The sequence below is a fragment of the Crocodylus siamensis genome, chromosome 1 (assembly GCF_052110815.1).
Source record: "Crocodylus siamensis isolate JL-2025a chromosome 1, ASM5211081v1, whole genome shotgun sequence".
Classification (NCBI taxonomy): domain Eukaryota; kingdom Metazoa; phylum Chordata; order Crocodylia; family Crocodylidae; genus Crocodylus; species Crocodylus siamensis.
Window position 1 is genome coordinate 213,733,843 of NC_143395.1, and position 144,179 is coordinate 213,878,021.

At 43.1% G+C, this 144,179-nt stretch overlaps 3 protein-coding genes across 6 annotated transcripts; 1 reads left to right on the forward strand and 2 right to left on the reverse strand.

The window, feature by feature from the left end:
* Window positions 1–8,270: 8,270 nt before the first annotated feature.
* ATG3 (autophagy related 3) lies at window positions 8,271–49,387 on the reverse strand. 2 transcript variants are annotated; one of them, XM_090056321.1, is made up of 12 exons: window positions 49,206–49,387; window positions 44,330–44,371; window positions 38,277–38,326; window positions 33,048–33,118; window positions 28,954–29,061; window positions 25,670–25,710; window positions 22,996–23,077; window positions 22,373–22,407; window positions 21,932–22,087; window positions 21,040–21,167; window positions 12,224–12,292; window positions 8,271–8,563 (listed from the first exon to the last, which is right to left on the reverse strand). In XM_090056321.1, the coding sequence occupies exons 1-12, from the start codon at window positions 49,275–49,277 to the stop codon at window positions 8,482–8,484; spliced, it is 936 nt and encodes a 311-aa protein (XP_089912447.1). In that variant the 5' UTR covers window positions 49,278–49,387; the 3' UTR covers window positions 8,271–8,481. The 2 variants fall into 2 exon arrangements, with proteins under 2 accessions (XP_089912447.1, XP_089912456.1); XM_090056330.1 differs by having other exon boundaries at window positions 25,670–25,717; window positions 28,952–29,061; window positions 49,206–49,386.
* Window positions 49,388–49,414: 27 nt separating this feature from the next.
* On the forward strand, window positions 49,415–68,717 carry SLC35A5 (solute carrier family 35 member A5). 2 transcript variants are annotated; one of them, XM_090056308.1, is made up of 7 exons: window positions 49,415–49,551; window positions 50,317–50,618; window positions 52,359–52,457; window positions 58,629–58,759; window positions 61,727–61,794; window positions 63,603–64,398; window positions 66,731–68,717. In XM_090056308.1, the coding sequence occupies exons 2-7, from the start codon at window positions 50,489–50,491 to the stop codon at window positions 66,797–66,799; spliced, it is 1,293 nt and encodes a 430-aa protein (XP_089912434.1). In that variant the 5' UTR covers window positions 49,415–49,551; window positions 50,317–50,488; the 3' UTR covers window positions 66,800–68,717. The 2 variants fall into 2 exon arrangements, with proteins under 2 accessions (XP_089912434.1, XP_089912424.1); XM_090056298.1 differs by having other exon boundaries at window positions 49,545–49,622.
* A 3,045-nt stretch (window positions 68,718–71,762) lies between these two features.
* CCDC80 (coiled-coil domain containing 80) lies at window positions 71,763–95,509 on the reverse strand. Of its 2 annotated transcripts, none has more exons than XM_090056352.1 (8): window positions 95,149–95,509; window positions 92,579–94,494; window positions 89,264–89,420; window positions 83,056–83,192; window positions 82,232–82,380; window positions 79,746–79,849; window positions 77,623–77,703; window positions 71,763–76,276 (listed from the first exon to the last, which is right to left on the reverse strand). In XM_090056352.1, the coding sequence occupies exons 2-8, from the start codon at window positions 94,481–94,483 to the stop codon at window positions 75,930–75,932; spliced, it is 2,880 nt and encodes a 959-aa protein (XP_089912478.1). In that variant the 5' UTR covers window positions 94,484–94,494; window positions 95,149–95,509; the 3' UTR covers window positions 71,763–75,929. The 2 variants fall into 2 exon arrangements, with proteins under 2 accessions (XP_089912478.1, XP_089912469.1); XM_090056343.1 differs by having other exon boundaries at window positions 94,863–95,508.
* Window positions 95,510–144,179: the final 48,670 nt, after the last annotated feature.

Sequence of the window (144,179 nt, forward strand, 5' to 3'; positions counted from 1 at the left end):
CAAAACTGGTTTAAGATAAACTGGATGGATGTAGCATCAGACTTAAATCAGTTTATTTCATAGATTTCGTAGACATTTGGGCTGGAAGGGACCTCAGAAGATTGTCGAGTCCAGCCCCCCACTCAAAGGGCAGAAAGTCAGCTGGGGTCATAGGATCCCAGCAAGATAAGCATCCAATTTGCTCTTGAAGGTGTTCAATGTAGGTGCTTGAACCACCTCCGATGGCAGGCTGTTCCAGACCTTGGGGGCTTGGACAGTAAGGAAATTCTTTCTTATGTCCAGCCTGGAGCGGTCTTGCAGGAGTTTGTGACCGTTCAACCTCGTCATCCCTTGGGGCGCTCTGGTGAACAAATGTTCCCCCAGATCCTGGTTGTCACCCCTGATAAACTTATTGGTGGCCATCAGATCAGCCCTGAGCCTGCGCTTTTCCAGGCTAAAGAGAAGTTATTGAACTTCTGCCACAGATGCCCTCCAGATTCAAGTTAACTCACAGTCCCCCAGAACCCCAGGATGCTTTGCACCTCCCCTGCAAACCTCCTTTCACACAGTGGGCAGCTTGGCCCAAGCTGTCTGCTCCAGCAGAACAAGGTGGTGCTTTAGCATCCCCCAGCTTTTGGCCTGGGCCACTGCAGATACATGACTGCATTTTGGAATCAAAAGTGAATGCTTGTTCACTTGTTTATTGGTTCAATCTATGCAGCTTAGACTAACCTGAGAAGATTGAGTCGATTCAACATTGGGCTTTTCAACTCTCTACTTTGACCATTTGATTGAAGTGTAGGGTTAGGAAGCATGCAGAAACATTCTCCAGTTTGATCAGGGAAACTGGACCACATCTTAGGGCTGGCCCTGGTGAGTGTTCCAGCTAGAGTTATGAAAGGTTCCTAGCATGCGAGGAATCACCCCAATCTCCAGAGGAGAAAGGAAGACCCTTTATCCTCAGCAAGGTGGGAATTTAAAGGGTCTGTGAACTGCTCACAGGCACAGAGCCTTGAACCACTAAATCATGATGCAAATTCAACCTAGGTTTGTAGTTGCTTAAAGCTGTTACTTCGTGACCAGTTTGGTGGCCTGTAGGCTTCATTTTAGTTCCCAGTACAGAGTCCACATCAAGGGATAACTGGCACTGTGGACCATCTTCCTGAAAGCCAACTAGACAGATCTGAATAAGTCAGGGATATATAACTCCTTCCCTCACCTACTCAGAATCCTGGACCACCTGCAAGGAGGGCCAGTCAAAAATTTGAATGAAAAGTTCTTCCTAAAGGTGATTTTTGTTGACTTTTTCAAATACATTCATCAACATTTTCACACCTTCCTTGATGTACGTTTATTTTACTGCAAACATAAAATAGAAACATTGCAATCTTTTTGTGTAGAACTGAGATTTTGGTAAAACATTATCAAGTCACCTCTCAAACATAATCAAAAAAGGTTTACTGAAATGTTCCATTTATAAAAAAAAAAAAGTAAACATACTGAAACAAAAACTAAATTTTAATTTCTCCAAATTACTTGCCAACTAAGGCAGAGGAATTCTTCCTTTGGTGTATATTTGCAGGACTGCACAGGGGGAACTTGCCCATGCTGTTTCTGTTCTGTGCATGGCTATCTTCTATGCCAAGGGCTTTTGTAGATTTTAAAGGCCATAATGATCTAGGTTGGCTCTCCTGTGTAAACTGGGCCCTTCTCTAAATTAATATTTGCATCTAGTCCAACATCTGTGGTTAGACCAAAGTGTACAGTTTAGAAGGTACTTGCATCCCCTACAATTCTTTCCAAAGGGTATTTACCCTCATTAACATCATGCACCTAATTTCTAGTTCAACCTCAGCATCTTGCTAACAGACTAGCCTTAAAGCTCTTAATTCCAAAGCCAGGGGGTATTCATTCAATACCCTTATGGGCCTTGTGGGTCAAGTGATAACTGCTGAACCTCTGAATTTTGAAAGAAACACTTTCTGGCCTAGAGGAAACAACCCACTGCATAACCTAGATCTCAGAACATGCAGCACCACTGTTCTAGAGGTGGGCTGCAGGACACTGTGTTCTGTCCCTTGTCACTACTGGTGTAAGTCATCCAAAAGTGTCCCTATAGCTGAATCAGCATGTCTTGTTCCCAGTTTGCAAGATATATAGCACTTCTTGCGTGTGTCATGTCTGGAATTAATCTGACTCATCTCTAGCTTCAACTTCTAATTGTTAGATCTGGCAATGCTTTTCTTTGAGACTGAAGTGCCAACTTTTACAAATTTCTTCCTAATATGGGTATTTCCAAACTTTGCTACATCTTTGCCTGCTAGGCTGAATACACCACTATCAAATTTCTGCACCCGTGTAGATATTTGGATACTCAACAAGCCATCCCATAACCTTTTCTTGCATGAGCTAGATAGACTGAGTCCTTCACAATAAGACATCTTTTCTAGGGCTGTGGAAAGCTTTAGGTGCTGATTCCATCTGGAGGAGGTTCGGCTCGATCGGTGGCTGAATCTCTGAATTGAATCAGGGGATCAGTTAAAAGGTCAGAATCGATTCAAAAATCAGTCTTATGGCTCCCCTCTGAACCTTCTCCAACCTCCGGTAGAAGTCATATTAGTATCAAATACAGAGGCAATAGAACTTCTCTACTTCTCATTGAGTTTCTATTATCTACATGTTCCATGATCTCATCAGCCCTTTTGACTCCAATGTCACACCATGGAAGTCACGTTAAACTGAATATCTACCCTGCATTTTGACCAACTTCAGACTAGTACCTCTCTCCAACTGATTATCAATCATCATCCCAAATCTTTTTCCATCATCTCATCCCAGGCCAAGACCTCCTAATCATGTAAATCAGGCCTACACTCATTCATGCATGCATGACCTTACATTTGGCCATCATGAAACATGTTTGTTTACAATCATTTTAAACAATCCAAGTCACTTTGTATCAGTGTTTTCACATCATTATTTGCCACTTCTCTAACCTTCTTTTAATCTACAGTGATTTTATGTTCTCCTCCAGATTATTGATAAAAAATGTTAAGTGGCACAGGGGCAAGAACTAACCCTTGAAAGAGCCCAATAGAAACACCCTCACTTGCTGATGATTTACAATTTCTGTTTACAATTTCATGTCAAGACCAATCAATAAGCCAGTTAAATCCCACCACCCCCAAAAAAACTAGTGTGCATTAAATGTATCACATTCTACTTTCTTAATTAAAATATCATGTTGTAACAAGTCAAGCAACTTGAAGAAATATATTGCATCAATCCTACTATTTCTATCAACAGTTTGTAAACTCATTGAAAAAGCTGTCAAGTTAAGCAGGATCTATTTCCCATGAAATGGCTGAAATTATCCTAGTTTACTTTTTGATTAATCAAATCCTGTATCAGACATTCCAGGATTTTCCCTGAGATTAGTATCAGGCTGACAAGGTCTGTGATTATCCAGGATACTTCACTTCCTCCTTAATGCTAGCTCAACATTAATTTTCATCTAGTCTTCTGAAACTTTGTCAGTGTTTCAAGGTTGATTGAAAATGGATATTTATGGTCAGATCATTTAAAAATTGTTGCATGCAAGTTATCCAGACTTCCTTATTTAAAAGACGTCTAACTTGAGTAGATACTAGAAAACAAACAAACCAAGTCTCCTTAGTTACTGCTACAAGGGAAATTATTGTGTCACGATATGGATGCATCATCTCGATTCCCTCCTCCATGCAGAATAGAAACATTTATTAAACATTCTGCATTGGTTTTGGTAATTCTACCATTTTATCCCAGATATACTTGAACTCCTCAGTATTCTTTTTTGTTGTGACCATGATTTTATTTCTCTTATTTATTTTCTATAGTTCTTAGCATCTAATTTCTATTTATTGCCAACAACTTTTTTTTAACTGGTAAGTTATTTATAGGTTGGAGGAAGGGGGAAGAGTGAGTGGCTGTTTTGTTTTGTTGGTTGTTTTTTTTAATAGCCAGAGTGATTTATTAAGTGAGTGTAGCCTTCTTCTTTGATTATAGGGCGTATATTTGCTAGCATATACTTAAACATTACCCATTCAACATTCATATTTTTCTGTTTAAATTCCCCTCTCTCTGCTGATTCAGCTCAGTCGTTTTCAGCTGTGAAACTGGACCTGCTAAAACACAAGACTTAAAGTTACCAATTCAGATTTTACTATGTTTGCACATACCAAATGTAATCCAGTCATGATCCTTTGCATCTAAGGAACCAGTGGTTTGTAGCTCTGTGTTGAACTCCTCTATCTGTTAAGATGAAAGCCTAATACAGAATTTCACCTGTTGAAGAGAACGTTTTTTTGAGTTATAACATTTTGACAATTCCTGACAATACCAGACATCCAGGAGGTATTGACGTTCTCTATAAGGCAGCTGCTTCTTCCCTCTGTATTTTAAAGGAGTTTTAGTAACTGCTCATCCTGTACTCCAGCATGATTTTCCTCTTGGTGGTAAACACTAGTAAGTACTTTAACATTTTATCAGTGCACTGATCTGTAAGCATTCAAGATTTGTTTTTCAGTGGTCAGAGACTGTGAAACAGATTTCAACATTTGAGAGTCCTACCCATCTTCTTGGCCCACTCAATCCTTCCTAAATAGGTTGTATCTAGTGATTTTAATAGGCTGCTTGTGCAACTCTTTCCACCAGGTTTAAAAAATACCATATAAGTAGAATCCCAACTAGGTTGATTTTGAATAAGTCCAAATTTTCTGGTTAATTAACCTGACTTAACAGTCATGCTTATGCACTTAAAAGAATTTCTTCTCCTTGTATCCCCTGCATTCGGACCTGGTCCTCCCCCGCATCAGGTTGTGGTGGGGAGCAGGCCCAGACCCCAAGTGGCAGGAGGGAAGACGGGAGTAGGCCCGGATGTGTGGGGGGCCCACCCCCCCATCATTCTTGATGGGTAAGTGGCAGCTAGTCTTTCATATTTCTGTCTACTGGTAGGATTGGCATTAGACATTATCATCACTCTCAACATTACCAAACATTCAGCTAGCACCTAAGATTATGGTATACTTTACAGACATAGAAGACACATACCCTTTGCTGCCCCATAAAGTTCATAAATTAAATAATGGAAACTGCAAGACAATAGCATAGGAGATGGGTCCTCATGTTTGTGCCATACCTTAGGATGATGACTTAAAGAATTACTTTCCAAGGTTTTGTCCCTGCAAGGATGGATCCCTAACACCAACTCACACAACTTAAGCCAGGCTAGGTGTAAAACAGGCACAGACAAAACAAAAACAACCAGGAATCGACTCTTGAAATGGAGTCAGTCTCCAAGGATGAGAACTACTGTTGTGCAAAGGTCCAAAACATGAGTAAGCACAATGTAGTTCCACTAAGTCACATATATAAGATTCAGGTTTGCACTTTTTATGTGTGTCTATCACAGTAGTTCTCAGCCTCATTAGACTCAAGGTAACCCTGGAAAATGCCAACTTTTAGCTTTCACTCTTAGATTACAGAAAAACACAGCAATTCCTCTGTTGCAAAGAACTCAGAAAGACCACAACAGAACAGAATGTTTTCGACATGTTGGATTCCCATTTGAAATCTCTGGATTTATTTTGTAAATCATATGTTAGATGGCACCCTGGCTGAAAGTCACTGTTTGGATTCTTGTTATAGCAATTCCTTGCTTGACCAGCATATGCCCAGAAAACAGCATACAATGTGTGTCCAGCAAGCATGCCCTGGTTAGAGTGAAAAGGACTTGTTGAGAAACAGAAAGGGGTTAATTATTTAGCGACAACAAATACTTGGTTTCTAATGTACATAAGGAAGAGCCAGCCTACCAAGCACTTACCAGGCAAACTGGATGCCTTGAAAAAAGCAAATGTGGATTTCTTAAGTGGCAAGAAAAACAAGAGGCTAAAAGGCCTTTCCCTGAGACTGAAATGGCTCCTTTTGGAAGCAAGTTTAAAACAGATCACTCACATTTAAAAATCAAAGGGCAGGAAAACACTGTGGATAGCAAACAAGTTGTAAACCCATAAAGTTGCCTTTTGGAAAGAAAAATATCAGAAAAAGAAGTTTGAGTAGGGTCTCACTCATCCATTTAATGGCAGGTGAGTTTAGAATACACTGCATGGCTGCACAACGAAAGCAGACAGCATCATGTGTACAGTCATTTATGCCAGCATAAAAACCCAGCAATTAAGAGCAGCTCTTCAACCTCTCTGTTGGTGTACACAGCTCCACAGGGGCAACACAGTGTGGAACAAGGCTTAATGCATTTACAGGTTCTAAATCCATCTCATTCCTAGCTTAATGAGTATAGATTTACACAGACACATTCTTTGCTGGTAGAACAAGAAAACTCTGTACTTGGTATGTAGTGGACTAATCAGACATTTAGAAATTGTATCTTTTCCTATAAATTCCATATGGCTGCATGCCTAAAAAGGTATTTTAGTTTTCAGAGTCATCCATCAGATCACATTGCTTAGTTGTCACTAGATAAGACAAAACAATAAGGGGGAAAAAGGCTGAACAGATGCTTTAATTCTGTTTTCATTCCTTCTAAAACGTTTGGGTCTTAAACTTAACTCTTACATTTCAAGATTAATGATGTGTAACTGGTAACTTAGAAGTCACGGATATGTATTTTTTCCCTTCCCTGTGCCTTAATGAAGATTTATAACTGGGAATTTCTGTTGTTTTTCTGTTCACAATTTTTTAAAATGCTCGACCTACACTGAGAACTGGTGTATTGTCCAGATTAGGGGGGTTGTATGCTGCTCTGTATTCCAGCTTTTGTAAGATTGCTTATCTTACACAATATCCAAATTTCCTGCATGAAAGTCCACTGTGGACAGTAGCAAGACTCATTGCCTTCAACAGAATCAGGACTTCCTTCTGGTCTCCCTTGCAGCATAATAAGCACGACTCATGGGCAGGAGTCCTGGGTCCCAGCTGCGTATTACTACAACCATCAGAAACTTAAGATGTTGTGTGCACAAAGACTAAATTAGAGCAACAAAAGCCCCCCAAAAACCCCTAGAACACATTATAGGAGTGATCTCAGCAGGAATTCTCAGACAGAAGGAAGAAGCAATGACTAGAGAATCTGGTATCTCTATCGAGGTGCACAGATGGTATGGGAAGCTAGAACTAATGCAGCACAGCATAAGCTAACTGTGCAAGTATTTATCCAGCTTCAGGAATGGCTTGAACAGTCTGGGCAGTGTTCTGTGTTACTGCAACTGCATAGCTAGCAGTGACTGTACTGGTGACAGATCCCAAGAAAATAAAAGTGCAGTAGATGAACTAATTTATTTTATTTTTTACTGGGATCAGAAATAAGGCCATTACAAGATCAAGTGTTACCACCAGTCTTCCATTCTATGCCCAGGAGAAAGCTTCAGGGCCTGAATCTCACTGCTTTTACAGAGTCCCTAACTACTAGCCCTGAGCTAGAAGGATGTAACTTTTGTTACAAGACTCCAACGTCTGCAAGTGGAGGTACTGATGAAAATACTACCATCCCTAAAATCCTTTCTAGGGGGAAAGAATTTTAAATATCCTGTCACAGCTGGCTTTCCTGGATTCATCTCAGTGTGCAGAAGTACTTCAGGGGACCTCTCTTCTAGCCAGAAGACGGCATGGCTTAGGTGTAAGAAGAATATTGGAGTATATTGTCAGTTGACGTTTTTCAGTTGGTGCTGAAGGAACTGGAGAAGTGGAAGTTGCAAGAACAAATTACTGAATTAAAAATTCTCATTAGTAACACCTATAAGACACAGCTCGTCAGACTTCCTGCTAGAGAGAAGTGTACAAATATTGTTAGCTAATCACAAGTTCATAAAAACAGCAGAAAAATATTAGTCCAGGATTTGGTCAGGAATAGTTATCTTTACTCTCCCCTCTCAGCTATATTCATTGCAAGTCTCCAGCAGCCCGAGTTTCCATGCCCGAGTTGGTACATGAATGCCTGTGTCAAATTTCAAATGTTTCTTTTGATACCTACACTTTTAATATAACCTTCCAAAACATGTGTGCTGGTTACATGCATTGACCGAAGTAAAAGTAAAGTTGAATAAAAAAATATTACAACTATTTGTAGAAATAAATGAAAGACTGGTCAACCCATACTGGGACATGTGTTGACCTTACATTTTGAAAGCAATAACAGCATGAAAAAACCTGGTTGTAAATAAGGAAGTCATATACAGGAAAAGAGGTTATAGCCCTGAGTTAATCCTATGATACAAGAAAAAACACTTCTAGACATATTGCAAGTACAGGAATGAAAGTGTTTATTTTACACACAAAATTCTTTGTTAAAAAGGCTGGTACTGGAACATTATTTTGATGCATAAACTCGATAAAAGTTTAATGTTACAGAAACTGTGTACAATGGTGAGTAAGTTGCATATGGGGGCTATTTTCTTTAAAAAAAATCCAGATTGATAATCACCATAGAACATTTCAGCAATCTTATAATTACATTGTAAAGTGTCTTGTGAAGTCATATTCTATTGTTGGAATGACTGCTTGTACAAATTTCAAGAATATAAGAAGGTACCTGGAAACTGTAGTTAAGGAAGACTGCTGGGTATTTCAGTAAGAGTACTGCAAAAACACCTGAACCTATTCAGTATTTCACACAGAGAGAAGTAGTAATAAGACTAATTAGAGTAGCAGCATTAGACTAATCTGTGCTGTATCTTCCTTAAAAGGGATAAAACAATAGAGTAATTTGATAATTTAGGGTCATATTTGTCCAAACGTTCAGATGACAAGATTGTTTTGAGGCTACTTTGAGTTTAATTCAGTGCTTTATTTTCACATTAACCCTGTTAAACAATAAAGACGTTTTGTTTAAAGCTACACTGCATGAGCTTAGAGTTGCTTTCTATAAATGACTTTTCAGTTTAAAGTTTAGACACCAAATCATTTGTCCAATCCACATCTAGTTTGTATAAAGAAAGCCTTACACTATCCATACATAAAACCAGATTAAGAGGGGGGGAGGCTGTCTTTGCTTTCAATTAGACTCCAGCTCCAATCTGTATGACCTAACCCCAATCTGACAGACATGGATAGTACCACCTTCAAAGGGGTTCAAAAGATTAAGGAATCTGCACAGACCCTTCTGAAGGCATGACTTGGCAGAGTGGCAAGATGCCAACCCACATTAGTTTGAGGCTGAATCAATACATGTGAAGTCATGGTTCCCACTGATTAGTGGGACAAGAGAAAGGAACATATATCTCATCCAACATTAAAACCCTTAAGACAAAAGAGATCTTCCTTGCTTATTTGCTGAGAGGACTGAGCAAATTTAGGCTCCTGCTGTTCTAGTGATCTCATGTATGCCCATAGTCTCTTCAGCAGCTTTCTATCCTAGGAGCTGCTACTGGAAGCTCTGCTCCCACATCCACATTGTTGACAATATTGACGGGATTAGTCTGTGCCCCTGCATCAGCTCTGCACCCTACAGGATAAAGAGAGGTCATTCCCATAACCCTCTTTTCCCTGGCCCACTTTATCAGTAAAAGCAACTGATAGAATAATTTGAAGACTTAATGGGCTCATGCAGGCAAGTGGCAACATATGGTACATGGTGCCACAGACCCATCTGCAGTGGCACAACAACACACATTCAGATATTCTGCATGCTGCTACTTTGTAGCACAGAGTGGGTTTTCTGACCCCAAGAGATCCCAGTGTCAAAAAACCGCTAAAAAGGGGGTGGGGGGGAATGTGCCAAATGGCACTCTGAAAGTCGAATTCCTAACTGAAAAAAAGTTCCGTAACTATTGAAGATTTCTTGTCTACATAGGGCATTGCCTTGCATTCACACCACTTTTCTAGTCATTCTCACTGTTCTGTCAGTCAGCTGCACATTCTATGAACTAGCATAAAATTATTTCATAGTTTCATAGTTAGTAGGGTTAGAAAGGACCTGAGCAGATCATTAAGTCCAACCCCCTGCTATGGCAGGAAAGAGTACTGGGGTCAGATGACCCCAGCAAGGCGTTCATCCAGCCTCCTCTTAAAGACCCCCAGGGTAAGAGCCAGCACCACTTCCCTTGGAAGCTGGTTCCAGACCCTAGCCACACTGACTGTGAAGTAGCGCCTCCTGATGTCTTGTCTGAAGCTCTGCCAGCTTGTGAATGTTATTTCTTGTCATTCCTGGCAGTGCTTGGGGGAACAGGGACTTCCCCAGTGCCTGCTGGTCCCGCCTGACTAGTTTGTAAACAGCCACTAGATTCCCCTTCAGCCTTCTCTTGTGGAGGCTGAACAGGTTCAGGTCCCATAGCTTCTCCTCGTAGGGCCTGCCCTGCTGCCCCCTGATCATGCGAGTGGCCCTCCTCTGGACCTTCTCCATGTTGTCCACATCCCTCTTGAAGTGCAGCGTCCATAACTGGACGCAGTACTCCAGCTGCAGCCTGACCAGTGCCGCAAAGAGGGGGAGGATCACCTCCATGGACCAGCTCGAGATGCATCTGTGGATGCATGTCAAGGTGCAGTTGGCCTTCCTGACTGTGTCCCCATACTGTTGGTCCATGTTCACCTTGGCATCAATAATGACTCCAAGATCCTTTTCTGCCTCTGCACCGATAAGAAGGGAGTTCCCCAGCCTGTAGGTATGCTGCTGGTTCTTCCTCCCCAGGTGCATCACCTTGCACTTGTCCGTGTTGAATCCCATCCTATCCTCGTCCGCCTACCCCTGTAACCTGTCTAGGTCTGAGTGTAGCCTATTCCTTGCTTCTAACGTGCTCACATCCCCCCACATTTTAGGGTCGTCTGTGAATTTGAACACGGTGCTTTTTACCCCCTCGTCCAAATCACTGAATATGTTGAACAGTGCAGGCCCGAGGACCGAGCCCTGGGGAACCCACATCCCTCCAGATCGAAAATGACCCATCCATCAGCACTCTTTGGGTGCGGCCCTCCAGCCAGTAGGCGACCTAATTGACTGCGTGGGTGTCGACACCACAGTCCCCCAGTTTTTAATGAGAACGGGGTGAGAGACAGTGTCGAAGGCCTTCCGAAAGTCCAGAAAGACTATGTCCACTGCTACTCCTGCATCTAGGGATTTGATGACCTGGTCGTAGAAGGCACCATATTGGTCTGACAGGACCTGCCTCTAATGAACCTGCGTTGGTCACCCGCAAGCATAACCTCCCCTGCTGGCCCCTTGTGGACATGCGCCAGGATAATTCTCTCAAAAAGCTTGCCCAGGATCGAGGTAATTGGCCTATAGTTTCCTGGGTCTTTCTTCCTCCCTTTTTCAAAAATGGGAATGAACCACATTGGCCCTCTTCCAGTCCTCTGGCACCACACCAGAACACCACGAGTGCTCGTAAAGCTGTGCCAGGGGTCCCACAATGACCTCAGTTAATTCCCTCAGCACTCTGGGGTGGAGGTTGTCCAGACCAGCTGATTGAAATACATCCAGTCCCTCCAGAAGTTCCCTGACTAGGTCCTCACTGACCCTTGGCCTGGGTGCGCCCCCCCTGGGGCCTACAGGGGTCCCGGTGATGGGGGTGACCCAGTCCCTGCTCAGGAAAACGGAGGCAAAGAAGTTGTTAAATAAGTTAGCTTTGTTGTCTGGTGTGATGACCAGATTTCCTAGCATATCCTGCAGAACCCCTACATTACCTGGTACCTTATTTTTACCCCCTATGTATTTAAAAAAGGAGTTCTTGTTGTCCTTAATCCAAGTCGCTAGTCCCAGGTTCCACCTCCGCCCTGGCCTTCCTGACCACCCCCCTGCAGCCTCGAGCAACCAAGGTATAGTCCTCCCTGGTGATGGCCCCTCCCTTCCATTGGGTGTGAGCCTCCCTTTTAGCCAGGAGACATTCCCATGTGCTTTTGGTGAGCCACAGGGGCTTTTGACCCCTCCTGCTCCCTTTGATTCATGTTAGGATTACTTCCCTTTGGGCCTGGAGGATCGTCTCCTCAAGGAACAACCCACTGTTCTTGGACAGCCAACTCCCTTCCCCTCTGGGACCTCAGTGCCTCCCCGACTATTGTTCACATGCATACTCTTCTCTAGCCCCTGCACATTAGAAAGAGTGCACACCCTGAAGCCCAACCTCAAATGTAGAGCAACTGTAGTAGGCCTCACACATCACCTGCAAAATAAAGATTTAAAAATGGACTAGGACAAATTTGTTTTAGAACTGCAAGAAACTTTTGAGACAGGCAGCATACATGTACTTGGAAAGGATACATGTGAACTCCAAGTTCTCCCCCACCTTCTGCGACTGTTTCAATTATTTTCTTCATCACCTCTGCATGCCTGAAAAACAGATTGGGACTTCTTAAGAAAGTCTGAGACAGCTCTCCATCTTTAACTCAGCAAGTTTAGGTTACAGTTACAGATCAGCACTCAGGACTGGATGGCTCCAGAAATGGTTTTTTGTTTGCCAGGCTAAAAATGAACTCCTGACCCTAACCAAAAATTAAAACTACTGCACAGTTTCAGCAGGCAGATGAGTTTAGTCCACAGACACTATTAAGAACTCAAGAACTGAATCCAGTGGTTGTGTGTGATGACCAAGGGTCTGGGTTTTCTGTTCGTCTTGGAAATGTGGGAAAATGCTAATTTTTTTCTTTTACAGAAGAAAAACCCCAGGAAACCATGGGTTTCCCGTTGCAGGCTGGCAGAGTTCCAGCCTGCAAGTGGCTGCTTGGGGCTCAGGGGAACAGGACACAGGGGGCAGGGGATGTCAGGTACATGTGCACACACACACACATACATGCATATGGCAGCCAAGCAGGATGGTGGAGAGCAGGTCCCTCAAGGTAAGCCTATGGGGGCAGGGCACACAGGCAACACATGGAGAGGGTGGAGGGAGGCTATCCCCTATATTTCTACACCCACAGCATGATGCAGGGCTGCAGCTAGCCTGGACCAGATCTGGGCAGGAGCTGCCTCTGTGGCCCAGCTGCCTGGACCCAGAAGGGGAGTGCCACATCACCATAGTCAGGCACAGTGGCATGGAGTTGTGCTCCCTGCTGCTGCTGGGCAGGAAGGGGCACTTCACCTTGGCAGCCATGATGGCAAAGCACTCCCTCCTGTGCCAGGTCCCATGCTCTGGGCTGGGCTGGTCCAGCATGGCTGCAGCCCCAAACCCTGCTGTAGGCACAGAAGTGAGCAGGGGGGGGCGGAGAATGGGACAGGACATGCCCGCTTCATCCCCCCATGCATCACCTGTACCTTCCCTGCCACCTTGTGTCATCTATGCCAACATTCCCCCTTCCCCACACACTGGGAAGTTGCGGGTGGGGTAGGGCTGTGGGTTGGGAGTGATGGACAACAGCATGGGCATGGGGCAGGGCACCAGCATATCAGGGCTGCTCAGTGTCACAAAGCAATGGGGCTGCAGTTGGACCTGTGTCTTGGTGAGAGAAGAGGGTAGGGAGGTCTGATTTTCCATAATTAAAAAAAAAGACAGATCAAATATCAAAACGCCAAAATATATAGGTATTTAGAATTAAATGAGGCAAAATGGGGATTCTGCATATTTATTTTTTTGAAATCAGAATTTGCAATTAGTCATAATCAGCAAATTTGGGGTTTTTAAACAGAGAAAGCCAGGATCCTTGATCATGACCTACTAGCACCTCCACGTTCCGCGAAGAACAGGTGTTGCATTATGGAGTAAACTGGCATTAATTCTGTATATAGGTGGCTTCTAGCAATTATCAAAAGCCTTACTTTTATTAATGGCTTATTTTTAAAAGGAATTTTCTGGAGTTCAGCAAGCTGATTTGTGCATAATATTAATTTCAAAGAGACTCAGTTTTGACAGCATTCGATACCAAGCAAAACTAATCTTGGATTTAGCCATTTGTTATTTGGTCAAGAATCAAGTATACCAATGCTTAGTAAGACATGAATTTATTGTTTTAAGAGTTATGTTAAACTTGGAGCCTCCAAAAATGCCAACTTGAACCCACTGTTTTGTTGTTAAAAAACCAAATTTCCCAGAGACTTTCAACAGGCCTATTATCTCCAGTTTAATACTGGAGCTCTGAACAATCATATGGCTCTTTTACATAAATTTGACCACAGAGAATATAGTGGCCAAACTGGAATTAATATCAAATTTTCCCCAACATTTATATTCATGTTTCCAGCAAAAATATCCATTGACTTCACATACAAGGAACCCAAAACAGTGTGCAAAATCTATAATGGAAACACTTTACAGCTGAAATGCATCCACTTACAGGAATGGATTGCAGAGACAAAAGATATAAGAACTGGGACAAAACATGCTGCACACTAAAGAAGGAGAAAGGAAATCATATAGCCAAATTGTACTAGAGCAAGCCTCTTCTCTTCTGAAGACTGGCTATGGGATCTTTAATGTTCATAAAGAGCACCTCCATTTAAGATTTATTAAAAGTCTATTCAATTCACTTCAACTTCTTGAAAAAAAGAAGTAGATCAATACTAGCTGGATTTGGAACTGTGGTGACAGATCTCATACTCAGGACATGTTCCTTACTGTTAGGATTAATTTTAAGCTCCACATCTTTAAATTGGGTTTCATGGCACATGATATAATTTAATTGGAATACATTTTTTTTTGGTCAATAATACAGTACACTCAGGCCTATACGCAAGGTCATAAAATAGTGGAGGGAATCTGAAAGAAGCATTCTAATTTTATGACTTCATACACAAACAAGCTTAATTAGGCCACCATATTTTGACACAGTAAATAAGCAATCCCTTATATCAGGGGTGTCAAAAAAATGCAGCTGGCCTGTGGAGACTTGCCACTTGGTTCTCAGTACTTTTCCTGGGTCTGAGCAGACCCATGCAGCATGCAATGGATCAGTTCCACATGTAGGTCATGGGATGTGTCTCACGATGCCCATTCTAGCCAGTCCAGGACTCATATAGCACACAGCATCCCCATACCAGCTAGTTTGGGACCCACACTGCTCACTCCTTGCATGTACAGATCCTAGGGTGGGTGCCATGGGCACTAGATCTGGCATTTGGGGGGGGGGGGGGGGGGGCGGGGAGGGAGTCCATGGACCCAATCTGGCCCAAGAAATAAATGAGCTTGACACCCCTGCCTTTACACATACCAAAACACTCTGAAAACTGCACCACCATCTGTATATAAAAGCCACTCCTACCAATGTGACAAAACTGTCAGGAGCCACTTACAGTCTAGGAAAGGGTATACATGGTTCAACATGTTGTGTTCCTGGAAGAATGCTATGTCAGAAGCAAGGCAGTAAGTAGTACATATGGGAATGAGGCAAGATCATGTTTTGTCTAACAAGCACCGGTACTGAAGAAACAGGGATGCAAGGGGGAAGTAAGATAGCAAGATTAATAAAGAAAAAGGTAAATTTGTGCAACTTATTTAGTTACATTTTAAAATTAAACACTTCTCCATTGCATTCTTAATTTATAGAGATAGAACAGATATTGAGCAAAGACTACAGAGAAGCTAACAGAACAATTATATTTTGTTTTTTCTCAAGAAGCACAGTACATTAGTATGGAATGAAATTTCCTTTGCTTTCTGCTTCTTCCTATATTTGCTGCTGTGCTACCTGGCTGAAGGATTGAAAGATTCAGGTTCAGCCTCAAAGCCTAACAATGCTGACAGTAGGTCCCTGGAGATGCAAAAAAGGAAGTGATTGCCACATTGTCAAAAAACTACTGTGAACTAGAAACAAAACAAAGAAAGCAAACAGTTTTGGGAACTACCCATCTCAACAGCAATATTGCTCACCAACTGGGCTCTGTCCTCCTGTGAGCTTGCCAGAACATGAGAGACTTTTTAATGGACTGTCAGTCCCACAATTACATCCTGCTATGGGAGCACACTTGCTATGTCTGGGACCATACCATACATGTGTTTTGAGAGGAGTCAAGCTTCTGAAGCCAGCTGTACTGATGTGAGAGAATTCAGTTTTGTTCTAACAGAGCACTGCATTTTGTTTAAAGAGCCCCAAAAATCTTATGTAAAAACATGCTTAACTACCACATTGGCTTCATGGAAGTGTTAACAGCACTTCACGTTTTTCCTTATACAACCTAGCCACAGTGCTCACAATGTTCTACAGAGTGCAAGACTTCCTGGATAGATTTCAAGAACGACCAATCCCAAAGCAGCCATCATCATGCTAATACCACTACACAGGTGATGCTGTTTTTATAGGCGCATTTAATGCTTTCAACTCTTAGCTTTGTTTTCAGAGTACTGTAAAAACTGCATTTAAGCAAAGCAAGGGGCACCCATGTGGCCTATATTGGACTCAAACAACTTTCCAAGTTCAGTCATTTTATAAAGCTTGAGGAAAGCATAGTTGTTTTGAATGTGTGATAAAGGATGAGTATTTAAATTCTTAGAGAAGAGCTGAGACACTAAAGACTGACATGAGAATTTCCCTTAAACTAGACATTAGCCTACGTAATTCCCACTGTACCACAAATTGAAGAAAGATTGTTTTGACTGATACTCTTTTTCCAGTGACAATCTGCATGAGTTAACGGACAATAAGCAAACTTGTTCTTGGACACAACTACATGCTATTCAGTAGGCTACTAGTCAAATGTATTTCCTAAAACAGGGATGCTCAACCACCAGCCCATGGGTTAGATACAGCCCTCAGTGTCATGTCATCCAACCTGCAGGACTCCACATGGGTCCAGAAGTTTGGCAGCAGGGGAGCAATGGCACTGCTCCCCTGCTTGCCAAATCTATGAACCCATGGGGTGTCCTTAGCCCTCAGGACCCAATCCTAGTGTGCAGGGAGTGGAAAGGGGAAATGCTGACCCCAGGACTCGATCCAGACAGAGGGATCCTGGGCTGTGGGGCCAAAAGGTTGAGTGCCACTGTCCTAGAACAACAGAGACTAATCTTTTTAGCATGCCACCAATTAAGCCACGTTCTGAGTGCCACTCTAATCCCCTGCCCAATCTTCTACTTTGATTTCTGCTCTCAGTTCTGTGCTCCTTGCCTGAACTGCTGCTTTGCTTTCTGCTTCTTCCTATATTTGCTGCTGTGCTATCTGTTCCCTTCCTGACCTGCCACGTGCCACACACAGGCTGCTGTGCTCCAGGTTGGCCACCCTGTGCTACAGCATATGTCTGTGGAATGTCTAGATCATTTACAAATTATGTTAAAGAACTGGCTGTCAATGCACTCTAGTTATTCTTACACACCACAGTTAAGAACATCCATTAATACCTGAATTCTCTGGTAGTTAAAGATAGTACACAGAATGCAAGAAAAGAAAGACAGATTAGTTTTACAGTTAACGGCTGCTTTTTAAAAACCTGAAAAATTAAGCAACTCAGCCACTTCTGAAAGGGCTAAAATTCATCTTAACAGGTGATCTCCTTTTTTCACCCCACTCTGCAAGTATGTGTGTAATGTGGACTATAAACAGCTAATCTTTCAGAAAGTAGGTAATGAAATCCCTCCCACTGAACCAAACTAGGCTAAGAGTTACTTACTATGCAACATATTCATGATATAAAACACTACCCTTACTTCTCTGATCTCATTTCATGATCTAGCCATAAACTTATGGGAAAATGGAAAGTTGGGATTAAATGACTCAAGACAGATTAAGTAGAAAGTCCAAAAGGATTCTTTCCCTACTCCTACCCCTCATTAAGCAGCTGCCAAAATGTGACTGAGTTGTGGACTGTGCAGAAAATGAAAAATGATTATTCAGGAGAAGCAGTTAGCAAGAAGCTCACAATGGCATCCACCGTTCTGGTTTCTCCTCTGAAACAAAACGTGATAAAATGTCATGAGACACGAGACTGCTGAGTAAGCAGGCTGTAAACAGTCATGGCCAAACACACAAATTTAGCCCCAAAACACCACATTGCAGAAGTCACAGAATATACAGGGAAGTGACAGAAGCAACGATAACCAGAGAAATGGTTGTGTCCCCGTGGACATGTTAAATCCAAAGCAGTGATCTTGGCTACCATTTCTATCCGAAATAAACACGCAGGAACAGCTTGGAATCAAACAGGTCATTTTAACTGTAAACTTGATTGAGACAGAACTTCCTGCTTTTGAGGAGCAGAAGGCCCCCACCACCAAAAGCAAACAGAACCACAGCATCCAATTCCACTAAATCTTCTGTCAGAGTTTGCTTGAGCTCTGGTGGCACCTCACCTAGCTGCCTCAGATTTGGTAGTCAAAATGTTAGAGTACTCCACTATAGAAAAGCAACTGGCTGACATTAACTTTTGGGCTCTTGAGAACACCTGTCTGAATTCAAACCCTTCCAAACTCTAGAGCTACATCAGAGGGTGACTTAACCAACTAGAACTGGCACCACTGCACCAGCCCTTCACCCACTGGTAGAAGATATTTAACACGACCAGTACTGTCTGTAGCACTTCCAAGGTGAAGTCAGGAAAAGGGCTGAAAAGGTACTCCAGTGACTACACATCAGGGATGGGCAATTATTTTGGAGAGAGGGCCACTTAACGGAGTTTTAGCGAGCTGTTGAAGACCATATGGGCAGCCTGGCCCCTTGACAGGTATCCTGCCCTCTGGTCACCATCTTGGGACTGGAAGTCCAGCCCTCGATCTGCTGACCTTTGTTAACAGAAGTCCCTCCCCTTGCCCCCAGCAGTACTCTTTTTGCCAGGGGGTTTACCATCTTGGAACCAGAACCAGAAAACCCCCCCACAAATTATATTCTTAAAAAAAAAAAAAAAATCAAACATCTATTATAACTTATGTTACTTTGATTTCAAAAAAATATTTTTGTCCTGATTTACATGCATTTGTGCAGTGTACCTAAAGGTGATTTCATGATAGCTTAAAATTAAGTCTTATTTTAGTATATTGTGTGGGGGAGGAGGGATGTGGGGGCATGGGTGGGTGGGTACAGGGTTTGTGGGGGACTGTGGATGTGTGTGTATGAGTATGTGTATATATGGGGAAGGGTGTGCATAGGTATGTATGGGGTAAAGGAGCATATGGGTGTGTGTGGTCTCACTCTTGAATCATTCACCAACCTGTACAACCATCAGCCCTCTTGGCTTTAGCCCGCTTCCTCTAGCCCAGCTTCTCACAGTCTCGGCTTCTCTTCTCTGATCACGTCCAGCTCAACCTGCTCTACTCTCAGCCTCAGCCCACCCACACCTTCTTCATGAGGTACAAGGGCTGGCCTTTCTAAGCTGTAATACTGGTCCTGGCCCCAGGGCTCCTGCCCACCGCTGCTTCCCCCCTCATCATAAGTCATGATCTAGGAAAGTGTCTGCTTTTCTGTGCATGCAGAGTTAAAGCACATGAGACCATAAAAGGGTTAAGAATGGAGCAAGGCAGGCAAGACTATGATACAGATAAGGAAGCTTGAGCACATACCTTCAGAACAGGTCAGGACAAACATGGCTGAGCCATCAAGAGGTTGGGCAAAGAGAGGATCTCTCACAGGATGTATTCTTACAGTGGGGTACTCTTTCCATGGCTAAGCTTAGGATCAAAGCATGCTGAAACCTGATGCAGTCAGTACGCTAAGCTATTTCCTCCTACCAGAAATAATTTGAAGGTATAACAACCTACATATATAGAGTGACGTGCTATTCAGCTTTGCTTTAAATGCTTTGTACATGGCACTTTTGGAGAATAAAAAGCAAGCTTTGTTTGAAAGATGCTGACCCTGGACTGCTGCAAATGTACATTATCAAGGATTTATGCAGAGTCCATATCCTAGTTAGTCATGGGAAAGTATTCATGGATGACACCCAGGGGTTGTAATCTTAGTTTCAGAGTAAGCAAATTACAGACTCCTGCCCAAAGGCATCAGGCCAGACCCCAGGCAAGTGTACTCTGAGACCCCATAAATAGACAGGTGCATAGCTAGGTCATAATCACGATAAGCTGTATCTTCTTGTCCTTCAGCTGAAAAATGTAAAAATTGAAAAAAAACTGAAAAAACCCACAATATAAGATTTCAAAACCCAATTCTACTGGTACACAGATGTTAACCTGTGCAAATAGTTTACTGTGACAATTAAACAGAAACCTTAAAAGTATCTAAGAGCAGACAGCTCTGAAGACGCATCTACATGGGCAAGATTGCTAAATAAGCTAGGGCCCTTGGTTTGTCTGCCCCTTTGGAAGTGCATGGACTAAGCTGCACAAAAGCATTCTTCATGTGGAGTTAAAGTATCCACAAAGAGAATTAGTGCTGACTCAGTATTCTGTTTTAACCTATCTAACAGAACTGGCGACAATAAATTGATTTTGTAGCACCATCTCAGCAACAGTACCTGAAAAAATAAATCAGTTTATTTATAAGTTGTAAGCACTTATCTGCCACTTTCTGGAATTTATGTGGAAGTGCAAGAAAACAGAAAAGTGCTGGATACTTGTATCAGCTGAATAGTGATATGTAGTTAGAGCTGTTAGTCTGAAATAGAAGGCAGGACAGATTTGCACCTTATACACTTAACTGAAGTAGATCTCTCTTCCCCCCCCACCACACACACTCTCCCATAAACTTCCATGAGCTGAAGTTTACTTCTTCAGCATCTAATGCAATAAACAGTCAAGACCTTTAAAAAAAACTCAATGTTTTCCATTTGTATAAAGTTAGTCTCCTGAAAGATCATTCTAAACTGAAATAAAGATAGTTCTGATCTCTTGTAGCAAACAGAAGCAGTAGGATTTAAATGTCTGAGGATTAAGAAAAGTCACTCACAAAGAATTCACTTTTGAGCAGCTATTTGAGAATTTTCAAAACAGAGCAACAAGCCATGACTAATCCTAATAAAGAAATTCTGGTATTGTGTAGAGATGTCTATTCAAGGAATTGCTCACTCTATTCTACCACATCTCTACCTCTCAAAAAGAATGAACACCCCACAATCACAACTGGATAAGGTAAAGTGTCAAGGACAGGAGTATTTATGATTGCTTGATACAGCACCTACCCAACACCAAATCACTGGCAAAGCCAAAACAATGACATTCATAGACTTTTCAAAGGTTGGTTTAGTCAAGAAATAAAAAAAGTCTGAAGGTATACCTGCATGGATGAACTGAACACATGGGAGGTGGAGGAAGGTGAGGATGATTTTCAATTGTTACTGTTTTCTTGGCATGATCTTGACTAATATCTTCATACATGTGCTCTACTGTTAAAGGCTGTCGTTGCTACAAGTGAAGGGAAATATAAGTTTAGTAAGAAGTGTCCAATGCAGGATCACATCTTTTGCTCAGCAAGTTTGACAACATTTTATACTTAGACAATGTCTCCTATCCTAAAGGATCCTATAACTTACAACATTCACTGAGGCAGAGTAGCAAGCAATGGGGGAAAGAAGAGACCTCTGATGAGAAAGAAAAAACTTTAAGAAAAACTGCTAGGGGAGCTTTAAAATTTACAGAACAGATGCACAACATTGTGTTTTGCATATCATAAACTGAAAGAACTAAGGACTGATTCAATATATCTGGATGTCAAACCTGTGGTTCCTCAGTCTAGTTATTCACAGAATAAGGCTTATAGCATCCTTAAAGTAAGATTCTACAATCTTTTGTAATAGAATGAAAGCGTTTTCTTATTCAATGAACCTTCTTCCCATGTAATTTCAGTCCTTATACCTGCTTACATCACCCACACCACAAATAGAGATTTTTGCTTCCATTGACCCTGAAGAGACAAAAAACTCAAGGTGATGTATTCCTTACTTTCCTGTGCACCATCAGAACGGACTGGTAATTAAAAAAGTAGAACCTTGCTTCTTTCTTCACACAAGCCCAGTAAGTGTTGACTACAACCCTGAATGCCTATTATTTCCTCACAGCTTCCATTACATACAAATACATATACATTTAGTCAAGTGGAAACAAGCTGGCCTTGCTATGCTATGTGGCAAGTATGAAAGTTCACACAAGTGGTACAAGTATGGGTATACCTCATCATATCCAAATAACCAGAGTCTTGGCGTTTGGTAATATTTGTCATAAGTGATGTAGAGGTCATAAGTTCTGGTCTGTAAAATAGCATCTTCCCCTCCAACGTCAGCTTTAGTTTTGCTAGCTTCAACTATTGTTCTTGTATCAAGTGTTGCCTATTATTCAAGATTTAAGACAAAATAGCATTATGAACAATTACATTCTTAAGCAGCATAGTCTTCCTTAATTCCCCTTTGCACCAACCCTAAAAAGGGATCCAAAGACTGCAAAAGTTCAAACTAATGTTGCACCCAGGTCATAGGAAGGAGCTGCACTTTTAGTTTTTCTTGGGTAAGCCAATGTGGTTTTTTTTTGGTCTCTGACAACATCATTTCCACTGAGCTTATGCTAAGACTTGGTAAAAGGAATGTTGCAGAGGAGGTACAGAACAGTTCACTTACATCATCTGCTTCCAGCAACCCACTCTCTTCATATTCTGCAAAAAAAAAAAAAAAACAGAACAAAACTGACTTTGTGCCTAGCTTGTCACTGGAACCTTGATCCCCCTGTGCACATGCATACACTTCTTTTAAAACCTGCACGTATGCAATATATATATTTTTATCCAGGCAGGCTTTTTAACCTTCCAACAAACTACATCTAGACTCCATTTTATTATTATAAGACTGTATACTAGAACAACTTGGTAGGTTATCCTTATAGAAAGCATTAGAATATCAGTACTTCTCACTGGGTGGCTTTAAAGAAGCATAACTGTGTGTACACAGCAATCACTGGGAAGCCATGTTAGACTTCCCAGGTTTTGTTCTCTTGAATTTGGTTGTGTTGCCAACCAACATATTTCAATTACTCATGAAAAAAAAACAAACAGGATTAATTCTAGTAGAATAGGTGGAGTCACACAAGTGTAAATCCAGCATAAAAAGAGAATTAAATCCAGTGAGGGCTTGGACCTTTTAGAAAGCCTCTTAGGGAAGGAAGCTGCACTGCTTTCCTACTACATGCTACAGCGATTGACATGAATGAAACAACATGCATCCTATCCAGCTTAAAAAGGAAATACCTTCCATGTCAGCTGCTTCCCCTTCATCTTCCTCCTCCTCATCTTCACAAGGTGCTGACGGACCTGGCAATTTTATACTGTCCTTTGAAATTAAATTGAAAGTAAGTGACAACTGTTTTAGGAATACCTGTGCTTAAAAAATGTCCCATGCAGCTTTCCTGCTGTGTGCAAAAATCTAATTTGTAGTGACCATGTTTATGAAGCCAAGCAGCATGCATAAATCATTTCAATAAAAATACCTACTAGCAAGTAGAAAACTGGTATTGTACTTCAGCATTTTAGTTTAAAAATGCAGTTTAAAATTTTTGGAAGACAAAAAATCCACTACAAGTTATTAGTGACATAGACTTATTTATCTTGCTTCTAAAGCAAGTAGTTCAACCTACAAAGTCAATAGATGACTTCTGTAGCTGTTCAGGTTGTAAGATATCATTTGCAGTCAAGATTAAATACTTGGGTTTAGGTATGGCACCAACAGGTTTATGTCAACTATGCAACAATTCTCTATTTGTTTTAAAACTATGCAAGATTCCCAAGTCGTCCAAAACCAACTTTGATCCACGATCTCTCACAGAGGAAGTTTTAGATACTACAGCAGGTCAAACTGAAAAATGGATACACCATGTGCTCTTTGTCCAATATTCTTTTCTTTCCATACAGAACAATTTTTTTATGTTAAAAGGCCCTGCATCAAATTGCCAAGTGCATAAACAGTATGGCTTGCTTGCCTACATAGCTGATGTACTCCAAGTGTTTTTGAGTACAGGCAGTCCTCAACTTACAACATTTCCAGTTACAATGTTTCGCACTTACAACTTTTATGAATTGAAAACCCGTTTCAACTTTATGATGTCAGTTTTGACTTACATCGATCAAGCATTGTGACACCATGCCAGCGAACAAGTTCGCTGTGTTGCTCATCTCCCTGGAGAACATCTGTCCAAACTTCCTCCTTTCTTTAAGAAAACAGACAAGACTCCAGAAGAACCTGCAGCCAAGACTCCTGAGAAGACTCCAGCCAAGAACCCTTCAAAAAGTCTAACCAAGAGCCCTTCAAAAAGTCCAGCAAAGTCACCTCAAATCAATGATTGCTATTTACAATATAAATACATTAATGTAGCTATATTACTCATCTCTAACTGAGCGAGCACAAAATTCTGGGATATTTTTGGTGAAAATAGGGTATTGGGCCTTGGTTCAGAAACCAATCCCCCATTTATAACATTGTTTCTTATGAGAAAATTGGTTCCTAGTTACAACGTTTCAACTTAAGACACGGTTTTCAGGAACCAATTGTGTCACAAGTCTGAGGACTGCCTGTACAGCATATAAGTATGGGAAACCCTACATATTAACAAAACCTATCCTAATGCAATTTCACATGAATTCTAGGACTTGTGTTAGATCAAATCAAAACACTGGTCCATCAAGCTAAATACCCTGAGGCTAACAAGGTTCATTGAATCAATACTCCAGATGAAGGGAAAAAAATATTCAACTGGATACATACATCCGTGTTTTTGATCGAGTGAAGAAAGGAATTCAGCATACCAGTGAATCTTTTCCCCTACTCCCCCCACCAAGTTTTTTTTGCCAGACAAATGCATTTCTGGAACAATTCCATGTTGAATATAGCAAAAATGCTTTTGTACAACTGTCGGGAAAACTACTTAATACATCTTACATAGCCATATTGCTTACATGTGGCACATACTAGGCCTCTTCCTTAATTTGTTAAACAGTTCTTGCCTACCATACTCTGGCTTTGGAGACCTTCCCCTGCAGTTCAGAAGAACACCTCTCTGGTTCTAGTAGTGATGCATTTAAAAAAAAGCAAACAACAAAAAACAAACAACCCCCCCCAAGGTCTTAAGTTCCACACGCATCTTTCACACAGTGCTCTTCAAACCTGCATATCACAGTTAAAGCAGAGAGAGCATTTCCATTTGCAAGTGTTTTCCCCCATATGCTTGGTATCTTCAAGGTTGGAGTTTTTCAGATTTGGTCCCTGCTCTATGGTGATAATTTTGGAAAAAACAGGAAGAAGCTACTCAATCAAATATAGTGGTAGAGTTGGTGATTTAATTTCTTACGTTGGTGATTTTTATACGCTAGTATCTAAGAAATGTGGAGAGAAGTCTAACATAGAAGTAAACCTAGGTAAGATACATCAGTGGTCCCAATCACAGCATACTTCTACCACCCTAAAGATACCAGGGTTTAAAAACCAAACCAAACCAAACTAAAAAAAACCTAAGACAAACAATACAAAAAGCCACAAAACACTACTTATATACATGTACACTAGTGACCACAAACTGAGTTATTATTCATTAACATAAGGTCCCCCAATATTCTGATGACTTTACAGATCCACGCACTGTAAACTGGAGTGGAATTTCATTTTTAGCTTATACATGCAAGGGGAACATATGAACAGAATGAATTAAAAATAACCTTGCCTCATTTAGTGGGCATGTGTATATGCTTATACTGATATTACAATACCCTATTATGAAATTCACAGTACAGTCATTCCTTCATGCGTCTTCTTGATGTGCATAGCTTTGCTGACAACATTAGCTCTCTTTACTGTTTATGAACCCTGAATCAGGCTTCTATTGTCCATCAAACTTTCTCCTCCGTATGCCAAAATTCATAAGCAGACAAATACCTTGCTGTCCAACGTGATCTCCTGAACTGTTTCTGTCACTCCTGCAACACATGTTAAATTAACACAAGCATCATTATAACCCAGAAATCAAGAACATACTTGTTTCTTTACTGATGATAAAAGGACCTACTTAATTCACAGCCAGACAAGGCAATTTTTGCGGCTTAGTCACAGAACAAAAAGCCAATTTTGCAGGCCTTTCCCTTGCCACTAACTGGCATCTGTGAATTCGCAAATTAAGCAGATCCCAATGATAAACAAAGGGATCACAAAACGGCATTCAGTCCTTTCAATTACATTTTGAAGAGTGATCTGAGGAACTGGAAAGATGCCTGTTATTATTCAGCACTGAAGTTGACTGAAATGAAAACACTTTTCTGAAGACCTTGTGCAATCCAATAATGTCATAAAGAGACAAAACAAGTTGACACAGGAATCTTGCAAGATAATTGGTGCGTGTGCTTTAAGTACATTTTTTTCAGATTGAGCAGTGCAGGGCAAACTAAAGACACAAATAGCTCTTACTGGTACTAATGGTGGCACTGAACTGTTACAAAAGATTCATGTCCATCAGTAGTATCAAGCATGTCAAACTGAAGTGCCTGGTAAGTGTAATATGAATCTCTAGCAGAGTACCTGATGCTTTCTGCCATTAGACATTGCTCAGTGCACTGAATAGTCCTTCAATACACCTCATCAGGACCTGTATCCCCTCTAGTTTTACCGATGATCTTACAAGGCCCTTTGTTCCATTTTGATACAATACCCAGTCCCATTAATCAACTGAGGGGAAGATCATCTTAGATGGCTTCACTACTAAAATCCTGGATATTCTGCTGGGCAACAGATTGGATTAGCCAATACAGCCTAGCCATTTAGGGATAAACAGCTACTAGCAGATAAACACTACCAGCCAGTTAAAATGATCTGTTTGCTAGCAAAGTCATTCTTGCTTACTATCCTTCCTGCCATGCTAAAGGGACTCAGCATCATGACATCCTAAAACTGACTCCAGGATACTTTGGCTCTCTCATATGGAGACTAGTTTTACTATAATTCGAGATCGAGAGTTAACTAGTCAAGGGGTGAAAAATATGCCACTGAAGTTCTACTACTCTGCCAGGAAAGAATATACAGAAGAGTCTCTTCCTAGAAGACTAATATTTTAAAGTTCATCGCATGGCCATAAGGCAAGGACATCTGCTGCATAATGTCCTAATTCAGTTAATGAACACCCACCACTTCTGCAAGAGCTGGGGGTCGGGGGGGTAGGAAGGGACAGACAGACAGACTAGAAGGTTCAGCTGTAGGATCGCTAGTAAAAAGTTTTTATTCTGTTGTTCCACATCACTTAATTGCTTTTGCCAAATTTTGTCCCATCATACTGGTCAGTATTAAAGTTTCGGCTGCAGTCAAGAGCGGGCACTGTGACTTGGAGGTAAACTGTAAGATGTTCAAGATCTTGATGAACAGGAAGGAACACAGACCTAGCCAGATTTTTGTAATACTGCAAAGTTGCCTTTTTTCCAATGGATGCCAAATGGAACAACATACACGAACACTGGCAACCATGGAACAGAACACTATTAAAAAGTTGAGTCACAAAATGAAGGTGTTTTAACAGTAGTTTAAATGTTTGGAAGGACAGGGCTGTATCTGGAAGTTCTATCCTTAGTTAACTTCTCTTGGAATATGAACAGACAGTCTTCTAATGCTCTGCTAAAATTAAGGTGCCAGCTCCAAGAAGGGAAGGAGAGAGAAGCATGAGACAGACTGAGGAGGTTTGTAAAGTGGTTTAGGCAAAATAGTTTTTAGTCCTCACATTCTTCCCACCCACAATGGGAGGCAGAAGCATCTACTTGCCAGAGGTTGCTATCACAATGACTAAGATTGACTGATGTCAAGAATGATCTCTAGAGACTTTGTTTGCTTGCTAGAAACAAGGAATCCTTTGTGCTCAGTTTTCTATATTTGACAGTATTTTCCTTTATCACCTAAATAAACCTTTCTACTAGAAGACATCTGTCATCCTGAGGATGAGTCAATCCTGTGGCCGTTCAACAGCTCACATAAGATGTGAAAATATAGTAAAACAAAAGCTGTTTTCCCATTGATTAATTGAGCTGAAGTTAAACTGTTGTAGAGCTTACTCAAACTCGTTAACAAGGAAGATTAATCAGTATATCACTCTTCAAGCAAAACAAACAAAAATGGTGTTTTCACTTCTCAGTATTTCCTTACTTAAATGTTTAATCTGTTGCACACACAAAAGCTTCCCTACCAAATACAATAGCTACTGCATCTCTAATATGTAATAAGGTGTAGATGGGGCCTAAAACATTTATGGCATAATTAATGTGTTAATATCACAGCATAAACAGCAAGGGTGCTATATATGCACCCAAATTTAAGGCACTGTAAAATGGCAAATGAGCCACAAGATGTTCCATGAATAATGTAGAATATTTTATGGCTGTGAGCAAGGGAAGAACCAAAGGGCTTTCCTGTCAAGTCCTGCACCTGGCAGTTCTGGCCAAGCTGCTGGACACAGCAGATCAGAGGCTCCCAGCAAGTGAGCTGAAGGACTTCCCTGTTGGGGACTTTGAGCCCCATGCCCAGCAGCTCCAAAGCTCCTGAGCATCATCATCCCTGGCTAGGCAGCCCCAGGTCCATTTTGAGACCCCGGGTTGTTCAGAGACTGTGGTTGACAACTCAGGGCTGTCTGGAGACTGGGGCCACCTTGGCGCCAGCCCAGACTGCTGCGGGTCTGGAACTGGACTCAGATCTGTCTGGGCCAAGATAATCAGCTGTGATGAGGGGATGGGCATGGGCCTGTGGCTCTCAACTTGCCAGTGCAAGGGAAGTCTAGGCTCACAATCCCAAACTCCCCCTGCACTGATAAGTAGTGATGGGGCAACTGGGATCTGATCCCTGATTTAAAAAAAGTTGCACATCCTGCCATGTACACAGACATGGCAGGAAGCACAACTGTTGTGATCTGGGATCAGATTCCATTGCACCAGTCAAGAGCTTTGCAAAAATTAAGTGAGAAAACTTCCAACAAATCATCAACTCACTTCCCACCCACCCCCACCCACACAGAGATTAAACCAGAAGCAAAACTTGCACATTAGATGAAGGGTATGTAGATGGCAATATAACATGAATTATCTGTACTAGCGATTATGCAAATACTCGATGTGCATTTCTATGAAGACCTTAGAAATCCAAGATTGAAGGTCTTTTAGATTAAAAGTAGCAAATCTTTAGAAGAGCTTAAATACCTGCATTGTGAAATGTGTCTACCCATCCCCCATCACCATCATCTTCTTCTATAATTGCTTCCTGTTCATCTGAGTATTCCATCTGTTTACAACGTTTGTAGCATGGCACTGCAAAGATCAAACAATACAGTAGGCACAGTTATTTAGATGAGACATGAAAGAAATTACCTGTTTTCTGCCATTAGGCAAGCTTCCTCACAGCTCTTATTTAATCTATCTTGTATATGGATCCATTCTTTTAGTTAGAAATATTTCTGAAGAAAGATATTTACATTTTAGAAATTCAGTACATTTGGATTCACATCTTCAAGAATTTAGAGCTCTTGAAGGCAAAATGCATCTTGGAAACTAAGTAAGAACAAAAACATCATAGACAGTGGCCACACAAACTTTTCATCTTCTGATGCCCATCATAGGGCCTTGACTTTGACTCGTAGAAAACCACTTGCCAATTTACCATACTTATTTGAATCTAAGGTAACACTGAATTTAAGATCCCCCACACCAATAATTAGATGCCATACATGGAAATTTTGAAAATTATAACAAATCTACATTTTCCATATATGGCATCCAATTATTGGGGAGGGGGGGTCATCTGCAATTCATGCCAACCCCCCCACCATCACTGCAGGGGAGGGAGGCAGAGTAGAGAGGTCAAACAACTTGCCCCCTTCCTCCCCCCACCCAGCCTCTGCTCCCAGCTCTTCCCCCATCCTTCACACTAGCTCTTGCTTCACACTAGCAGGCTCCATACTCATTTTAGCCTGGGTCACAGAGCACCGCCCAACACAGCCCTAGTCACAGCCATGTAGGCTGTGTGGCACTGCTGCTGGGCTGGGCTGGGCTAGGGCTGAGCTCTGTACCCTAGGCTGCGGCATGGACAGAGCCTTCCAGCACACAGCAAGGGTAAGGGGGAAAAGAGAGGCAGGCATGGGAGCAGAAGCTGTGTGTCAGGGAAGGAAATGAAAAAGGGGCGGGCAGACAGCAGCTGCAGCCCCATTCCCAGGTAGAGGGTAGAGCCCAAGCTGTAGCAGCCACCTACGCCGCCACCACCACCCTCATAAGGCGTTCTGACAAGTGTGCACACACAGTTTGTGGCACCTCAAAGCAGTATGAGGTACTGCAAACTACACGTAGCACACATGTACCTGTTCGCCAAAGTGCTAATTAGGAGATCCTGATGGAAAAAAAAAAAAAAAAAAAGGCTGCTGGAAAAAAGCGGCATGGCACATGCCGCAGCAGCAGCAGCATGGACCACCACAAAAGAAGCCTGACTGGCCAGAGCCATACTGTGAGTGTCCAGAGCAGCAAACATGCCACTGCTATTTGTTCAGAGGGAAACGCAGACCACTGCATGCGTGCACTTCTTGGGACATACCCATAGTGATTTTAAGACAAGGGATTTTTTACCCCCACATTAAATGGGGGAAAACACCTCATGTTAGAGTCACGGAATACCATATTTCATAGACACTGTAGTTTTTACTTCATGTACATCTTGGCTGTTTTTGATCAGCAATTTGAGGTGATTTGTTGTCAGAATCAAATGTGCAATTTTTACTGGTAGTGTTAGAAGATAAGAATATGCCAGCTGGGAAAGTTTAAAGACTGTAACTAGAATTAACCTGTTACTTAAGATTATCTTTACTGTCACATGCATATGAACCCATTCAGGTACATACTAACTTGAAGTTTTGTGGCTATATATTTGAACCAAACAAGTGTTAGTCAAATCTGCCTTAAAGCAGACATTTCCTTAGCATAAATAGAAAGACTGTGTCTAGAAGAGCTATCAGAATCATGCAAGTCTTTCAGTCATCATTCTGAAGGCTTCCCTGATAACTCATTATTAATGCTCCATGGTGCTAAGTCAGAGGTGTGCTAATATGTTATTTGCCCAAATGATACAAAGCAAGAAATCTTGGGATTTTTCTCTTTTGGACAGAAGGGGCAAAGCAGTCCCACACAGGTGCCACATGTAGAACTTTTTCAGCCAAAACCATCATCATTACCAGTACAAAAAAAGTGACAGGCAGCACTTTTTGTGACAGCTAGGGAGAATGCAACTTAATTACCATAATTTCTCATATATAGAAAACACGCCCCTAAGTATAAAACACACCCCATTTTTGGAAGGCCCCAAGAAAGGGGACAGGGGGAGGAGAAATCTTATTACAGAGGATGGGTAAATGCCAGAGGTCTGGGGTCTCAGAGGCTGGGAGCTAGATCTGGCATGCTGCACAGCCAGGCCCAATCCAGCACACATAATGCACAACCCTATTTTCTCCAGGTGGTTGGGGGCAGGGGTAAGCAGAGGGGGAAGGTGTGGATTATATTTTATAAAACAGTATATCCATTGTAAGACACAGGGCACTTTAAGTCTCTAAACTGGGACAGTTAATTTGCAGCTAGGCATGCACCGCTAAAGATTTTTTTGGCGGATACTGATGGCCGATTGTTAACTACTTGTATTAGCTGATAGGGATCTGATAGCCTATATGTAGCCCAGCAGCTTGGAGAGCAGCAGCTGGCTGGTAAATCTGGGAGGAGGATAGATCGAGGCCTCCATGGTAAAGGAGGGAATGGGGTTCGGGTTGGGGCAGGCACTGCCCAGACAGGGTGGGGCAGGGCAGGGTGCGGGATGGAGCTGTGGGTTTGGGGTAGGCAAGGTAAGCACTGGGAGAGGGCAATGGGGAATTCTGAGGTGGCTGTAGCCCACCCCGTAGCCCTCCCCCTTCCAGCGCTGCTGCCACCCATCCCGATCGCACCTGCCTCAAGCACGGCCTCAACCTAGCCCCCACACCAGGAAGTCTGGCACAGCCCCGGACCCCAAGCCCACACCAGGCAGCCCACCCTTGCCCCACGCACAAATCTGGGGAGGCACATGCGCCCCATGCCTTCCTCAGGTGTACATGCAGTGGCAGAGAACTGACCCACCCCCCCACACCCTCTGCATGACACCTGCGGCTCCATCCCATACCCTGCCCCGCCCTGGCTGAGCAGCGCCTACCCCTGCCCCAGCTCCATTCCCTCCCTTACCATGGGGGCCTTGATCTGTCCCACCACACCCCTCACCCCAACACTTACTGGCCAGACACTGTTCTCCAAGCCGCCAGGCTTCATTCCTGACCATGTGCATGCTACAGCTGTGCACATGCATGTGGCATTTATCAGTGGCTATACCAGCCAAAAAAAAGCTGATTGCCAATAATGTCAATTTTTCTTTTATTTGAGCCAATCCCATAATATGGACTGATATATTGGTACACCTCTAGTTGAAGCATGTAATGCAACTCTGTAGGACAATAATCCCATTAGTCTATTCTTCAGCAATTACAGAGTTTGTCAGCAAGTCAAGAGGGACTTCACCAGCATTTTTGCTGTTGCAAGTTCATTGATGTACTTCTTTTTGTGAAAGAAAAATTTCTTCAGAGTTTTGCTAGAAGTGCAAGCTTTCTTGTTCACCACAATGAATGACGCAGACAGCACAACTCTTCAACCCTTTAATTGTATGCCCATCAATGGAGGTCTCATTGCATTTCATGACAGCACATAGCTGCTTCACTTGTATGGAAAGTCAGATTACATGGGACTAAAGGTATCGTCATCATACAATGCACTTTGGGAAGTCTTTACACAAGATCCCAAATGCATTCCATACTGGTAAGGGTGCAGGAAGACTATTTAAAATTGAACTTATGGTCTTTGCCCCTGCTAACAAGAATGGATATGCAATGGGAGGGTGGTGCCAAGAAAGCAAAAAGGTTATTTAGTATGTCTCTGGATTTGAAAAGTTTATTTTTAACAAGGCACGCTGCAAAGCTAACACCAAATTTCTGTGTCACTCAATACCCAATTCTAAGACATACTGTGAGAAAAAAAAAAAAAAGATTCTGAACAACAAGAATCAAAAACTGCCTTTCATGTCACAATAAAATTAAAATGCAGAAGACAGAAGGGAGGTTTGTTTCCCCATCAAAGGGATGATCAGTGTAAGATTTGATAGTGCAGGCATGTTCCAATTAGTTTTCTGCAATCACTGCTTTTCTCAACGAATAAGAGCTTTATTGTATTTAAACATTAGGTCTTACCATTTTTCGTCATCAAAAACTGTTTGTCTGCTGGCAGATAAGCCTTGACCTTTAGCTCTTCTCCTGAAGCCCTTTAAAGAAGCATACCACAAAAGATTTGAGATCATTATTTGAAGACAAGAGAACCTTTCTATTAACAGTTTGTGTGATTATGAAACAAGTGTACCACCTTCCTGCTTCCATTTAAGGTTAGTAACTATAACATAACCCAGATTTTTTTTGCAGGATTAGGTTCCTTGCTTCCTTATGAAAATGTGGGTGTGAGAAATAGGCAGGGGTAAATGCTGCCAGACAATAGCCAGGGACTGCTTAGGTGCTCTAGCAGTTTGCTATGGCTTTTACTTCAACGGGTACCACTTCTCCAATCAGTTGCACAAAACCTGGCCTGCATTCTGGCTGACAGGAGAACAGGAGCCCTTTTCAGTAAGTAGCAGCAAGCAGCTGAGTGTCTCTTTCAAAATTCAGCAACCCAGTGGGAACTAAAAAGGTTGCAAACCATGACTATACAAAATATTCCAGGCTCTACTGTACTACAGGTTTACTATCCAAATTACAGACTTGCCAGAAAAACTCAGCTTAGCTTTTCAGCCTGGCAAAGTACCAAACTAACCAGCAACATGTCCCCAAACCTGGGTAGGAAAAGATTGGGAAAGAAAAGAATATCTAAGGGTGGTCAATAGTCTCCAGAGCCTTTTAGGACCCTGGCCGAGGCAATTCTCTCTGCTTGGAAAGCCATCATCTATTGACAAGCTATTATAACATTCTAGGTGCTGTTTCATTATTGGGGGTTTTTTACTATGCAAGACTCCATTAAAGTGTAATTAGTACATTTGTGTACTTCCTTATTGCATTCTAGAAAAATAAAAATACCCTTCTGAAAGCAAGTATGGCATTTACACAAAGACTGACCCATACTTTAGCATTTTCTACATTAAGTCAACTGAATCTGGACCCAGGTGAACAAACTTAAGTGACCTGAATATTTTTTTCTTTAAAACAGACATATTAAAGAGTGGCTACAACTTCATAAGTAGTCTACTGGGGTTTCTCCAGTAACTTTAACTCAGGGGTGGGTAAAATGGTGGATCCAACTTGTGGCCCGATTCCATTTCTCAGCAATCCCTTCCCACGTCGCTCTGGTTCATATCCATGAAGACCCCAGGAGTGGTGGGGCTGTGACAGCGTGGGCCCTCCATGGAGACCAACCCAAGCAGCGCTGGCAAGGGGCACAGCTGGGCAAGGAGCTGCTTTGGGGCTGGGATCTTGCAGCAGTGACAGCATGGGCTTGAGCTGGGACAGCCATGATCCACTGCCTGCATCCCCTGGGCAACAGATCACAGCTCTAGCCCTGCTCCAGCTTGCACTGTCACGACTGTAAGATCCCAGCCCCGAGCAGCTCCCTGCCCAGCCATGCACCCTGCCAGCACTGCTGGGGCCAGTCTCTTTGGAGACCCTGGCATCAGAGATGTGGGTTTTCCAGAAAAATTTTGAATTGGAAAATTTTCCAAAGCCCTAGAGTACAATCTGATGCAGCATGTTTATTTGACTTACTTTTAGTAAATGAAACTAAAAAAGTACCCCCATGTTAATTTCATGACCCAACAGCCACAAGTATTTGAACTGAAATATTTGATTAGAAAACAAAATTAAATACAGCACACTGAATGTGGTTTATTCAAATTATAGTATATTAATGTTACATTCAAACAAATTCAAAGTTTTATGTGGAAATTATTTTATTGAAGTACTTGTAAAAAACTCAAGACACTACACAATAGCACGTACTTCCTTTACAGTGTTTAAATTTAAGAAAAAAAATGAAGGCACTGAAAAACGTTGACACACTAATTTTAACACGCAAAGAACTGTGCATGATCTGCTGTGGTTGTCCACTCATCTACTTCAACAGAGTTCAACTTTCTTCCACTGAGGTCACTGCAGCACCTCCAGTTTCACTGTCACTATCTGTAGAATCACTTGCACCGCTTATTAGTTCCATTTCAGAATCAGATTGAGACAAACCTGATTCAGAACTACTCAAACCACAGTCTCTTTCTTTAAAGGATAGTTTTACTAATGAGGCTATGGGCAGGGGCAACTTATCACACTGCATCTTCTTCACTAATTGTGCTTCTGACTGATTCTTCAGGAACAAGATTTTGAGAAATAGAAATAAGCTTAACAGTGCTCGATTGAGCTGAAAGCCTTCCAGTTCTGTTCACAAGACGCTGCCATTGGTGGAATGCTTAGGATCCTCAGAGCAATCCTGGACAACAGTTGGGTGTTACACTGTCCCTTCCACCATGTGAGAGGAGACTATACTCTGCTGCCCACCAAATGTCTTTGCTTCAAAGTTTTCTCCTTTTTGCGCAGTACTCAGCAATGTCTGTCATTGCGGCTATTTCGTCGATGCTGGGGACACTCTTAGCTACTTCCATAAATGTACTGATAGCAGTAGATAATTCATCTTCTGATAAGTGTTGTCCTCTGTGTTAAAGATTTGCTGCCAGATGAACTGGAGGAGAGCAAAATGCAGATCTCTTAGTAAACATTTGTTTTACTACTCCTTTCTTTTTGGAAAGAGGTAAAAAAGGCAAAAGCTCAACTGGATTTTCAATCAGCTGTCTGAATCTCTCTGGAATACTTAAAAGGCTTGGTGCATGCATCTCCTTCAAGTTTCTTGATAGCCACTGAAACTGGTAGAAGCGAACTGAATGCTCCTTGAACTCAAACCCAGAACATACCCTGGATAATTTGGGATACCGTGTCATCTACTGAAGTACACAGCAAGCAGTTCTTTGCGCACAGCAAACTACGTAAACACTCTGTACCTGAGCCCCATCTAGTTTCTCCTGGCAATAAAAGTGCACTTTCCTTCCCTTACTTCTCTTTCTGTAATTTCTTCAAAATCTGATAAGCAACATGATGATTGTTGACTACCTTCACAACTGCTGTGAAGTTTGCCAATATTGTTTTCATTGTATTCACACTCACCATGTCCTTTGCCAGAAGATTCAACCCATGAGCAAGACAGCCAAATACTATTAAATGAGGATGCTTTGCCTTTAATATTTGCCATGCAGCTTTCATGTTACTCACATTATCAGGGACCTGCACTTTCAATCTCATCACTCAGTAATTTGGTTATGTATTCACCTATATGACAAGACTATTTGGTAGCAAGTGCTTTCAGGAATATTGGTTCAGGTGTTGCTAACATAACATTCAATAAAGGATTTCCTTGTATATATCAGTCCATCCATCTGACATCAGTCAGCAATTCTGCTTGACCAATCTTTTGAATAACCATTGTTTGAACTCTCTCATATTCTCTAAGAGAGAGTGTGATAAGCAATAACGTGACGGTAACTTATATGACAGGAGAATTAGTTTGTAATCTTCCTTTCAGTATTGATTTTCAGTTACGGAAAGAGGTGTATCACTTGCAAAAATAGCTTAAGCTAGTGTCTCATCTGCTTTTTCTTGATCTTCTTTTGACATTTTGTCCACAAAGCCTGATAAAAGACTTGACTGTCTTGAACAGCTACTCATGATGGATCACGTATCTGGTGACAATCATCTGGAAAGTGAGAATCCTGCTTCTTCCCCCATACCTGGCAGGTCAACATTTTAATTTTCCATTTTTTGCAAATTTGCTATTTCACTTGAGCTACCAAGTTCCTGCAACAAAAAGAGGAAAAGATATTTATTTTAGCCTATTCTAGTTTGGCCCCATCCATCAGAAAAAGGAAAAGTGGCAGGGAGCTTGCTTCCCTACTTCCTGCAGGAAGAACACTCAGCTACTCTGGGACTGCAGAGTCAAAGAGAAGTATAGTCTGACCTCTGCCATCAGCCAGAGGACCAAGCTCACTCTCCTCAGTTTAAATAGCTAACTATACATACATACATAGTTACTTACACACACGTATACGTATGTATATACATGTGTACGTGTACACCCCCCACAAAAGGCTTAACTATACATACATACACGCACACACACACCACTTTGGGTGCTTAGTGCAAGCAGAAAAGCAGGATACAAATATTTAAAAAAAACCAAATAAATAATAGTCCAAAGTTGCATTAACAACTTTTAAAACAATATAGATGCTAGTCTATACTCTGTGCTGTTTAACAAATTAATTTGTTTACTTACATAGGATTCCTGAAGTTGACGTCTCAGAGGAGGTTGTTCCACCACTTTGCTGTATTAGCTTTCTGTATATGGCTTGTACTCTTTCAGGACAATTTCTACACGTTATTACATGTTTCTTCATTCTTGTTATGTTGTTACCATACTCCTGCCTGCAATATTGACGTCTACCAACTTTCTTCCTTCAATGGCTTGAATTTCACCAGAATGATGCCACACACTAGGTTTTTTTTCTGATTAGGCACTATTATTATTACTTCAAACCAAAAGCACTAAAAAACTAAACAGATCTTATTCAAATACTTCTAACTTCCCCAACTCAAGACAAGAAATGAGACACTGCTCTGTGTGTTTGATGAACTGAAAGTGAAACAAAAATTTAAATCAGTTTTAGTTTTGCTGTCACCTGCAGTCTGAGATGAAATAAGAATTTTAGCTTTGGTTTTGATTTGACCTGCCCAGCCAATTAAGTGAATTCATAACTTGATTTTTGGTTTGGATTATTATGCAAGTATATTTACCCTCCTGTTTACAAATCAATAAAACATATGTACATGATCATACACTTCCTAGGGATAATCACCTGAAAAACATTAATTACAACTTTGAAACTGCCAAGCTTGCCTAATATTGTATTGGCATCTAGTCATTATTACTAATGAATTTTATGAAACAATGAATTTTTAGAAATGGAAAGTTTCCCACTGAAAAATAAGACACCAGAAAATGTCCCACATCTCTGCCTGGCACTGTGCTGTCAACATCCCTGCAGCTCTTGGGGTCTCCATAGAGACTGGCCTAAACAACGCAGGCAGGGGCTGCAAGGAAATGGAGTCTGCCATGGGTCTGATCCAGCCTAAGGACAGCACTTTGCCCACCCCTGCTTTAACTCCCGTCACAGAACATTTTAGTTGGGCATGATCTCAGTATTTCCCTTTCTTCATAATCAGTATAGCCAAGAGAGGTTCATGGGTGACCAATGCTATTTAAATAGCAATTTAAACAGTGATTTAAATATGGCCAAAACACTTACCTTGGTGCTACATTTCTGTAGCTCATTCACTTTTACTTACCATTGCCAAGTTGGACAGTGGTGAACTAAATGGTCTCCAGCTGCCACAAACTGCAGGAAAAGAAAGAGAGGAGGAAATGTAGTATATAGAACAAGACTCTTAAATTTGAGCAGATAACTTTTCAGTTGTACGAAAGCCACATTTCTTGGATATAATAAGCATGTACAAACAATGCTAATTCATACCAGCTAAATGTTTTTCTTTATATTACATAACCTCAATTTCACACACCATGCAGTAACAAGTCATAATGGCAAGGACAGACGGCATTAACTTCAGAACATTCTCCTTTCTACCTCCCTTATTGGAACCTCATGGAAACCAGCATGCAAGTCAAGCAGCCCAGACTGAACATATCTGCTTACTGTTTACCATGATGAAAAACTAGTTTTGTTCTCTATAGGCACGTGCCAAAGATTTACAAAAATGCTTTTTAAAAAGCTACCTGTTAGATGAGGAGATAACTTGGTAAGTCAACATTTAATTGTTGTAAAAGCAGCTTTTTTGGAAATTACAAAAATAACCTGAAGAACATACTGTATTTGAAAGCTTGTCTAAGTCTATCCTAACCATGTAGTTGGTTCAATTAAAAAAAAAAAAAAATTCTCCTGCAGCTATTAAAACCTCACTTTAGAGCAAGAAAAACCCAAGTGAAAAGTGACTAATTGACTCCATTTAGTTGACAGAAAAAACACAGAAGTGAATAAACAGTGATAAGTATTAGTTAATATTTATATTACAGATGTGCTCATTAGGATCAGGGACCCAGAAGTGTCAGGTCAACACGTGAAGTTTTCCCACACATGAACACACACGTTCCCCTTTCTCAAGAGGTAGGTTTTTAAAATACTTAAAGAAATTTCTTTACCTAAATGACTTTTAGCACAGAATTACATTTAGAGAGTCCCTTGGATATTAAAAAAAAAAGCAATGACATAGGTTGAGAGTGTATATTAATTCATTCTGATCCAGTCCCTTTTTGCTTGCTTTATTACCTTATTCTGTACATAATATGAAAAAATAACATTAAGAAACAGTACACTTCACTTGTTCTTTAATCACAAGTAATTTTTCAAGTGCTGTACATGTCTGTCATTCCACCACTTCCCCATTTTAAAGTACTAGTAACGTATTACTCTGTTGAAAAACATCGTACTACAGCTCCCTGCAGTACTGTGTATAGATTTGTTAGCCATTTTTACACACATCTTCCAAAACAATGTATATCAGCAGAAAGTACTGTAACATTTGTTCAAATACAGTTCTTGAAAAGTAATTTCTTTTTTTAATAGGTACCTTTCTCCAGACATTTCCTAGGAACTGAAGTAGAACTTCAAAAGGGAACACCAGTAAGATAATTTAGCAAGATTTACAGTCAGTCATTTTGTTAGGCAAGAGAACTATGACTAATGCAGGAAATTCATAGAATATTTCAGAATCCTATATTTATTTTAAACCACTAGAATAGACTGTTTGTAGTAACCATGGTAAAGAACACAGTCAAGATTTTTTTTTTATTGAGCCAACACTGTAAACTTCTAATGAAATAAGTTACAACATCTTTCAATTCGATTTTCAGAACTTTTAGCATTTTGTGCAGTTTGGACAACTCTATGCTCTAGTGCTACATGTGTATTTGAGCTCAGAATACTGCAGAATAATGTTAAAACAGAACATCTTCTAAGCGTTTGGAGATTAGTTTTGTGAAATGTGTATGTATGTAAAAGATAAATCTGGTAGCCTCCTCTTGCAGTATTACTAGCAAGAATTCAAAAGAACATTAATGAAAACCAATACATGCAATATTAAACCAAATATCTAGACCTACCAGAAGCCAGAGAGGACAGGAGGTGATGTGGATTAACTGACAAAAAAAAGTCAGTAATCCCTAGAGATTTTACAATTTTATAGTTCTACTCTCAAGCACGAGACCAGCACCAAATTCATTAAACAAAGTCAGTTTTAAAGAGAATAAAATTGGAACAACAAAACTACAAGTCTAGAACTGAGATGCATCAGCAAAGTTGCACAAAGGTCATGTTTTGCTTACAAGCAGACATCTGGCATTAGGCACTGCTCAGTTACTTGTGTGCATTACATTTAACTGATGCACTCAAAATTCCAAAGAATACATCAGCATTGTTAAAGAGATGGCTTTCTCCTAAGAGAATTCATTTTTAGAGATGATTCCAAGATAAATGTTTCAGTCCCTACAACTATTAGAAATAATAAAGGAAGATTTTCTAAGACATAAATATAAGTGGCAGTAAGTCAACTTATTTTGGTGTAGTGATTAACAGTCTTATGTTAACCAATGCTTTCAGGGCTCCTTTTTATTCCTATTAATGAAACAGACTATTAATGTGGTCTACTTTCATTCAGAAAAGATGCACTGTTAACAGGTCTTTCTTGGCTTCTTAGACTCATAGAGTTTTTTGTTTTGTTTTGTCAGTGCAGTATTTTTTGGGGTCTCCCCCAAAACAAACAAACAAACAACCTCCCCTCTAAAACAGAGACAGAAACATGTACCGCCCCCATCATTCCCCCCCCATAAGAAAAACAGTTCATCCCTGAAGCTGATGAAAGAAGTGAATTCAATATACTTGGCAATATGCTGGAACTATTTCTCACAACATGAAACTGCTTAATAATGGTAATTAGAACACTCATGGGTAATTCTGAACATTTTATTTGACCATTGAATTTAAAAAGAGATCCAAATAAGAACAAGAGACCTAAACAATACACCTGTTGGAGAAAGAAAAAACCAGCCACAAAACATGCAAGCTACAACAAAAAGCCTTAATAAAAAATCTCTGGAAAGCAAGTTTCTTAGACATCCAAGGAGAACTTAACATGAGCAAATGAGCTCTCAAACTCTTGTGAATTGTTAATCCAATTTCAGGACAGCCTTCCTACTGTGGTTAACTCTCAGAGGTATTCTGCGGTCCAGGAAAGGTTCAAAGAGCCAGTCCTACTAAAATTAAATACTCACAAGGAAAAAGTGAAGATAAAGTGAATAACAAAATTCAGATGAGATGTGCTTTACACACACCATTTGGTCATTTATATAAAAGCAAAAGATTAACATTTATGAAAGTGTCCAGTAGTTTAAAAGAAACAGCAATCTTATTAAATTTCTTTAAGGCATGAAGTCCTAAAAAGCCTAACAGGTGGCCAGACTGTTCAGGAAAAGTTCTCACCTAGATTTCAAATTAGGTTTTAAAGAGTACTTATTTTTCTGAACAGCCCATTTGCAAATAAACCAAGTACCATAGTTCAAGCCTGAAGAGTAAACATTTTTATATTCTATTTCAGGGCTCAACAGCAAATAGCTTACTAAACAAGGCCAAGTTTTTGTAAATGTTCCCGATATGAATATTAATTAGCGTAAAACCTATGTCTATGTTTACCCCAAATTTAAAAAGTATCCTGCCCTAAACCAGATCTGACTGGCATTAAAAATCACTGAGCAACCTTTAGCCTACTTTTTGTAGCCTGTTGTTCAGGAACTTCTTAAAATTATTTTCATTTTTGACATTTGCTTGCTTGTTCATCATTTTCTATGAAGCTGAAGTTGTCTCCTTATTCCCAGTTCTTTATTCTTTATGCCTGGTTCCTTTCTCAAGCTAATCTACAACCAATAAAAGCTGTTTATTAATTAATCACACATTTTAAAGAGAAAGAATATCATTAGCTATGCATATTTACTAATTAATATGTAAAATTATATCCTGCATCAAGTACAGAGCCCTAAATGAAGATCAAATTAAGATGGGATTCTGGTGCAAAATATTTCTTGGGCCACCCCAAACTTCCTGTTGATGCCACCGAGGGACTGTCCCAAAGAACACCTGAATGTAGTCCTACCTGACTCAAAGCACAGTTCAGCCCTGCCAGGCTGCAAACTGACAGCCCCCCATACTCACTGTACTAAGTATATGGTCCCGGATAAGAAACTGGCTTTTGGGCTGGGATTATGGCTGGAAATCCTTCTCGGGCCACCTCATGCCATTCCCCTGTGGTACTAGGGGCTCACCTGGACATCCCTGATCAGAATCTTGCCTGGCACAAAGCGTGGGTTGTTTGTCCTGGGCTGCCCACTCACAGTCCCCCAGGCACTGTACTAACTATATGGGCTCAAATAATGAACTGGATTTTGGGCTGGGATTATGGTTGGAAATCCTTTTGGAGCTACCCCACAACATGCCTCTGTACCATCAGGGGGCTCTCTCAGGTATCTCTAAACAGAGTCTTGCCCAGCCCAAAGCACAGTTTGTTTGTGCTAAGGTGCCAATTGACCCCTCCCCACTCCCCATCATACTAAGTATAATGGCTCAAATAAGGAACTAGCATTTGGGCTAGGAATATGGCAGGAAATTTCTCTCGGACTACCCCACATCATGCCTCTGTAGTACTGGGGGACTCTCCCAGACACCCCTGACCAGAGTCTCATCTGGCCCAAAGCACAGCTTGGCCATGCCAGGCTGCTAACTGAGAGCCCACTGTCTACTGTACTAAGTCCACTGTACTAAGTATATAGGCTCAAATAAGGAATAAGGAACTTGGATTTGGGCTGAGATTACAGATTGAAATCCTTCTTGAACCACTGTGGCCCCAAGGGACTCTCCCAGACACCCCTGACCAGAGTCTTGCTCAGCCCGAAGTATGGTTTGGCCCTGCCAGGTGTCCACTGTCCCTATCCAAGCCATTTCATCTAACCATACATCATAGACCTAACACCCACACCAGCCACAAGTAAAGCAGGGGAACTATGGCAGCCACTATCCTGCTTTTATGAAATATTATCAATATACGCTCCAGAGATTCCTGGGTTGAGGCCACACCCCTGCTACAGAGGAAGGCAACCCGCACCCCCCCAAAGTTCATATGCTAATCTGACCATGGGGTAAAATTCCTTCCTAACCCCAAATAAGGCAATTGGTCTGACCCTGAGTGAAGGGCAAGACCCTTAAGTCAGGACTCTCTGGCTTTGCTCCTAGCAGGAGAATCAGCCCACCCCAGTTCAAGTCCACAGCCCTAGCTGCAGCATTACTCAGCGCCTCTAAAGAAGGCTTAAAAACATCCTGACACATGTAGGCATAAATACGCCTAAATCACAGGCTACAGGACACAGAGCTGACAAACAGAATCCAACTCTTGCATGTCATATAAAGAAGTATTAGTTATTAAAATCAGAGTAATTTTCTGCTTCATTTGTTTTCTCAGATTACCTGCCTTCCCACCACCTCCTCTTGAATCCTATTCCAGTTTGTATATCTCTTTCCTTCTGTTTATGTTTATGTCTTTACCACTTTTCCATTTCAACCATTCTCTTCTCTACATTGTTTTTTAGTCTTTGAATAGAATTTCAGAGGCATCTTTCAAACACTAGCTATTTACAAAATTGAATAGAAAAGAGTAAGCAAGTGGACGTGTGAACTCAGTTTCTTTCTACACTAGATTCAGGAAATGCATGTTTGTAATCCTGGTCTGTTTCCGTTTATAGCTACTCCCTTTGTAGACTGTTACAGATTGCTCATATTTCACACAAAACCAGCAAAGGACAACCTTCTGGGATGTGCAGGGAAGTGGTGAAGTATGAGAGGTGGCCAATTCTATGTTGCGACCCTATCAGGCCAACTTCTAGTGAACCAGGACTTCTGTGGGAAGCTCCTCTTCAGGTCACCCAAGGGACAGAATTTTCAGGGACTTTGCCCTACACCATGACTCCCAGGCAGGATGGAATTTCTGAGCCAGAAAACCCAAGCTACCTCTCTGATGTTTAGCTCACCCATGAAAGAACCCATCCTACATTTGAATACCAAAACACTATGCCCCAATTTTCACCCAAAAAGGAATTTTGTTGCTGAAACACGTTGCTTCTCCTTTAAAGCAGAAATACCACGTGCAATTTATGAAAATCTAGAGAAGGTGCAAGCTACCAGTTACACAACCCATTTCAGACAGATGAAATGTTAAGGCATAATCTATTAAGTTACAAGTCTTTTAGTATCTTTTCCAAATATAATTTAAATGTTCAAGACACTTACCTCTTCAGGAGTGATCACTCCAGTTTCTTTAAACTTTGATTCCTACAATGAAAAAAATTCAGAATACTTAGATATTTGCTTAAATGTACACCCTAGTCTATAACGAACAGTGCCTAGCAAACCTCTTACTAGGCACTGATCCAGCAACTGCATATGTCCACACAGTGCTAATAAATCAAGTCATTTACATGCAACTGTGTTCCAGCTGCTGTGTCATCAGTTAACCATTTAACCAATATAATTAGAAGAGGTTAAACAGAAGTTTTTAAATGATATTTACATCCCTATATCCTAGACCCATCTAACTTCATTGTCTATAACCAGGTGTCAAGCATAGGGCCTGTGGGCTACATCCAACCTGTGGAACCATTATCTAGCCTGTCAGACTACCAGAATTTGGGAGGCAGAACACTGCCACAAAATTAGGGGCCATTTGACCCTGCTAGCCATGGCCAAACTTGCTACCACTGCACCCAGGTTGAAAATCACTAGTTGATAGTTGAGAACCTGAAAAGAAGTTACCTTCTCATATCCTGCAATGCAGTATCAGAAGGCTGCATATGTGAAGTATGTTTAAAACCACAGAAAGTAGTTCAGCTGATACCAAAAAATAAAATTCTGTAATCTGTGCTACTCTTGTTGGCAAGTGATATAGGAAGCTAAGCAGGGCCACGTGTTAAGCTAAACATTAACAGAATGCATCAGACAAGAAAATAAGTCAGGAAACAGAGAACAACTGTTCTCGTTACAGATTAACTTTGCCCCTCTTACACAGAGAGCTTTTACCATTAGCTTTTTTTGGTACGCAAAATCCAACTGTTTTACTATATGCTATGAGAACCAGTTTCTTAACTTCCCTGCTGTTTCTAGAGGTGCACCGATGCACTAGTCCCATATTGAATGGGCACCATTATAAGGAAAATTGACAGTATTGGCAATCAATCTTTTTGGGCTGATAATGTCACCAATAAATGGCCTGTGCACACATGCAGGCAATCAGGAGCACAGGAAGAGGTGCAGGGGAAGGGAAGGGAGCAGATCAAGGACCCCTGTGGTGAGGGAGGGAGTGGAGCTGGGGCAGGTGCTGCACAGCCAGGACAGGGCATGGGACAGAGTTGCAAATGAGTCATGTGGGGTGTGCGGGGGCTCCCATCACTGCACACCCCCCCGGGAGGGCATGGGGGAGGGGGGCGGTGGTCCCAGATCTGCACACGGGGTGAGGGCGGACTGAACCGAGCTCTTCCTGGTGAGGGCTGGGCTGGGGCTGTGCTCGGAGCGGGCAGTGGTAGCACTGGGGGGGGGGGCCTATGACAAATTTTGTGGTGGCTTCAGCCCCCACCCCCAGCACTGCTGCCGCCTACCTCAAGCATAGCCTGGCCCAGCCCCCCACCAGGACGAGTCCAGCGCCACCCTTGGCACCAGCCTGCAGCAGCACCCCGCCTTCACCCCACACACAGCTCTGGGGGCACACACCCTCCATGCCCTCCCAGGGTATGCGCAGCAGGGGAGCCGCCACCCCTCTCCCCACCTCAGATGAGCTATTCACAGCTCCATTCCTCCATTCTGGCCCAGCTGTGCAGCACCTGCCCCAGCCCCACTCCCTCCCTCACTGCAGGGGCCTCAATCTGTACCCTCCCCCCACATCCCTTCCCTCCTCGCCCCTTTCCCCACAACAGACTTACCAGCCTGACCTGTTCTCCAAGTTGCTTGGCTGCATATCGGCAATCCAATCGGTATTGACTAATATGGCTCATTAAAAATCCGCCCCAGGTATCAGCCCAAAAAAATCTCTATCACTGCACCCCTAGTTGTTTCATTAACTTATCTGCAATGGGATCAACTAAAAGCAAGCTTTAACAAGACATATATTTGTTTACTTTTTCATTCAAAAAGACATCTAGAAGCTTTCAGCACAGGACACATGTTTTGCCTGCTCACCTCATTCCATGGTGAATGGAAGGAACTTGAGAGTTCAAAACAAAATATACCAAAAAAATCATAGAAAATTAGGGTTGGATCCAGGAACCTCAGAAGGTCATTCAGTCCAACCCCCAAGCTCAGAGCAGGACCGTCCCGAACTAGATCATTTCAGCCAGAATAGTAGTTTTATAATTTGTAGTTATAAAACTACAGAAATATGTAGTTTTACAGTTTAAAAAGTGTCACAGATCGATCTTCAAACAAAAAAATACATAGCCTCAATTCACAGTAAGGGACTCTGTACTACACACAGTACAGAACATCCACAAAGTACTGGTCTTATGTTCAAGAGTTATCTGAGGAATTTATGCTATCACCCTTATTAATAAGTAGTTGCTTTCCTTTCTACTGTCCTAAATTGCCCTCAGCTTGTCATCCAGTCACCAAGAATACAACCCAGGGTAGATCATTCCAGCTGACAGCCAGAAAGCGTTAACTATCCCTGCTATAAGCAATACCTCTTCCATACTGCAGAAAGATCAAGAATGCCCAGGTTGTCTTTGTTAAGTAAGCAGGAGCACTCTTGCCAGTGATACTCCTATCTTCCCTTCCTCTCCAAGGATGAAGACTTGAGATGGGGGGGGATGTAATTTAAGAGCCAAAATTAAAATGAGATAAGTGAAAATTTTGCTGGACCAAGCAGTACAGCTGTGCTACCTGGTAATTACAGGTCTGCCTTTAAAGAGTTTAGGCTGATAAAAAGATAAAACTAAGGACTTGCTGGCAGTGCGCTGTGTCAGTATGTTGAAGGCTCAGATTGCAGAGCAACCTTAGGACTTCTTCCTTAAACATACCATATAAAGTGCAGAATGCAGGCAAGCTTTGTGATCTGTTACCCTAGTGAGGTTCACAATACTTAGCATCTGCAGAAAGCCAGCCAAGTCTATGCAGCAATGCTGGGTAGCTCTTTTAATAATTCAAACGTTCACTTACAAAAACAGGAGCTTGGATCAATGTTCTAAAGGTCCCACAACATATTATTCAAAGCACGATAATGCTAGTACATAGCACATGCCAGACTTTAACATGTGCGGACTAGAAAGAGACAGTGGGCAATAGTACTCCTGGACTGTATACACAATAGAATAAGACACCCACTGTATAAAGGTGAGCTAGTGGCTCTCAACCTTTCTGGCCTGGACTCAGCCCTCACTGGACCTGAAGCACCCTTCCATAACTTTAGCAAACCAAGTAGCTCCCAATTTAAAAAATATGAATGTATAGATTACAGCTCTTACTTCCCTGCAAAGGGGTTTGATGGTGGGGATGGGGGATCCTCAGGCAGTGACAAGCCTGAGCCTATGCTTATCAGTTTAGTTTAGCTGCTTATTTCCTAATGCGGGGGAGGCCCAAGTCCACATGGCCCAAGAGGACTATTTCCTAGAAGCCTCTGCAGTGGTGGCCCCACCCCCCACCCAGACACTCCAGCCTGCTCACCCTGCATCCACTGCCAGGGAAGGACCCATGTGGGCAGGGCATGAGGCTGGAATGGGACCATGGCCAAAAGTAAGATGGACATGTAGGGCCTGGGAGACTCTGGGATCTTAGGGCAGTGACAGCGTGTGGCCGGGGCTGAGGCAGAGCAATGACTCACTGCCCACACACTTCTGTGGGCAGGGGCATGCAGGGAACAGATTGTGACTGCTCTGGGCTGGGCTCCATGCTGTCACTACCCCACGATTCCAGCCCCTCCCCTGGATGCAGTTCCCTGTGTGGCTCCTGACCAATCTTTATAGAGACCCTATGAGTGTGGAGCCAGACAGCACTGGAGCCCATTCTGCAGCCCTGTGGTCACAGCCTTGCACTCCTGCAATCTACACGGAGACTGGCTGAGATCCGTGCAGGCAGAGACTGCTGGGAAGTGGAGCACAACCACTGGCTGGATACACTATTTCACCCACCTCTATCCTAACACCTCACTTTTCTCCTCATGACACCGTTCAACAGATTTGGAGGCAACCCCAGGGTGCCCCAGCATCCTGATTGAGAATCACAGATGTAGACAAATTGCTTCACCCTCCCACAGCTCAGTTTCTCACTACCCTTACGTGGGAGCAAGCAATAGTACCAGTAGCCGAGCAAAACAGGGTTAGCATAACACCATAACAGTTATTCTGAGGAAGAGAGATAAATTAATGTTGCCGAGCCAGGCCTGGCCAACCAGCAGCATGTGCACCCTGAGTGACATGGCCAGCCTCTGCCTGTGGCACAAGGCCCACCCGGGGGGGAATAGGCAGCAGAAAGCAGGGCGGAGGATCAGGCTGGAGCAGAAAGCAGACCAATGGATTGGGCAGGGAGTAGGGTTACCACACGTCAGGGTTTTCCTGGACGTGTCTTCTTTTGGGGTCCCCCAATCTCCATCCAGGCAGTTTTCTGAAATATGAACAAGTGTTCAGGAGTTCCCTCTGCCACACTGGTGGGACCAGGGGGAAAGCACTTGGAGGCTGGTGGCACCATGTGCATGCGCACACACATATGGCTGGCACACAGCCTGGACAGGCAACCTTGGCTGCTGGATGCAGGTTGGAGGGAGCAGAGGTTGGAGGGCCAGGCTTTGGGGCACCATGAAGGGTGGGTATGGAGGGGACAGGCAGGTGCCTGCTGACGCTGAGGATGGTATCTAGGCACGAGGGCTGTGGTGGGGGGAGAGGCGGGCGCCCACCCCTCCAGCAGGGGAAGGGGGTGGGGAGAGCGCTTCGAGGGCAGTTGCAGGCTGAGGTTAGTAGTACTGGGGCAGGGAGCAAAGTGCCTCTCCGACAGGCGTCCTCTCTGTTGGAACTGGAAATACTGCAAGTAACCCTGCAAGGAGCAGAAAGCAGAGCAGCAGCCCAGGACAGGAGCAGCAGGGCCGGCCCCGGCCTCGCGAGGCCCCTCCCACCGCCCGCCCCGCGCGCACCTTGAGCACGGGGGTGAGGTACTCGGCCACCTCCAGCGCCCTCCCCTTCACCGTGTTGATGACGCTCTGCATTGTGCCGGCGCGAGACAAGAGCGGCAGCAACAGCGGCACGAGCCCGCCCGAGCCGCGGTCACATGACCCCCGCTTCGGGCCCACGTGACGCCTCGAGTTCCGGTGAACCACTCTCTGGCGACTCTGCGCCTGCGTCGCCCCCCCCGTCCCAGGAAATAATCCGTCGCGCGGAGAGGCCGCCTTAACGCACACGCACAAAGGAAGAGACAGAAGGGGCTGGAGGTGTCACGTGATTTGGCAGAGCCACCTGTCATGTGGCCTAGCCAGCCGCGAGGTGGGTAGTTCAGTGCGCATGCGCGCGGGGCTGGAAGCTGGGGGCGGGGCCATACCGGCCTGCAGGGCCAGGTAAGCCGGGGGTAACGCGGGTGGGGGGGCTCGTCTGCCGCAGGGGCGGGGGGAGGGAGCAGCTCGTGGCCGGTGGGCAGCGGGGCTGGACAGGCAAACTGGAGAGGGCGGTCCCCCCTGCGGGGTGAGGCGTTTAGCAGGAATCGGGGCCAGGGTAGTGCTGCTGTTGCCGCTTAGTTTTAAACTGCGGGTGGAGCAGGAAGCAAAGTGGGGTGCGATCGCACCACTGCACCCCTCCCCCCCTTGGAACTGCCCCTGTCAGCAGCGAGACAAGGGGTGGAAGGGAGCTCGGGAGGTCACATCTAGTCCACCCCCTGCTCAGAGCCCCAGCTGGGTCATCCCAGCCAGGGCTTTGTCCAGCCAAGTCTTCAAAGCCTCCAGAGATGGAGGTGCCATCACCTGTTGCAGTGCTTCACTGCTGTTCTGGTGAGAGCGGTTTTCCTAATCCGTAGCCTCGATTTCCTGTGCTGCAACTTGAGACCAGTGCTAGGTTATTTGCTTCTGTCCACTTCCTCTCTCCAGTTCGGTGCCCACTCCTGCCACTGAGGCTAGATGGACCATTGGCCTGACCTGGTGTGGCACTGCTTATAGCCTTACAAAAATACCTTCTCCCTCATCGTGTTTTTTGGGGGGCAAGAGAGAGTGGGTTTGTCATTTCCCTCTGCCCATTTACACATCTCTTGTTGCTTCTCAGATCCATTCCAGAGAAGCAGTCGAGCAAAGCCATGCCAAACCTGCCCTTGGTTGTGCAATCCATGAAGCAGTAGAACCTGTGCGAGTGCTTAGCTCTGTTATCAGCTCCTACAGTATGAATACATGTTATTTGAGTCCTGTTATCCAAAGGGCACTGACAGCAAGACAACAGGATGGAGACCAAGTGCTGCCGTCGGTCTGTATGGTGCTCCAAGTCGTCTGCGTATGCCATCCTGCTAGGGGGAGTATATGTTACCTTGGGCTCCAGTAGGATCCTCTTGATGAAATATTCAGCCAATGAACGTACGTTTGCATTTGTGATATAATTCAGAGAAAGCTACCTGCGTAGGGTATGTGCTCAAATGTATATTAAAATGATTGGCAGGTATTTGGGAAGCTGTGTGCTGTTGAAAATAGGGCACTTATAATGAGAGTTCTAAACATAACTTTAATTTGTGGAGCATTTTTACAGTACATGAGTCAAACTGAAGGATGTGCCTCTGTCACACTCTAAAACTAGTTGCTGTCTGGTGCACCTTTGAGAGAGACTCCCAGGGCACAGCCAGATGAGTCCACAGGTATAGGGGCATGTGTTTCCCACAGTACAAATAGCAGAGGCACCTCTGCTGGCCCCAACAGTCTTAGGTGATGTCCTGGAGGCCTTCTGGGGCAGCAGCGGCACCAGTCTGGTGGCATGGAGCTTCCCAGTGTCAAATTTTGGTGCTTACTGCAAATTAGCACAGTGAACAGGTACACATGCACCTTGTGTGGTTTGCAGCATCTCAGACAGCTTTGAGGCACTGCAAACCAAACTTGCACACTCCTCTGGACGTGCCCCAAGAGTGTTTCCACACCTTCAGGAATGCCTTTTGGTCCCCAAACCTGCCTACAATCTGTTGCTTGACCACAGAGAGCAGACTGAGATGCTCCAAATGTCATGTGTCTGACTGATAGCATGTCATCTTTACCTACCTCACCCTGGTTTTGCCAGCTCTTGGCAGAGGGGATTTTGCCAGTCAGAAGAATCACACCCTTGACTAGTCATGTGCTCAGAAATGATATATTTTCCCCCACTTCCTTGCAAGAGGCCCGTCTGTATGATCAAATGCTCTAAAACAGTCTTTTTTTCTACCTTTCATAACTTGCTATTATCCACTAACAATAGCAAATTACGAAAGGTAGGAAAAAATTTCAGAGTATCTAACCATACATACAATTGGATAAAGTAAGTTATAATACAAAAATAAACATAAGAAATCAGTAACCATTTGCTGAAATACAACTATAAGAGCTATAAGAATAAACAAACAAAAAGGCAATATTAGAACAATAATCTGATTTTACCCTGCATCTTAAATCTAAGAATGCAGCTTCTGCTCAGCTCAGTAGTTAGAAAGCAGCTCCTGCCTGTAACCATTCTGTCAGAACTCCCAGCAACTTCTGGTAATCGCAACACCTAGCCCCCTGGCTGAAGGCCTGAAGTCATTGCCTGTGCCTGGGAAAACTAAATACAAACACTTCGTCTCATGACAAGTCTTAAGTAGGGTTTCTTATCTCATGGTTTACATACATTATCCACTGGATTCTTGGGGAGCTCATACTCCGCATCAGAATGCTTGCTTTTATTGGACCATTTACATATTTAGGATAAAGTTTGACAAGCTTTTGGGTGCAAGACATTCCTCGTCAGGTTGCTGACAAGTGGGGAGGAACACTTAAGTTAATCATTACCCTACTGAATAGTTGGGGTAAAATATCAATCATGAAAAATACATTCAGGTCAAATACCACAATTCCATAAAGATATAATAATAATGTCTAAATACAGCTTGATGCTGCTTAGATGTAGAGATGCTCATCAGTGAAACAAATTCAAGAAAACTTGCATGACAGCCCATTAATACATCAAAAATATTACTGGTTCATGACAGTGCCAAAATGGTTCTCAAAGACTACTTGGACTGTGACTTTCTTCTGCTTTAAATGTGAATAGAGAAGTTGGCATACCAGTGTTTGTTTACTACAGTTTTCTGAATTTTACAGATAACAAGTATGATTACCTTCCTGCAACTGTGAATGTGTGCTCTGAGCTAGTAAAACTAGTGCTGTCTATGATAGCAGCACTCTGGGTAACAAGAAGAGGTAAGTGCCCATAGCTAGATGCTGTTATGAAGCATTAGCCCTGTTTTTTTGTATACCCTTTCCAGTGCTAGCTCAAATTCTTTCTTCTTTGCAGAATTTGCACAAATTGTAACTCAAGCAACACTACAACAGTTTGGTCAGTCTGAGTTATTTCATAGCATGCTACTTTCACTTAGGCTAGACTAACTCTAGAGGAGTTCACCTGAATATAGATCATTCAGGTTCGTTTCCCTTCCTCTGCTATAGTTAAGATGTAGAACCTGATTCTCTGGAAAAGTTGACAGATATTCTGTCAGCACATTCTTGTGCAAAACTGGGGATCAAGCCATGCTACTGATTAGTAAAAACTATTTAAAACAAGGGTTAAGCTGTACAAAGAGTAACAAGTCTAAGGATTGGGATTTGGGGCTTGCAGACTCTTCTGGATATGTCTCAGTTGTTCTCTCTGCTCCCTTGTGTGAGGTCCGAAGATGAACCAAAAAATGCAAAAGGTGCAAGCCTACGGTGGTGAAGCTGCCTAGAAGTAAATGGAAGTGGGCTAGCATGGAAGAAGGGTCTGATTAAGTGAACAAAGGGATAGCTGAAGGCTGGTCTGGCCAAAGGAGGGGCAAGGAACCCTAGTTTGGTATACTAGTCTTTGCATGTAACCAAGGACACATGCATTTTCATTGTCACAGGAGGTGGTGGTGGCAGATAGCACAGCCAGGTTCAAAAGAGCTAAACAAACTATAGATGATAGATCTATTAATAGCTACTGAACAGAACAGCTGGGGAATGTTTCCCTTAGCGTCTTTCAGGTAGTAGTGGTGGATACCAGGAGGATGGTTAATAGAGGATAGATCACTCTAGATCAGTGATTCTCAACCAGGGTGCCACACCACCCTGCAGTGCCTTGAGATCTTTCAGAGGTGTCGAATGCCGCAGAACATTAGCATTGTTACATGTGCAAACGTGGTTAATAGTATAAACCCAGAGATTTCAAACAGAAATCTATAATGTTAAGACCATGCTTCCCTGTTGTAGTCTTTCTGAATTCTTTGCAACAGAAATTTTTTCTATTGTTTTTTCTGTAGTCAAAAAAATGCACGAACACTTAAGAGCTAGCATTTTCCAAGGGGTTCCTCAAGTCTGAAAAGGCTGAGGACCACTGCTCTAGATATCTGGTTCAATGTTCTCACTCTAAAGCTTGAACTGTTGCCACTGTTGGAGACAGGATACTGGGGTAGCTGGACTGACCATTCATCTAACCCACTATGGCACTTTTTCTGTTCTTATGTTCAGTTATCTAGTAAGCCTCTGATACATGTGTGCAGCAGCAGAGGGCACCACACAACCAAGACCTGGCAACATTTGGTGTGAAAACTGCCTTTTAAAATGCTTAACTGCTGAAAGGGCCGGGAATGGTTGGAGCAGGGCTGTGTATTACAGAGGATGGGAAACAAGGAAACATGCTGGTCTTCACTCTTACACTTAAATTCTTTGTAAAGAAAAAACCCCACCATGATTTGAGATGTAACTCATATCTGTGATTCGTTGCACCATGTTCCCATCAACCATATGCGTGCTTGCAACATTTTCAGTGCATCATCCTCAATCCCCCTTCCCCTATAATAGAAGCATGTACAGGAGTGAGTAGCACTTACCCACAGCATTCTCCACTTCTGAGCCATTGTTACCTTTTAGCTACAAATCTATATAACTGCACCTGTCTAAATGGTAATTAATTTCTATGATGATCGTTTCTCTTTCACTTAAAATAAAAAAGGAAAATGAATGATTAAAAAATGTCTTCAAAGCTGAGGAAAGATTGCCAAGGATTATGTTACACAAGTGGTTCTCAACCTTTTTAGATTCAAACCACCCCTTGCTAGATTCAAGGCACCCCCTCAGAAATGCTAGCTCTTAGCTTTCACACATTTTCTGGCTATGGAAAACTAATAAAACAATTCCTCTGTTGCAAAGAACTTAGTGTTGGACCACCTGTTGTAGTCTTTCTGTGGATTCTTATTTGAAATCTTTGGATTTATCTTATGAATCATGTAGGATGCTGTGGACCGTGGTTGAGAATCATTACCTTATGCCTTTTCACAGTGTCAAGTTAAATAAAATAGACTTCTGGAAAAACAGGAAATATGGGTGTCTATACGTGTGCTCCGATTGATTAGAATGTGTTAGACCAGACTTGATTGATTGATTCTAACCCTGATTAATCAAATCTGCTGCAGCATTCTAATTAGAACACTCCAGCGTGCCTGCTGCAGTATCACATGTATTCAGTGTCTCGCATTTCAAATGGCAGCAGGGTCACTTCAACTAAAATTCATCGAAGGAGCTTTAGTTGAGGTCCCCTCATGGCCATTTTCAAATGTGGGATGCTCAATACACATGACACTGTGGCATTTTAATTAGAGCAGCTTTTTGGACAGCTGCCCTAATTAAAATGTACCCACCCTTTCAACCCCTCCCACTCCAGAGTATGTATATAGACACCCAGTGGTATTAAAGTGTGTGTCTGTACACCCTTAACTACTTCTTAGACTATGGCCATAATACACATGCTCTCATTCTGCCTTTGGACTCGTGCAGACAAGAGCTACTTATACTTGCCTTACAGTCAAACTCCTAAAAAAAACCCCAACACCGCCCCCCTCCCCCCCCCCCCAACACTGCTTCTTAGTGACTTTTATTCTTTCCAGATCCACAGTTCCAATTCTGATGGGGGCCAAATCTTCTGTAAAGTTTGTGACTCTACCTTGGGGGCTGCTAGCTAACTTCTACAGTCCCCTCACCTTTATGCATATGATGCCATCCAAAACTGCTTACCCCTTCATAAACCTGCATGCTATGTTCCTTTCCTACTGGAGTGCTGATAAACTTCAAGATACCTGTATCTAGTTAATTAATGCAACCAATATGTTAGGGCGTTGAAATGAGGGATGCTGAATGTCTCGACAGACGCGTGAACTCTTCTTCACCTGGACAGACTGGTAAAGATTTCACCATTCTGAAGGGGTGTCACCTACTTGCATCAGCTTGAATCACTTTTGCAGGTGCTTCTGCTAACCCAGGGGTGGACAAAACATGACCTGTGGGCCAGATCCAACTCACCAAGGAATTCCATGTGACCTGTGGCAGGTCTCTCAATCCCACCTGGCTCAGGCACAGCGGGTAGCCAGGGCCGTGGCTCTTGTGGCCAGTCATGTTGCCCAAGGCCTGCAGTAAGGAAGGGGCAGCATGGTGGCTGGACTCAGCTTCCTGGCAGCCCCTGTGGCAGCAGGTTACTCTGCCTGGCTGCTGCTGACAATCTGTCCTGCATTTACTGCCAGAGGTGCCAGATGAAGTGGATGAGTGGGTGGGGTCTCTTTGGAGACTGGTCTGGTACTCCTGAGGGCAGAAAATGATTGGCTAGGTGGAAGACGGCATTTGGGAGCAGGACAGGCGGACAGATGGGGCAATAACAGTGCAGGGCCAGGGCAGAGCCATGATCTGCTCTCCACACATCCCTGTAACAGGTGCTGGTTCCCTGGGTGGGGATATGCAGAGAGCGGATCATGGCTCTGACCCAGGCCCCTGCCCCACACTGCACCTGGTTTGCACTGTGGCTGCTTGTAGCCTGGCAGTATGGGGTGGCTCCAATAGATCATCACCAGATTAGGCCACCCTGCACTGCTGGGCTGTGCCACTCTGCAGCGGCATTGTACTGGGGCTCCCTGTGTGCACTTGTGCTGGGGTGGAGGTAGCAGGGGCCAGGTCATGGGCATCCCCCCGTCTGTCCCCCCCCGATTCATAAATGTTAGGGTCAGAAGGGACCTCGATAGATCTTTGAGTCCGACCCCCTGCCTGGGCAGGAAAGAGTGCTGGGTTCAGATAACCCCAGCCAGATGATTGTCCTGGTCATTGTTACCACAAGGATTCTTTTTACCGGAGACCCCCAAGGATTGACACAGCCCCTTGTCTGTTTTAGTATCAAGTAAAATTTAATTGCAACCCATAAGCCTTTTTACAAATTTCTTCTCTGTAATATAACCTGATAAATGGTTCCTTCAGATGGTACAGTAATGACTTTCAGTGGTAGGAGCCTCAGATCCTCTGTTGAGTGTGTGAGATGTTTGTTTCTGGATTTTCCGCTGCTCGAGCGAAAAGTCCACAGATGGCACTGCCTCCCCATGATAACAACGTGAACACAACATTGTCATTTTGCTTGTCCACTACTTTTTTTTAACTTTCTCATCCCAAATTGTCCAGTCCTCAAGTTCCTTATCTCATCTTTTTAGATAATGTACTCCAGTCCTATCCCATTTTTGGTTTCATTTCCCTTTAGAGAAACTGACGTACCTGGTTCAGCCACTGTACTAGTCACAGCGCTCACTTTTCCCACTACCTTATGAGGCCCTCTGTACGATTTTACTGCTTAGTTCCAGGAAGGCCTAGATTCTGGTCAAAAGCCATAACATAACGCAGTTTGCCCACCACGGTCACGATCTGTCAGGGCTGCCCTGTGCTGTCAGGCTGTGAGCAGCCACAGCACGAACCAGGTGCAGCATGGGGTGGTGCAGGGCCAGGGCAGAGCGGCAATCCACTCCTTGCATGTCCTTGCCCACAGAATTGCCACCCATCACAGAAATGTGTGGGGAGCAGATCACAGCTCTGCCCCAGGCCCTATGCTGTCCCTGCCTTGTGATCCCAGCCTTGCCCTCTTGCCCATCCTGCTCCTGGATATTGTTCCATGCCCACCTCTGGCACCATCCCATCTACTTAGTTGAGTGTGCTCTGCCCATGGGTGTCCCAAACCAATCTCTAAGGAGACCTCATCCATCCACCCACTCTGACCAGTACCCCATGGACTGGCCTGGGCTATTCCCCCCGCCCCTGCAACAGCTCACCAAAACTCCTTAAGTGGCCCTCGAGTCCAAATAATTGCCCACCTGTGCGCTAACCCCACATCATTTAATAGAGCTATACCTAAGACCATGAATGCCACCATTCCTTGCTGCTACTTTTCATTGATTGTTGCTGGTTCCAGGTTGCATCAGTCCATACTTTGCCTCTTTCTGTGTCCTGGTTTTGAGATATTCTTACTTTGTCCCTTCCTTTTTGAGCCTGTTAACTCCACTTCTTGCCAACTCCTTCCATTTCCCACCCACTGTATTTGCATCCTGTGCTGTTCATATTTTTAAATTTAAAATGCTGATTATGTTGAGATGCACATCTCTGAATGTCTTGGCAAACTTAGTCCTACATCTCCTTCCCTCATCCTCTGTTTTGGCTTCCTTTACAGCCTGTTGTCATTTAAATGGCAGGTTCTGTGGGGTGGTTTAACAGGGTGGTCTGTTCCTTTTAAGAGGAAACAGTCAGCTGTATTGAGAGAGTCCAGCTGCAGGGCATTTGGATAATGAGAGAGTGCCCCACTGGGAGCTTAACACCCCGGGAGAGTGAGCAGAAGAGGCAGGTAAGCTGCTGGCTAAATTTCTTGCTGTACAGAGGTGCCAGGCTGCTGTGCTGGGGCCAGAGCCAAGGGGGTTCCCCTTCCAGTGTCCAGGACAGGACAGCAGGATTTTCATTAATTTGTTTTAAAACTGTTTTATATGGGAGGAGCTCCTCAGATGACAGCAGCCTAGGCAAACAAGATGGCTTCTGGGGTTTTTGTTTTCAGGTGCTATACTTTGGGTTTATGTAAAGAAGGTTTTTTACATTTAGGTCACTGTTTTAAATCTGGTTATAATCAGCAGACATGGAAAGCCATTTCCATCTGGCTGCCATTCCTTGCCTTCATAAAATGACTGGCAGCGTCTTGATTGTTCCTAGTCGGAACATGACCCTATCATTGAAAGTGTTTCTAGGAGAATTAATACCTTCTTTGCTCAGGACAAGGATTGAATGGCCACGCAGACTCATCTCTTCCCCTTATAAGCAGTTATCTTATGTCAGTGGATAAAAGTGATTGGCAAGACTGTGGGGGAGGTTTGTGTTGTCTCTGTCTCTGTTGTATGTCTTGTGATTTACCAGGAGATTGGACTCGCACTTGTTGTCAAAACCTGATTTGCTTTTAAAACAAATAGTTTCTGTTCTGTGTAATATGTCTTGCACACATCAACCTGAGATGCCTTTAGCTCCAGTTTTCATCATTCATGTTCCCTTAACTAACCAACTTCCTTCTTTTTCTTTCATTAGGTCAATTATGTCATCATTTTGGATGTGCATCATGGAGGGAATTTTGTAACTACATGAAATGGTCAATTCCTGCCTTTCTTTATTTTTTGGATAACCTGATTATTTTCTATGTCTTATCCTACCTCCAACCAGTAAGTATATATGTACCAAATAAGGTAGCATTAAATGAGACAAGGCTCACCTTTTTGAAGGTTCATACCAGTTGCGGGTTTGTGCTCCCATAGCTGACCTGCATAAGCATTTCATGTATGGTTATTGTTTATTCCTTCCACCCACCTGACTTACAGCCTTCTTTTTAGCTACCAAATGTGAAGAATCCCTTTTATTTTCTCCTGCTTGACTGATTTTTACAGGTAGAATGAATAGTTTCAAAGAGATTCCTGTTTTGGTTCATCATCCTTTTTCTTCTTTTCAGACTAGCATTTCTGTTCCCCACTGTTTTTTTTCCAGAAGGCTGGGTTTTAAGACTTATTTCCTACAGAACTTCTATCACTGATCTTTTTAAAGTATGATTTCATATAATGGCTTATTCGTTTTTCTTTCTTCCATTCTGTGCCAAGTAAATCTCAGAAGCTTGTGAGCATTGTTAGGTCATAATCATTAAATGATAACACCCAGGTTGACTGATACTTGCTGAATTTCTCCAGAGGACCTGAATTCATTTTTTATATATTTAGAAAAAAAGATTGTGTCTTCATGCTTTCTATTTAGAGCTGGGTTTGTTTATTTATTTGGTCCAAATGTTATTATTTGAACAGCCTGTTAATATTGACAAACTCTGAAGTAAATGCTGTGAAACATGCTTGCATTCCCTTTGCATATAGAGTACACTGAAAATACTTCAAAGTAAGCAGGTCGTGTCTGAACCCTAAGTTGTGATTATCTTATGTTTCCATGAAAGCTGGTTTGAGGTTAGTTTGTGAAGCAAAGATGAAATATAAATGGAACCTTTGGTAGTTCATCCTCTCCTGGACCTGTTCTGGATTTATCAATTTCGACTGCAAATATTTTTCTTTCTCACAAATGGGTCTGAAGGAAATTAGTTTATTATTATTATTATTATTATTATTATTATTATTTTTTTTTTTTTTTTTTTTTTAAATTCTAATTTCACAAGTCAGGAAATCAGATTTATTAAGCTGCACTTTAACCTCTTGCATGGATACATTGCACCCAGGGGCTTTGATTTACATGAGAACAGAGCGCTGGCAATGTGACCAACTATTTGGTAAATAAGGTGTTGGGCCACAACAGAAAAAAAGCAGCACTTTCTTTTTGCTAATTGCAGAGTTAGTGTTGAGATTTTAACGACAAGGCAAAAAGGGTTTCAATATTGTTTTAAGTAATACCTAGCTAGCTGGATATAAACTTACTATGTAACAGAGTAATTTGTCTTTTGAGGGTCTCGTTGCAGGGAGGTATTGAAAATTAATTAATCTATGTAACATTTTTATACATATCACTATTCATTAAGAAGGCTCTGAAATTTAACAGTAAATATATTTAATTAAACTCTTAATTTTTAGAAATTCCTGTTGCCCTCTGTTGCTGTTCTAGTTCATTAGAGATGCAACAGAACACACCATTCTTAGCTATAGGGCGGTATAAATAGCAGACATGCTAGCTCCTTTGCTATTCACAGCGATCCAGAATAATGCATTCTGAGATGCATGTATTTATTGACAGCCTGGTTAAGTGAACACAATAATCTAATACTCCTTTGCAGTTCATCTGTAAAAAGCATGGCCATGATGCCATGCTTAGACACATTAATGGGAGTCCAGTTGCTTTCTAGCTGAATGAGATTGAAAAGGCTTTGGGGACAGAAGGCGATGGCAAATCCCTGTGGGGTTCTGAACTTAAAATGCAGTGGTTCTAAGCATGCTTCTGCTCTGAAAAGTGGTATTACACAGTTCCCTTGCTGTTTATCAACTCTGCCAGATCAATTTTGCTCAGCTTTAGGATAAGACAGTGTTGTTTTTATCACTAGCTCCCCTTTGGATTTGAAAGAATTTGGAGTCTTTCCATTCTGTGCTTTGTCACAGTTAATGAATTTTTGTTAATTAGTAAGCTGCACTAATTAAAAGCGGCCATGTATCACATGTATCATTGTCACTGCATGTCCCTGCACTGAAAAAATATCAGCGGGGTGGTTTGAAATATAAAGTTCATTGGACACATTTTATTTCAAAGAGCATTGCTGCCATTTTGTCAGCACAGAGATACACAGCAACGGTGATGCACAAGGCTGCTAGAACGCTTCAATTTCCATACTCCAGCAGACTCAGTTGAGTCTGCTCTGATGCGCTGGATTTTCAGTGCATCAGAACAGGCTCCCTGCATATGTATAGGAGCCCTTAGTCTTCAGATTATGTCTTCAGTTAGTTATATGTGTGCCACAGCACTTGCTGTGCCATTAATAGACCCAGTTAATTGGGTGATTGAGGCAGAACACACTCCCAGCTTTTACACTCCCAGTAAAAGCTGTTTTTTTTTTCCATTGTGAGCCAATCTCTTAGTATTTCTTTCATGTTTGTTTTCTGGCTGCCTAGGAGCCGTGGTCATACAATAGCAGTGCAGTCTGTGACCTCGGGAGCAAACCTGTAGATTGAGACAGTGCCATTTTTTAGGCAGTAGACCTGTGCTTTTCAATTCCTTTCACACGCTTGAAAGCTCTGGCATTGAGATCTTGGAAGCATCATGAAGGTAAAACAATTACCTTAGCCCACCTCTGTTATCCATGTATTCCCATGTCATGGTGACTGTTCATGAAGGTTGCTCACACTGATGTCTGATCCATTGCTCTCTGAAATCAAGAAGAGCTGTTTCAACACCTCTCTAGGCAACAGCAAAGCCTGCCTCTCAAAAGAGGATTTAGCTAGGCTTTATGCACCATTTAAATCTTCAGTGTGGGCCACAGATGTCTTTTAAGGAATTCTGTGTTGTCTGCCCATTAAGTGCGTCTCACCTGAAGCAGAATTTTAGTGCCAATGCAGCCAGTTTTTTGCTGTAGCACATCGTGGGAGGTGACCTTTGTGAGGGTTGATTTTGTTGGACTACATTTGAATTGTAATTTTGTTCCCTGTGCTCTTTTTTAGGCTATGGCTGTATTGTTCTCAAATTTTGTAATTATAACAACAGCATTCCTATTCCGGATAGTGTTGAAGTAAGTTTCTATTAAAGCAAAATGTTAAGTGTTTCTTCTGTCATCCAACTGGAGAAGTTTGTTGCAATCCTCCTCTTTGTAAAACAGCTATCATTATTTTTAAAGCTTTTTATTTTCTAGTGTCTTTGGGACACAAGCCATAGGGATGGATGGTTTAAACTTGCTGCTAAATATGAAATGTGCCTTGTTTAGATCGCTGCGGATTTGGCAATTGTTCTTCTGTGATTTAATATACAAATGGGACCATAACTGTGTGGTTATTATGTGGCCTCACTAGAGTTGTGGTTGGTTGGTTGCTAGAAGTGTGCCTTTCCATGTGTTAGTGTGGTTATTTTACTTTTTAAGTTTATCTTTTGTTCTGAAATTCTTGAGTTTGCATTACCTCTTTCAGGGACCATTGCAACATGCTTCTGTTATTTTCTTATGCTTAAGTTACTGACTCCATTTCAATATTAACTGTGAATTTATGGAGTGTTATACTCCTGTAGTCAGGGGTATAGGTTGTAGCTGTGTTGGTTTAAGGACACAGGCAGACAAGGTTCTTTGGGTAAATCTGATATCCTTTATTAGAGCAACTCAAATAGTTGGAAAAATTCTTCTTAGCTAAGAAGAATTTTTCCAGTTATTTGAGTTAGTTTAATAAAAGATATCAGATTTACCCCCAAGAACCTTGCCTGCCTATACACCTGTATTGTCATTTTTAGAAAAATAAATGGCAAGTCACTTTCCTGAGGATTAATTGAACCAGATATTATTAGAGTTGCTAGAATTGGTCTCAAACACTTTTGTCAAACTGTTGAATTTGATGAGAAAGGGGATAATTTTTCTGAAGAAAATTGCTGTGAAAATCTTTGTCATGTTATTGACTGGTCATACATGATGATAAACAAAGATTAAATACATGGGAGAATGATGTACAATAGTGTAGTGTAGAGATGTACTCAGTCTTACTGTGCCAGTGATGGGTTTTTAGTTTGATCTGTTTAGTCAAATGAAATCGTATTCTAAAAATGTAGGATTATGTTCTTTTTTTTTTTCATGTTATCTTGTTTGTTTCTCCTGTGTCCTCCCTCTCCTTAAAAATAATATTTTGCTTATTGAGGCTCTAAGGGGATGCATATGCTATAAGCTTTTACAAACCTCCCTATTTTTAACCAAAATGAGTTTTTGACAGTCTGATTAAAATGTTTAGTCCTGTGTTGTTTAGTTTTCAGTCTTTGTGACATCATGATTTTGTATGTTCTCCTATGGCCATCATTATTCAAAATAAATAAGACCAGGAAGAATTTCTGAGACTAAAGAACAGCCAATATAATTTAGGCAGTCTTGCCCACTACATCAATACTTCTGTGAGGAAAAGGGCACAAAAATTGGACTGACTTTCAGTGAAGACTTGCAAAAAAGGATTTCTTTGAATACACACACACACGCGCACACACACACACACACACGTGTGTGTTTGTACATGCACACATATGTATATAAAAATAAAATCACCTAATCACCTGCCCTGAGTTCTTACTTCTGCGCCTCCATCACGAGTCAGGTAGGAGCTCCCCTTGCTGCTATCTGGCATGTGGGCTCTTTGATGCCTGAGTTGATAACTCAGGTAAAACCCTGGCCCTTGCACTCAGCCTTTTATCATTGCCTCAACAAAGGCAGGACTTTTCACTCTCTGACTGGAGTTGTGTATGGTGTAGTAGTTTCCAGTTTCGGCACCTTATTTGTTCTCCTCACATTTAACCTCTGTCACTGAACTTGTAACCAATACGAATTTGGGGGGTTTGGGCTTCTTTTTCTTTTCACAGACGGCAGCTCTCCTGGGTGCAGTGGGCCTCGTTGCTGATTTTGTTCCTGTCCATCATAGCTCTGACTGCTGGGACCAGAAGCCATCAGAATGGCTTGGCTGCCCATGGATTTCATCATGACATGTTTTTCAGCCCATCAAACAGCTGCTTTCAATACTCCAGGCTTGAAAGAGAGTGCTGGGGAAGAAGTAACTGCACGGTATCTGGGCTTTTTCCCACCTTCAGGTGGAACGTCACTGCCACCACGGCAGGAGCTTTGAAAACCCTCCGCCTTGGCCTGGGCCACCTCCTCATACTAGTGCAGTGCTTCATTTCTGCTCTGGCCAATATCTACAGTGAAAAGATTCTGAAAGAAGGAGACCGACTCAGTGAAAGCATCTTTGTGCAGAACAGCAAACTCTATGTATTCGGGGTGCTGTTTAATGGGCTAATCCTAGCCCTGCACTCTGACTACTATAGGCAGATACAGTCCTGTGGCTTGTTTTATGGGCACAACACCTTCTCCATAGCCCTCATTTTTGTCACAGCCTTCATGGGACTGTCTGTGGCCTTCATCTTGAAGTTTCGAGACAACATGTTCCACGTCATGACTGCCCAGGTCACCACGGTGGTAATCACCACTGTGTCGGTCATAGTCTTTGACTTCAGACCTTCTCTGGAGTTTTTCTTGGAAGCTCCTGTGGTGCTTCTCTCCATATTTATCTATAATGCCAGCAAACCACCTGGGCAAGAATATGTTGTTCAGGGGGAGAGGAGCAAACTTTTCAGTGGAGACGTGTGGGAACGTTCCAGTGGGGTAAGGCTTTTAAGATGCTTGTTTTTCTTTGTCAAGCTGACCGTACAGATGATTTGCTACACCTGTGGGTAGCACTTGTGATTCAGCCAAAGTTGTCACATTAATTTAAACTCTATAAGCTCACACTCAGTCTTTTAAATAGGTTAGTCCCTATTTTAGCTCCATACTAGTGTTGTTTGCAGTTCCTGTCTTCTATCCCAAGGCCTAGCTGAAGACCCTGCCTTTCCCCTCTAATCTCAGGTGATCTTGCAGGCACTTTAGCTTGAATTAACCTTTCTCCTACAATGTTTGCAACCCAGATACCCCCATCTGCTCATACCAGTACATGGGAACTGATTATAATCAAGTTGAAATCAAGTCTGTTTTTACCCCTGGAACTCAGCCAATTGCTGAAAGTAGATAAACAGTGTAAATGGAATAAAGTAGATTAGGTGTTAACATTCTTCCAGTTTTAAAAATCTAAGATATTTCAAGAAACCCAGGTAAGGTTTTTTACTGTAAGAGTTTTAACATGATTTTTCCGCTATACTTTTTGCTCTTTGAATAGTAATATGGGCATTACAATTTGGGGAAACCTTTTTATGGAAGGAGCTTGCTCACCCGTTTTACATTTAAGTGAAATGAGAAATAAGTCTGAGATACAGGTGGGAGATGGGCAAGATTCCAGAAGACTGGAAAAGGGCTAAGTGCCCAACTTTGAAAAAGGAGGACCCAGGGAATTAAGGACTGGTCAGTCTGACTTCAGTACCCAGGAAGTTATTGGAGGAAATTTATAAAGAAGTGAATGTGTGTACATCTAAAGGAAGTGATCACTAGCAGCTGGTGTGGGTTTGTTAAGAATAGATCATGCCAAACTGACTTAATCTTCTTTGACAAAGTAACTAGTTCTGTGGATAAAGGGCATGCAATGGTCACACTGTACAAGGACATTAGTAAGGCTTTTGGTAAAGTCCCATACAACTTTCTCATAAATAGGGACCTACCAAAATTGCAATTTTGTGGATATTGCGAAATCCAGCATTGCCTGCCAAATCCATGAGTCTGTGGAGGAGTGAATCTTACTGGAAAGTGTGCTGTAGCAGCCTACTGGGGTGGGGGTCTGCCCGCTCAAGGGGCTGCTGGCAAGATGCCTGCCTCCCACCCCTGCCCCTCACCACTGATTGGCTGCAGGGGCTGTCTGTCATGCGGACCTGCCCTTCTCCACCAGTCAGCAAGGGGCAGGGCCACGTGCCAGGCAGCCATTGCAGCCAGTCAGTGGTGAGGGGCAGAACCACCAGGACCCCTCAGCTAGAGACCTGTGGGGGGAGGGAGGGTGCTGTGTTCCACCCGCGCAATGGCTGCTGGGCTCCTTGTTCTGCCCATGAAATTGGGGCTAGGGGGGCAGCCGCCCTGAATTTGGTAGAAACTGAACCAGAGAGATGTGGACTAGATAAAATTGATATAAGGCAGATGCAGAATTGACCCAATAATTGAAAACAAAGGGTAATTCTGAATGGATCAATGTCAGAATGGTAGGAGTTTTAAATTGGAGTTGCATAGGGGTCTTTCCTTGGTCCAGTACTGTTTAACATGTTTGCTAATGATTTGGTTGCCAAAATAGAGAGGTTCCTGATCAAGTCTGCAGATTAAATGAAACTGGGAGATATTGAAACACTTGGGCGGGGGGGATAGGAGTAGATTCAGAAGGATCTTGATAGATTGGAAAGCTGGGCTAGAAACAACAGGATTAAGTTCAACACAGATGTATGTATATTATGGCCATGTTCTGTGAGCAGCAGGGGCCACAGTCTGCATATAGTCCTGGGAAATTTAATTTAACCCTGAAAGTGGGGAGTAAATGTTTCCTCACTGTTCCATACTCTGCCATTGCTGAGTGATGGCTAACAGATATACAAATAATGTGTATAATCATATGTTTGTGAAATCAGGCATGTTTTAGACCATGTACTTAATCAACTGGGGGGATGGGGGACAAATTATTCAGCACCTCTGTGTCCAGGAAGAAAGAAGTCTCCATGCAGGAAGAAGCATGTCTGTTAATACAACTGCATCCATTGGACTAGGGAAAAATGAAAGGAGGCCAACACAGAATGGTGAAATACTTTTTTCAGTTAAAAACAAATCTGGGGACTTTCCCTCATGAATAGCTGTCTGTTCTATCCAAGACAAGGGTTTAATGTAAAAGAGATTTAAAGCACAAGCCCTTGATTTCACAGTTATGGCTGGACTGCTTCAAAATAAGTGTTGCTTGTGTTCTTGGCAAAAGGAAAATTTGCTCATAATTAACTCTTTTTTATTTTTTGTTTTTCCCACCCCCTTCTGGGTCCTGTAGGATGGAGAGGAGCTTGAGAGACTGACCAAACCAAATAGTGATGCTGATACTGATGAAGATGCCTTCTAGCCTGGGGTGGTACAGATGAGTGCTGGGCAGTCTTCAAGAGAGCAGCTTGAACGTCCTTCAGAACGTGGAAGAGTTGTTTTTTATTGTGCAGAACATTTGAGAATATTTGTTTTTTGGTGGTTCCAGGGGAGAGGTGATTGTGGAATTAACTGTTTTCAAGTTGTGCCAAGTAACTCGAACACAGCAGGGTAAGTTTCAGGGTTGGAGGTGATTACAGATGAGTATAAACCCCATGGTGTACCAGAGGTAGGAAAGGAACACTGTAGAATCACTAGCTTGATCCATGTAAATTGCAGTGTATGCTGTATTCTCCTCTTGCATCAGTGTAAATCATGGGCTAAGCGCAATGAAGTCAATGTAAAGGGGTGGAAAATATGTGGCCCTTAGTCTTATTAAACAGGATGATCCAAGAGCTGAGTGTCAGCCCAGCAATTTGAAAGTAAAGGCGGCATGCTAGTGTTCATGTGCGCCATAGTGACAGTGTTGACTCCCCTCCGAGGCAAAGGTCCTCATCCTACAAACATTCTGTCAGTGTTGATCCTGGTTCACCCTCAGTTGCTCTGTGGTTTGGCCCCCTAACATCGTTGTGTGCCATCAGCATGTGGAATGCTGCTTAAGTTATAGGTACCCTTATATCTGAATTTGTATTAACGTGTTTGTTAGTGTTATGTCCTTCTCTTCTGTTCTTTTGACAAATGGTTCCATAGAACCAGTTTCATCACCATTCCAGTAGCTTTCGGGAGTTGCTGAGCATGTGTTACGTTACTACAACTTACCAACTTACAAGCACTTGTGATCTATTTTGATAACGTGACTGGTATAGCCGATTGGAAGACCAGCTTCCCTGCTCATCTGAAATCTGAGGGGCTTTTTTGTTTTTTAAAATGGATCTTGTTGCATCTTCCTCTAGTTTGAAAATTCTTATGCCTTGTGTGCCTCCCTGGAATTATAGTTTGTCCATTGCCGTACACTGGAGAGTTCTGTTCTACGTCACTGGAAATGAAATTATGCTGAAACCGTATTTCACTATTTTGTCAATACAAAATAATGACTTTTAAATTTAAAGGAAATTGGCAAGATAAATTTGGCCCCAAAAATATTTTTTATACAAGCTTTTAAAAAAAATTCTGAAATTTCCGTGATCTTGAAAAAAGGAATTAAGTGTAATCTACAGAAAACCTGTATATTTTTATGCAGTGTTTGTGGCACAGAGCTCCAGTGCATGGCCTCTGATAATTACATTGACTGGAGACTGTAGCATAATTTGGCCAGGCTATTCCTTGTGTCCATACTTAGAGAAATGGAAGAAGAAAATGCTGTGAATTATGAAAGGTACATTGAATTATGGAAACAATTCCTGTTAACACTGGATAACATGGTCAGGAAGATTGAGCACCTCCTGAGGTCTATTTTTTCTACAGGTTTGGCCATTTTGCCCAGATCATTTTCATTTTGACTTTCAGCCCAAGTTACCCTGTTCATACAACAGGGATAAAAATACCATTATCAACCTCACAGGGATGTCATGAAGATTAAGTGTTGAATTTGAGTCTCTGCACAACTCTACAAACACTCCATTAAGTGTTATTTTAGTAATTAAGTTATTACTAATACCACAGGTAAGGAGACCTGTTTAAAATATGGAGGCAAATTCACTGCTATATTCTGGTTGTTTGACAGCATTGTGGTTATGTAGGGTAGCCGTGAACCCAGTTTAATCAGACAGTTGCTTTGAATCTGCCTCATTTGTTTTAAACTAATAATGTATATTGAGATAAGCCATTTGGCTTAGGGGGAGGTATTGTTCTCTATTACAGGGATGCCTTTGTAACAAACATTGAGTTTTACATGTAATTTATCAGATCTAATGGTGAAATAAATTTGAATAAATTAAAGTACAAATAATAAATCCACAGGCTGACAGTGGTCCTGATTCCGATTAAATCCCAGCTTATGCTTGTGGGCAGAGGGGCTGGATTTGTCATGCCAATGTGTCTCCTTGCTTTTTCAGAGGTCCTCATTGATTTAGTAAGATTGTTTAGTGAAAAGTTGGGGTCTAAAACTGAACCTTGCACAAGATACAAGTCCCATTGCTGTGTATACATAAGAACATATGCAGTGCCATACTGGATCAGACCAATGGCCTGTCTATCCCAGTATCTCATTTCCAGCTGTGGCAGAAGTAGATGCTGTAGAGGGAGAGCATTGAACTAGATCTCTCCAGAGTGGTCTATGCCCTATTCAGTACCCTCCCTGTCATCCATCATTACTGATTTAGAGATGCCAGAGGAAACATCTCAAACCACTCTGTTCCATGACCATTAATAGATCTATCGTTCATTAATTTATCCAGTTTCTTTTTGGACCTGGCTGTGCTATCTGCCTCCACCAGCTCCTATGGCAATAAATTCTACAAGTTAACTATGTATTGTGTAAAAAAAGTACTTCCCCTTGTTAGTTTTAAACCTGTCACCTACTAACGTCAGGTGAGACCCGAGTTCTACTGTTCTTGGACTCAGTGAACAAGAGTTCCCTGTTCACTTAGTTTACACCCTTCATGATTTTATAGATCTCTATCATATCCCCCCTCAGCCACCTCCTTTCCAAACTGAAGAGTCCTAGCCTTTTTAATCTTTATTGTATGGCAAATGCTTCATGCCTCTGATCATTTTGGTTGCCCTTCTCTGAATCTTTTCTAGTTATACTACCAGGACCTCCTTTTTGAGGGGTGGAGACTAAAACTGCACTCAGTATTCAACATGTGGGCACACCGTGGATTTATATGATGGCATGATGATGTTGTCTGTTTTGTTTTCAATTTCCTTCTTAATGATGACTAACAACAGGTGCAAGTCACTTGTATTGGAATGAGCCCTGTCACTAGGCCATACTAAAGGATGCAGGAGCCAGCTATTGGTGTGTTTCTCAGAGGTTGAAGGCAATCCTGCTGTTTCCCTTGTGTCCCACAATCTACCCCAGGCATCATGTACTAATCATGTATGGATACATATCCTGTTGGTGGTTGATTGCTGTATTAATTAATACTGACCTGGTTAGTTCATTGGTCCATCAAATATGGTAGCTGCAGCCAACACCTGCTAAGTTGCATGTGGGATTTCCCTCCCCATCCCTACAGGAACCAGCTTCTGAACTGCATATTATAAGGTCTGGTATTTTTTTTTTAATTTTTTTTAAGGCTCAGACTAGTATGAATTCAGGAATAAGGGCCCTATTGTGGCACTTGGTTCTAGCCCACCTTATTTACAGAGCATTGTAATTATGAAGTACATTTCTTTAGAGAAAAGATACAGCAGGAGATTCCATTCTGCTGAGAGAGCAGTCTATGGAGGCTTTATCATAGCATGGTTGGAGGAGGAGGTGCAGGGGGGCTTAACAGATGGGAAGTGGGAGCATGAGAAGAAGTAAAACACAAGCAATACAAGATAACGGATGTAGACCGTTTGGATGACAGCAGAAGTAGATAGAATAGTCATGAAGGCCCTTGAGAGAGAGGTACATGAGTGTCTTGCAAAACTAAACAGAGGCCAGAGTTTTATTGGGACTGGCTGGTACTCCCATGTAACTCCTTTCTCACTATAATCCTTTGAGCTCCATGTCATACATCTTGCATGCAAGGGAAGAGGGAACAATCTGAACATGGGACTGATCGTTTCAGAGCAGCTTTTTGGATAAATCAAAGAAGGGGGAGAGAAGATGCAGGAAAACCAGAAGAGGGGTTACAGTTACTAAATAAATGAACTAAACCAAGAATTGGGAGAACCCTAATCCAAATGGTTAAGTCTAATTATGTTTCTGTAGTCTTCACTAGACTTTCCTCCAGGATAATGGCAAAATAATTTGAAGCATTTAACTTCATGCTAGCTTTCTTGTGACACTTTTCAGCATAAGATGTGATTTACCCCCTTCAATTTCAGTGGATACATTTGTCCATGGCTGTCTGTAGCATTTTTAGGTGATGCTAATGAACTGCCCTGGTCCACTTAAATGTGAGCGATTTCATACCTACTTACCTTCTTGTTTGTTATCTCAGGGTGCTCAGAGGCATGGTTAGTCATGATTAAAACTGTGTCCCTTGGTGTGAGTTGCTGGGCTGTTTTAGGGAAGGAAATGTGTGCCCAGAAACTACCATTTCCTTCCTATTCTTCCCTTTCTCCAGTGAGGGAACAGTTTGCTGCTGAAGTGCCAGCAGCAAATTACTACTTGCAGTCTTGCTGTGGTCGCTCATCTCTGCTGGCCATTGCCTGAGGGCATAGAGTCAACCCTCTGTCCTGAGAGGACAGTAAGTATATAGTGTCCCTTGGTCCTGCACTCCTGGAACATGTCAGGCCACCCCTCTCCAACCTTCTTCCATGTGTGTGTGGGCCACATTATGATGGTAAACACCTAGATGAAGAGTAGTATGCATGTAAAAGCACTATTCAAATGCCTCTATATAGATTTTCCTCTGGGAAGAACAGTGACCTTTCTCTGGCATACTCGTAGAATCATACAAAAAAGAAAAACACCCAAACTTATGTCTGTGATTTATTTAGAAGGTATAGCTTTACAAGTGACACTTAAATGTGAAACTAAACAACCAATCTCATTCTTTTCTATATTTTTATGGTAGCTTGTTAACAGAGAGAGAATCCTGCTTGCTTGAATCTGTACAGAACTTAATAGGAAACATTTAAATGCAACTTCCAGCCCTGATCAGAAGGAGACTGCATGTAGGTAAATCAACTCAGTTATCTCCACTGCCAAGTTCAGCCCTAATGAAAGCCTTCCTGTTTGCTTCAGATAAGCTGTACAGGACTATTAGTGAGGCTGTGTTGAATGGGAGAGAGATGGGTACAAAACATATTGGCAGGAGGGAAGCAGAAATATTCTGTGCAGCAATACGGATATAAATTTCACCCAGGTATAGGAAAGGCTTTGAATGGGCTCGTAAGAAAAATGTGTGTAAATTGGCCAGAAGTAAGCAAGAAAGCACCCTTGAAATGGTTCTGTAGAAGTGTTAAGATACTATTGTACAGTTGGATGTCTCAGCCATTAATTTTCAGTGGAAGCTCTTGCACATCTTCACCAGCTGGAAGGCAGCTTTGGTTTGTTAACAGATTCATGTTTTGTGCATGGGTCTTACCCCCTGCAATAGCTGTGGTTGGGTGTTCATACTAGTCTCCATCATATCACCGGTTTACCTCCAAATCCATAACCACATTCTGTTTTCCTCACAAAAGATACCAGAGTGCTGAATGAAAGAACTGGCTGAGCAGAAGGTTCACTGTCTGCCACGTGGCTCTTAGCAAATGAGTTGGACAGGGAGAACAGCCTGACTGAGACTCTGCCAAGCTGTTATTGAGAGCCCAGATTTACAAATGTTTCAACTTAAGAGCTGTTGAAAAATGTTTGGTTCCTCATTCAGGGTTGAGGAAATAGTTCTACAAAACCAACTTTGAAGACAGATGTTTTCATCTTCCCTTTGTTTAAAAAGTATTGGTTAAAACAGCACCGTGAATCCAAGCACAACAGCCTAGTACCAAAAGGAGAACCTCAGTGAAAATGATCAGTTTAGACCAAAACCCAAATCCCAGGAGCAGTGCAACTATCTATAAAATTAACAATTATGAAAGCATAGCTTTTAGTTGATTAAGGCTGTGTGATGAATGGGTGAACATGGCTCAGTGTCTGCTTTTTCTGAGGGTGGTGCCCCAGTTAAGCTTGCTTGTAAGACTCAAACTACAGAACTTAAAATGCTTCGGGATTTTTTGTTTTGGGAAAGGTTGAATGGTTGTGTAGGATTTTCTTGGCTAAGTAAAGCATAGATTCTTTCAGCCCTAGTTCCTCAACAAAGTTTTCTGGTGGGGGCTATCAGAAGGAATCCTTGCAAAATTCAGCCCCATTTTGGATTCCAAATGATCACCCTCAGGATGCCAAGTTGTTCAGAAATGGGGACTTTTTGGCTGGGGTCCTTAACAAGATGGGAGCTTAACACCAAAATTTAGACCAAGAGTAAGTCACCTTACTGGCATAAAACAAATTTTACTTGAAATCCCTGGGCAAATATAAAGATCTTGCTCATTTGCTTCAAGTAGATTCTTTCTTTTGATATATTTATTCCCTTCTCTCTCACTGAACATTGATGTTATTGATCAGACCTTTAAAACAAGCCATAATCTAGTGTCATTCACTAGGCACTTCTGTAAACAGTCATTTAAAAATACAAAGACACAGAAAGGTTTTTAAGCTAATACCTAAAAACGCCACCTCCTTCTCTGTTTGTCTAAAGGAATTCCTTGCTAGAGGAACAGCTGACATTCCTTACTTCTGGTTCTGCCTTTGGCCAAGGCAGGTAAGCAGCTGACCATGGATACACTGAAGCAATCAACACTTATTTTCTTAAGCTGAACCACAGGACCTCATAGGCTTTCTTCTAGATACCTTTTAATTCAGCTAATTGCATTTATCATTCTCTCCTGTCTTTCTTCCACATCCCCTTCCCTCTCCCTGCTCCCGCCACTTCAGATACTGTACTGCTGTATGTACAGGCACTTGGAAGGTGGACTGACGCAGCTGTCAGTCTTCACAAGATGGATCCTTCAAGGGACCTTCTTCCCAGTAAGACCCAGTCACTTTTCCCTACCTAGAAAGCTGAGTCCTCAAACTGCACCTTAGGCTGATTTGCCCTCCTAGCACTAGAGAAGCCAAATCTAAATCCTGGCTGGGCACCATGTGCTGCATGGCAGTGTTAATCTCTTCCTGTGCTCACTAGCCTGGCCTAGAATAACATACAGGACTGTGGCAGGCCAGTAGGGGGCGCTCCTGCGTTGAGCCGCCCACCTCCCTGTGCCCGACCACCTGCCAGGCTCCGAATGCCTCCCTAGGGACGCCTTATGTCCGGCCCGACCCCTTCCTGGAGCACGTACGCTAGCCTAGGGGTAACATCGCCGTCACCACCCCGAGAAGAGACTGCCTCGGCCCTGTGTCCTCGGGGAAACACAGGCCTAAGAGTCCGACGGGTACTCGACCCAGTACAGGCACTTGGGGCACTTCCCCAAGTCAGGGGGCAAAAAGTAAAGTCCCCCTTAGTCCGCAGACCTAAGGGGTCTCTTAGGCATAATTTAGACCCACCCCTCAATAAGTCTCCCACACCAGTCACAAAGGAAGACTTTATTGGTTACAGGGGTAGGGTGAAAATAGGGTACAAGATTGAGCAATATCCTAGAAATCCTAAAGAGCAAACAGTCTGGCTATGGTAGCCTTTTGATCACGCATCTGAGTTACTGCCAGCTAGATATCTATCAGATCTTGAGTAGCTTACTTATACACTTCATCCAGAGGCTGGTGAGGTCCTTTCTAGCATCCGGCTGTTCCTGGTTCATGAGTTTTTGGGGGAGAGGGCCCTTTCAGATGTTTATGCTCCTCTGAGTCCCCCCCTCATGGCTCCAGCCTCAGCTCATGGCCGAAGAGACAGCCTCCTCGCCCGTCCTAACTTATATAGCCCCTGTGACCTCATACACCTGGTCCAGTGGAGGCCAACCAATTTGAAATACATCACCTGTTACCGGGCAGATTCCAGCCCACCAGGTAGATGCCCCTCAGCCAGGTACCAGTCACGTAGGCAGAGGGAGCAGGTTTCTCCCCTCCCTCAGGAATGCAGCCAGCTCCAGTTACCCTAAGAAACAGGGTAAGGGTGTGGTCTCCTGCTGAGCCCACCCTACTCAAATGGTCACAGCACAGAGATTTTATCACATTGTCACAGAGCAGAGATTTGGGGGAAAAACCAAGGTGGCTTTCTGCCACAAGGACATGGTCTTTTGCGATTGATTTTCTAAGGGAAGCACTTGGTTTTCAGCAAAGCCCTTCACTTACCTAGTTCTCTTCTCATCAGGACTGGCGCGAAGAGGCTCGGTGACTAATTTAGCATCACACAGTAGGTTGTGCTTTGGCTGCCTGCTCCTCCATTTTTCTACTCTATTGGGGTGACCACAGATCTCAGTAAGAAAATGCTACTGAGTATGTTCATATGAATGATAGGTGCTGGCTGAATAGCAATTCAAAAGATTCACAAACATTTAGGCAAAAATATTGTCTTAACTTTGTTGAGAGCAAGAGGAACTCGTAATATAGCTGGACAATTCCTCACACTATTTTGGTTAGCTTTAGAGTTGATCATAAGAGAAGAAATTTTCAGAAAAAAATGTCCTTACAAAGAGCTGGTTGAAAAGCAAATGTAAACATTAAGGAAAACAAGTACAAGCCTTTTCCTGCTGAAAGTCAAATTTTTTTTTAGTCATCTGTAATCCAACCCTACAAATTACAGCTTTAATTTAAGCACAGCTCTGACAAGCATGGATGCAACTGTCATGTGCAAAGGACACAACAGAACAACATCACTATTTAAAGGATAATCTGGCATGGTTTGTGGGTTAAGAGAACTTTCCACTGTATTATAACAAATACTCTAACAGCCCTTACGTTTCCATTTTGGAAGGTGATGAATGGAAGTTGCTAAGTGCAAAGCTGGTTTATCATAAGAGATGCAGTCCTTTTATGCAGTCAGATATTCTAAACGGATTTAAAGAAAATTCTTATAAAAGAATTTTCCCTATGCTTCTTTCCTAAAATCTTGTTATGTGGGAAATTCTTGTGGTGCAATCCTCTGCAGGTCTTCATCAGCATGATACAAAATTCTTATTTTCCAATAAATATACTCTGTTTTTCTCTTTGAAAAATAATATATATAATATATATATATATATATATATAAAAGCATTACAATGTCTATCACACAGTTTGTGTCCTGCCTACATTAGAATGTCCATGGCCAAAGGGGGAGAACGAGAAAGATTTGTTGTGTTTAATATAAGCAAACATCAATTGCTGATGCCCTGTGGTTACAAGGGGTTAAAAACATAAAAGTGTCTGAATTGCTTAAAGCATGGATACTATGGGTTTGAAATATTTCACTGTAAAGGCTGGTGCATTTTCAAGAATTCAGTCCTTCAATTGACTGTTGAAAGAGAGAGACATGGACATTTAGGCAGCTTGGGAAGAATTTCCATGTCTGGGCGCACATAGTTGGATATATTAGGAGGAGGGCTGGGGTCAGTCAAAGGTTAAGTTTTCTTCAGTATGGATATCCATGGTGGTAACTTTCATGGTGACGGTAGTCATCTTGGTAACCTTCCTGGTAACCCTGGTGATAGCTATGGTAACCATACCCACCATATTCATCCTCTGGACATCGCATGCCGAGTGACTGCTGAATGGTCATTTCCTGTCTCCGGAGCTGCATGGAATCAATCAGATCATACACGATGGCCATGGACCACATTGGGGAAGGGTACCAGGATTTAACATTTCCATCTTTCCCAACCAGAAGCATGGAGAAATACTCGGGGCTGATTTGGAAATAATTGCGGATGTCTTTCACGAGGTTGGCAGGGAGATCTTCTCGTTCAACACTGGAGCTCCCTAGAAAAGGAACAGAAGCAGGAACAAAGTTGGTAGTAATATAACTCCTGGCCAATCATACGTTTCTGCCCATATGGAGAAAGAGTCCTTTCTGGCCTATAGAGGAATTCATTAATGCCTCAATGCAAGATGCTATATTACACCTACTTTAGTCTGTCCACTAAATGGTGATGATTAACAAAGTACGTCCTCTTCCTTTTCCTTCCCATTTTACTGCTAAACTGCACAAGATCCTGAATATTTTAAAGAAGTGTGAACCATCATCCTCAGAGAGAGAGCTTGGGGCCTTCAAGCAAAGGTCAACTCTCATTTGAGTGAAAAAATAATTTTTGTTTCAGCTGGGTGTTATCAATGCTGCTGGCTGCAGCCACTAGAGGGTGGTGCAGATTCATAGAATCACAAGGCTAGAAGGCGACCTCAAGGGTCATCATCATGCAACTACACAAGGCCTTGTTCAGAAACCATCCCAAAAAATGCCTATGCAGCATCTCTTTGAAATGTACCATGAAAGAGACTGCAATTTCTCTAGACAGCTTGTCCTCATGGTCTTACAGTAAGACAATTTTTTCTAAAACATAATCCAAACCTGTTTTGTTGTAATTTAAGCCCATTACTTTATCCCCACTGTCACTGGCAGAAGAAGAACAGTTTTCTGCCTTTTTTGTGACAGTTTTTCAGACATTTGAAAACTATTATCATTACCCACTCTTAATCTCCCTTTCTCCAGACTAACCTCTCTCTCAATACACATGCAGATGTGCATGTGCCCAACCTTCCACGCAGTTTGCATTGCTTGCAAACACAAGAACGTCACGTATGACTCTTTAAGGGAATAAAGAATGAAAAGAGTCCTCCCTGTGCTCATCTCTACCTTCATAGATATAAAGCTCCCTGCCTTCAAGGTGTCCTCTAGGAGTGAGATTTCTTGTATAAAGCTCACCTGAAACAGGCTTATGGCACTAAGAGAAACCTAGTGCTGAATATGGAAGGAGCCTTGAAGGAAGCCAAAGAGAGGCCTGTATAAAAGAGGTAGCTGAGTCTGTGCTTTGTTAGTCCTGCTGCTCCTGAATGTTGTAAAAGATAATGGAATAGGCTTTTGCCAGCGGGTAAGCAGAAGAATGCCTCTGACCTACTACACTTTTACTTCAGTGGGAATTGAGAACACCCCACACTTAGCAAGATCTGACCCATCCTTTTTATGAGCATCTCTTAAATAGAAACTTTATGAAACCTAGATAAAATAAGCTGTACTTGTAGTCATCTCATTTCACGTTCGTTAATAGTACAAAATGCTGTGTAATTGTCCTTTGTGAATAGTAATTAAAGAACTGGAAATAATGTCTCACCATTGATGGGATATAGTTCTAGGACACCACTGATATCCTCTCCAAGTCCTAACAGCTTGAGAACAGTGATATGTCGCAGACCTGTGGAGGAACATGAGAGATTGTGGGTGGTACCATATGTCTTTATTCAGTTGTAGACCATTTTGTGACTTACAGTTGTACTTTGCTCATCATTTTCCTAAAAAAGGAAGGACCTGCACTGCCTCTGGACATAAGTTACATTATTGTGTGAGAGGCAGGCAGCAATTAAGAAGCAGTCGGGTCTCAGAACTGATTCAGTAGTTTGAGAAACAGCATGGTGGTTTTCTAAGGATGGTTTGAGTACAGCACTGGATGTAAAGCAAATATATCGTACTCTGTATCAGACCAGTGGTCTCTCTAATCCCAGCCCTTGCCAGGCCAGATCAAGCTACCAGTCCATTAAGGCTGATATGATTTCTCCTATCAAACTGGATCCTATCATATAGCTACCTAGAGAAGTATCCTGTGGGATTAATCTGTTGGTTCATCTTAGTGTGTCACTTTCACAACCACTACCATCTAATACTTCCAAGAAGGGAGAATCATCTTTATTACTAATGACGTTACTCCTGGCCAGTCGCACCCTACTGTCTATGTGGATGAAGATTCCTTTCTGACCCATGCAGAAATTTGTTAATGCCTTGATGCCTGGTATTATTGTACATCTACTTTAGCTTGCAACACATATTGTTGCTCGGGAGATGCAAAGAATAGTGAAAACTTAATTTTAAACCAACTCCAAGAAATGAGACACTGAAGAGAGAGACAGAAACCCACCAAAAGCATGCAAAGAAGCACGATGCTTTACTCCGCTCATGCATATAGTGCTTAGGCACAACTTAAGCTGCACCTTTTAAGTGGGATATTACTAGGTTAATACTGGGACCCATTTAGTTCTTTTTGGGCAGGTTACTGGGATGTAGTCTTTGAGAAAAGATCTTAGTGGCACATAAAGGCACAGGCAGTGAGATGGGAGTCTGTATGCTGTAGAGGACCCTGGAAGTCACTGGTTTACAGATTCAGAAGCAAAAAACACTTGGAGATATACTGCTTGCTGAAAGAGATCCATTCAAGTCATGGGGGGAAAAAGGAGTGTCAAGCCTTGTTAACTTGCTGGAATTCCTTATAGATGTTGCCAACTATGGGGAGAGAATTCAGTGAATATTGGCTGTATTTCATTCTTATGGAAGTATTTTTAAAACTTCCACGTTGCACATTAGTTTGGCTCCCTGAGAATAAGAAGGCACTGTAGACGTGAATTAATGTAATGGTGTTATTAAGAAAGTGACATTGCACAAATCCCAGTTTATTCAAACATCACTTATATGTCCAAAACACTGGGCATTTCCTCAGTCATAGAAATTACAGTTCACCCACAAGGCAAATTTAGAACTTGCCTCCACAGCCCAGTCCAGACCTCAGAGTTTGGATCTTGGGGCCTAAGAAGAGACCATACTCCTGAAACCTGAGCAGAGGATATGGGCTTTGGATGCAAACTGATAGGGATGGGGCAGGGGAAAAAGGCAGAGCTGGGGGATCTGCCACTGAGTGGACCCAGTCTATGGATTCTTTTCCAGTAAGGGCTATAGAGAGCCCCAAGAAAGTGCTGTTTGAGCTTTAGTGCTGCCATAGCCCCTCATGAAAATGCTTTGCTGGTTGGGGTAGGGGTAAGGAGAGAATAGGATAACTCTTAGGACGGTGCCCATCCTAATGTTGAACAAGGTGGCTTGACTGGCATCTATGGGCAGGTTGTACTTTTGTTGGTCATTTGTTGAGAACAACTGGATGAATAAGTCCACCCTGTTGTTTCATAAAACTTTGGAAATGCTTGTCAGCTAAGAGAGTCTAACCCCTTTCAAGCTTACATGAGGGATTTCAGGGGAGGCACTGGTGTGACAGGATTAGGTGGCAGAGTTTACTTTTGCGCATGCCAGAGGGCTACTGCATGCTGTCCCTACTGGGGGTGGATACAGTAAACTTTTCAGCTGGACAGACCCCCAAAGACTGTCTAGATTTAGACTTGAGCCAAGGAACGTATTGCCAGATAGCACTCAGGAAGGATGTGGTTTTGGGAAGCAAGCATGTCCTGTCTCCTGACTTACCAAAATTACAGGCTTGCCCACTGAGGGCAGAAACCTGTTGGGAGAAGGCCCAGTCCTCATCGCTGGCTGCTGAGATCACCAGCAGGCGCCGTCTCCATCGCAACCTGGGAAGACAAGGAAACATGTTACAGCAGTACCATTTCAAGCTGGCTCATGGGCGCTCCTGTTACTGGGCTGAGACTGCATTTCAGAAGAGAGCTGGTGGGAATTTTCTGACTTAGATGGGTTATTTTCCTTGGAAAATGTTGAGAGTGAATCTGATTGTGCTAAAGGGCTGGTTTTGATGACTCCCCCACTTGATTTCTTTCTTCTTCTTTTTTTCAAAATGGGCAGCGTCCAGTTCAGCCGGTTTGTTTAAAAACAAGTTTAATTTTTTTTATTTGAAATGTGCTTTTATTCATTTCAAAATTTTAGTTAATAAAAAATATGAAAAAAATAAAAAGGGCCTTAAATCAGAACATACTGAACACTTATGAACCCTCACAAAAGCTTGGCTTGGGATGTGGATTTGACAAGTGTGCATAAGGGGAAGGCTTGGGTGTTGTCTAAGCTGACTTGCCCATCCTATGTCTCTTGTGCACCTGCTGCTGCCTTCTCACCTTGCTTGCTGTAACACAGTTCTGATCCTTCCAGCTCTCAAAGCTGAACTGCAGAATGACAATGAAAGTCAAGCTAAGCCTGTTTTCCTACGGCTCTATTCTGTCTTAAGACGGCATGAGAGGACACTCAGCACTTAAATATAATTTAAAAATGTCCCCCTACACGAGGTACTTGGGAACTTTCAAATCTGAATCCCAAGCCAAGCCTTTGTAAAGGTTCATAAGTGTACAGCCAGTGTTGCCCTTCCTTGTTTTTCCTCTAATTGAAGATGTGCCCTGAGCTGCAATGTTCATATCCAGACCTTACCTGTCTCAGTGTTCAGGGCATGTTTGGATCTGGGTGTGTATTCCAGTGCCTAGTGTGGCAGCCTCAGAGATCTGGGTTCAAGTCTATGGGTTTCCTGTGAGATCTCCAACAAGTAATTTGGTCTCCCTGTACTTCAGTTGTGTATCTGCACAATGGGAATAATTGCTCAATCCATTAAAGAGTGTGAGATGCTCAGATAGTAGCGTAGGGGGCCATTTAAATACCCAAGAGGGAGAAAAATATAGAGTATTCATTAAATATAACCTAGCAGCCACTAGTGAAGCAATGTTACATGACTAGTCACCTCTGAAAACCAGCAAGTGTTCCATAGTCCATGGCCTGGGAGTCTCTGCTTTGGAGGAAAACAGGAAAGATACAATGTTTGGCACCCAGGTTTCATTTTGAACTCCCAATGTTTTGTGCCATGTCCAAAGTTTTGTTCCACTTCATTTCAAATTCTCACACTTATCTTCTTTCTAGATGCATCTTGTGCTGATCTTAAGCTTGCAACCCCAAAAGTCTTGGAGAAACATCTGCATTTTGGATTCTTGGCCAAATCTGACCCTCCAGATCTTAAGGACATCTCTTGTTGATTAACAATGTTGAGAACTGCATTTATAAGGGTTTATTACCATGCAAGCAAACCCAGATTCAAATTATAAGATAAAGCTTGGATTTTGGTTTAACACAGGATGTCTTTTCTTATAGAGCCTTTGACCTTGAGGAACAATCTACATTGCTTTATCCAAGAAGCATGGCAGGAGTGGGAAATATTTGTAACTGGGTCAAAAAACCTAAAGGTAAGGTTATTTAATACTCTCAAAACTATGTACTTTTCTCTCAGAAAAGTACCTCTTCATCAGTATGAAACTAATTAGCTTTAAAGGCATTCACAGAGCTACAGGGATCTTTTTTAACAGGAAATGGTCTTTTAAATGGCTGCAGATGTTGCTCTAATGCAAAATAAACTGCCTTTTTGCAGCACCAACTCAGTGCACATAGAGAACACTACTATATTCAGCCTAACTGCCCCTTGGTGAAGTGGGTCACTAGTCTTAAGCCTTTGCCCTCTTAAGGAAAGGGAAATGCAAGCATGAGGAGGTAAAGTGACTTGCCCAAGGCCCTGGAGGAAATCAGTAGAAAAGCCAAAAGAGACCCCTGAGTTCCTGGTACCTAACCACATGACCTGGTACCTGAACAAAGCTGAATTTATTCTAAGTATAAATGGCTGCAGTGCAGTGCAAAGCTTCCTGAATCCAGTCTCACCTCATAGGAGTAAATTTGAGATAGAATAGTTTGTCAGTATTTGGAAGAAGGGGGCAGTGTGAGGTCTCAAGAATGAAGCGAAGGTGCATGGAAATATTATGCTATGCACACTTTAAAAAACATCTAAAAATCCCCTTCTGTGAAATTTTCGCAGCAAAAAGACCAGCTATGTTATAAGGATGGACATTTTGGAACGGCTTCTGTCTTTGGTGCTTACCATCTGGCTTTACCGACCAGGGCCTAAGTTGGCATGGAATGTGGCCCGTCTACTCCTATACCATGCTCCAATCTTTTTTTTAAAGATAATACTGTACCTGGATAAGAAGTTTTCCAGGGATTGTTTCTTATCTTCTTTGCAGACAATCCCCTCCTTTTTCTGCTTTTCCATGTCTTTAATTCGTGATTGGAAAGTATCAATCAAATCAAACACAGACTTCATTGCTATAGGCACTTCATAGTATTGCTGTTCAGTAAAAAGGAAAGAGTAGATCAAAAGAAAAGCAAGGCCCTTTTGCATGTATTATTGCTCTCCTAGACAGACAGGTGTTAATTCCTAGAGCTATACAATGAGGCCTAAAAGAGAGAGAGAGGGAGAAAAAAAAAACTCCCTTGGATTTTGCAGAATCAGGTTGTGACAAAATGGATTATTCTTATGGATGCCAGCTTTATGTGGCCGTCCATTAGGGCCAACTCATGTGTTAAGAGACACTGCATGCAACTTGTCATCATTAAATTACCTTGCAAGGTCATCCTACTATCCTTGGACCTTGTGCAGCATCACCATGCTTGTGTGGCTTTATTGTATGGCAGCACCTGGCTGTTTCAGGACACCAGGTGCTGCATTCTCCTCCTCTGGTACTGGCAGCTCTATGTTTATGACAGGGCCTTGTGTTGATAACACACTATCACAGCATACAGCAAGACTACCTCCTGCCACCCTCCACCTTGAAAAGGTTAACTGTCCTCCCCTTCTGCTGAAATGCCCTCTTACTGTTCACCTTCTAGCTGGTGAAGCCTTCTGCCTCTCCCTCCTAGTCATGACAGATTCCTGAACCAGCCTCTCTTACATCCCTCTTGCCAGTCCTTGACATATTTCTGCTTCCCAATACCTTTCCTTTCCAGGCACACAGAGCCTCACCTTCACCTTCATGTCTGTATCTGTCAGCACCATGAAGAAGTCATTGTAGGTCATACCATACTCTTTCCTCAGCTCATTGATGAGCTGCTGGTCCACAAGGTCTTCATCCTCCACCACTTTCATAGGCTTCTCATTATCTTAAGAGAAGTAAAATGCCAATAAACATGGAATCACAAGTCTCACAGTCATTAAGTTCATTGTATAAGTCTCATGAAAGGGGTGCAAACATCTCACAATCTCTCTCTACTCAGCGAGGCAAAGATTTTCAAAAGGAACTAGTGTTTTTAGTGTCTTAGCTTTCAGATGCCCAAGCTGGGCACCCAAAATCAGAAGTCACTTTTGAAATCTTTTCAAGTCACTTTTGAAATACTTTATTTGAAGACTCTCAGAGCTCTTTGCAAATATTTTTATATGTAACATATGGGTTTAATAGTCATTTTAACAACAGCTGAAATACAGCCACTTCTGGAACACAACGTAGCAACTGATTAACAGTGCACAGTAAAACTAGATGACAGTTCTGAACAGGATCTGAAAAAAACACCATAGCCAAAGTATTTGAGTCAGTAAAATATTGTTTGGAGTTGGAATTTGGCCAAGATACCAGAGTTAACATCCCTATTTTTTGCAAAAATATTTCATAGGGTCTTTAGTGACAGCAACTTATCAGAACATTGCTTTGCCCTAAAGACATCAGTTCTTCACCCCATTGCTGTCAAGCTAGGACACTGATTTACTCGTGAGTACCACCCCCCACCCCCCAACACACACTTTTTTCCCTTCCAGGACTCAAGCCACTGAGTGGGAAAAGTTCGCATTTAAGGAAGCGTTACAGACAATATCTTTGTTCACTGAAGGCATACAAAAAAAGCTTTGGGGAAAAAAAACAAACAACATTTTAATTTTGAAAATAAAATATGTTTGAATTAACCACAAGCAAAAAGCAAACCAAACCTCAAAAGAGAGTGTTAATGGGTCAAAAGTGATCTGAACTATGCATTGAGAACCTGGGGCTGATTTCCAATAGAAGCAGTCCAAAGCGATTGTTAAAACAATCATGACTGCATGTATAAATGATTGTTTCCCTACATTTGGGCAACAGAAATGACAAGACTAAACCTGCAGAAATGTTCACACTAAACAAACGCATCTAAAGCCACAAAAAATTTCAGTGTGTTTATATAGAATTAAAGACCGGCAACTAAAAAAAGAGGTTTGGAACAGCCAAATCTTCAGAGGTACCCAACTTCCACTGATATCCATAAGAGTTATGTGCCTAAATACCTTACTGGATTGGGGCTTATGTCATGTTCTCAATCTCTACTACCATATCAATAATACAGTTCCATGGTACTGCAGCGAAGATCTAAAATACTCTACTAGGGCACCATGTTGGTACTTGCATAGTTTGGGGTTTGCTTCTATAAAGAGAAGTGAAATCACACATGAAACAACAGTTAGATAAATGCATAAGGCTCAACTCTTCCCTTTCAAGTAGCTAATAATAAATCATAACGCAATAAAGAGAAAAGGTGTTTGGAACATCAAAATGCAAAATTAAAAGGTATATGCAGCAGACAGTATAGTATCTCTTGTTGCAATGCTCTTGGAATACAAGTGGAAACAGGAATAGCAAGACATGTTAAATCTCCTAGCTCTGAAACTGAGTTATTAACATGTAGCAAAAATCCCTCCAAAACAAAAATATAGAAAAAGAGCGTTAAACTTTGAAAGAGTAAAATAACAACAACAAAAGCAATGAGGTTGTGTTCCTCTATAGCAGCTGTCACCTGAAGTCCTAAAAGCCCCAGTAAACACTGATTGGCTTCCACAGCATTGCTGGGATGTAGATATTGTTGTCCTGACTTATAATGGAGAACCTATTACACAGGGGAATGTGACTTGCCTAAGGTCAAAGAGGAGCAGAGCTTAAAATGGAACCTATGAGTACTACTTCCTGATTCCCTGCTCTAGTAGGCAAGAGTGAATAGGAATGAGGCAAATCGATTTGGATAAAATAAATACTGACCAGAATATCTGGTTACAATTTGATCTGAACTGCCACTCCTTTGGGTTTTGAAAAGCATGTAGTTATTCTTTAGCTTTCTTTTTCATGTATTTCATAAGTTTTAGAGGGAATATGGGTCTGGATTCAAACTGTGCAGTAGTCCCATTGACTCTGTAACAAGCTGAACTCAAGCTCTAGATCTGGACTTTCGAAATGTTCTGACATGGATCTGAACTACGCATTGTGCACCTGGGGCTGATTTCCAATAGAAGCAGTCAAAAGTGAATGTTAAAACCATCATGACTGCATGTATAAATGATTTAAGAAGGGTTAATAAATTATAACATGCTAATGGCATCTGTAAATTAATGTTAGCTGCTTGAGTTATGTAGGATTATAGGCACATCGATAGAAGCTGTAGGCAATTTTAAGCCACGGTTAAAAGGAATCAACTGAACTGCTGGATTTTTGGTATTTGATTACCCATTATTAAAGCATCTGTAAGGCATTTATTAACCTTCCATGAACTATTCATCCAGGTACCCCATGTGATCTTTAGCACCTAACATAATAAATACAGAATGGTAAATAATAAATGCAAACAACTCTCCTAAAAAAAACCCCTCATTTTTCTTTATCTGAAGGTACAGCGGGACAAGAAAAGCTGCTGAGAAATGTGGCTGCAGTCAGCTTTGCAGTAGGTTATTTAACACCAATGACATGTAAAACAAACATTAACCAGGGCCTTTTTCTGCTTGAATAATTACAAATGTCAGCACTAAGAAGACAGTCCAGAGCTTTTCTGTCAGGGAGACTGGAGAACACAATGCCCTTCTTCAGAAATTGATAATGTAAGTCAGAGAATTAAAACTGAAGGAGGCTGATGAGAGAGAGAGATGGGTTGGAAACAGCAGACAAAATGCAGCCTAACACCAACATTTTTGCAAAGTAGGAAGAGATTACTAGTCAGAGAACCCAGGCAAAAATGGGGACAGGACTGAAAAAGGCCATAAGATCAACTGGTACCTGGAAACTGCACTCCCTCCATCTGTTCTGGAGAAGTCACAGAGGGTTGGGACTTGCGGTCTCAAGGTTTCAGTAGTAGCCACGGAGCAGTTCTGCATCATCATTAGGGAAGGATGTCTTTTTTCTACCTGCATGTATATCTCAACAGTGTTCATCTTAGCTTGTCTTATTTGAAAATTATTTTTAAGTAATGTAACAGAAACCTTCAGCAGCTTGACTGAAAGGTAGGGTGATCTATTACCAGTAGGGGAAGTGTTGTTTATGGAAGTCAGCTGTGTGGGTTCTAGTCTTGGCACTGATTCTTGGCTTGCTAAGACTGGCTGCCAGATTTTGGAGTGGAGATGAGCTATGTGGCTGGTTTGGTTTTGTAACATAAAGATTTCAGAAGTGCTTACCTTTGGCCTAACTTTGCTCCCACTGGAAGTCTACTGGGAAATTCTCATTGGCTTCATTGTGAATGGAGGTAGGTCAATGCTGAGTGTTTCTGAACCCTCCTGTTTCCCACTGCTGAATGTCTGCACCCAATCAGCCGTGCTTTGGTGGAGGCAGGCCCCAGAGGAACCATTACTAGTTTGGTCAGCACTGTTCACACTGTTGCCTTAAGACACAGTTTCCATCTGATATATTTAAGAGGCAAGAGCTATGTCTCTTGGAGATTCATAGATTTTTAAGTCTTGGGAGGAACCTTTTCACCCGTCAGTCTAATTGCCTCAGCCAAAAATGTCTGCATTAAGCCCAGATTTTGTGGAGGAACTACACTATGTATTTAGTCTAGAAATGTCATAAGAATAGGGTCTTGCATGAGATTTTATGATTATTCAGCAGCTGTATTGCAGTAGTGCTGAGAATCCTATCCATGATGGGGACCTTATTGCTTGAGGTACCAGGGTTTCTGATCAGGTCATGACTATCATGAACAAAACATTTCTAGGGAGATTCTGCTGTTTCTGGTCTTGACAAGAAGCCAAAACAAAAGGGACCACACAAGGGAATAAAAAGGGGGAAGAAGCAAAAGGAAAATAGTAATTTTTTAACGTAAAAAAAAAAGTTCAGGGTTTTGTGTTTTGAGCACTAGTTCAGGTGGGTTGTTCATTTACCCAAATGGGCTTGCACGTATTCCCAGCCAAAATTAACCCTCCATCCCTGTAAGTCCTCTATGTTTCACTGCCAAGTTTATTTCTGTGGTCAGAGGATTCAGCTGTCATATGCTTGTGTGGTTTTTGAAAATTTGCAGGGAGTGAATTAAGTCTGGAACAGGATGAAGGAGTATGGTGCATGTCAAACAGAGTGCGTTTCTGTTTTATTAGCCAAACTGGAACCATATATAACCTTTTACAGACCATACATAGATGTATGGGCCTAATTACCTGTGAGATGACCTTGAGTTGCCTTAGAAAGGAACTTTCCCTAATGCAGATGTGCCTTAGAAGCACAGAAATGGACTGGCCTAGACTGAGCTCGACTGGACTGATCGCGCCCCACCCCTCGCAGATACACTGACCTGAGTCCTCTGCTGTGCCCAGTGTCAGCTGAGCCCAGCAGAGGGATGTTCTCATGAACACAGCCTCTCAAGGTATTTCAGTGTTTGCCCTGAACACCAGAGGATGTGAATGAGTCCCTGCCATTCCTCTGCTGTGCTCAGTACTGTCCGGTCCTTTTTCCATTTTTTTTTAACCTAGAGGTTTACAGGAACAGATGGACTTCCACAGGAAACTGGGTTTGATGCAGCAAAGATATAAGCAAGAGCAGTAATTTGTATACACATTCTTCAAAAACCTTAACTCAGCAAAGCACTAAAGCCTGTTTTACCTTGAAGCATAGGGGAGCTCCACTTGAAATCACTGGACTCTTTACATGCTCAGAGTTGCAGGTCATGCTGAAGTGCCCTGCTATGTTGGAAATGAAGGACCTGGTCTGAAACCTTTTGGAGTCAATGAAGAGATTCCCACTGGCTTTGGTTCCAGGCTCAAGTCTGTACACTTGGATTTTCAAAGCTGCCTAAAAGGGTTTGGATGCTGAGTTCTCATTTCTGGTTTTGGAAATCAGGCCAGGAAAGAAGGCTCCACTGGGTGGAACTGATGTAGTTGTTCAGCAGGATATGCGTGGGCTGAAGTAAACTGCCTGGAGGAATTGTGGGTGCACTGAGCTAAGTAACTTAATGGTAGGCTACAAAAGGCAGTCAGGCTCATGTGTGTGATGCTGTATAGGTAAAGAGGTGAAGTTTGAGAGAACACCATCTTGAGAGTGAAGAGGCTCCAGGTATCCAAGGAAGCATTCTCATACCATTATGAGGCTAGTCCACCCAAGAGTCTCTTGTGGTTACATCGTTAACCAATCCATATTTAAGAGCAGAGATGAGAAAACACTTATATGTGCAGCCTTCCTATTACCATGTCTGAAAATAAGTTACTCTGAGAGCATGTCAGCATAAGCTGTCTGTTAGGGCTGGGCAAGCTGATTCAGAAAAGGGAGACAACTCTTCCCAGCTGTCTAGTAAGATTTTGTGTGTGTTGGTTCTAGCTTGTGTGGTCATGTGTGTGTGTGAGGAAAGACTGTGCCACAGCACTTCCAAACAAGAAGGTGGAAAAGTAGGCAAAAATGTAAAATTCAGAGGTAGGACTGTATCCATTTGGAACTTAAAAAGGAGATCTGCATTGAGCTGAGCTTTGAATTGTTTCTTATTTAATTTGAAGCAGTTCTCCCCCCTCTCACCCCTGTGATCTCCTGTGCGTGACAGCAGCCAATTTCTTTTGGCAGTTCTTAAAGTCTACTGGGCACCTGTGGCCAATGGTCTACAAAACAAGTTGAAAGATAGCATGTAAATGCAGCTGTCTGCTCACAGGGCTGGATACATAAGACATCCATAGGACAGAACAAAATGGCCTTCCCCACTTGGGCAGACTTTCCTGGTTTCTACTGTTTCATGGGGGTTGAGAAACTACCACAAAACACTCCGTAAACTTCACCATAGCATGTTGGAAGCCCAAGCATGGGAAATACCAGCGACAGCTATGTAAATGCGAGGGGGGATAAAAGAGCTACATTACCTCCACACAGTCTCCTTGAGACTTTAACCCCTGTCAGGAGAGAGAAAGGACATCTCCTTTTCCCCTCCCATATTTATCCCATATTGAAAAAAAAAAGAATGTAAGTAAAGTATTTAAAAAAATGAACCTAGCTGGAAGTGGTCAATTTTCATGCTGCCGTTGTTCATGGTGCCAAAAATGGTGATGACTGAGATTTTCCTTGTTGCCATCTTGCAGAAACTCTCCAGGTATTCATCTCGCTGCTGCACATACATGGTATTTTCAGCTTTGGGTGTCGTGATCAGCTAGTGGAGGGCAGAGACAAAGAGCTGGTTACCTTTGGGAATGCAGCCACATGGAACTTCTGTCAGATGGGCAGTTTTTCCAAGGCTCTCCCAGTGCTTCTACAGCTGCATTCCCTTTCCACTGAGCAGCTCAGTAACTTTAATGTATTTATTTCTTTATGGCTTGATTGCAACTTGAGGCCCAGCTATAGGCAAAAGGTGAAGCCATTCTTCCCACCCCAAAGAATAGCCCCAGGAGGCATAGGACTCTGAAGCCCCTTCAAGACACAATGCATCTACTGCTGCCCTGTTGCACCGATTGGAGAGAGGTAAGTTGCTATGGCCTTTACAGGTGATGGCATGCTGTTACTTTCCAGTCCAGCTTACTGGGGTGTAAGAGTGACAGCTCTTCCCCTCTCACCCACTTTTTCTCAGTGGAGGAAGTATTGGGCACATATAATTTGCCTCTCTTCCATGTCTGTGACCCATGTAGATCTAATGCAAGGTAGCAAAGTTTCCTCCCTCTCCTCACCTGTCCGGCTGCTTTAGACTACAGCACAATCTAACCCATATGTAGCCAAAAACAACTTGAGAATTCCCACAACTTTAATTCATTTGTTGAGAAAGGAAGGGCAAGATGTAGAAAAAGAGCACAGGGGAATGATTGTGACAGTGGTAATAGTAAAGGTATCTTAGGTTTATACACCTCTGTTTGCATCATGTCATCTAAACTGCTTTACAAAGGACACAAGTTCACTAACTACTGCTATGCGTTTCCTTGTCCCCAGGGGACGATGGCAAGTAGGCAGTTGTTTGGCTATGCTTAGCTATACCATTAGCCAGTACTGGAGAAGAATACCCCTTCTAGTTAAATCAAGATAATTCTAACTAGGAATGGAGATGAATTGGAATCCCAGATCCCACCTCCCCTGGACTATGGGGGAATTGACACCTGGATCTGAATTATGGGTTTTTATAATCTTTGCAATGAAAAAATATGCTTTAACCTGTGTTAAGTGGACTCCTATATCTGAATACCTAATGTTGTAATGTTTTCTGGGTTACATTTTAATGAGGCATGTCTTATTAATAGAGTTCATCAATGTACATTATAAGTAGCATTGATAGGCCTGTAGGACCAGTTTTTCATTTATACTGAAGCTTCCTTACACTTCTACCCTAATGAAAATGAGCCTTACTGTATATAAAAATCTATATATGCTCAGAAGTTGATTTGATTAGTCATCCATAGCACAAGTCATGTTACTTTAAAGTTGCACTGAAATGGTAAAAAGGATTTGAGGAGCTGTCTGACAACTCAGAAGGGTAAGAGACTATAAACAATACTCTGCTCCCAATTTCAGGGCCAATCTGTAGCTACAGAAGCAGAATCTGGTCTGATAGGACTGTACTGGTATAAAGTGACAAATAAATTTGGCTCGCTTTGGGAAACCTTGTAGAATAAAGTAGGGAATGCTGAATGTTTCAGGGGCAAAGCAAACCTTGAATTACACTTTAAAATAACATAGCATTATCTGCAAAACAACACAGACTGGTTTCATTTTAGACAGCTAATTAAATGCTCCTTGTCTAAATCCTCTCTTTTGCTCCCTCTCTCTTTGTGTGTGTGAATGAAGTGTTATATACAAACCGCCAGCCTGTGCTTCATCATTGCAGTGAAACAAACAAAAACCCAACAAAACACCCCCAGACTCTTTGAGCCAAAACTTCTCAGCACTAATAAGCCTGAAAATAAACCGCAAATCTGAAGCAAGGTGGGGTTTCAAATTCCAAACCTAGCAGTGGATCTAGATTTCACACATGGGCCAAATATTCCAAACGGTTCGAACCTCTCATGGTTTGAACCGAAAACCTGAACACTCCATAAATTTTTGTAAGTCTGAAATTCAAATCAGAATCTGCAGTTGGGCATGTCTGCCTTAACTACTTACAAAATTTCACCCTCCCTGCCAAAAAGTACCTGAATGGACCTTCAAATGGTCTCCCAAAATTCACATGTGGAGACAGGATTAAGTTATCATTCTTGAGGGCACCTATACACTTGCCCGAAGTCTGCTCTGATGCTTTCTAATTAGAACACGTCAGAGCAGAATCCACTGAATCTACTCTAGTGTTCTAATCAGAACACTCCAGCCGCCTCCATGTGATGTGTATTCAGCATCCATGCATTTCAAAACAAGCTTTAGTTAAAGCACCCCTGCTGCCATTTGGAAGCACAGGATGCTGAATACACAAGATGCTGTGGGCACTTTAACGATAAAATAATAGAATCATGGAAAATGAGGGTTGGAAGGGACCTCAGGATGCCATCTAGTCCAACCTCCTGCTCAACTAGATCATTCCAGCCAAGGCTTCGTCAAGCCGGGCCTTAAAAAGCTCCAAGGATGGAGATCCAACCACCTCTCTAGGTAACCTGTTCCAGTGCTTCACCACCTTCCTAGTGAGAAAGTTTTTCCTAATCTCCAACCTAAACCTCCCTTGCTGCAACTTTTGTTCTGATAGGGAACTAATTTTTGGAAGGCTTCAAATGCCCCTGCATCTTCAGAAGAATTCCTAGCTGGGCTTTTGCTTTGACTAATTTTTCAGCTAGGGGTCATTCGCAACATCATTTGCAAATTCTTCAAGCATGTTATCACTCCTGGCTTCCCAAAGTCAAGGATCTGCAAATCCTCTCCCCACCCCCCATCTGACCCACGTTTCATTCTCACAGATATAGGTGCTATCATTTACAGCTCCCCCATGGACAAAATAATCTGATGGTGGCTTGGTAGCTCATACAAAGTGAATAAGCAGGGTTCCAGACTAATTCCTAGCTGGTGGCAATCTGCATCACACATGAAAATGCCAACAAGATTGGTGCCTCAGTTGGCCACTGCAAGTGAAAGTGAAGGACCAAATGGACCCTGGACACTGAACTTCCTTTCACCCAGAGAGAGGGTCCTGTCAAGGCAAGATTAAGAAGAGGCACCATGCAGCCAGAAGCTGTGCAAGCTATCCCCACTGAAGACAGACCGCCTGCCTCCAGAGCTGTCAGGAACCTTTCACCATCACTTCAAAAGGACTATTAAAAATATCAGCCACAGCTTTTCCCAGCACTGTGTTTCCTGTGAGCATGCAAATGGGTGAGGTGATAAAACACTGAGGAATGTAATACTTACAAGAAGTCGCCTCTTGCCTTCAAAAAAATCCAGGAGGTTGAGCACTGATTTCCTGGGGGGGTGAACAAAAGGCTTTGTGTTTGGCTTGAGGAACCCCTCATTGTCAGCCTTACTCCCCTTCTTGTTCTTCTTGCTGCGGTCCTTATCCTGCTTGTTCTTTTTTTCAGCTTTGTCTTTCTTGGCTGGTTTCTCACTCTTTTGAAGTTTATCAGGTCTCTCTTTCTTCTTTTTCTTCTCAGGTTTTTCTAGTAGGTCATGCTTCTTTGACTCTTTACCTTTCTTTGGTGGGATATTTCTAGCCGTGATCTCTTCTTCCAAGTGGGGAATAGGAGCCCTGCTTGGGTCATATTTATCCTCATATTCATTGCTCAGTATCTTTTCTTGGGCCTTCTTTTTAGGTGGCTTGGCTTTGGCTGGCTTGTGTTGACTTGGTGTGAGATGGGGATCCCTGTGGTTATAATCTTTCCTGTCTGTACGGTTCTCTTTGAACCTGCCTGAGCTCACTTTTGTGTAATGCTCTGAGGTAGTTGTTGGAGCCTCTGTGTAGCTGTTGTAGCTACCTGTTTTGCTTGGTCTCCGGGTGGCAACTGCATGTCTTTCTGGATGGCCTTGGTGCCGGTCTCTGTGGTTCCCATTCCACACAGGAGAGTAGAAATCATCTGTAGCTGTGGCTCGAGGGGTGGCAACTGAAGGCAGCCTTTGATAGTTTGCAGTGGTGTGCAACTTTGTGGTCCAGCTTCTCTGAGTGGTAGGAAGGGCTGTGGTTGTTGTTATAGGTCTGCTCACTGTCGTCACAACACGGGTGGCAGTTCGAGTTGTTGTGGTTGTGGGAGGGATGGTGGTGGCCCTTGTGGTGGGGGGAGGAGAGGCTACTGTGGTCATGACTGGCTTTCTTACTGTTTTTGTCCTCGTTGTCTGAACATTGCTTCTCCTGGGCTCCTCCTTCCCTGCTGACACGTGGACATGTCCACCCGTCGGTGTTGGTCTGGTGCTGGCTCCATTGTTACCCTCCTCGACAACTTGCCCCTCCACACCAGCTGCTTTGCATTTCTGGATGAAGCCCTTCTGCCTCATCTTCTCAATTCTCCTGATAGGGCTCTGGTCGATGACTTCGTACATGGCTTCTAGCCTCACAGGGTAAGGGTACCTTTCCTCTACCTGTAGGGTTTTCTTTAGCAACACCATGCCAAATTTCCCTTTCTCTAGTTTCAGAAAGCTCATGAGCTTAGGAATGAAGCTGGGATCCAGAGGCTGCTCCAGGATTTTCCCTTCTGTTGTTATCCTTCGGACTTTCCCCCCTTCCTCCCCTTCTTCATGGAACAACACGATCTGCTGAATGTGCCTCTCAGCCAATTCGCAGTAGACGTCGTTCTTCAGCAGGCTCATCATGAGCCGGTAGTAACCTTCTGAGGCATGAGGGGCAGAGATGATCCAGACTCGGCTCTTGCCAGCAAAGCTGGCCAGGATATTGGGAGAACTGGACCCTGAGGGGAAACGTACCATCCGTGACCGGGACACAGCAGATGTTCCCTCATCCTTGACCATGTCAGATTTGGAATATTTGGCTGCAGCAGTAGGCCTCTGCACCCGTCGCATTCTGGTCCCAATGCTCCTTGCCTGGGTGCGTGTTTCTGCTCTCATAAGATTGGGTTGTGCATTAATTGATGCTGGAGAATCCCTCTTGGCAACAGGACGCTGGAGATTCGCCACCAAAGGGCTTCTGCTCCGCTGGGATGCTTCTGACTTTCTCAGGAGGGAGAGCAATTCACTTCTAGCCCTGTATGTGGGACGCACTTTCCTAACTCTTTGGCTCACTCTGTCTGCTAGCCTCACGGTCTTCTCAGAGCCACATACTAGCCACACTGCCCACAGCACAGCTAAACTCAGAACTGGCATCCAGTTCATTGTGAAATCCACTTTGAGGGAGGAGGGGGAAAAAAGGAAAAGAAAAAATTAAACGGTAATGGCACTGTTTTATCTGGCACAAGAGAGTAGAGAGCAAAACACACACTGGCTTTGTTTCAGTTTATCTAAAATGTTAAACATAGCTTGGTGTTCATATAGACTTTATAGGTTATTTCTGGAACAGCACAGGATAGATTGTCGTAAGCAAAAATGAGATCATCTGACTATAACATGAATCCGTCTATACAAAGAAGTAAAAAAATGTACTTTACATGCCTCTCTCTCTCTGTCTCATGTGCACACACACATACACACACACATACAAACACACACACACGTATGTGGAAAGTCAAGAATTTGTTTTTACATAGAAACTTACACACTCAGAAAAGTTTCTCTTCCAGATATGTGTATCCTAGCCCTTTCTTTACAGGGAGAGCAATGCCATGTAGTTTTGCTGCACTTTTTTGATGTAGCCAAGCAGCCTCCAGGAAATTCTTGTTTCCCTATGGATCTTTTTATTTTTCTTTCACCTTCTTGACGAGTGAGAGAAAGCAAAAGGATCTTTCCTTTGCAAGCTTTGCTTCTCCATTTACCTGCAGGTCTGTATTGTCTCTGTCTCAGTCATACACACACATAGAAACTTCATTGAAGAGTGAACTCACAGCTGTTTCTAAATCTCTCCCTCTTTCGAAGTTCCACAATCCTTCTTATCACTCGGACTGGCTCCTTTGTTCCCAGAGAAAAAAAACACTGGCATTAATATATTTTCCAGGCTGAAGGAAAACCCAGGAACGTGATGCTGAGAAAAGCAGCTTTCTTTTTTTCTGTTCTCTCTGCCTCCACTTAATTAAACAAAATCTTTTCTTTCCTTTTTTCTTCTTCTTGCTTTTCTTTTGGAAATAATCCCAGAAATGTCAGGATAATCTCACGCCCACTCCAAACCACACTCACACAGCAGCAATCACTGGAAATCACAGAAACTTCACTAAGAATTTAAGAGATCAGCAGAAGACCGCCTCCTTCCCACTCCAAAACAGGGAGGGAGGAGAGACATTCTTAGGGGGCTGAAACATTACACATCATCCTCATAAATCACGCTAGAAAAGGATGACTGCAACTTTAACTCCTTCAGCCCTTCCAGCTCACAAACTCCCTTGTTCTCCCACCCCAATCCCCACCCCTTTATTTCCTCTTTTCATCCCATTAAAGGGACACTGTCAGTTTAAAAAAAATCATACACTTAAGAAACACATTTCCTTAATTATGTCAGTAATAACATCTTGGATAGTTAAATGCTTAAAGAGTTAATTTTTTTAACATAATTTGTTCCCTTCCTTCATTTTTCTTGTATGTTTCTACTTCTCTCAGTTAGGAAACTAAAAATTAAGCAATCAATTTTGTTTCAATAGTCTTTCAGGTTCTTATGTGTAACAGAGTAGTCTTTAGCTTGCAGGCACCTCAGAGGAATAGCTATTTGGTTTTTTGTTTGCTTTTTTTAATGGCTTGTGGTTATTTAAATGTATTGGTCTATTAATTAATTTTACATAAATGGGCCTAATGCAAGCCAGGAAGCATAAAGCTGCCAATGTATTCAAAGAGCCGGGCAAAGACAGTGGCTCCCTGCCCAGTATGAGATTAACACAGTTCTGTTGACAGCAGTTCATCAGCTTCCACTTAAGATGGTTTTAGTAAAACATCACTTGATTATCTCTGATAAGTCATGCCTAGAAGCAACAGCACGGACACATTCCTATTATTTTCAAATTGATGCACTTATTACCATACAAAAAGCCTCAATTTATTTACAGTTCTTAGATTTAATAGTAAATTTGAACTCAGCTTAGTCTAGTCCTTTAAAAAAAGCCTGGTAGGCTTAGCTTCTCTATCCTGTGAAATTACAGTTCCAAATATTTGTAGATAAGGTTCTTTGGATAAATATCCTTAGACCAACATGGCTACAACCTATACCCCTGGTTCCAAATATTTCCATAGTTTGTTGTTTTCTCTCTGTTTTTGTTTTAAGCTATCACTGTGCTATGGAAAGCATTGCTGGTGCTTTTATTTTATGCTAGTTTGTCTGGACAGTGTTGCATTGTTGTGGTTGCCTCTTGACATAGGGCTAGATCCTGCGAAGTGCTGGGCACCTCAGTAACTCTGTTCATTTTAACAGGGCTGGGGATCACTCGGTCTCTCCCAGCATCAGCTCTATAAGAAGCTGATCGCAAAGCTGTTGGATAGTAACGCTGCTAGCTGGACCTTGGTGTGTCATTCCCTGGCAGGTGAAGATGGAAGGTCTGTGCCATTTCACAGAGCCCACAGCTCTGGGGCAGGGGGAAACAGAGGTGCATGGAATTGTTCATTTGAACCTTCTTCCACCCCCGTAAACTGCAGATTCATGAGCACAACATTGTTTTATGTCAAAATGAAATTAAATGCTCAGCAAATCCACGTTGGTTTTGCTGAATCATATTAGTAAAAAAAAAATACAAAAGATTGAAAAGTTTCATTTTGACATTTTTTTAAATGGAATGTTGTTGTTTTTTAATTGTTTTTCTTGTGAGATTTCTTTTCCTTTTATTGAAAAGCATGTTTTAAAGAAACCTCTTAAAATGTGGATTTGTATAGAATGAAGCAAGATGTGAAATGAATGGCTTCCCCCTCTAGGGTTCATTAGAACATTTATTTTTGTTTGTTTGTTTGTTTCACCTGAAATAGTTTTTTTTTAACATTATTCCTGGAACTGCTGGTGAGCAAAGAACCAGTTAGTCCCAGCTCTAATGAGGAGTAAAACAAAGAAGACGACCTCAGGTGTGGCACAAAGGATGATGGAAAGAAAATATAGAGATTGCCCAACTGGAATACTAATAGGGGAGAACCCAGATTTTTCTTATCCATGTGCTTCATGACCCACTTTAGTGTGCAGAGAGTTGCTAAATTGCATGCCTGCTACTCAGCTGATTGCTTCAAAGGCTCTCCTCTTACTCCAGAGGAAGCTCCATCCTTGGGGGTTTTCAAAACCAGGCTAGACAAAGCATTGATTGGGATGATCTAGTTGGGACTGGTCCTACCTTGAACAGGGGGTTGGACTAGATGACTTTCTGAGGTCCCTTCAACATTCACTTTCTATGATTCCACTTAGCTGGAGCTTTATTAGTGGTCCCAGACAGGTGAACAGAGAAATGGCTGCCAGTGAAATAAAAGCTGCCACAAACAACTGGAGCACCTCAGTGGTCCCTCACAAATGATTGGTATGGCTGTATATGCCCCTGGCTAGTTCACACATCCTCATCTTCACAGAGCAGAGGGGAACCTAGCCCCATGAAGGACCCAGGTCCTACTCTTTGTAACACTGGAGGCCAAACTTCTCAGCAGGAGTTCCTCAGTGTGGCACAGTAGTGGTGGTGCTCAGGCTGGGCCCAAGCCTGAATGCTTTCTAAGCACTAGGAGAAACTTAGCTCCTGGCAAAAGCCTGCTTACAGTAAGAGAAAAGGGTGTAATGAAAACCCAGGAATATCTAATGTGAGGTGATCTTTCAGGTAATTCAGTCCAGTTCTCAAAGACAAGTACTAAAGCCTTGCATTTGACCTGGTTTTCCACAAAGAGCTGGTGAAGAGAAGAGTTCTAGGGTCATCAGCTCTCTAAGGGCTGTATTGCTTAGCTTAGAAACTGCATTGTGTTCAAAATCAATTGCGGCTTTCAGTTGGATAGCTTCATACCAAATATTTTACATTTCTATACCACATTTGTCCTCAAGAATCTTAAAGTAGATTACAATTATAAGCGTGTTCCTGCAAACACATCCTGCAGAGCACAGCACTCACTTTGCAAGCAGAGCTGGGCTTAGGGAAAATTGCACCCTGGGAGAAGCTGTATTTGGGGAGCCCCCCCCCCCCCAAGTTAGCAGTGCTGCTGCCAGCAGAAGCTGAGGTGCAGTCTGTCAGGGAGGTAGGGTAGCATGCTGCTTCTGTTAGGTGGGCAGGCAGGCACAGCTGCTGCCGCCCTTACTGCCCAGTCCAGCTCCTCCTGAGCAGCAGCTGGAGGCAGGGGGCAGGCTAGGCTGGGCTGTGCATTGCTCCTCCTGTCTGGGGTGGGGATTGGCTGGGGTGCAGTGGGTGGAGTCCACTGCTGTGAGTGAGTGAGTGAGTGAGTGAGTGAGTGAGTGAGTGAGTGAGTGAGTGTGTGTGTGTGTGGCACTCCCCAATCATGGCATCCTGGATTGTTGCCCATGTTGTGTGTGTGTGTGGGGGGGCACTCCCTAATCATGGCATCCTGGATTGTTGCCCATGTTGCCCACCTTTAAGTCCAGCTCTCGTTGTAAATATTGTAATCCCTTTGATGGCAGTATTTGCAGGCAGGGGTAAGCATTACACTTAGTAGTGTTTGTAAAGGCCAAACCCAAGAGCTAAAGAGCATAATCCAAATGGATGGCTGTTGCCACTGATGTCTATGGGCTTGAAATCAGACTTCTAGTGAGTAGATTGTCCTGCTAGCAGTGAAGATTCTCTTTTCTTTTTAATGGAACTTCCACCATGCTGAACACCATTTCTGTGGCAAGCTGCCCATCTCAAGTCATGTTGCCAGTCATTGCTAGTGTGCATGGAAATGTTTCTGTGCAGATGTTGGCTTAGGACCCTGGCACATGTTCACTTAATGGCACAATGGGATCTGTGTCCCCATCCCAACCATTGTGCCCTGCCATGCCACATGAGCAATTTTGGGATGAGGGCTCAGATCTCAATTACACCATTTACACTTGCCAGTGCAGAAGGAGTCTGAGATCGTGATCCCAGGCTCCCCTTGCACTGGCAAGTCAAAAGCTGGGTGCCTGATGAGCCATTGTGATTCAGTGAGCTGATTGTCGGTCTCTGCCTCAGAACAACACTGGAGCCAGTTGGAGACTTCAGTGCAGTCCCGGAGCTGGAAGCGACAATCAGGTCATTGTCAGTCTCAGCCCGAGGACCAGAGCTGGTTCAAGGTTCTGGTGCAGTCCTCAGGCTGGAACTGACAAACAGCTGATCGCTGGTGTCAGCCTTGGGACTGCACTAGAGCTGCTTGCAGCTGGTATCAGGCTGCATGGCAGGAACCCTGCCATATGTTCAGTTTGATGCTTACCATCCACAAAACTATTGCATGTAGTTTGTAGACTCATTTTGCAGCTTATTTCCCATGTTGTTGTGCCATTAATTATTTGAACATGTAACTGGGGTACTATTTAAGATGTAATTGACTGGCTAAATGAGTGTTAAGTGTACTGTCTGCCAGGGGCCTTAGACTCAAATGCCTTTCCTCAGAGGGTATTGGAGCCTTTCATGGCCTAACTCTGGAGAGATGGCTTGGTCATCTTGAAGTATTTACATAGGAAACATTTACACCCTGGGCAAAATCCAGCCACCTCTTGAATAGCAATACTGAAAAAGTTTAGGGAAAGGAGTGTTTTCTCCAGTTGAAACAACAAGGGCAATTTTACAGGATGGTATTGAAAAGGATGGTTTCAAGTGGGACACGAAGCAAATATGCCTGATGCTGTTCCAGCTGCTAGAGGGTTAGTGGGAAGGCTGATAAGTTCCTCAACCGGGACTGATTGTTGATGGAGCAGAAGCTGGAGAAAGCAGAGGACTTGCGGTCTTGCTGTGGACATTCCCAGGATGTAAGAGGGGGAAATCTGTTTTAAAAGGAAGTGGGGGCACAATAATGGAATGGAAAGAGTTGGTCTGAACTGCTTCCTACAGGGTTCTGGGCAGGCATCTACAGGAGTAGGCTGGCTTGGTTCCTGTAGCAGAGCGAGCAGAGGGATTGCTAGAGGCCATGGAATCAAAAAGCTTGAATCCCATGAGGCCTGGCACAGGCCTTTGACCTTGAATAAGCCTCTTGACTGACCAAATAGCTGCTGCCCTGAGAGGGGAGAGCCTACTGGTGATCTGACTGGGAAACTAGTGCTTGCTGAAGCAACAGGGAAACTGAGGCAGGCTTATTGCAAGTTCCTCTCCACATAACCATGATAGGCTACCAGTTGATGACAACAAACCTGGATAAAGGGCTAGTGCATGATAAAGAGAACACTGCATAGCTAGTTTGATCAGACTCCTGAAACAAATGGGAGTCTTTGAATGTACTGGACCATATTGGGCCTTCACTTCTTGATTAAAGATTCTTGCTGAATTTCATGGGAAATACTGCTTAAAAATGGATGGCATGGCATGATTCTTCAATATTTATTGGATCTTCTTGGAAACAATATCCAGGTCTTGGCAGTGTCATAGCTGCAAGATTCAGGTTTTATTCTGGACTGGTGAGATTATGATGTCTGGGTATTATTTTTGGCTTGGTTTAGTGCTGATCCTCAGCTCAGCACCTCACTCTGTCAGGTTTATAGTGTTTCCTGGTGGGAGGGAGGCTCTTGCATAGACACACTTCTTGTTTTTCATCTGGTTAACATCTGGAGTGAAGCTGTCAGCCAAAGGGAACAAAATGTCTTCTGGCCAGGGCTGACAGTTCTGCCCCAGACTGACTAATATGATTAGAGTTATGAGGTGTATCTCAGTTTTTGAATACAGTAAGATCACTACCGACTGGCCTTCAAGCAATGATACATACAGTACAGTCACAACTTATGCGTATTTAACTTACGCGAATTCAGCTTTACACGCTCGGCTGCTGGGGCTGGCTGCCAGGTGTCAGCTGGGGCACGGCGTGTAGTGCGGCACCACACAGTGCCACGTGGTATTGCCTGCACGCACCTGCACGCATCGGCATGGCTGTGGGGCTCACGCTCAACTGGCTGCCCTAGCGGGACGAGGTGGTGGAGGACAAGAGGGGCGAGAAGTGCATGCTGTTGCGCAGCTGTTGCACTGCATACATGGGCTATGCAGCACCATGCCCGCCTTGTCTGGGCCTGGCGGCGGCCATTGCTACTTGGCACTGAAGCCCAATGAATTCAGCTATACACTATTTCAGCTATAACGCTGACTTCAGAACATAACTCCCGCATAAGTTGCTATTGTACTGTATTCATAAATTTGCAGGACCACTAGATTTTTGTATCGCAAAAGGTTTCCCAGTTACATAGCTCTTAACAAGTAGCATTCAACCAATTGGAGAAAAACCCAGCCCTACTTGACCCTATTCTGAAAAGGGTTAGATAATATATCCTAAAAAGGAAGATGTGTAGTGAGTCTCCTTTAACTTCACAGATGAATAGCTAAGGCCATCGATCAGTTTTATTGGTTTGAGGGATGTAACTTCTGGTGAAAGTCTATTAGCTATCTTTCTTAATTGGTGCAATGTGTTGACTCTCTTTTTAGGTGCCATATCCAAACAGGACATTGGTGACCATGGTCTTCCATGGATCTCTTCTCGTTGAGGAATACAGAATTTCCAGTGTTGATACATTCATCCATTTAGATAGACTCTGGATGTAAGTCAACCTTTGTCGTCCATGATCTCTCCTTCCTTCAGCCTTTCCAGTTACAACCAGACTTTCAGTTTCTTTGTTCCTCATATCATGTCCAAGATACATCAACTGTCTCTTTCTGCTGTTAATCAGCAGCTTCCTCCTGCAGCCTGCTCTTGACAAAATACCTTCATTTGAGATGTGACTCGACCAACATACTGTCAAGATGTGCCTTCAGAACCACATCTCAGTTGCTTCAATTCTCTTTTCCATACTTGGCGATACTGTCCAGCATTCTGATGCATACATGAGGACTGGCATAACATAACAATCCAAAACTCTTAGCTTTGTCCCCATAGAAATTTTCCTATTTGTCAATATCCTTTTCATTTTCAGAAATGTGTCTTTTGCCATCCCTATTCTCTGTTCTGTTTCATGATCACATTTACCATCTGATGTTATTCAGCTTCCCAAGTAGTTAAATTTACTGACCTGCCTGATCTGTTCCTTATCTACATTGATACTGCATACTTGAATGATCTTCTTCTTTGTAATTACTTTCCATTCTGTTTTTCTACAGTTGATACTTAGACCCTTCTTCTCGCTTTCACTAACAATTTTATCTAAAATTTCTTCCAGCTTCTCTTCCAAATTAGCTATTAAGACTGTGTCATCAGCATAACACAAGTTGTTCAAATTCTGTCTGTGAATGATCAGCCCTGGTAAATCCTCACTCTTCCTCAGTATTTTCTCACTGTACAAGTTGAACAAGTCAGGTGAAAAGACACAGCCTTGCCTCATGCCTCTCTTAATTTGGATGAAATCATTTCGTTCATTTTCAATGTGTTGACTAAGAGACTGTAATCACATCTCACACTAGTGACACTGACAACAGTAGACAAGGGTCTCAACTGACTGAGATCAGTAGGAGAAGCTCTTTGTTCTCAGGCTGCAAAAATAGGGAGCTTGTAACTTGAGGAACCTTCCACTAGCATTGGATTCAACATAGCTGTGCCTTTCCTCTTTTCGAGATACCCCCTCCTTCCCTTTATTCTGAGGGTGGAGGACAAGCAGTGTCCTCACAAAGGAAGGAACAACCATCAGCCAGCTAAGAATTTTCCTGCCCAAGGAAGATGTCACTACTGGACATCTTCAGCCACTTGGTTGCATCAAGGGAACTTAGATGGAGAGAGAAAGCCCAGAGCCTGCTGCTTGCTTGCAGCTACCATGAATCCTCTTTCAGTTAGTATGTCAAGGGCTTGAATTCTGAAGTGCTTAGCTCCTGGGTCTGATCCCTACTTAATTACTGTGGTGCATAAATGCACGATGCCCTGGGTTGTTGCATAAGAAAAGGAAACAAATAGAAATAACCACACTGCACAAAAATCTCATTCACTCTAATAAGCAAACATTACCTCTTGGCTACACTGACAGAGTGACTTCAGTGGCATTCCCCAGGAAAGATTAGACCACAGAGTTGGGTTTCAGAATCCTCTTGTGTGGTACTTCTATGTCTCATCATGTCTCCTTGTTGGAGGGGAGAGGGAGCTGCTGGAGGTGTTATCTTTTAGAGGCATCGCAAGGCAAAGCTGGTGTGTAATTGTGGTCCTTAAAGATGCCAACACTACAAGGCTCAGGATTTGGCAAACTCCACAAGCTATTTTGGGGTTTCCTGGAATCTTCAGCTTGTGAACTGCTCCTTCCCCTGTAATTTTTAAACCCATGTTTATGTTGGGGTTTTTTACTCTTTAAAATCACACACATGCATACTTTTAAAAAAGGAAAAATCACTCTCTCCCTCCTGCCCTCTCTTTCCTCCCCCCTTCTCCCCAAATCTAGTGGAAACATTGTTTCGTAGAGTAGGCATGGAAGAATCATTCAAAGGGAGACTCCCTCCATGGTGACTTTCAGGGGTATCCAAGCTGTGTCCAAACATAGTGGAAAGTAGTAGGCGTGCTGCCCAGGCCCCATGAGTAGAACCTTCCACAGTGAGGTCTGTCTGGGAAGATGCCCTCAATAAGAACATAAGAAGTGCCATACTGGGTCAGGCCAATGATCCATCTAGCCCAGTATCCTCTCTCCAATAGTGGCAGAAGTGGATACTAGAGGGACAGCACTTAACCAGATACCACACATCTTCACAAACCATTCCCAGGCAAAAGATATAATATCCATAGAGTACTTTCATGATATTATAAAGAGATCAAAGCTACCCTTGTCCTAAATTCACCGCTGGGGAAAGAACAGTGTTCAAAAGCTGTGAAGCTCCCAATTCATCATTTTTAAAGCCTCATTGCTTTACAATTTAGCATGTGGTCTGCTGGCTTTGGCCTAAAGTGAGTGAGATCAAAGCAAGTCCCTGTCCCCTCATCAGTTTAAGGCGTGAGTCTTTGCTACAGGTCAGATAGCTAATCTAGAAATCTGAGGTGTGGAGGTATGTATACATGCCAGTTGATTACTTGTTCTCTTTGTCAAGATGTTTTAACTTTATTTATGGACATTGGTGGACCTGAAACTTCATTTGTTTGCATCAGCTTTATGGTGCTTTATCGCCAATCGAGTAATTCCTTGCTTACATTGGGTATATAGAGAGGAGGACCAGGCCCTACCCTGAAGGGGTGGGTTGCCATTCTCCTCTCTGCTGGACTAAGCTAGATTTCTCTGACACTTTGGGAACTGTTGAGTAACAGATCTGCTAAGTAACAACATAGATTTTTTTCCTTGGGCTGTATGCCATCTGCCAACAACATCCAGCAGCATAGAGGAAAGATGAGGATTTCTGATGGAATGAAAGGCCCATGCCTCCTAGAGGAACCTTCATAAACCCCCAATCCATAGTGTGCTTCATTGTATAGTTGGAGGGGAGGAGATGATGTGTAGGTACTCATTACATCTGTCTATAGGGTCGTTAACATCTTTCACTAGCAATAAATTCACATACCAAAAGTGTGGAAGGGGTTAGAGCCACAGCGGTGGTAGAGGTCTCTTCTGTGCCCAACCCATCTCAGGCTCTTTAATCGTGATATTTATATAATAAAGGCTGAAGGGATTTATGTACAGAAACTCCCCATCTCAGCTTTGCATGGCAGGGTGGGAGACATTGTTATCCACCGTTGACAAAGGACATTTCATCAACTAGGGAGATCTGGATTTTATTATAGGTCTTGGGCTACACTGCAAAATAACTATCTGCCAGAGAAAATGTGGTCAAGGCATATTTTATTAATAAATGGCTGCTGTTCTTGGAGTATGTGCATGTAGAGACTCTCCAATTAAATGGCAAACCTGATAGGCCATATATTATATCTCATTTCAGGGTTTGTTTTTCTTGGTCAGATTCCCTTACTATACAGAGGCTGTGTTGGGTGTCCCCTGTCACCACACTTAGGGAACTTTGGAGCTTAACTGATTGCTGTCCTCATGCAAGTAGCCCACCACAGTCAGTGGGACTGTTCATATAGGTAAGGTCATCACAGTTCAGTTCTTGATTTGTTGTTCTTGTGCCAGCAACTGTACCATTTACAGTAGTGTTACAAGATCAGGGCTCCGTTATGCTGGGTGCTGTACATACGTGTGGTCTAAATGAGGAATGAATTCTTGCCACAAAAAGCTTACATTTTCAGTGGGCAAGACAAAGGCCATTTGGTTACCATCCACATGGTATAACAAAGGAACTGAATCAGAGGGGAGATCCAGTGTTAAGAAGTCTGCATAGCAGATCCAGCAACAGACCTTCACCCTCCTCAAGGAAGAAAAGCTAAATGCTAATCAGAAGTGAAATAAAAATATGAACTACCTCTATAGGACAATTTTGTTTAAAAATATACTGTAAAGATGAATAGTCTGAAGAGTGATTTTGCTTTCAGATGCCCGCTGTCGTATCCACATGCATACACACCTTCTTAGTGGTCAAACCTGGTTCCATTGAAGGCAATGGCAAAACTTGTATAGATTTCATTGGGGATGGCATTTTCCCCAGTACATATATCAAATGTCAGCTTACATTTAATACTTGAGAGGGATAACCATTTTCCAAAAATTAAAGGAGACAAAGAGACGAGTGGGGAGGGGAGAAAGAATGGAGACCGAGTAAAGATATTATAAAAGAGATCCCAGGTGAAATAATAGGTCCACGTTTTCATGTCTGGAGGTTGTTACTTTTTCCACAATTAGTAGATCAAGCTCCTGCATCTATCCTGTAAGAGGAGGTATGTGGGATTTTTTTCCAGCAGTGGTGGAATTTTTAACATGCACATTCCAGAGCTGCTAATGCTGCTTTTCTTAGGTAGTCAGCAGTGTGGCTGTCTAGGTCTAGCCAGTTGTGCAGGCACAACTCAGCCAGGGATTAAATGGGACAACAGCAGGCTTTTCTCCACAGAGGAACAATCAAAATACAGCACCAGGGATGTGTGACAGCAAAACTGAAGTATGTTGGCAAAATGACAGGGCTTGGGCATCTTAAGACTTGCAGGTGTCTAAGAAGGTCTTTGTTAAGGTAAGTTGCATACAGTGATGGAAGCTAACACCTGTGAAACAGATATGCCATCACAGGAACTGCCACAACGTATCAGTTAGTGGCTTGTCTCAAATTCTGCCCATTATTAAATGGCTTACAACCCGGCTCCCCAGCCTTCTTTCACGCATGGGCATCAGTATTGAATAAGTAAGGCCCTGACAGCAACACCATGCTCTCCTGAGGAAACATGTATTTGTGGAAAGTCAAATTTCCTGTAGCTGCAGGCAAGGTCAGAAAGCTTTGTGGGCTACAATGTTGCCTGAGAGCCATGAGCTGAGGACCACTAGTTTAAAGAAAAATGTACAAAGCACTGCAGTAGGTTGTTATTCAATAACGTGCCACATTGGGACATTTCTCTTTAATCTCCTTTCCCCTTAATCTCCATTAAATATTGGGTTTTTTCCCTGAAAACAAGGGAATATATAGACAAGGCAGACAAGATAGAAGCAAAACACCATTATTGTTGTTTTAGAGCTGGGATGTGAGGCAGCAGAATGAAATGATTTGCCTAAATCACTTGGGATGTTTGCAGCAGAACTAGAAGTTGAATCCACATTTCAAAGCCTACTCCTACATTTTGACCACAAAATCATCTTGTTCTCTTTTTTTTCTGGTGGATTATATCATTTATTCAGGAATGCTTTATATTAAAGGTTGTGTATAAGTAGTTTATAAAGGGTTAATAAATGCTTACGCAGTAGTCAAGAGTCCAATAATTCACTCGGTTGCTTAGATCTACTATATCTTCTAATGTGCTCAAACCATATTTAATGCATCCTGCTCATATCTGTAACTGGCTTATAACATCCTATTAGTCATTAATTAACCTTTTATAAATGCAAACTTAATATAAATTTACATCATCCTTTTTAATAGTTTATAAAGCACCTTATACAGATGAAATGCCCTTTATGTGAATTGTATAAAAGGCAACTAACTCTGCCTAAGGCCATGCAGCAAGTCTATAGCAGAACTGGGAATATAATTCAGGAGTTTTGATCCCTCTAACTAAGATCAAATGCAATTAGGAAAGCAAGAGAAAAAATGTGCTAACAGTTAAGGATTTTTGTGTTCTGAAGGCAGTAGATTTATTTCTTTTCCTTTTCATTTTTTTCTGCATAATGTGATAGCAACTAGGAGTCTTGTCATGGACCAGAAGAACCACATTAGGCCAAGTGCTATGCAAACACAAAACAAAAATATGGTCACTGCCCTGAAGAGCTTGCAATTAAAGTATGAGATAAAGAGATGGAGGGGGCACCACGAGAGTGGGGGAGGGAAGGAAGTGGGGAAAGACACAGCATTGGTCAGCATAACAGATAGTGACTTCATTGTGTCATTACCCAAATGACTGTTACTCTTTTGTAGGCAATGGGGCAAAGGAGGGGTTTTGAGAAGGCATTTGGAGGCAGTCAGTGAAGTAACTTTACAGAGGTTCATGAGAAGTGTGAGGTATTTATGGGAGAAAGCATGAAGGTTTGGTCAGAAGTCAACACTAAAAAGAATCAAAATGAGAGGGAGAGATAGGGGGTGGAGTCTGGTGAGGATCAAATCCTCCACTGCATCAAGGGTTGATATTAAAGAAATAATTCTTTATTGCAAGAGTTGTTGCCAAAAATGTTGAGCACCTGCATAACTAACAGCTGCATACCATCATGTGCAGGCAGACAGTGGGCTATACTATGACAGGAATGTATGGTAATGGAAAGAATGACAGTGGACTGGAAAGGCAACCACAAGTATTTATTAGTGATGGATTTCACCTACTTTGTGAAGGGCAACACAGTTGATGGAGGGCCTGGAAAACTGACTTATGAGGAGAGAAGAAAAGAACTAAATACACTGAGCACGGACAAATGACAGCTGAAAAGGGAGATGTGATCAAAAGGTAAGAGTACATTTTTCTTTCTAATACAATAGGTGCAGAGGGAATGGGATCACAGGACACAGGTAAATTCAGACTGAGGATTCCAAAACTGAGACTGTCATGATATACTTTAAAGCAGTGCAGGACTTGTGTTGTCTGATGCATTTAAAGCTGGGCCTGTTAGAACACTAGAGAAAAACGTATTGGCAGGGAAATTTGGGGTAAATGAACCAAACAGAACATTTTCATCTGTAGTATCTCAAATTGGGCTTTTCCACTCCTCGAAGTATTGGACACATGAATCCTGGGGAGAACTGCGAAGAAAGGAATGAAAAAAGAGGCCATCCCCCTGTGTAAATGTAATTCTACTCTTAGTAATAATGTCCCTGTCTTACTCAAGATGCCATCTTCCCCCAGTGATGAGAACTAACACTGCTGAATTTAAGTGACTAGAATATATTCTGTCTTATTTCTATGGGTCCTACAGAACCGGCTCAACTTGGGGAGTAGGAAATGGGTTCCATTTTGTCTCCCAAGTCATCAACAAATTTGCTAAACAAACTGCAAATGCAGCACAGAAGTTTCCTTTTCAGTTATTTGCCAGCTCCACTGTCTCCAGTGAGGCCTCACAGCCGTGGCTGAGGACAGGCTTGTAACTTGTAGCCAAGTTGTAATTTAAAGCCAAATCTAGCTTGCTGCATCCATAGTACTGCTGTTGGTAATGGATAAGGAAGGAGGATGCCAAGGTGACTTTTAGTTCCCAGGGGGCAAATGCAGGGCTGGCAGCTAGAAAAACAGCTTTTTGCTTCTTAGAAGATGCAAATCTGATCTGGAATCACTGAGATGGCAAAGGTAGAACCGCATAACTTGGTTTTACTGTACTAATACAGACCCCCAACTGGACCTGGATGGGATTGATCATAAATCACTAGATTGTGGCTATGATTAAAATACCACCAGCCCTGCCTGGAACTTTATGCAGCCAGTGCACTTAGCGAAGAGCCTTAGTGTGCAAGAAAATTGGAATTCTGTGTTAGGAACTTCCAGTTCCAGAATCCATCAATTCTCAGAGTGAGCACACCCGTGTCCAAATATTTATAATCTCTGGATACAAATAAAAGGAGATACAGCTGGTGACTCAGGTTCTGAACAGCCTCTTTTAGTGCTTGCTGCATCATGTTGTCTTCTATTGAATTCAATAGCAAATGCTGTCAAGACCACTGATATTTAACTTTAAATAAGCTTTAAAAAGAAAGTTGGAGCTCAAACCTATTTTAGCAACTCCAACTACACAGCTGTTGTATGGTGTAATCTTGAATACATTTAACCTGTACCAGAGGCTGCATTTCCACTAAACTGAAACTAAACTGCTTTGCAATGCCATCTAGTGACAGTTGTGGCTGTTTATTAGAATCACATTTTCCAAGCCTTGCCAAGTAACCATTACATCCAGTTAAAATGAACCGCAAACAAACACTCAACAGGAATTCTTCTCCTGCATACACTGACTTCCCTGCATTGACAGAGACCCCGCCAAACACAAGAGAAGAATTTTAGTCCTTAGTTTAATTTATATTTTTTATCTGTTTGTGCCCTTTGCTTAGTGGACAGTAAAACTAAGTGGATCAATATCATTTCTCATTTCCAGCCAGTTTCAAAGTCTGGCTTTCATGCCTGAGGCCCTATCCTATAAGGCATCCCATGCTGAGAATACATGAGTGCATGCACACAATCCTATTCATATCAGATTTAAAAAAGAATAAGTTAAGGCTGTACATTATATTGGCACTGTTTCTTTAGAGTACTATTAAAAGATCCTTCCGCTGCTCAAAGCCTTGTTTAAAAATAATGGCCATACTTAAACAGGCACTTAGAGATGAGCCTGCCGTTCAACAAGTCTGCTGTAGAATAAACATTTGAGTTACAAACCTCTAAGGAAATAAGTGGGAAGAGAGTGAGATAGATGCACAGTGATGCCCGGCCCTTCAACTCTAGCTGTATTACCAGACAACAATCAATTGGTCCCAGACTTTTGGGTTGTCTTTATATTTGGGAACATTTAGAATTATTGTTTGATAAACTTTTTCATTTTTAACACTGGCATTTTTTTCTGCTTTTTTCTTTTCTTTTTACTTCTAAAGGGCTAATCAAAACCTTATGTTTACAAAAATGTAATATCTCTGGGTAGTGGCAACAGCAAAGCTCTTAATATCCTGCAGTGAGCTTGTAACTTAACCCTCATCTTTTCCAAAGCCTGCTCTGCTTTCCTGGTTCTTATTTTGTCTTCTCAATGCTGGGCACAGGGATAGGTTGCTTTGCATTTACATAGTTCTCTTCCCACCCCACCCATCTTTTGAAGTTCAGGCCATGTTACCAGGGCTGTTTGGTATTCTTTTTCTTTTTTTTTTTTTTCTGAAAATGCATTCAGCATAAACCTTTGAGCCAGCATCTTAATCTTAAATAGAGCCATCTTTACAAATTTCATTTGCAAGCTGATTCTGCAGCTATTGGACCTTATGTTAAAGGGTTATGTTCTCCTCTCAGCTGCACTGAAGTGGCTGGCTTCACCAAAAGCTTCATGTGGTCTGCTGAGGGAAGCATCTACCCCCAAATTCTCTTGCTCCACATGTTTTAGACCTTCAGAAGCACATAGTACATTCAGGCCAGCTTGCTCCTCCATCTGATAATCTTTGAGTGTAGTCTATTTTTTGTAATCTGAAGTAATGGGTTTACAGTGGAGATTACTCTAAGAGGTTCTGTGGTTCCTGTTCTACAGAGGGTCTGGCTTAATCAGGGCTGAGCAACTCAAACTTTCTTGAAGACCACTTGCAAGATATGCTTTCCAATGGAGGGCTACCATAAGTGGTGTCCATCCTGACAGATGAAAGCCTTGACTACATTTGCAAGCAAGCAATTGAACTGTGCATACAGATATATGTACAGGTTAACAGCATTCTACGCAGGAAGGACATGGGACTCACTGATTTACACTTCAGATCCTCTTTCGTTTTTGCATCTTGTGGAACAACAATGAACAATGATGACTAGTTTAATGAAGAATTATGGTGGGCTTCTGGGATTATCCTGGCAAGTCTTCTGCAGCCTGTATACCATGTGCAGCCTGTAAACTGTATGCTGTGCCCTCCTGGACAAGTGACCTCTTCTAGCCTTAAAAGAATGGCGGGTGATTCTATCATATAACTGCATTCCTGATTAAGCCTCACTAATTGGAATCAGTGGAATGACTGATGTATCAAGGACATGTATTTCCCTAAGAATAGCGTATGTACATGTGGACTTCTGTACATATACGCACAGTCTTCAGTCTTGCATTCACAGGTTACAGCTGGGCTGCTTTGCCATGGGCACTGGATAGCACAGTGGCCTGCCTATCCTGTCCAAATTGCAGAATTAGGCTTTGAGCTCAGTTTCAATTCAGGTTTCTTCACGACCTGACCGTATGTTTGGAAATGCCCAGCAATGGAGAAAAGCCAATGAAAGATGGGAAGGTTGGAGGGGGGAGGGGGGGATATTTTTGTGGGAAAAGTATCTCTTTTGGTCCCTTTTTAAAATCTAACATTTTCTGATTAGCTGTAGGGCAGGACAGAATGGGATCTATATATCATTTCCAGTTTGGGACTTTAGGACTTGTTGGTTTTCCGTTTTACTGTCATCCATCCCTTGCACAACCCCACAATGTTAACTCTTAACCATGTTCATAGTGTCTCTCGCCAGATATCTTCAGGAACTTTTTCAAATGCAGTTCGTGCCTCTTAGTAACTTTCATGGTCTTCAGTCTTCTATTCTGGAAGCTGCAGGCACAGAGAAACCAAGTGGCTTCAACTGTGGTTCTTTCTTGACTTGCTGTGACTGAAGCCTAGCAGTTCCAGCTACCTACATCTCTCCTTCCCTGCTCTAACCACCAGGCCACAAAGCATTATCTGGGTCCTTCTTCAACTCTCAGCATGGCTGCATAACTGCCATTTAGGCATATAAAGTGAAATAGAATTCTCCCCAAAGAGTTTCTAAGTGGTAAAAACAGCTTGTCATAGGAAATTACTTTTTCTGATCCATTTGACTGGTGATCAGTCTTTTTAAAAAATGTGTTATTTCTGCCACTTTAAGTAGGCCCCCATCATGACCAGGTGCAGTGGGGTGTTGTGTTCTTCTCCACATCCATTTTCCAGGCCTTAGCAACTGCTGCTATGATTTCCATTCACCAGGCCTCCCTTCCCACCAAAACAGTATTTGTTAGATTGTTTATACAGCAAAGGTCAGTCCCCAGAAAAAACTGCTTCTATTGAACTGAGAGCATTACACAAAGAAACAAAGGCTGTGCAGACCTGGCATCAAGGAAGGTTTCTAGAGTTCAGCAGAAGGGACAGGAAGCCACACACACAAAGGAGAAGTGAAGGGAGTGAAGGTTTAAGAGTGTGCTGAGAAAGCAACCAGGCAAGCTGAGGGCAAGCTTCAGAGCTAGCCAGAGCCACCTCCTGGGCTTGGATACAGCTGCCCAGCCTGCTGCTGCGACACCCCATTGGCTCAAAGGCAACCCATTCCCTGCAGAGACAGGCTGAACAGCTGGTGGCCGGTCATTTCTGCTGCAGCTCCATATGGTACAGAGCACAAGCTGCTTAGCGCTGACTAGCTCCCTGTGCGACAGTCTCTTTAAGCCTCACCCTAGCTGGGGGCATCCCACTGATTTACAGGAACCACTAACTCTCTCCACACATGCAGACCACTCCTAGATGCTTCTACCTTCTTGGCATGCAGTAGGAAACAAAAGCTTGCTGTTTCCCATGAGCCTATGGTGCTTGGGTTACTAGTTGCTGTTTGGAAAGGAAAATATCAGGTAGTTTGGCTTTAAAACAGGAAAAAGATATCTGCCTTTTCCTTAGGGTTCTCCACTGCAATCACAATCCTCTGGGCTCAGCAGTAGATCTAGGATCTTGAAAAGCGTTTGCAGAAGCATTGGGCCCTTGGCCTTCCAGCCTGACAGGACATGGCAGGCACTGCTGACTGCCTGCTTGACTTGAAAAGAGGAGCAGGGCGGCACAGCTCGGCAGAATTAGGCCCTCAGCTCCCATGGACAGCAGGACTGGAAGAGCAATTGATAGAAGGGGAGTGCAACCCCTCTCTCCTCTTTGGATCTGGCCCTGTTTGGGCAAGTCTGGACCACAGCTGTCCCAGCTCTGCTTCTCTGGTCTCTTTCAGTGGCACTTTCCTAGCAGCAGTGTCTGTAGACAAGTCACCAACAGCACCTGCAGTCAGGGCATCAGGGATTGCAGGGACATGAAAAACCAAAGGGAATATATACCTGAGCCTCAGACCAAGCTCTTAGTGTGTGGTGAGATGGCAGAAGAAAGGTCATATGTTTGATTACTGCATATGCATTTGATTTGAGCCAAAGGGAGCTTTAGCTCCTGCAAAGCCTTGCTCACCACACCTCTTCCCCCCATCCCCCTGCATTGTTTCCCTACACAGAAATCTTGGTCAGAAATGGGATGAGTTTGGAAAAAGGTGATTTGAGATATTGGCACGTTTGGCATCTCACTGTCCAACTTGGGATGCCTTAGAAAAGTGGCTTGCACAGAATGGATGCCTGGCACTTCCTGAAAAAACAGGCCTTCTGAAAACTTCTAGGTGAATCAGCTATCAGGTGTGGGAGTTGGCATTGATCCCCGTAGAGCTTACATATGCAGTATTGCCAACTCTCATGATTTTTGGCCTTGTTCTTAAAGTCTACACTTTGGGAATGGGAAAAACTTAGCTCTTTCTTTTATATTTATATATAAATATATATAAAAGAAAGAGCTATGTTTTTCACATTCCTGAAGCATAGACTTTAAGGACAACACCAAAAATCATGGGAGCTGGCAATGCTAGTGCATATGCTACATGAGCATAATTCATCCCAGTGCAGGTGAGGAGTAAGAGTGTAAGATAGGACGTGAATTCTGCATCTTACCTAAGACCTTGAGCTTGGATTTTGCACACCACCTCTCCTATTTTCCAGGAGCAGTGATCCTCACAGTAAGAACTCCATGGGTACTATGGGTAGCCCCAAGCATTGTGCACTACAATTCCCCTTCTAACTACAAAGCTTTTGTTTTTCAGTGCTGAACACACGTATAGCCAGGAGCTGATACCATTCTTGGGAGGTGCCAGCGATGAAGCTTAGATCCAGATCAGATCTCTCCCAAACTGAAACCATCACAGCTGCCATTGCAGGGAATTGCTTGGGGCCCCATTGTGAGAGCTCATTTGGAGGGAGTTATCCTTCTTGCATTGTTCAGAGTTCATTTAGATGCAATAGGGAAGAGTAGCTTCTGGTCAGTTTCAACTAACACTGCCCTCCCAGAAATAAAGTCATAGAAGATTTTACAACCAGGGATGAAAGCCAAATCCACCTTCTTAGTCTGAGCATATTGGCATTCAGTTTTCATCAACACCCATGAGACACTGTTCCCCCACTCTTACCATCCTATTGGAAGAGGGCTAAGCCAATCTCTTCCTTAGAGGGGCAATTACATTTGTGCTTAGGGTCACCATTCCTCAGGACTGCGGTAGCTTTAATTAACTCCTTCCATTTTTTAAGCTTGCAGTTATGTTTTTGATCAGTTAGTACATTAAGGTTGTTGTCTGCCGGAAAACCTCTGTTTTGGTGTCTTGTGTCTCTATTTTTGTCTCTTTGGAGTGATGCCCTCATGATTAGAGGCAGGGTTTCCATCAGGTCACTCTTGTTAATGTTGATGTAGGGCAGCATTGTACAAGATATGCCATGCTAGCCTTGAGCTGGTTAGTTCCTGAACTGAAGGCAGCATTCCTACCTTTCTGCAGTATGGGTGCAATGCCTAATATGGCTGCCCTTCTTGCTGTTGGGGAACTAGTACCTGTGAAGTAAGCATGCATGCCTCAGTATTGGAATGTCCTGCTCAGCATGGCACTGCCTCGTGCTAGAAAAATGCACCCTTACAATGCAAAAACCTCATTTTATTTATACAGAGGCTGCAGGGCCCCACCCTGGTACCGTAAGGGACTTCACAGTATAAATCAATCTGTACTCACTTTACAGTTTTGCTCTGCCGGAGTGGTATGAAGGGTAGTTGAGGTAAATGATGATTCAGGTTAAACTCACTGACAGTCCAATATCTGTTACATAGGTAACAGCTCACTCAGCTTCCATTAGGTCTGTTCCTCATGGTAATATATTCTCCAGAGTTGGCACTGGCTCCCAGTAGCTTTTCTGGCTGCAATTCAAGGTGCTGGTTTTGACCTATTAGACCTAAGTGTTCTGGTTTCAACCATTTGTTTTTCCCTTGTGTTCAATCATGGTCCCTAAGGAGAGCCAAGGGCAACTTCCTGCAAGTACCATTGTGCATCAAGTTCATTCAGCAAAAACATGCGATGAGTCACTTCCAGGAGTCAATGCTCAGCTCTGGAACTCCCTCCTCCTAGTGGTCTAGCAGAGCCTGAGGCTGGGCATCTTCTGCACAAGAAGGACAGCTCCTGGACTCCACCTGGGGGGTGAGACCCAGTCTGGACCCATATATAAATGGTTTCTCCAAAGCTTCAGTCCCTGATTTGATTCAGCAGAGATTCGGCCCAATTCGGTGGCCAAATCTCCGAATCCAAATCTTATTAGGACACCATTTAATCTCTCCAAATCTAAGCAGAACCCTCCAAATTGATTCAAAGAGATTTGGAAAGATTTGGAGATAGACACAGCTTTAAATGGGGGTGCACGGAGCATCTCACAGGAGTGTAGAGGGCTCCCCAGTGCGCTCGGCAGCAGACGCAGAAGTGGGCCCTGTTCCTCCCCCCTTGCACCACTGCCACAGGTGCTTCCCCTTTCCTGCCCTGCACTGCGGGGCTGGGCCTGGGCCCCCCCCACACTCCCTGCCGCCATTGTGGGGCTGGTGCTGGGCCCACTTACCCCCTGCCACTGGCATTGCAGAGCCCAGTACCCCCCTCCCCATACCCACCATTTTGGGGCCAGGCCAGGCCCGGTGTGCTCCCCTCCCCCCCCGCCCTCACCACCACCACTGTCATCTCCAAGGAGCAAGGAGCAATGGAGCAGGCCAGTGGCTGGCTTCGCCCCCCCATTCAGTCTGCTCCATTGCTGATCCAGGGAGTGGGGGGTGGGAGTGGGGGGCAGGTCAGCTGTGTCCCCACTATCATGGCTGTGCTCCGCCGCACTGCCACCTCCTGTCCAAACGCTGTATTAACACTCTGATTGGTTATTTTCGTCAGCCAATCAGAGTGCAAATAAAGTGTTATGGACAGACAGACAGACAGACTACAGCTTTTATACATTAGAATCTTGAATTCCATTTCCTCAGATGCCCTTTCATCAACCTGGTATATCTCGGGAATATTGATGACATCTTCATAATATGGATCCCTGGGAAAGGAATTTATAGAGAAATTCCAACAGGAGTTTAACTCGGGAATACTCCACCCAGCAGATTAATTTCTTAGACACTACAGTGAGTTTACGATAACCACATCACCACCACATTGTATCAGAAACCAACCAATTGCCATTGCTATCTTCAAGCCAACAGCCTCCATCCTAAGCATATTACTAGATCCATTGTCTGCAGCCAAACCCTACATTACAACCATATCCACTCTGATTCCACCGACTGGGGTGATCGTCCCTAAAGCAGGAATTGCTACAATTCCAGAACAATCCCAAAACTGTAGCTACTCAGATCACCAAAGCCAGATTCAGACCTTGCTCTGACCTGTTACAATGCCAGCCCTGGGACAAGAGCAACAGGATCCCTCTGATCATCACTTGAAGTTTCAAGGTTGAACATCTTAGACTTGTCATTAATAACCTCCAACCACTCCTGGAAAAGGATGACTGTCTCAAGGTTAGTGGTCACCACCCACTTCCTCACCCTTTGCCTCCTTCCTCCCCAAATTTTTCATTCAAATAATTCACTACACTTTATACAGTACTCTATGCTTATCCTTTTACAGCATCTGATGAAGTGTGTTGGAGTTCTCTATATCTCTTATTTATTTAGTCTGTAAGGTGAGTATCTGCCCTGGCTTCTATATGCTAACACCATACTGACACCAGTGGGTAAAGGCAGACTTATGATAAGAAACCTACAATGCATAATATCCTTTTGACAGGAATTGATAGCAGTTGGTACACAGGAATATATGCAGTATCAAGAGGCAGGGCAGTGCAAACCATGGAGTTGATTGCAGAAAAGCAGCAGAATATAAGAGGAGAGGGAATAGTGATCCTGTCCCTGTCCCGAACTCATGTAGAATAGAATTCATGGGTGCCTGTAGACATGCTGGGAGGTTGCTCCGATGTGCTACAAGTACAGTGCAGCAGAGCCAACTCAATTAACTGAGCCTGCTGAAGCGTGCTAATTTGCGCGCTCCAGCCAGCCTCTGTGTCTCATGCATCAGCATCCCTGCGCTTCAAAATGGCAGTGGGGCACTTTAACTAAAGTTTTTTGATGAGCTTTAGCCAAAGCGCCCCTGCTGCCATTTTGAAGTGTCAGGACGTGGCTATATGAGACACTGTGGTGCTTTACTTAGAGTGACTCTTGAAAGTACTTGAAAGCACCCCAGCCCCCACCTCTGGAGCAAGTGTAGAAATGCCCCAGTTCCTTACATTCTACAATGTAGGGACATAAACAAGGGTTCATGGAGGGCAAAATGAAATTAGAAAAAGAAACATGCAATCCACAAGATTAGTGAACACACAGAGCTACTGAAGAAGTGAAACTTTTCTGCCAGGCACTGGTTGGCAGCAACAAAGGCCACGTTCCAATTTCAGGGTACCCATAAGTCTTCACTGTGGCTTGAGCCCCCACCCAGAAATCTGGGATCACTGAATGCAGCTGTGTCCTGCATAAACATTATTCCCTCTTTACAAGCAGTGCAATCACAAAAGGACAGATTTGTTACAGAAAACAAAGGCAAAGGAAACACCAAGTGCAATTTAAAACACTACAACAACAAGGTATAGTCTATAGGTTGCACCCTTTTTGGGGAGATTCCCCCTTGCCCAGGCAGTCTGGGACTTGAGAGGCTCACCCAAAGGGTTAGTTTGGGGGGCCTGCACCCCTATATCTGCCACTCAGCATCAGGCTGGACAAAGGAGCCCACGCCAGTCTTACAAACTGCTCCTAGAGGTTTGCTGTGCCTCGGGGAGCTGCTAGTGACCGTCAGTCTTTCTGTGATGCAAGGGGACCCTTGTTGCTCCCTGAGAAGCTGTAGGGCGCTGATCTCCACTTCCACATGATGGTTGTGAGGGGATGATTGAAGCTTTAGCCAGCATACTACACCCCCAAAGTTTCTGATCCCAATCCCACAGCTCCTGCTGGGGCAGAATAGCTGTAAGAGAATTTAAAGAGGGTCCAGGCCTATCCTGCCTTGGGGCCTGAACTACAGGTAGTCTCAGCTACACAGCTAAACTGAGACAAAGGAGCTGCTAACACAACAAAAAGGGCACATCTATATGTTGCCCTATGGCAGGGGCGGGCAATTATTTTGGACAGAGGGCTGCTTACTAAGTTTTGGCAAGCCATCGAGGGCCACATGACAGGCAGCTAGGGGCAGATTAATATTAATTTTCTAAATTTTCTAAATTTTTTAGGGGCCCCACAGGCTGGATAGAATGGCCTGGCTGGCCACATCTGGCCCACGGACTGCATTTTGCCCACCCCTGGCCTATGGCGACATTGTGCCATGCTTTAGTAATTGCATGTACTGCACTGTGCACATGGTGTACAGTTAGTTTTAACTGCTAACTCACTGTAACAGCACAATAAAATGGGGGAGGGAGGGAACACTGCTATGTGGAAGTAGCTGATGGTCACGTGTAGACTCACATAATTGATACATCACCGTAGCATGCTGTATGGTGACATAGCATGTCACTATGGTGACATAGGGTGACATGTAGATGTGCCCAAAAAGTGCCAGACCTATTTGCACCAGGGGCTAAAATACAGCAGGGCTCAGCCATACAGCTAGACTGAGACAAAAGAAACTGTAACAGCAACAAAAAGAGACAGACCCATTCCTGGTTCAAGTTTGCCAGGCTTCAATCCTGGCCAAAAACTGCCGTAGGGATTAATATCCTCCTGGTATCATTCCACTCAAAATCCATGGAAAACGGGGAGGAGAGGGAGATAAACTGAGTCCCAAACTTTGAGGGAGACCTTCTCTCCCTTTACTTCCTTCACATAGCTCCAACTTGGTACTCAAGTGAAAAGGGGGGAGAGTAGTTTTCTCCAGCTCCAATGGGGAGTAGTTTTCTCCAGCTCACAATCAGCCCCACCCTGCAGCTTCTGCCTCTCTAGTAGGGGTGTGCAAAATGGGCCCTACTTGATTTGGATTCAGCCTGAATCGGGGACAGTGATTCAATTAGTTGATTCAGATCACTGTCCCCGATTCAATTCAGCCAAAACCGAATCTGAAGATTTGATACTGATTTGGAGAATCGGTGATTTGGCTATAGACACAGCTTTAAAAGTTTTTTCTACATACCTCGAGGTACTAGGTGCAGCTTGTGATCACTGCAATCCTGGGGCGCATGGAGAGTCCCACAGGAGGGCCCTCCACATGCTTGGCAGTGAACCCAGAATGGACCAGAGGTTGCACTTCTGGGTCCACCAGGGAGTGCATGTGCCTCCCTCTCCCCCCACCATGAGGCACCAATTGCCAAGTCAGAGAGGCATGGGAGGGGGGCCCTGTGTGCTCCCCAGTGGACCCAGAAGTGGACCCGGAAGTGCTTCTGGTCCACTTCTGGGTCTGCTGCCAAGTGTGCTGGGGAGCCCACTGCACTCCTGTGGGACACTCCATGTGCCCCAGCACCACAGCCGCCTTCTACCTAGAGGTGTGTAGAAAAAAACATTTAAAGCTGTTTCTGTGTCTGAATTGCCAAATCTTTCTGAATCTCTTCAAATTGGTTTGGAGGGTTCTGATTCAATGTGGAGAGATTAGAGGATCCTCTGATTCCATTTGGACTTGGAGATTTGGCCACTGAATCAGGCTGAATTGAATCAGGGACCAAAGCTTCGCACAGCCCTACTCTCTAGCCGCTCAGCTGGAAGATTCTTATATACCTTGGCATGACATTACCCCAAGCATCCAGTAAGGGCTCACCAGGCTTCCATGTCTTGGTTTTAGCCAATTTATTTAAAAAAAAACTTCTCAGTCTGGTTTTCAGTACATAACAGGGGTGCTAAACAAAAGCCTCAGGTATCAGGACACTGCAGAGGGCTTTCCTGCTTACGTGCTCAGACAGCATGTTTCTCCCCAGATTAACAAGCAGCCAAGATACAGAAAATATAGAAGCCATGATTATATATAGCAAAGCAGACATATATTAAGCATGATCATGTTAAAGCTAAACACATTCTGCAGTAGAAAACAATATATAGAAACTAAATCATTGGATGATGGTGTCACCATGGACGTAGTCTTTCCAGACTTTACGAAGGCCTTTGACACTGTCTCTCATCCCATTCTCATCAATAAATTAGGCGACTATGGCATTGATGCCTACACAGTTGGATGGGTAAAAAACTGGCTGATGGGGCACCTGGCAAGATGTGAGCAGTGGGGTCTCCCAGGGCTCAGTCCTCGGGACCGCACTGTTTAACATCTTCATCAGCAACTTGGATGAGGGGGTGGAAAGCACATTGTCCAAATTTGCTGATGAAACTAAGATGTGGGGCAAGGTGGGCACACTTGAAGGGAAAGAGAGGCTGCAACTAGATTTAGACAGACTACAAAAGTGGGCAGATGAAACTATATACAGTGAACAAGATGGGGTTCAACATAGTCAAATGCAGGGTGCTGCACCTTGGGAGAAGGAATCCACAGCATACATATAGGCTGGGGGGGTTCCCTCCTTGAAAACACAGAGTCGGAAAGGGATCTTTGAGTCATTATTGACTCCAAGATGAACATGAGCCATCAATGCCAGACCACAGCCAGCAAGGCCAGCCATACCTTGTCATGCATCCAATGATGCATCTCGAGCAGGTCCAAAGAGGTGATCCTCCCCCTCTATGTGACACTGGTCAGGCCGCAGTTGGAGTACTGTTTCCAGTACTGGGTGCCGCACTTCAAGAGAGATGTGGCCAGCCTGGAGAGGGTTCAGAGGAGGGCCACCTGCTTGGTGAGAGGGCAGCAGGACAGGCCCCAGGAGGAGAGACTGAGGGACCTGAACCTGTTCAGCCTCAGCAAGAGGAGGCTGAGGGGGGACCTGGTGGCTGCCTACAAACTCATCAGGGGAGATCATCAGCAAATAGGAAGTGCCCTATTGTCCCTAACACCAACAATGGTAATAAGCTAATGGAGAATAGGTTTAGGTTAGAGATCAGGAGACAATATTTTACAGTTAGGGTGGCCAATATCTGGAACCAGCTTCCCAGGGAAGTGGTCCTCGCCCCTACCTTGGGCAAATTCAAGAGGAGGTGGATGATCACCTGTCTGGGGTCTTGTGAGCCCAGCATTCATTCCTGCCTGCGGCAGGGGGTCAGGCTAGATGATCTGATCAGGTCCCTCCTGACCCTAGCTACTATGAAACTATGAAACTATATACAGCAACACACTTTGCAGTACAAACAAAATACTCAGCGATATGAAACTAGAACACACTTTGCAATACAAAATTGCTTGTACATTTTGTGTGTGTTACAGAAGAAACTGAACCAAGTACTGAAACAGAGTTGCTCTCCATTACCAGCAGTGGAGGATATATGAAGTGGAAGAAACTTTTTTTACAGCCTGAAAAAAGAAGGCATCTTTACACTCACTAAAAGTAGTGCAGATGTAACCAGCAGCCTTGCAGAAGGAGAAATCTTGAACCAAGCACTGAAACAGAGTTGCTCTCCATTACCAGCAGTGGAAGATATATGACTTGATTTATTCAAGGCTAAAATAATTTTCTGTTTGTGATGTCAAGAATGGGTTCTGTGTTCAGTTAAATGAACCATCCAGCCAGGTAGCAACACTTTGCCATACATTTTGTCAGGTGCCACTGAGTATGAATGCCTTTGGGCATCAGCCTCACCCCAGAAGTGTTCCAGTGCCAGCTGAACCAGGCATTGGAGGGACGCTCAGTCATGAATGAGATCTAATATTTGGACAGTACTCAGACACTGAAGTAAAGGGAAGGGTATAGAAACGATAATGAATAACCCACTGTATCTTTGGAGAAACATCTGAAGATATGAATGTGCAGCACAGCCCAAACCTCCTAAACTTCTGAGAGTCCCTTTTATCACTTGCACTGTGAGCGATGCAGAATTGGGATGAGCTCTGTAAAGCAGTTTCTTGTCCTGTTCTGTGCATCCTTCAGTTGAGATCATGACCAATAAGGTACAAAACACAGTTGGATGCTTCTTGCATTCCATATTCTCTTCAGGATGAGTTTGGCAGAGGAAGCTCTCGTAAAAACCTGAGAGCTGGTAGGAGATAAAGCTTTGCTGCTGGTTTGATACCTAAGTGAAAAGTTTATGAAAAGTCAACTGCTGCATTACTTTGCAGACTACTTTGCCAGACACAGGCAAATGGCTCTTTCAACATCATGACTTTATGTCCTTACTATGGCTTCCTGCCAGCATCTCTTCCACTAGACTGTATTTACATTATCCCTGTAAAACATTGCTTCATGCAAGTGTCTGAATTGCTTCAGGCAGACAAGGTTCTTTGGGTAGATGTGATAACTTTTATTATGTTGAAAGTGTTTCTTTGGATGGGTCCTACTCCTGACTTCAGTAGATTGTGGCTTGGTTGCATGGTCCCTGTTGGTTATACAATGCTTTCCATCTGTGCCATTTACATATAACTAAACCCAGCCTGGAGTTTGATCGGCCTTACTGCATCAAGGTATTTTATTCTCATTATGTTCAGAAAGTCAGGAAAGATGATCAGTAAAAGTCTAACCAGATATTCACACACTCACTTCACACTCATATTCCTCAATTCTTGCCAGCTGGGTAGATTTTACTGATCATCTTTCCTGACTTTCTGAACATAATGAGAATAAAATACCTTGATGCAGTAAGGCCAATTAAACTCCAGCCTAAGTTATATGTACATGACACAGATGGAAAACACTACATAACCAATAGGGCCCATGAAACAGAGCCACAATCTACAGAGGTCAGAAGTAGGACCCATCCAAAGAAACACTTTCAACATCTAACATGCAAACAATACAACTACTTAATTGTCAAAGCCCCTTTCTTCTGTAGCTCTCAAAACTCTTTACAAACTAGTACCCGCTCCCGTTTTACAGATGGTGGAAATTGGGAAAGAATGGGGAAATGACTTGTCTGAAGTCATATGGCAGGGGGCAGATCCTAAGCTAATGTAGATTGGCATAGCTCAAGGTGGGGAGGGAATGGAGCCATCTCAGTTCCATTGTGTTAGAGAGCCAACAGGAAACCAGGAGCAAAGCTCCCACTAACTTTAATACATTCAGCATCTCACCTTGCATGTCTGATTCCTTTTACCATCTCTCCCAACCATCCTTTTTTCCCCTACTTCTCCTGATTAAAGACTGTAGCATTTGGCCACAATAATTATATTTTAGCTCAAAGAGTAATCAGACTTCATCAGCTCACTTGGGGCCTTGTCATAGATTCACAACAGCTGCAAATCACTGGAGTGTAGTGACCTTAAAGTTAATACTTGTTAGGAGATAACCCTCACCTGAAAGGGAACAACTTAACAAAAACCCAAGAGCACTCAGGACAAGCAAATCAGCTTGAACATGCTTCTGCTTGTGTTTTAACTGCACTTAGTAAGTGTTAAGTTGAACATATGACACCACCCCTTTTTCCCTTGCTTCTCCTGAGTGAAGGCTGTGCAGGATTTGGCCAAAACAATTGTATTTGAGTTTTAAAAGGGACATTCTGACAAACATCAGTTTATCTTGGAGATGCAAACTTTTGTTACTTCACTTTGCATTCTGACACCATTAACCATATGTAGGAGTGTGTCAAAGCTGCTGTAATCATCTCCTGTATCCTTGCCATGTAATTGACACAACTTCAATTCTCGTTCACTCTTTGATAGGCCCCTTCTGTTCCCATATAGACCATTTAAGGATCTGATCAGTGGAGTTTGAACTGGAGTAATTTATATAAAGCACATCACCAGAAGATAATGGTCATAAACCGATGGAGAGGAGATATAGATTAGATATTAGGAAACGTTTCTTTATGGTAAGCATTGTCAAAATCTAGAATGGGCTTCCAAGGCAGGTGGTGCTATCCCTACCTTGGAGGTCTTTAAGAGGAGACTAGACAAGCACCTAGCTGGAGTCATCCGACCCCAGCACACTTTCCTGCCCAGGGCAGAGGGTCAGACTCGATGATCTACTAAGGTCTGACCCTAAAAATCTATGAAATCTAAGAAGGTGAACATCATAACACCAAGGACTGATTTAAACTCACCCTTGACCCTGACCTTATTTGTAGTGGCCATATTACCCATCAGTTACAGGTGATCTTAAAAGACCTGGAGAGTTGTTTTGGCTACATTGCTGGAAATTGTCTGGAAACTGGATCCTTCACAAAGTTTGCATGATTTGCATGTGGCTAGATTTACCACATGAATTGCATTCTCATACTTCTGTTACTTCTGCTTCTGGCCCACCACTCAAGGTGAAACTCATTAGAAAAGACCCCAAGACTCTTTGCAGCAATAAAGACTGCTGGCTGCCGTTCCATCTGCTTGGCCCTATTCATCTTGCCCTTGCAAATGAATTAGAGAAAAGTCAAAAGCTATTGTCATTAAAAACACATTTTTGTATTTCATGAAAAAGCCTTATATCTTTCTCTTGTTCCTATAGGATATGACCTATTTCCTGACATATGTTAATACCATAACCACAAGCAATCGTTCCTTTTGAAAGTGAATAAAAATACATGCTGTCACTTGAGTCATGGTGCTAAGGTTTTGGATCTGATTGGATCCAATCACAGTACTTAAGATTTGTCCAATATTTTGGTTTGAACCCATGTCTACATTTGTCATTGTTTCTGCAGGGTTTGGATAACTCAGATTCTACAGTCTATTCCAAGACACCAAATTCACTACTGGCACACCTCATCTTTCACCCTAAGTTGTTTTTCCATCTCTTGGCCATGTGGCTTTGTGAATTAAGCTGATCCCAGTCTAGGTGCTGGTATCCAGTTGGGATTGAGATACTTCAGCAGGAAATGTCTAAAACAAAAGACACAGATTTAGATGGATAGACTGCAGCATACATAGAGAAAGCACCATCAGAAATGTTACCCATCTGCTCAACAAGAGGACAAGAATTAAGTGGATGAAGGAGAATTAACTTACCTGATATTTCTAGAGTTGGTCTCTTCAAGGTCAGGCTCAGGCATGCAAGTAAAGGGCCACAGAAGTGCTTAGGAACTTCAAACTGTTGCTGCTGCACATGAGTGCTGCCAACCAACCTCTTGTATATTTTTTAGAAATAATTTTAAAAGCTATTTAATATTTGAACTGATTTTCCTTGGAGTCAAAGTAGGTAACTTTTCATCCTTTTAATTTAAGATATTTCTGGTTTCCAGAGCAGTATTTCTTGCCAGTTCTCTCTGTTCTGTGTCAACCATTTTGAGAATTTTACAGTTCAGTGCCTTCCCTATAGCCTCTAAATATCTTATTCTCTTCTAGAAAGTCTTCAGTAATCCCTCTATGCTGTCTGATTGCAGACTGCCTGGTAACAAGCATTGAGGAAGTGAATATATAGGGTAGGTCCACATTTTTTCTATCTGTAAGCATTTAAAAATGTTTCCGAAAAGGGCAAGTATTTCTCTATGTCTTAGAGAAGCAAAGTGTTTTTGGTGATGTCTTTTATTAGTCCAACTGTATAGCTGGGAGAGATGTTAGACAGTTTTGGGGCACAAGGTGTCTTTAGGTATTTTTAAGGTTCTGACTCCATTTTTTCCTTGTTTTACACAGAGAATTTTGAATAAGGATGAGGGCTAAACCATAAAAGGAAGTTTATCCTGCAACCTCACAGTTTCCTATTTTATTGAACCTTTCCTTAAAATGGGATCCTCTACAGAGTGAAATAAAAGCAGAGACAGATTGCAACACAGACAGACTCTGGAAGAGATTTTATACAAAAGGAGGATTTCATGTAGCAGAGAGGAACATGGAGGTTGCTGCTGATGGCAGAAGCTGCTGCGAAGTCAGAAAAGATTTGGAGATTTGGGCAGCATGGCATGAAGCTCTCCATCAGGACTGGGTAACTACTGAAAACACCTGACAGAAGATGGGGACCCTGTTCCACATTGTTCTGCATAGGCCTGTGCAAAGTGCCTAGTATTTGCTTTGGATTAGGATTTGGCAGACAGTGATTCAATTCAGTGATTCAAATCACTGTCCTGAATTGATTCGGCTGAATCTGATTAGGAGATTTGCTCAAATCTCCAAATCGGACAGGCCTATCACCCACCCACTGTCCCGGCCCCGGTACTGGCTGCCCTGCCCTATCCCACCTCCCTGCTCTTTAGAAAGGAAAAAAAAGCCCCCATTCATCGGCTGCTGCCAGGCGGGGAAGGAGCAATCCCTGCTGCCCCCAATGCCCCATGCTGCATGGGGAGCTCTGCCACGAGCTGCCAGAGGCTCCGATGGTCACTGCAGCAGACAGTGAGTGAGGGTTTTTTGTTTGCTTTTTTTAAAGAACTCATGCTGGGGAGGGTGGGACAGATGGAGGGGGGGTGCTAGGAGAGCAGGCAGGGGATGGGGGATCATGGAAGAACCCCCCATGCAGTGCAGGGCAGTGGGGGGGCAGTGGGGAACACCCCCTACACCTGGCAGCAGCCAGTTAGTGGGGGCTTTTTTTTTTTTTTTTAAAGAGCTGGGAGCTGGGGCTAGGCGGGGCAGCCATGGGGAGGGCTGGGAGAGCGGGTGAGGATCAAGGGGCACTCAGGGAGGCTGGGGGAGCAGGCAGGGAATGAGGCCTGGTGGGGATCCCCCCATGGTCTCCTGCCCCCTCCTCCACCCTCTACTTACCAGGACAGAATCTGGGTCCAGTTCCCTGCGGCAGCGAGTAGAGACTGCCCAAATCTCCAAATCTTTTCTGAATTGATTCAAGGAGCTTCAAATTGATTTGGACCTTTTTATTGGTCTCCTGATTCGATTCAGATTCAGAGATTCAGCTGCTGAATCTCCTCCAAATCAAATCAGCACCCAATGTTTTCAACAGCCCTACTACTACATAGTTCTTCACCAAACCAAACTGAGCACAAAGTGCGCTTGAAGTGGGGGACCATTCCAAGGCAGATCCACAGCTGGTGCAAAGCATCCTGGTTTCATTGTAGTCAAGGATCTGGTGAGGATCTAGTCCAAATCAGGCAGTGCTTGAGACCCATAGGGCCCAAGGCTGTGTTGAATCAGGGTCTCGAGCCAGGAGACTGGCTGGGGGGGAATGGAAAGAGCTGAAGAAAAGAAGTGGGAGTTGTATAGTCTAAAGGGAGCCAGGTAAGCAGGGGTGAGCAGCGGTGTGGTCATGTAAAGAATTGGTGGAATTAACTGTCCGTCTGTTTTTCCCTTCCTAAGCAGCACAGTTTGGATCCAAGCCTATTCTAGACAATTCTAGCTTTGCCCTTTCCAACTTCCCATTGTAGGGGGTCGAGCAAAGTCTTATAATAAATAAATAGTCGGCTCATACTTTCCTCTCTGGCTTAGCTCAGAGAAAAGCATTTAGTTCTTTTTCCCACACTTATTCACCTTCCTCTGTCAAAGGTTAGTCAGCCTCTGTCCTCATACTTGAAGATGCAGACTGACTAACCTCTGGTCAGTCACAGGTTAGTTTCCATGGTATAATATTGCATAAGTAGATATACGGTTAGGGTTGTGAGCGGATTAGGGCAGCTTCACCTTGCCAAGGCCATTGTCTGAAATGGAATACCAGATGCAGGACCTGATCCAAAGCCATAGAAACCAAGGGAAAATTCACAGTTACACTGATGTGTTTTGGATCAGCTCCTAATGTTTCACCAATGCCCAGACCGGCAAAATGTTGGAAAATTTTCCCTGATTTGCTAGCTTGGCACCTACAAACAAACCCCAGCCAAAGACGATACAAAAGCCTCGATCAGAAAGGTGTCCCTGGTGGACAGGAGAAGAGAGAGCATTGCAAAGTCACTCACCTAGGAATACTGAAGATCAAGCCATATCACTAGTATTTTACAGAGATAGATCAAGTTTATGTTGGATTAGATTCATTAAAGCCAGCCTCTGTGCTTCAAGCCTTTGAGACCAGAGTAGATGGAGGCTGAAGGCTCAGTTGTGCAGTAAAGGGATAGTCATATCTAAACACTTAAGTCTCTTTGGTTATTGCCAACAAAAGTCATCTTGTACAGGCCTTACTAGCAAGTGCTTTATGGTCAGGAGAGCACCTCAGGTAAAAAGTCAGGGTTGTCTTTTTCAGGAAATCACCTCAAGTAAGAAGTCAGGGTTGTCTTCTGCAGCACAACTATGAATATATTCCTTACACTGGGGATTCCACTCCTCCTTCCCATGGAAGTCTATTCCATACTCTAAACCATCTCCCTACAAGCTGTACCATGCTTTTAGAAAAGATGTAGATAATCTGGGGAGTGGCCTGGGAAAGCAGCAAGAAAGATAAGAGTTTTAGAAAACACAACCTCTAAGGAAAGGATGAAAGAATTGGGTTTGTTTAGTCTAGAAATGAGAAGACCAGGGACTTGATGACAGTCTTCAAATATGTGTAAGTTTGTTATAAAGAGGATAGTGATCATGGGGAATAAGACAAGAAGAAATGGTCTTAATTTCAGCGAGAGAGATTTAGGTTAGATGTTAGGAAAAATGTTCTAGCCATAATGAAGAGTGAAGCCCTAGAACAGGGAGCTAAGGAGGTGGGGGAATCCCTGTCACTGGATGTTTTTAAGAACAGTATAAGGCAATGGACAAGTGGGCTTCTTGTGGTCCTTTCCAGCTTTACATTTATATGATTAAATATAGCCCAGCCCTTTTTAATTTTCACCATGGTATTTCCAGTCTCACTTCCATGTACCAAACGCCAGCAATTCTGCTCCCCTTAACATGAATAACCTTCCCTCATTACCTTGTCATATCCCTTACATGCCCCTTAACTAAGCTATTTTAAATTAGGTCCACTATTTTCTCCTTTATAGCTCTTTTAAGCCATCCTGCAAGGCCAAATGACAGGGTGAGCACAGTGACAGGCCAGTTACTCTGCTTCTCTCTACAATCAAGTCCCTGTTTTCATCAGTATCACACACAGCAAGTTTAGATTTTAAATGACCTTACATCTTTTTGTTTTGTGTTTGTACAACACCTACCGCAGGTGGGTTCTGGTCCATGACGAGGATTCATAAAACACGTCTGTACCACCTCAGACCACTTTAGGGAATGCCGCTGTGCAAATACACCAGGCACACTTGTCCCCATGGTGCATGCACTAGTGCCAAAAAAATGTAAGGTTACTACTTACATAATGCTGATGGGGAGCACATTGTTGGATCAGTGCTGGGTACACATCCAGAAGCTCAACTGAGTCTCAGAATTTCTGAGAGCAGTGCTGGCACATGCCAAATGGTAGGTACAGTTTTTGGCTTTTGCCACACATGGAATGGGAACAAGTGGTATGTTTTCATGGCGGTGCCCCCTAGCCATTGGGGAGGGTATAGACATTCCCCAAGAGGTGGCCCCAGTGGAAATAATAACAACAACAACAACAACTATCCTTGTCCTGCAACAATAACTCTTTTAATATGTCAGTTTGTCTGTGGATGTTTGTAAACTGTAAAAGCCAACAACGGAAAGAGTTCAAAGGCAATTGCTGACATGAAGTGTATCCTGGAATGAATGAATTATGGATGGTACATCAAGTGCAACTGAAGAGGCCACAGTGTACTTACATAATACTTGGATGGGGAGCACATCTGGTCTTTCATAAGTATTCACCAGAGAGTGGCAAGTCAGCAGTAGGATCTCTTGCTCTGGAAAAATACACCGTGCTGCATGTTTGTTTCTTTGAACTTATGTAACTAGTTGACTTGAAAGAAATTGACTAAGGCCACATTATGCAACCAGAATTCATGCCTAGGAGGGCACTGCACCGTTTAAGGCTATGTTAGGTCAGCCAGAGATGCCAGATTAAACAGATTAGAGCAGCAATTCTTATCTTTTTTTTTTGATTCCAGGCACCCCTCATTAGACTCAGGGCACACTTAAGGAAATGCCAGCTCTTGGCTTTCACCCATTTTTGACTACTGAAAAATAATAGGGCAATTCTTATGCTGCCAAGAACTCAGAACAGCCAGAACAGGTCAGAATGCTTTTTTGACACTAAAGATTCCTATTTGAAATATCTGGGTTTATCTTGTGAACCATGTGCAAGTGTTTGTACATCTAAGCATGCTAATATTGCATGGCATCTGCCAACACCTTTAAAAGGATCTCGTGGCCTGCCGGGGTGCCTCAACTCCCTGGTTGGGAACCACTGGATGAGAGACACTAGAAAACTGTTAAGATTGGAGGCAAATCTGGAGTCCTGACCTTCTCTAAGCAAGTCCCAACCCCTCTGTACCTGAATTTCCTTACCTTTGAAGATAATGATTTTTTTGGGGTAGGCTGAGACCCTATGCTTTCCTCATAAGAACACACTGACCCCTCAAACTTAAGTTCCAGTGTTACCCCCTTTTCTCAGGTTGGGCAAAGATAATAGCACAACATAAAACTCAGTCCAGATTTCCCACCTGGAACTCGACTGCCCTGAACTATTCCTTTTGAAACCTCACCAGTCTTAGATTCCTTATTCCCTCCCACACACTTTGTGTATACTGACTGCAGTTAGGTAGACCTGCATGCCAAGACAAATGAACATTCCTTAACTTAAATATAGATTTTTTAACACCAAAACCTAACTTGGTTTATTGGAGGAAACCAGCTTTCCTACCCAGAGGGCACATCTACATGTACACATTACTGAGGAGTAAACTAATTAGCTGCACAGTAGAGTGTCACAGGATACATTAGGGCTGCGTGAAATTTTGCTGGCTGTTTCATTTTGACTCATTTTGAGCTCAAAACAGTGAAATCTAAATGAAACAAAAGGCTTTGAAACAGCTTTGAAATGAAATGAAAGCAATCGAAATGTTTTGAGTTTCAAAAAATTTTGAGTTTCAAAGCTCAAGCTGGGCTTGCCTGCAGGGAAACAGAAAGTAAGGCGAGGAAGGGGAAGGAGGCGGGGAAGGACTGCTCTCATATTAACTGTGTAGCTGGCCAGTGACTGTGATCCTTCCCTGAGGTCCCTTCCAATCCCAGTCCTCTGGGGAGGGATGGAAAAACAGCATAAAAGGCAGCATTTTTTAATTGGCCTCCTTTCTGCCTTGGGGTTTGACAGCTACTAAGCTATCTTCCAGGAGCTCAGCAGTGCAGTTAGACAACAAAGTTAGACAACAAAGGCTATTACTAGCACTGATTTGAATGATTTTCTACTTGCTAGCCTAGCAAGTAGGATTCCAGAATACCTTTTGCTTTCTTCTAGACCCTTTTATTTTATTATTATATTCATTGATTTATTTTTTCAATTTTATAATTGTATTGGATATTACACTATAGAATATATATTGGAAGGGTGATACATTTATATTTAATTTCTATACATTTATACCTTGTACCTTATGAAGTGTATATAGGCAGGAGAGATACATCTATACCTTGCAGCATATAACTTATAGAATTTACATAGGAAGGGAGATACATTTATATTTGATTTCTATCCATTTATACCTTGTGGCATATTACATACATTATAGAATTTAAACAGGAACACAGATACATTTATATATTTTTATAAAAACAAGACACTATGAAACACACCATGAAGTATGGTAGAAAGACAGCTGGCAAGCCTTCATGGAGGGGTGGAAGAGGGGGTAGACGGAGAGGTATAAGTTCTCCCCCTCATCACCAAACTGAGATGCAGCATATCTCCTACAGCTAGCAGGGATGAGGCTTCCAGAAGCAGCAAGGAGAGGGGAGCAGTACCAGTGTCACTGCCTATGCCTGAGACTGCATCACCTCCAAGAGCACTAGACATAACCCCCTCCACACACACACACCACCACCACCATGACAACAAGCAGGAGGAGCAGCACCAGCATGTCAGTCTCCTCCATCCCCATTTCACGTCCCATGCTGAGCCTTGGGATCCAGCTCCAGTTCTTCCAGAGCCAGAGGAAGAACTGGAGCTGGATCTCAGTGCTCTAGCAAGGGAAATTCTGGGGAAGGAGGGGGACTTAGCTGAGTTTGTGCTCTACACCCCACAAGTTTCCCCTAGAGACAGGTCTCCTTCTCCAGAAGGTACTTCAGAGGACGCTGAGGTAGCGGTTGTGGAGGTAAGTGGCTCAGCTGAGTCCATTCCTCCTGTTGCTGTGCCTCTGCCTGCTGAGGAGCAGGAAATTGCAGCATCCAAACATGCACCCACACCACAGAAGTGAGCGGGCAGTGTGGTCTGGGATCATTGTGAACTGGCAGATGATCCCACATATGTTATCTGTCCACACTGCCAAGCCAAAGCCAGCCAGGGCAAGAGAACAAAACACATTACCACCATGGGGATGCTGATGCATCTCCACAGGCACCACCCCTTTGTTCTTGCTCCTCCTCAGCCTGGTACCAGCAGGAGCATGCCCAAAGGAAAGTCCTCACTGTAAAGCCCCCACCCCCCAAAACAGAGGCAGGCCACCCTGGAACAGTGGAGAAAAGGCAGACAGAAATGGGGGCATATTGCAAGCGTGAACAAGATCACTCAGAGCATTGGGGAGATGCTTGCTGTGGATGGCCTGCCTTTCTCCTTAGCTGAGCAGCCAGGGTTCAGGTGGCTCATGACGCTCATGGCCCCATTGTACCAAGTGCCCGCACACACCACCTTCAGCAGGATGGTGGTGCCCTCCCTATATGAGGCATGCAGGGGGTATTTGAGGGAGGAGCTGCACAAGGCTTTACACTTCACCTCGAGCATCTTGAGCAGCTAGGGTGGAGATCACATGTACCTCTCCCTCACAGGGCACTGGTGTGACCAGTCAGGCCGTCGGTGCGCTCTCCTTCAATCTGAGGTGATGGATGAGTTTCACATGACAACAGAGATTATGGGGGTCATGAACTGGTTGGTGCAGGGGTGGCTCGTTAGGCAGGGTGAGTTCACACATGGGTTCATGGTCACCAACAACAGGGCCAATATGGAAAAGGCAGTCCGTGATGCCAACTTGGTTGGCATCCTCTCTCTGGCACACAAGTTCCACCTCACAGTCAGGGATGCCTTGGAGGGGTCAGGGCTGCCAGTGATGGTGCCAGCACCACCAGCAAGCTCATTTCAAAATGCAGGAAGGTGGCAGGCTACTTCCACCAGAGCATCAAGGGGGGCAAGATGCTTTTCATAGATTCATAGATTGTAGAGTCAGAAGGGTCCCCAAAGGATCATCATGTCCGACCCCCTGCCCCAGGCAGGAAATGGACCGAGGTCAGACAACCCCAGCCAGGTGCCTATCTAGTCTCCTCTTGAAGACCTCCAAGTTAGGTGATAGTACCACTTCTCTTGGCAGCCCATTCCAGATTCTGGCCACCCTTACTATGAAAAATTTCTTCCTGTCTAACCTGAATCTACTCTCCACTAGTTTGTACCCATTATTCCTAACTACTCCTAGGGGTGCCCTGGTAAATAGCGCATCTTCAGCTCTGTTGTCGGGACAAACTAGCAGAGTGAAACATCCTGCAGCACAAATCCATGCAGGATGTGGAGACTTGGTGGAACTCCACAGACCTGATGCTCAAGAGGCTGGTGGAGCAACAGAAGGCCATCCATGAGATAGCCTTGCTTGGGGAAATTGGGATTAGTGGCCCCCTGAACAGAGCTGAGTGGGATGCCATCTCCCAGATCTTGGTGATCCTCAAGCCCTTTCTCAAGGTCACTGAGACCTTTAGTGCTGCCAATGCCTTCCTTAGCCAGGTGATCCCTGTAGTGAGGGAGCTTCAGAGCCAAATGGAAAGCTTCCAGGGGGTCAATGTTCCTGGCTGGGGCAAGCCACTATCACAAGACATCCAGGCACTGGTAAGGCAGCTGAAGGAGGGCCTCAGAAAATGGCTTGATCCTTTGTGAACCAGTATGGTCCATGTGTGACCCGAGGGTGAAGGGCAGCATATGCAGCAACCATACCCTGGATTAGTGGATGGAGGTGTTGGTGAAGAGAGTCAGGAAGGCAGAATGGCAGAGGTGGGGGGACATGAAGAGCGGGATCCACTGTCCCATGCTAGCATGCTATCCACCAGCCAATCTCCTCCTCCACCACAGGCACTGCCAATGTGGGCCAATGGCATGGCTTCCATGGTGGGGTCCAGAGGCACCAGACCTCATCATCAGGCAAGTAGCACTCAGGCCTTGGTGGCTGCCTATCTCACCAAGGATGTGGAGTTACTGCTGTGTGACCCCTTGGGCTACTGGGCAAGCTGCATCCAGATGTGGCTGGACCTGGCCATGGTTGCCCGGGAACACCTGTCCTGCCCACTGACCACCATTCCAAGCAAGAGGGTGTGAGTTGAGTATCTGGCCTTGTATCTGCATGCTGTTGCATTTGGGTGGAAATTAATCTTTGTAATTGAGCTGGATGACCTTTCAGGGAAGGTTGGTGTGAGCTTTAAAAAGTGACTAGGGATTTTGGGTGCGTCATTCCTTATATGGCTCAGCTTGAGATGTGTCAAAGGTGTCTCATTTGCAGAAAAAGCTGGATGCATACATTCTGAAAATCAAGCCCTTGGATGTCCCCTTGGGTGTTCCACACCTGAAATGTAAATTCCCCAGTCACTTTTGAAAATCTTGATTATCACTTCCAAGGCTGTATAGTGGGACTCAAACAAATGGCCACACCGGCTTGGGGTTTGAGTGCTGCACACTCAGAGGGTGCCTCACTCCCCTATTTTCATATCTCACTCACCATAACTTTGTGTAACTGACACAAGGTATCAGGAGGTAATACTTGATTGTATAGGGTCGCTGAGACCAGTGTGGGTAACGCTATCTGAGAGTCTTCCATGGGGCTTCTCCTTCCCTACACACCTTCCCTTTCCACTCAGGTGTTCTTCTTGGTACTCAGAGTAGATGCCTGGTCATACTAGGCATCTGGTCTCATTGTTTAGGTGGAAGGGTCTATGATGGAGGGAAACTGCACAGCCCAGAATGAGGGCACACTGGCTGAGCCCTCTGGTCCAGATGAAGTCCTGCAGTTAGCATTGTCCAGTCTGCATATGAAAATGAATAAACTAATATAACTCAGATAACAATGTATGAGTCTGCTTCAGGCCTTGCCTCAGCCTGGCAGGGTATCTCAGCCACGTTTCTCCAGACAGGTGGAGTTTTTCAGGGTTTGCCCTTGTTATGAGTCTAATCTGAGTGGGCTGGGCTGGTCTGGACTAAACCCTTCAGGTAACCTGGAGCCATGGGTATCATGAACCTCAGTGGAGCCCCTAAAGGTACCAGACCACCAGTGGCAGAGTGGAAGTCAGGGTTCCATTGAGAGAGCAGGAGTTGTCCTGGTTCACATTCCCAGGTCTTTGGCTATGGTGGGAGGGACATAGTGTGGGCCAGTGCCTATGCTGGTGTTCCTCCATTTCCAAGGTTGGTGCCACTTTATGGTAGGGAGTTCTAGGGTGGTTTGGGCCAACCTGGACCCCTTCTGACTCTCACATGTCCCACAGCCACTGTCAGATGCTGAGAGCCCCGGAGGGGCTCATCAGCCACCACGCCTGCAGCTTTTGGTCCTTAGGCAGTGTAGTGGCCTTTTGCCCTCTTCTTGGGCTGGGGCCCATGTCTACTTGAAGCTGGGGTTCTGGCTCTCACCCCAGCCTGAGAGTTGGCCCAGAGGGTAGTAGGGAAACAGAACAGGTCATTGGCTTGTGGGCTTGCCACTTTTCTGTGGGCCTGGCCAGGCATCTGCCACCTGGACAACACACCAGCTGTCATCATCCCGGTAAGTATGGGGGCTCAGCCAAGTCCCCGCTACAGACTGACTTGCCATAACTTGCAAAAGGTGCATAGTACACTGTACCTTTATGAAGTTGCTCCCCACCTTATGCAGTTGCATTGTGACTGGTGAGAAACAGGATGGACAGTTTACACTATGTAGCCACTGTTCCACAAGCTTTTTTTTTTTCAAGCTCTTCTATGGTGGAGGCAGCAAGAAGAGGCTGGGATTTAAATTAGCCCACAGAGTTTTTATAATGCTTCCCCTCCTGTGTTTAGGCCACCTGGCTCAGGCCATCTTGCATCTGTCCAAAGTTATTACAAAGCAGACAAGACAGGCTTTGATCTCTCAAAAACTGCAACCATGTATGTCTGCCTGTAATGTGGCATCTATCCGATTATTGCTGAGTCTGAAACACAGTAACAATTTATATAGGGCTTTGAAGTTTAAACTAAAACTGATTTATTTATTTTGCAGGGGCATTGTCCCATAAAGAGAATTTTAGTTTGGATTTAAAGGGCTAGACAATGGAGCAGCTATGACATCTACAAGTTGCTCTTAGAGCAACACTGTAATAATACAACACTTTGCTCTGCTGGGTTCTGCTCAGTTGTTAACACTAGAAATCACAAGACCAGAATTAACTAAAGAATTAATTAAAGCACTGCTAAATAGGAGGTATGTGGAAAACAAGAACATGCTCTACTCTGCTGATAGAGCTGCCTTCTAGTCCCTTGGTTTTTCCATTTCTTCACATTCCTTGACCAATTATTACGCTCAGCTCAGGGGAAAAGTGGGTCTCCCAAGTTTTCACAAGAAGACTATATGTATTAAGGTCACCCCCTGATAGTCCAGCTGTATATAGGTACAAATAATACATCCTTCCTGTCTGAGTTCTAGAATATCAGTATTTGTTTAAAAAATAAAGAAGTCTTTAGCTGATTTCCTTATGAAAATATCTTTAAAAGCCATGAACCAGTTGTGACTAATGCCATGTTAGCTTATTAAGCCTGAAGATAGCTTGAAATAATAGCTGCAAGGATGTGACCTGCCAGGGTCACCTCAATAGGTCATTAGCAGTCACACAAAACAGTGACTAAGACTGGTTGAAACTTTTTGAACAAAGAGAATTTTTTTGTCAAGAATAATTACTTAAAATGATGACAAATTACCAATATAGTTCATGGGTTTTGTTTTTCTTTAACCGTGAGAGTTTTCCCCACTTTTTAAATAAAAACTACCAGTGAGAATGAAACAAATTTGATTACTGAACACTGTGTTTTTGCTTATAAAAAGTTTTGATAAACACTTTAATCAAGTTTTCTGTAATTTTTCTAAATACCTGTAAAATTGGTGAAAAGGGTCAGAAAAAACCAACACACTTTGAAATGCAAACAACATTCATATAAATGGGTCCTCCTTGTGATGGCAATTAACATAGCAGTAACTGTTTTGCTGCTGAACACATTGGCAAAATTATTTAGATCCTCTAATTTTTCTCCAGGTGCTGAAAGCCCTAACTGCTTTTGCTAAGCTACTAAAATCTCCAGTTTTCCTTCCATCCATGCAAAACCTTCTACACTGAAATTATGAACCATCAATGAAAACATCTTTGGCATTTTAAAAACTGGAAATGGTATAAGATGCATAGAATGTAATCTACAAACAACACGTGCCGGTGTACCATGTGTTGAATGTTTCCTTTTTTAATGTACTGATCACACTTCTGTTTTGGAATGTAGAAGATGTGCTGTGGGACCTCAATTGTGCTGCACTAAATCTCTGCAGAACCTGAAATCTTGCCATAGTATTTAGGATCAGTTTGCCATGTATTACGTGTTAATGATTGGCTGGTCTTGTTTAACTGGCCTGTGGTATGTGTTTAAGTATGGCAGATCAAGCATGGAAAGGGGATGAGCTGGGAGTAATGTTTCTGCCTATGTTTTTTGGTAGAATCAGATAGGCTATAACAGAATAAACAGAATTCTCTAAACACAGAACCCTTGGGGTAGAACGGACCAATCAGGAATGCACATGAATTCCTATTTAATTGCAGGTTACAGACAACTGTTTATGTTTCCATTGAAATGCCTGTTTATTACATGTCCTATTGTGCTGTCTGAAACCCTAATCTAGAGTGGAATCCAAAACCTGAACACAGGTCTCAAGCACCCTGAACTCTGAGAGAGCTCAGAACTAGATGTGAGATTTGTAGATGGCTCTATTATGGGAAGAACCAAAACTACAGGCCCTGCCTCCACGTCTTTGGAAGAAGTTTGCATCCAAATCTGAAGCGGAACTTTGTAGCCAACGCTTTTACTATTATTTGCATTTTCCACTGGGGACCACAACCCTGGGCACCTCCATTGAGCACCTCAGAAGAGAAGCTGCAGGAAAAGAAAAGAGTGGAATATTCTATTGCCTTATTTAAGAAATATTATGTAAGTGTAGGTTATTTCAGGGGTGGGCAATTATTTGGGCTGGAGAGCCAATCAGGGAGTTCAGGTGAGCTGTTGTGGGCTGCTGGGAGGGCAGGGAGATAGAGGTGCTGACCCAGCCTGGTATAGTGGGCACTGGGAGGAGCGGGGTGATTAATTCTACCTGTCCCAGGCCCATTCACTCTGCACCCACCTCCATGGGTGCTAGACAGAGCAGGTGGGTGTAGTCCTGGGCCAGGGCTGGGATTGTGGAGTGCTGACAACACAAGGCCGGGACACAGGTCAGAGGCGCCCCCAGCAGCGGGTGTGGGGTGGACTGGCTGGGGTGCCTGGACAGTGAGGCTGGGTCTGGCTGTAGCAGTGACACTGACAGCAGCAGCCAGAAGGAGCCATCATTACTGAGGCTGCTAGGAAGCTGAGTCCAGCTGTCATGCTGCTCCATCCCACTGCGTGGCTGGGGGTGGTGGGACTGGTCGCATATGCCCCAGCCCGGGCTACCCTCCTTGCACCTGGGCTGGTTGGGACTGAAAGACCCACTGTGAGCCAGATAAAATCCCTTGGAGGGCTCGATCCAGCCCGTGGGCTAGATTTTGCCCACCCCTGGGTTAGATCATAACACTCATGTGCAAGGACAATCTTTTCTTTTATTTGCTTCCACCCCCAACTAACATATGGTTGGTTTTAGGGTCTGTCTACCCTGCAAGAGCCTCTGCTGCTGTAGCTATCCTGGCATAACTATACTGGTAGAGTTCCCAAAAGCATATGTAGCATATGACAACAGAAGGAGTTTTTCTATCAGCACAGTTACACTTCCTCCCCAAATGAAATAAATTATGCTGACATGAATGCTCTCCTGTAGGTGTGGCTTTGTCAACACTGGGAGTTTGCAGGCATAGCTGTGTTGGCCAGGGGTTGTGATTTTTTTTGTTCTCTAAGCCTGCGATTCTCAGCCAGTGTGCTGGGGCACCATAGAGTCCTTGAGATTCTTTGAAGGGTATCACTGAGGTGTGAGGAGATAAGCAGATAAGCTCAGGCTTGTCTCTGCCTAGCCACTCTCCCAGCCCCACTGCCCAGTCCCTCTGCAGGTAGGTAAGCACTGTAATAAATTAGTTTTTGAAATGGGGTGCAGCTGAATTCACAACAGTTATGGAGAGATGTCTTGAGTTTAGTGAGGGGTATCTTAAGTCTAAAAAGGTTGAGAACCTTTGCTTTAAGGCAATGTAGATTTACTGACAACACTTTGTACTGTAAACCTAGACTTAAGCACTAGGCACTGTTGCATCCGTGAGTGGACAAGTATGTATGTAACATGCTGGCTGATAAAATTACTAATTATTAATCATATTACTGTAATGCCTTCGAGCTTCAGTCATAGATCAGAGTCAGCTTGTACTATACACTATAGAACAGAAAATTGTCTGTGTCCCAAAAAACTTAAGGGTAACACAAGAATAAGACAGGAAGAACTCAAAAAAAAGTCAACACGTTATATTCTGACATCTTAAAAATGAATTAATTTGGTTTGCTAGTTCAAAATGACTAACTTTTAAAATATAAATTACTTATATGAAAATATATAGCAAAATCTGACAACTATTTCAGACTTATTGAGATATTTCAATGGATCTGAACTAAAACATTTTCAGATTTTGGGTTCATGAATGTTTTTGACATTTTGAATTATTGTCAATAGAAAATACAGTGTAACAATTATGAAGTAATTGGGACCTGCTGGTAAAATGTTATTCATTTGCTAAATTAACGTGATGATGGGCATATGTATTAAATGACCATATTCCAATGTCATAGTGTAATGTAAGCTTGATAACATTTTTTTTAACTTTCTTGATTATTTCAGGTTTTTTTCTCAATTGTTAAAACAGCTCTCTTTCTTTCAGCTGTCAGAGCTATCCCTTGTTTCATGAACCATGCAGGTGGGCCTTACATCTTTTGTTTGGATAACTGGAGAGTTCAGATAAACAGTATCCATAGAATTGGATGCTGTAATTTTCCTGAAATTTTTAATTGGACAGAAAAGCTAGTTCCCACTCTACTCCACTTCTCGTGTCAAAGAATACAAGAAAATCTGCTGGGGTAGGCCCAGGCACACAGCTGTGACCCCTTTATACAGCAGACCTGTTTGGCCATACCCTTCTCTCTACGAAAGCATCTGATTATCCCAATCCAAGAGCTGTATTTATTGACCCTGCTCTGTCATCTGACTTGTTGATGCTAAGCTCCAGTGTCTTGAGGAGATAAAGGCAATTATTTCTATCCACTTAGTAGTTAAGGTTGTCTGTGAATTCTCTTGAGCAGTAGGATACACTGCTTCTGACTTCAAAAAGCCCTGGCTACTGCCTTTCAGTTATGTATGCTGGTCTGGGATTTTCATGGTCTATTTTCCTACCCCCCTAATGGAGGAAGTATCATGTGAAGGTGTGCTTTTGATCTCAAAGAGGATGCTAGGAATGAACTATTCCAATCCGAAATAACGACTTTAAACAACTGTTTCATTTTCGTCTTGTTGCCATTGGCCAAAAGAAAAGTGCAAAGCAAAACAAGAATTTGTTCCCAATTGACTTCAAAACTGAATGGTTGCCTGTTTGCTTTTCTAAATCTTCTGTATGTGGGAAAGGTTTTTGAGGGCTCATGATCACAGATGTGTAGTTTGCTTACTGTCTAGCCACAGCAGTTTACCTTATTTATAAAAGGCTCTTTCAACACCTGACCTCCTGCTCAGGGCAAGTTCTACAACCTGTAATTGTTTAATTAGCTTTCCCTGGTTTATGAATCTGTCTAAATGCTGTTCCAGGTAAACAGGTTATTTTCACGGGTATCCAATTAAATATTTTAACAGGCTTCCTGGATTATTATATTTTTAAAATTATGTAGCTCTGTGTTTAGACACAAGAAATAAAAATATCTGCCAAACCAGAGTTCTGGATCTAAATGATCCTGGGTTTTGAAGGTGTTCAAAATCCCAGTTGGCATTGGGAATGAATGACTCCTGTCCTCTGAACCAATTGAACCCAGCATCTGGATCTGAATTCTCTCTACCTTCAGGCTGTTTAAGGTCTGGAACTGGATCTAATTTTTGCTGGCACATAACAAAATTGCCTTGTATCTTTTTCTTCTGTGTTTTTTATTTTGTTTAGGGATAGGCAAAACCAGCAACCTGTTATAAAAAACCCTTTCTCCCTTTCACTCCATAACACTTGGCAATTCCAGTAAAGCCCTTGACAGTACACTGCAGATGTATCTTCCATAAAATAATATTAAGGGATACTGAAGATAGACTTGGTGTTCTTTGTTTGCCTTGCCATTGTCATGGGAAATGGAATAAAAGTGAAACCTGGAGCATTTATAATGGAAAAAAGTCCTGTTTTATACAATGCATAATAACCTTTGGTAACTTGATTACACAAGATGACACTTACAGTGCCTTATTTACAGTTTTATACGACAAGGTATAGTTTTGTGTGATAAGACTTCTCTTTGCCTTCGTCACGGAGTCAACACAGCTCCAGGAGTACTTTCTTGCGGTATTACTGGTGAAATAGCAAGAAGCACTGAAAAAAACCAAACTGAATTTTCAGATCCTATAGGGAGTTTTCATCTATAAAATCAGTTGTTGACTTGTACTCCAGGCACACTTTGGGAGAAATAAACAAGAGGTAATGAATATGAAGTCCCACAGTATCCCTTTGTCAAAGCCACCTTTTAGACTATAATCACCTTTTAAGGCCCCCACGGCACTTAGCTCCAAGGATGGAATATTGACACTAAAAGCTAGTCAGATAGAGCCAATGTTAATATTTTTAGTGTGTTTGAAAAAAAGAAAAATGTGCAAATTAATTCTGCCTCTGTTATGATTACCAAAATCAAAATTGCAACAAAATCAAAATAATGTTTAAGAACTGAGGCAAGTTCTAACTTTTTCTCTGTTTATTTTTTCAGAGAGTCATTTCTGAGTTGTTTGGTAAAAGATGATTTCCCTTATTCATGCTTCTCTGAAAGCTTCCAAAAAAGCACAGAAAGCTTGGGTCAGTTGCTCATGTTCCACAGCTGACAGTCCCAAGTCAAGGCTTAGGATTCAGTTCAATGAGATCCATCATTCCCAGGAACCAGGACTGAACTGATAGAGAGGAAGGCCTTAAACCTGTAATGGATATAGATTACAACAGGGGTTGTCAACCAGGGGTACATGTACCCCTGGGGTACTTTGAAAGGCCCCAGAGGGTATGCGGAGGTGGAAGGGGATGGAGCACCACCACCCCACACTGCTGCCTCACAGGAGCAGGGCCAGGGCTGGGCGAGAGCAGGGCCGCACAGACGCTGCGCTGCCATCACTCACCACACCTGCCTGGCTGCCCACCACCTCCCCTCCCCTCAACTCTCCGTCCAGCCACTCGCCTCTCTGCGTTTGGCTGCTCACCACCCCCCTGCCCTCAGGGGTACACTTATTAGAAAGGGGACTGCTGGGGATATGCTTATTAAAAAGGTTGAAAACCCCTGGACTACAAGTATGTAAAAGCCAAATTCTCTAATTCTTACCCAGACCCACTTCCAAAGGACAGGACTGAGAAAGGACTGACCTATAGGAAGTCTAAGAAAGGCCTCCTAATATAGCGTGATCATAGTTGTCAATGCCACATACTGCAGCGTGGGATATAGGAATGCCATAATTCACCCAAATTGCACTCTTATCTGTCTCAGGTACCCTTATAGCCCCTATTACCACAGTATCTGAGTGCCTCACAATCTATCATATCTTTCTTGTTATTGCACCTTGTTAAGTAGAGATGTTTGCTGTACAAATGAGAAACTAAGGCACAGAAAGACTGAATGCTTGTCTTCTCTGCAGGTTTAACTCAAGTTATAAGCAGAGTGCTGCTCATAACTTGAGTCCTATGTCAACACAAAAGCCCTTCACTTGAGAGTAGTGGTGTTTTTAAATGGAGGTAGCTGGTCTCTTGAGGGGGGAGTGTAAAGGCTACAGCCTGAGGTAGCACAACCCACTGGTGATAATGCAACCATTCTGTGCCACAGACTATTACTTTGTGCAGCTCAACATCAGGTAGTAGCATAGGCGGCAGGAGAAAATATTATTTGGGGGGAACTGGAGGAGTGTGCAGTGGGGGTGCTGGGCATGGAGCTGCAACAGCAGGATGTGGTAGTGGTACTGGAGCAGTGGAGCCACTCAGAGCTGAGCGCATGTGGGGCACTGGCCTGGCTGCACACCAAGCAGCGCTGGGTACTGTGGGACAGTGGCGCTGTGGTGCTGCTGCTGTCGCCGGCCTCCACAAAATTAGCTTGAGAGGGCTAAGCCCCATTAGCCCTGGCCTACTGCCACCTATGATTAGTAGTGTAACCTCTTGAGCTGTGCTTGCTGGGGTAACTCATGCAAATAAATTAACTCTGCAAGGAAGACATAGGGTACATCTTCCC

What these genes read in the sequence shown, in the direction of transcription:
- CCDC80 (XM_090056352.1), bottom strand. Translation starts at nt 94,483, where the DNA reads ATGAACTGGATGCCAGTTCTGAGTTTAGCTGTGCTGTGGGCAGTGTGG. An exon ending in ATACAGACATGAAGGTGAAG is followed by an intron (nt 82,381 to 83,055) that starts GTGAGGCTCTGT and finishes TTTACTGAACAG; the next exon opens with CAATACTATGAAGTGCCTAT. An exon ending in AGAACTATATCCCATCAATG is followed by an intron (nt 76,277 to 77,622) that starts GTGAGACATTAT and finishes TTCCTTTTCTAG; the next exon opens with GGAGCTCCAGTGTTGAACGA.
- ATG3 (XM_090056330.1), bottom strand. Translation starts at nt 49,277, where the DNA reads ATGCAGAGCGTCATCAACACGGTGAAGGGGAGGGCGCTGGAGGTGGCC. An exon ending in CACTGTCCAACTTGGCAATG is followed by an intron (nt 33,119 to 38,276) that starts GTAAGTAAAAGT and finishes GCTTCTTTAAAG; the next exon opens with GGCTTCAGGAGAAGAGCTAA. An exon ending in GGTTATTTGGATATGATGAG is followed by an intron (nt 21,168 to 21,931) that starts GTATACCCATAC and finishes CTTCACTTGTAG; the next exon opens with CAACGACAGCCTTTAACAGT.
- SLC35A5 (XM_090056308.1), top strand. Translation starts at nt 50,489, where the DNA reads ATGGAGACCAAGTGCTGCCGTCGGTCTGTATGGTGCTCCAAGTCGTCT. An exon ending in TCTTATCCTACCTCCAACCA is followed by an intron (nt 58,760 to 61,726) that starts GTAAGTATATAT and finishes GCTCTTTTTTAG; the next exon opens with GCTATGGCTGTATTGTTCTC. An exon ending in CTATTCCGGATAGTGTTGAA is followed by an intron (nt 61,795 to 63,602) that starts GTAAGTTTCTAT and finishes TTCTTTTCACAG; the next exon opens with ACGGCAGCTCTCCTGGGTGC.